Below are 101,254 nucleotides of genomic sequence, written 5' to 3' on the forward strand. Positions count from 1 at the left end.
AAGTAATATCACAAAAATATATTTTAATTTAAGTATCAAATGTGAAAGTACCTAGATTAAGTAGAACATGGCAGTCTTATATTTATATTTTATATTTTATATGTTATTGAATTATCATATAAGCAGGGTTTAATTCTTGCAGCTGGTCTAAGTAGAGCAAATTTTACTTACGTATTTTGAAAAATGATTATATGTATTATTTTTAAAGTCCCTGAACAACCTAAGGGAATGGTCACATTATGTTTCTGTTCAACAAAATTGCCCCACACACAGACTGGAAAATGGACATAGTGCGAGTAAGAAAGAAATATCAAATAGAGTGGTTCCAAACTATAAACAGTGTATAAGAAGGACACTACAGTTTGTAGTCTAGTCTAGTGTGATAATGTATGCCTAATAAAAAAAGCAATGAGACACAGTAGAATTAGAAACAGAGCATCAGTGCTTCTATTGGCCGGCCAACTTGGTCACGTTCAATAGAAATGAATGGGAGACGGAACGAATATTAGTGGAACAGAAGTGTAATGTGGCTGTACTTGAAGCCCACCCACACAGGTGTTTTATATTATATGGCTAAATTAGACCTCCTCTCAGAACAGCGTAGGCATGTACAAACTGCTCTTGACTGACATCTCTCTCATCCTTCTTTTGGTTTTGTTCTACCTGTGGTAAAAGAGAACTTCAACGATTTAGCTTTGCACTCCTATGACACTGTTGGACTCATAGTTGTTGTTGTTTTTAACGATCAAAATTGATGCAGCAGAACCACAGATATGGTCTAACTTCTTGTCCTATCTCAACTGAAAGTTGGGGTAGGGGCAATTTCTTTCACAAGCATTTTTGTTATAATTGTTGAAATTCTCTTTACATTCCCACAGCAATCAATCAATAAAATGCTGACCCAAAAAAGAAACAAGTCCAGTATCTGTGGTTGTTGCAATGTTATATGCATGGCGAATGAAATGACTGGCTGGCCAACCTGCCTGTCTATCTGCCTGCGTGCGCTCTGCCTGTGCATTCATTGCTCATGAAAATGTGTTTTTGGGAGAGTGGCTTTGGAGGGAGGATTTATTTTTTCAGTTGGTTACAGTTGGAAAAACATGCTGTCTCTTGCTAGTTCTTCAACATCGTCTACCCCAGCTTTAAGTTTCAAAGATAAGAAAAATCCTATCTACAAACCAACTTATACCTGACTACAGGTATAATCAGCCAGAGTAATTGAAAACACCTGTGTAGAGGCTTTAATCTGCAAAGTGATGAGTAATAATAGCTGTTAAGTAAATGTAGTGGAGTAAAAAAAATCATAATTTCCACTGAAATGTAGTGGAAATACAAATTAGCATAACATGGAAATTTCATATACCTCAAAATTGGACTTAAGTAAAGTAGTTAGTTTCATTTCACCACTATTTGGGAGAGCTGGGTTGTCAGTGAAAGCAAATCTCCAACAGTCAGTGGAACAATGGCATTGGGAGTGAATGTAACAAGTGGCTCTGAATCAAATTCCAGTTTGTACAGGAAGCTGTAGAAAACCAGGAAGGACACTGCCCTCGCTCTTCCTCTGTTACATCAAAAATACACCAGATCCAGGCACCAGACGCTGCCCGATCAGGATCCTGTTTTCACTCTTTTTTTTCTGTTCCACATATGTAGTTTCCAAAAAGGAGAAGGGTCGATGCGTAAAACAACATGAGCTCTTAGTTGCACATGTGACCAAACGTGGCTGCTATAATTTCCTAAGCAGTATGGTGTCTAATCTTAGAGCAAGCATATGACCATGTGGGGAATAATTAAGGGCTAATCACACTATAGACTCTGTAGATACTGAGGGGTTTGAAAGGTCTGCGGTATGAGGAAGTGATTACTGCAGCACTGCAATGACTCACTGAGCTATTACTAACTTTTGAATCCATGTCATAATATCAAAGTGACAGTGATTCATAAGTCACTTGACATTATTAAAACTCAGAACTTAACTTGAGATGTCATATGAAGTTATTGTAAGGACTGTAGTACTGTAATATATGAAAATTTTATGTTACTGTATAGTTCAACCACATTTCAGAGGGAAATATTGTACTTTTTACTTGACTACAATTACTTAACAGCTATAGCTACTAGTTACTTTTCAACGGAAGCACATAGAGTCAACAAACTGTGACTCTCTTGACTAACAAAATGATCTTTTAAATTGACAAACATATGTGCAACTCAAGATGTAATTCAAACTGGATCAAAAAATTATTTGTCTCTCGCCATTATAGACATATTTTTTTACAAAATAAGGTCCTGTGAGGGGACACTGGAACGGGAGGGACTTCGCATCTGTTTGGAATCACCAGATAAAATAAAAAAATTAGATTTTCTTTTCTCATACTTATGTGATCCAGATCTCGTAATTATGCGAAAGGTGAAGGGCGATCAATCATCGCTATTTGAGAAGACAGACACATGATGGTGCTAACTGATTAAATTCTCTTATTATGGAAGATAATACTATCACAGGAAGATAAGGATTATTATTATTATTATTCGTATGCCAACATTTCCCATAATACCACCAAGTTTGGTAACAACTATAAAAAATAAAGAAGTGTGATATAAACTGCACTTAAAAGTTAGTTATCAAGCATCTGAGTCCTAATTTAAGTGAAGTGTATAGGATAGTGAGTCACAATTATGAGATACAGAAGTCATAATTACAAGAGAAGATAAAGATATAAGCTTATAAAATACAACACATTGTCAAATATTAAACTAGTGTTTCTCAACCGTTTTGATGTAGTCTAGATGGGGCCTCTTGTCACATTTCAGATGTCTGTGAGTTGTTAGCAATTCCACCAAAAAAGAGATTTCACCTTTAAATGTCAAGTGGTTTAATTCAAATAACTGTTCAAGGAACAAAGACATAAATGTATCCAGAATTTCACAAAAAAACAAAGATTAGAGAAAAGTAAAAAAATTGTTATACAAATTGGTGTAGCAGAACTTCTTTGTGGTTTTCATTTTTCAGTTCTGTCCCATTAATCATCTGACGGCCCTTATTTTGTGACCCTTTGCAGGGGCCAGATCACTAGGTTGGGAAACACTGGACTATATGTATATGAAGAACAAGCTCCACCTTAACTAGCTACAACAGTAAAAAGCTGCGTATGCGTTGATCCATCAGTATTAATACTACTACTACTACTATTATAGAAATACTGTAATATAAATCAGTAACAGGAGGCATTTACAACACAAGTATTTTGATACTATAAGCTTATTTTATGGATAATACTTCTGTACTTTTGCTTGTAAAGGAGTATTTTGCCATTAATGTATTGGGACTTTCACTTAAATAAAGAATCAGAGTACTTCTCCCACCACTGGGAGCAAAGGAGCAGCCTGGCTAGCAACATAAGTAATGAAACAGAAATGGGAAAGTACCATGTAATGTAGTATCTGCATTCAATCTCCATCTCCCTCCTTGTTAAACTATAGCTGCTGAGCTGCAATGCTGCTAAGCACAGAGGCTGGACTTCCAGCTGGAAATGTTCTATTGGGCTTTGGGCCCATTTCCTATAATCTTTGCTAATTAAAAGCAGCCCCTCCTGCTTTATTCACATGCTCTGTGCAACAGCATACCATAAATCCTTATAAAAGACCGAATGTGTGAGAGAGAGAAATGAAGGGAGACCGAGGGGGAGAAGAGAGAAGAGTAGAGAGGATGGCTGGAGGAATTATTCACCATTATTATTGGAAAATTAGATTTATTTTATAGATTATTATACTCATGTTTATTTAGAGAACTTGCATAATTGAATGAATAGTAACTATAAATCCTTTTATGTACATTTTTTTGTTGTTGTTGTAGTTTTTTCACACTTGCTTTGGCAATGTAAACATGCCAATAAAGCCTTATTGGATTAGATTGTATTAGATATAGTATTCTGTTCTTTAATTTAGATAGGGAATTACATTGATGTCATTGACATTACAAGTGATGTATCACGTTGGTTGTCACTTGTCCTACTGTTGAGGCGGACATTAAAGTGGACCTCGGAAGAAGCTGTTGTATTGAGCAACTATCAAGTTCATAGTTAACACTGAGAATAACCGGCGTTACATTATCATCTTGGTTCATTATCCTTCTGATTATTGGCTCTTCCAAAACAAAAGAGGGGATAATACTTTAGACTCAATTCTCCACATATAGGATTCTTCATTTGTAGAATTTCTTTTTAATGGCAAAATGTGTGTTATAATTAATAATTTAGAAACTGCTGGTAATCAGTGAGACAGAAACTGCTGGACAAGCGCCATCAACAAAATGTGAATCATGTAAGTTTTCATTACTTGATGTATGGCTTTGATATTTGCCAGTGATGAATGCATCCTGGGTATTTATAATCAGATCCCTACACAATCAAGCTTTTAGGGGCTTTTCTGCTGGTCTGAATACTGTGTGAGAAATGAATAGGACCTTTCTAATGGGAAAAACATGCGCTGTTAATTAATCTTTTGGGGGTATTTTATTAATATTGACCCTGGATCACTACACAGACATTTACAACATCACAGCAAAGAATTTTTGTTGTTGTTGTTGAAAATTTGTGTCAGCCTTTTTGTTTGCTTTAATATGCATAAATTACATTGCAAATGAATTCTAATAAATGGAATCCATTTAATTAGAATTTAATGAAATGTTTGTTTAAACTCAAGCGCTTGTTGGTCAATTATAAGCTGCATGTCAGAACAATCTTTTACACTGATTTAGCGAAGGCTGAAAGGATCCAAGCAATAATCTAAAGTGACCTCCACGTCACTCCCCTGCTCTGTTGCGAGGGAAACCCCTTTTCTGAGCTGTCACCAAATTGAGTTGAATCCCAGGCTCTGAAACATTTTGATATTGCACAGGCACAGTTAGGGTATGTTTATAATGAATTTGAAATTTATGAAGTTTATTTATGGCAACAAAAGAAAAAGAAAAGCTTTAAATGTGATCTTAAACCCCATCTAAATAAAGATTTTTTTTCTTTTTTTCCTTTCATTGTTTTTTTTTTTCTTCCAAATTCATTTTCTAAATGTATTTTTTTCACATTGGCACTTTTCATGAGCATGAGTCAACATGGACAAAGGTTATGGGAGCCAGTTTCCTTAAATAAAAGCGAGGTGCAAGTCATTCCATGAACAATGCAAAAAAGATCAATAAAGTAGTGTTTGTTTGTGCGTGTGGGTGGTTGGTTGTGTGTGTTCATCCGTCTATGAGAACAAAAAAGGGTCATAAACACAAAAATAGAGACTCTACATAAAACAGGCTACATAATCCTGAAAGTGTAAGTGTCTGTGTGATAATAGTGCAAAGGTTTAGTACTGAGTTTGCATTTTCTCTAACAAGGGTCTGGCGTCCCCACAGCCGTCAGTGGGATCCACGCTGGGCCCTTTTGCAGTAATCAGCCAGACTGTCTTGCTCTAATTGTTTCCAGATTTGTGTGGGAGGTCAGAGCCCCGGAGTGCTGATCCTTGCCAAGTTTATAAACAGAGCAGTGTTTCCAGATGGCCACTGGCTCCAGACTGGCTAGCAGGTTGATTGGGACCAGAATAATAACAGGTGGAGAACAGACAATGAATTCCTTGACACTTCTTACCTCGCACACACTCACAGATGCGGCAACACTCTCTCAAACACACAGAAACACACTTTCAATATGGTGAACAGGAGAGACTCCTGACGCCGTCTCTGTGGTTTTGAGCTCAGCAACAACCAGATCTGAGAGTAATACAGGCAGGATGTACAGCACATTTTGCTAGCTGAACAAAGTCTGTTTTAAAGGTTTTATACATGAGAATATAATGTACTAACAATCTAGAAAATGTGGGTTGTGAATTTTAACCTCATGTTGTGACACCAAAAGTACAATTATTGTCCTAGAAAAAATCTTTAAAAAGACTGCAGACTCTACTTCTCCTTTGTGTTGAGTGATATTGTGACATTTTACAGTGTATTTTTCCTGACTTGGCCCGGTCCCAGCTTTATGAAACCTTTCCTTCTTGTGGGGAACAATGTCAGCTGTGAATTGCAAAAGACCAGATTACAAAATATGAGGTTCCTACAGGAAGCCAACTGCTTTCTTGTGTTGTTTTTGGATGCCACATCAGTTTTTGAAATCATTTTGAAACTCCATGGCATCTAATAATTAATGTTTTCACATTCTGTATTTTTTTAATACATGTATTTTTAGTCATGTCTAAAAGCCAAATAAAATGAATTCCTAGGAAATGTTAAGAAAATACACATGTCACATACAATTTATGTATATTTCAAATCTCTTCTTGTTTTTTCTTCTTCTTTAAAGTTGTCAGTTTTGGAAGTGTTCCTGTTGCAAACTTTTTCAAAGCAGAAGGTTCAGTGTTTTTCCAAGAATCGACTGTGTTTGCTTCGTCACACACACACACACACACACACATTAACACACACATAGTCGCACTTTCAAAGTGGAGATTTCAGCAGCTCCGGTGAAGACATTCCCACCACAATCACATCATTAGCTCCACCATGTCTCTTAATGCCCCTCTCAAGTTTTTGTTTACAGAATCCAGCCCTTCCAAGGTCTTTGTAATAGCTTGAGAGATCTGGGCTCTGGAGAAGGGGTGGGGTGGGGGGTTTAAGGGTGTGTGTGTGTGTGTGTGTGCGTGTGTGCGTGGAGGAGGGAGAGCTGCCTTTCATCGGTTTTGCTCTGCTACACTTGTTTGGGCCAAGGTTGGCCCCTGTTTTTCAGTAAGTGTACTCCGCTCCAGATGTGCGGCGGCTCCAGAGTGGCTGCCATGTACAGTAAATCGGCATCTGAGGGCTCGTCAATCTGTGGGGTAGAGCGCTGCGGTGTCGTCAGCCCCAGCCACTGGTATAAACGGAAATTTGTACTGCTGAGCTCCCATGAGGCCTTGGGGGAGGGAGAGAAAAAAGGGGCAGGGGAGGATATTTGGAAGTGAGAACTCAAAACTGAAACTGATGAGTAGCAAGGGACAGAGACTGTTAACATGCACAAAAGGTGCAAATGTCTGAATACTCTCATCCAAAAGGGATAATGAGCTCAGTTGGCTCAGCGGTGGGACAGTAAATGAGCAGAAGAGAATGACGTCAACATGAGAATAAATGATGACTTTTGCAGAGAAATGTATCTGCTGCTGAAAATGGAGACTGAGTGTGGAAGCAGGTCACAGTCGGGGTATTTCAGCATGCTTTAAATCAAGTCATCCAGCTCCCAAGTAGATAAATGACACAACTTCATAAAATGCAAGAAGGGCGATTCAACAAGCCTTGAAATAAAAGAGAACGGAAAAGTTTTTACTGAGCTGCTACTGGTTGCAAGTAGTTAGTACTGGTGACCAGGACTAAACAACTGTGCCAAAACAAAAACACGAATAGAGAAAATGCGATACAGTACAACATCACTAAGTTAATGTAAATACACGAGGCCTGAATCATAATAAAGACAAGGCTCCTTTCGGAGAGGACACAGAGCAGACTCTAGAGTGCCATCAGTCCAGACAGTGTTTCCCCCGCACATTCCTCCCTTTACATTTTCCCATGCTCAGAGCTCAGGCTCTGACTCAGCGCCATTATCACTGGGACCAAGTCATAGGAAAGCTGCTGATGACTTACAGAGCGAAGCCCTCATGTCCAGACTAATGTTTTAGCTCCATCCTCAATGTGGTTTCCTCCCATCTGATGTCATTAAAGGTCAGCCATGTTCCTGTCACCCTGAACAGACTGAGGCATGAGAAAGCTACAGATAATGAAGGGATTAAGTGGGTGACTGAATTTCAGTTTTAACTCTAATCTGGTTAAAAACTTTATTACAAGTGTTACATGCACTTAAATGATGATGAATGAGTTAAGGCCTTTTTAAACAGTGCAATTTTCACGAAAGTTGACATTTGTGCGAGAAATAGTCTGAAATCGTTGGTCATCAATCAAAAACAAATGTTTCTGATCATACTGTGAGAGGGCACCAATAGCTGATTTAGTATCAAAGTTGAGTGACAGTGTCTGAAATTTAGGACCAAGATCTAACAATGTCAATGCTGCAATGCTGGTCGGAATACGACGTGAAATGCTGGAGAATACACTGCCAGTGCTGCCAGATTTGACTGACGCCAATTATCCCAATTATAATATTCATTACACATAAAACATCTCTACACTTATTTGAACAGATTTAATAATAATGTAACAATAATTTTAAAATGGAAGTAAGATTAATCCTAGTTGTCATTAATTGAAATGTCATTTATTTCTTTATCGTCATTGCATGTCGAGCTGAGCCCACTAAACTCTACGTCCTGTCAATCTCAATCATACTTCTCGGAGGGGAGAAGGAGCCAATTCATTCGACTATAATCTAACTTTTCATTAGAGAAACCACCTACATGGTACAAAAAGTAGACCTTTTAGCCCAATTAAATAAAAAGTAATAGAACCCACCCAATCTGGCAACACTGACGAGCTAGCGTAATGCTCATACTAAAAGACATATTATATGAAATTCACTTTGCAGAATTGGCATTTCATGTATCCCTCCTTTCACTGGTTGTGACTGGGTCTAAGTATTTCTGGGTTTTTTTGGTGCATAGAAGTTCCAGCACTATGGACAAAGCTTGTTTAATGTTTTGCTACATTTTCAAAACTGAAAGCGGTGCAGTTAGATGTCGCAAATTGATGACTAGCATCTTTCAAAAAAAGTTCTAAAAAAAACTTGCTACGAAAAATTAATTGCATTCATCGTACAATCTGACATGATATCAAACAGTCTGACACAGATTGTGGGCAAGATTTTATTTGACCCCTCTCGCACAGTGTGGCATGACTGTTGTTTTCTCATAGTGTATAGGTGCCATTACACGCCTCTTTCTGCAGTAACCTGATTTCTTAAACGTCATGTATACAGGAAACCCAGCATCCATTATTCATTTCTCCTGGAGAACGCAAATTTCTTGGCCATGTAACTGAGTTTCTACTCTGCTTTTTACAAGGAGGCATGTGCAAGACTTCAGACAGGGGAAGTAACAGCAACACAGCAGGATGAAAGGAGGGATCAATGTACCTAATGATGCATCCTCATATTCAAACTCATGTCCAACTAAAACTGAAACCAACACCATGCTGGATGTAAAGAGTACCGGTGTCAGTGTTGTTATCCTTCTGTAGGCATGCCCATATCATGACCTCTTCGAAAGACATACCCGCGGCCTGACCCCTTGTCCCTAGTTTCCTTTGGGATCCCCCACACTCAACTTTGAGTCCCCCCCACCATTGCCCAGTAACGAGGCAAGGCGTCAGAGGCCTGATTATTTGCACTGACCCGCGTCTGTCTCCTCAGGGCGGCTGCCTCGGCACAGTCGCACTGGATCCCATTGACACTTTGAGAGGGAGAAGAAGGGGGGAAGAAAACAGACCCTGGCTCCAGTCAGTCGGCCCTCCTCGGCAGGTTGATGAATGTCCAGGACTTCACGATCTTTGCCACCCAAGCCAGTGGAGTCAGGCTACAATGACTTACAGTCTCTTGGTTAGAAAACCCTCCTGCCCACCACCACCGGCGCTCCCCACCCCCAGCCAACCCATGAGCCCCACAGTCCCCCCAGAACCCGAGCTGGCCGGCCTCCCTCCCTCCACAAACACTGGAGGTCTATCTTGACTGCTCCGCGCCGCACTCCTGCCACCACCTCCCTGGCCCTTTTAGCTCTCAGCCCTGACTGCACTGATTCTACCCGGCAACACACCACTCACAGGTCCAACCACAAGCTGGCACAGGTCACCTCAGCATGCCATTCCATTACACACCTAGCTGCTTATGTCAGGTTGCTGCACCATTTATGCATTCATGAACCTGACACCTGACTGAAAATATACGATGACGACGAAGTTCATTATATGGTTTTCCAAGCAATGCAAACTACAAATAGAATATTTTGTCTTCCTGAAGGTGAGGAATGCTGCCACCAGTCAAACTACACTAAATAATCTGATATTTTATCGTCTTTGACTTTCCTTTCTCCTTATATCAAGTCTCCACTGACTATGTACCTTGTAAATGCAAAACAGAGGTAAGAACATGTGCTTAGGATGGCCATAAAACTCAACCGCAATGGCAGGAGGAAAACAACAGCATTGTTAAGATCAGCCCCCTGCTGCTGTAGCTAATTGTGCTCCAGTCATGGGCTATTCACTGTCACAGCTAGCTGGAGGCAAGTATCAACTGACTGAGAAACTCTTGCTCAAGTGTTTCTCTCATCATTTGTGCTTGAATAATGGGGAATGGGCTGATGATGGTGGTTCTGCAGAAGGATGAATGTAATCACAGGCTCATACTACCACTGTAGTGTCTTGTGACACTGTGTCATGTGAATACAGTCTTTTAACATTTAACACAGATTGTCTCAGCAAGCTGAAAGGTTACTGATATGATAGAATCTAATGAAAGAAAGAAAAAACAGCAGGAGGTATGATCAAACTTTACAGAGCTGAAGGCAAATATTCCGTGCCATAAGAATTGCAATTATTCGTTATTACGGCAAAGCACACTCATTATGTTACCCTACAATTGAGACTGGCAACACTCGTGGTAATTTGATGACGCACAGGTCGTGGTGCTTTTGGCTGCAGAGAGCAAGTCTGAATGTTTTTACGCCATTTTTCTTTTTCAGCCAGAAAACCCAACTGACCTCCTTAATCACCTCTGAATTTTCCTTCTCCTGACTCTTGTAGCCTTATGAACATTTGTTTAATGTAAAAACACTATAATAATTCCACCAAGTAGAGATGAGGTGTCGTCATAATGTTTCTATGAGCGTGCTAATAATTTTACAACTAAAACATTATTAGACATAATAACTTAAAGTCACCTAGAATGGGAGCACTAACCTTATTATTTTTTAAGATAAAGTGATGAACATTTCCGTGTCACTCTTGAATCTCATTTGCCAGTGCATATACTATTTGCAACTGAAGACAAAACATTGCTTTTTATCTCTAGCGTTGTCCATTTCAATCTTTTCAATTTTATATATAAAACATACTTCTTTCACAAAACAGTGGCTCTGTGAGGTGCATACAATTGCATTGACCCGTAGCCTACCATATTTTTCTATCTCAGCCATCATCAGCCTTCCAGTCTGAGGAGCTTTTGATTTTTAACTTCCAATGATTTAAACACAATAAATGGGTATAACTTGTATTGTTTTTCAAGTACTTACCTCAAAGTCCCATCAGGTACCTTCACCACTGTGTTGTATATTTTGATAAACTGAATAAATGTCAAAAATGCAGTTAGCTAGCTGACATGAGAGCAATGTGCTAGTTAGCCGAGAGCCTAAACATTCAGATGTTAGCTTGATCACGTTAAAACAATCAGCGCTATTAGATATATATTAGATAATATATAAGAGATATTTTTAGATAATTTTTGAAGATAATTTTCCTATTATACAAGAGCAGTGATGGAAGAAGCAAGTAAAACCACTGTGTTAAATTTCTCTTCTACAAGTAAAAGTACTCATTATGTTCAATGACTCCTCTTAGAATTATTATTTTTATAGATATTATAATATTGGATTATTATTACTGATGCATTATAATGTAAGGAGCATTTTAATGTCATAGCTGACTTTAAAATGTAGATCATGTTTTGTATGTAAAATCTCAAATAAACAGTACAATATTTACTTCTGACATGTATTGGACTAGAAGTATAAACTAGCATAAAATGGAAGTATTAAAGTACCTTAAGTCCAACTTAAGTACAATACTATAGAGTATTATCTTGCGGTGTCAGTGGTTGGAGTGTTTCAGCACATTAGACACCAGAGAAAAGAGTCAAAGGACTTGTAATCAGCTGACACAGTCGCTGCCAAAGGATTCTTTGAATGGCTTTTCAAAGGAAACACTGTCCGCACATGGTTCATCCGTCTGTTCCCTTTAAACCTCATCTAACTTCCGTTCAACCCCCACCCCCCCAGTGGTGCAGGAGACATTCCTCACAAGAAGGTTGAATGGCAGCCCTGTTGCAGGTCAGCCTAGGCGGCAGCAACAGGCAATTTACAGGGTCCCTGCTGTGTGGCGCTGTGACCTGGCCTCAGAGCAGTGCTCCCAGGTGACAAATAAAACACTAGCCCTCACAGGGCCGCGCCTTCAGGCTCCACAATACTAATTCAATACAATGCGTCTAATTGTTGCGTATTTCAGAGTGGTTAGTAAGATCCTTTGCCAGCCATTCAGAGGATTACTGCTAATTGGGAAATAAACGTGTGGTAAAATAGTCTGGGATGAGGTAGTTAATGTGGAACACTCTTAATGGACACTTAGAGCGTATTAGCTTCATTCTCACAAAGCATTGTTTGATCAGAAAGGCTGCTTTATTTTCTCTTTATGGTGTTCCATTAGATTTGGTGTTTTTCTTAAAATACACTGATTGTTTTGTTAGGCGCCACCAAAAGTCAGCATCAAAGATGTTTGGCAATATTGCAACAATTACCTTGGCAAAGTCATGTCATGCATAAAAGCATAATTCATACAAAATAATATTTTAGTAACGGTCATGGGCAGCTTTATATACTCACTAACAAGTCCAGAAACCAGACAGTCACAGTGCTTATCAGCGATGGCTTCGTTTGATATTTGTGGAGCTGCTCCACTGAGAGCAGATGTTACAAACTCACAGACTGTTTGTTAGAGCTCATTTACCAAAATAAACTTGGATTTATACTGCTACCAAGTCTTTGAGCCTGAAAATATTCCAATATTCCTGGATAAGCATTCTACAAAGTGCACATATGTGTTAATGTTGTGGTTGTGTCAAACCCTGTTTCTTGTACCATTTGGTTTTCAGTCAGTAATTTATATTTAATCAAGTATGTTTTGTCTGAAGTGTAGCCACCAGCTATTTGTATGTTTTATATTCACTCATGTTGTATCTGCTTTAAAACACTGCATCAGTAACTGGCCGGCTATAAACTGTATCTGCATCAATCCTGTTTAAGCAAGTTGTGGTAGCATTACAGTTGAAATCCATAAGGCATTTTTGTAATTCATACATCATTATTTAATCCATATTGGTGAAAATGGAGTTTGTCCTTGCTCTCCGCAACAAATCATTAAGAAATGTTAACTGTCTAGCTGACAACACTACGGGAGTCCATTCACATCATGAATTAATTATATTATATTTTATTATATTGCTGAAGGAGGCCCTTCAGCAGGCCCTGAACCCCTAACTGCTTGGCGCACTGAGTGGCAGCCCCCTCTCTCTGACATCTCTCCATGTGTTGCTATAGGTCCTATTTGTGTGCATGTGTGTGTAAAAAATACTAAGAGTGAAAATATTGAGTTTCCCCTTACGGGATTAAATAAAGAATATCTTCTTCATTTAATGAGAATATATTTATATATTTCACAATATTCAGTTTGATTTTTCTGTATAGCAATAACTGAAACATATACATTCACCATGCATTAAAACATTTTGAGTTCAGATGATTTATAGCTTCGTATTCATGTTTTCAAAATAAATAGTTTCCAGTCTGACCCAGAAGGGATCTTGACCTAGAAATAGCTGTCCCGTATGTAAAAAACAATTCCACTGCCATCACTTTGGAGGCAATTTGTCTTGTTGAAATAACACCTATCTGTTGTGCCCTCGATTTCAAGTTTGCGACATCGAGGGCTTAGATTTTTTGTGCCATCAATAAGACAGATGGTCTATGAAGCAAGATTCACTCAGGAGCACCGCTGCATCACGTTGGTTTCAGCCTGGCACAGCAAGGTTTTCTATCTCAATTAAGGGGACGAAAATGATCCCAAAAGTGCCAGAACTGCTTGGGGACAAGGCTAAAACTTTGTGGGTTAAAAAGGTTACCAAAACTGGCCCTTGACCTAATATGTTGTTATTTCAGTAGCTCATAAGATGGATTCCCATTTACTTCCATTCATCCATCAAAAGAAATTAGTGCCATGATGTTGCAGTTAGAAACAAATTCCATGTTTAAAAAATGGTCTTTGGCTGCCAAAATGACGAATGTCCTGTGTTACAAATCAGTTGTTGCATCAGTGGCTCAAATTATTCTGGAGTCTGAATACACTGATTTGATTATGGTGATGATCCGTGTCATGGGAAAATCTGATAGAAAGGTGAATGCAGTAAGCTTCTCTAAGTAGTAACATGAGTTTTTTAAGGCCTTACTTGTATGTTACAAAAGGTCTGTCTTCTGATTCTCTTTTGCACTGCAGTAGATAATTCATATGTAACTTTTACTGACCTTTTACATTTTTAACAAGCTGCTTCTTAGTTTTACTCTAAAGGTCACACTGATGTTTTTGCATAATTTTGCCAATTCACTACATGTCACATATACTTTACATTCTGCTGACCATTTTCCAAAGCAAACCAAAGCTTATATATTTTTTAGTATATTAATGCTAATGTTTTTCAGGGTTTTTTAGAGAGAGATAATCTGAAATGATTTTGAGAGACCAAATTGAGCATTACGTTTGGTTATCTTTTGGTTTTGTCTTATGTTATTGTTGCACTGTAATATAATTGTAAGCATGGGTTGATTTGTGTGCCAGTACGGTGTGTTCATGTGCTTTGACATCCAAGACTTAATAAAAGTAAAAGTAAACTGCTAAACAGCAAACTTTGTAATAAAAGTAGCTTTGAAGCTTTTCCACAACATTTATATTTGCCTTTAGTTTGTCTAAACAATTTCGACAAACAAAGATTATTTTGATTTGAGAAGTCTGCACTGCATTACTAAACAACAATAACATAATCCTGGAATATAAATGTTGTCCACTGCCATACATTACGGCATACATACAAGTTGAATTTCATATTGAGCTGAAATAAGTGGAAACCTATAGCTGCCAGCAGTGTAAAGAATACGTGTGTAGTAAATTGCTTCAAATATGCAAAAAGATTTGTAGTAAAGGGTCAAAGTTATCGACACACAGTCTCTGGAATCTGGAGAAAGATCAAAGGCCATTTTCATCCAAAACCAAATAGTATCTTTGAACAGAGTCCGAGGTTATAATCTCCATGATTATCATGTGACCAAAGGTATTTAGTTTTGTATTTAGTCTGTATTACATCTGTATTTAGTTCATAAAATGACAACAGAGCTGTGTCCCTCCTCATGAAGACCGTGAGATGCAGTTGAAAGCTAGTAAGTGGACCTTGAGTGAAGATTTTGGTATCAGTTTCCCGGAGGACACTTTTTAATAAATGACATAAGGAAAAATCTTTTTGGTATTTACCCTTTACCATTTTTTAATAAGGCACTTTGCAATTCATAATTTAACATTTACAACCGCAGACTTATTAACATAATTAGCATTTTCATCTCTCGTCTGTCCAAGATTACACAAGAGAAACAACACGTTTGTGTCCCACAACTGCTAGTTGACTTTACCTACCAGTTGATGGAAGTGTTATTGTGTGCTCGTACTTTCTATTTTAGGCTGGATATCAATGTGGATTCATGGAGATGAGGGACAAAACATCTAAATGGCTATCTACAGGATAACAAATGAACTTTTCTTTGATAATCTGCTGGATGACAATGGCTGTAAAACAGTACAGAGGAAGCTGTCTCCTGGATCAAATGAGCAGGTTCTCAGCATGCTATCAGTACTGTTAACTCCAGCTGTAAACCAAACCTCCCAGGAGGTCAGAGGTCAAAATGTTTGGGCTTCAGAGAGACGCCACAGCCTGAGCATGGCCAGGATTTAATATGAAGTCTGACACAAAGTTATTGCCTGTGAATTAGGGACCTTAACATCCACCCTCATATACTGTGGGAAGACATTACAGAGGAAGTCCAGATGATGTTGTTTTTAGCCATACTAGCAGCAAGGCTCTATAAATGTTGGTCAATTGGGCTTCCACTTTGGTTAAAACTCAATATATATCTCAACAAATATCTGATGGATTGTTATGACATTTTGTACAGACATTCATGATTAATGTGTTTGTTATTGTTCTGTTTGGCTATTTGAACAAATAAAGACTGCTGTGACTATTTTTCTAAAATAACAATTAATACAGAATATAAGCTGATGTAGAACATACTATACAAAAACAAACAGAATTATGTAAGTAAATACACAGAAAACATAAATAAGGAAACAGACTTAAATTATAACCGGTTGAAAACACATCTCTTTCTTTTGACACAACAGGCTAGAATTGGTCAATTTTATACCTCGTAAAAAACGATGATACATTTGTTCTGATGAGTAAGAAGCCAGTCAGTGAGGTGATGCTGGATGATTGAACACTATATCACATCAGCAATGTGGAAATGTGTCTCCTCTGTGAGGTGTGCGTTTGGATTAACCCTGTTCAAACAGACTGGAGCAAATGTGTCATGTTGATCTGTGAAGCTGTACGGCAAGCTGTGTTAGCTTTCAGGCAAACTAAGTTGAAAAGAATTCCTTTGTTTGCAATAATAGTCAATAATCTAGCAGAGTGACTAAGATTTAAAAGAGGTCATTTGGATTCTGCTGATATTATATACAAACCTTTGACAGAATAGATTGTGGTTACAACTATAAGGATCATTGTAGTTGGCTATACAGTGACAATAGACAGAAACAGCAGTGTAAATACTAATGATGCAGACATAAACAATATGCCTGTGTTGTTTTATGAATACCAAGAAAGCAATTTGGTAAGTGAAAACAATAGATAACAAGCTTATAATTCATTTTCATGAATTTAAAGGCTCCATTAAGTTAAACAGGAACTCCACCAGACAAATGCAGTCTGTTATGAGGACAGTGTTAATTTAAAGCACAATAGGTTTTTTCTCTGTCTGAGATACTTATATGATAAGGTAGATAGTGAAAGTGCCTTAACATTGCAGTCAAAAGACTACGCTTTTCTGTGCACAGCTTAATTGAAGGTCACGTCAAATGAATTGTTTCTTTAAAGAAAATTTCAGTAACACCCAGATAAGAGACTTAGAGAACCCTTGCCTGCTTGCTCTTCATTTGGCATGCATTTTGGCAGGCGCCTCAATGCACTTCCCTCCAGGGTGGTAGGGATGATAAAGGGAGAGAGAGGCAGAGAGGGAGAAGGGTAGACTCGTGGTGTGTGTATGTGTGTGGTGGGAGGTTGGGGAATCCGTTATCAGGAGCTGGGAGCAGCAGCCTTTACCTGAGACGTGCACCTGCTGGTTCAGTGTGTTCTCACGGAGGACAAACCCCCCACAATGGTACATCTGGATACACTTGGAACATGAAGGCTAATTACTGGAGTATTAAAGTGTTCTTGTCTGGTATCACAGAGATTTGTCCGCACAGCATTCTGCAGTGACACAAAGCCTAATTTTCACACATTTGGAGGTCAACCAAACTAAGCATAAGAGCCCCAGCTACATGTGCAATGAGACACTAACTCTGGAGAGGTAAATTCATACACTGATACATGAGAATAACTGATTTACAATTAACAGTTCAACATTTTTGGATACGCTTATATGCATACCATTCTCAGTACCTTTCTTTATGAGAGTTAGATGTACGGTAAATAAGCTTTCAGGAAATGGTTAGCATATTTTGGGATAGAAACGTGAGAAACAGCTAGGCAGGTTCTGTCTGAAGGTAACAAAATCAGCTAATTAACATGTTGTTTTTTTTATCCTGTTTGAAATGTGCCCTGAATTACATGTTGTCAATTTAAAAGATAATTTTGTCCGCCAAGAAAGTTGCAGTTTATCATAAAGTAAACAGTAAGGTCACATTCAGTTTTGTGTGAAAGCTGCTCAATGAACTATATCTCTCTTCTTCACAATATATGTAACCAACATGTTAATGCTGTAATGCTAGTTAATGTTTGCTAATGCTTGGTTGCAGCTAGCTAGGTAACCTAGCAATGTTCCATGCAGTAATGTATCTCACCTGATGTGTTTAATCCAACGACTCTTTTCCTTTCATCACATCATCTACTCATGTAAGTTCTTTGACCTTAATTTCAGTAACATTCGCTTCAGAGAAAAAGTTACGATATCACATTCACGACTTTTGGGTTTGTGGTCTTTCTAATTATGTATTTTCACATTTTTAATTTACATACATGTATAATTCAGGGAACAATACTCACTACTAAGCTACCGCCTGGTACCTGTTAGCTTAGCTTAATTTAGCATAAAGACTGGAAACAGGGAATCACTTATCATGGCTCTGTCCAAAGGTAAAACAATCTCCAGATCATACCAAAGGTCAGTAAATAAAACGTCATATAACTGTTTTTCTACTTGATTTTTTGGACAGATTAAACAAATGAGATATAATGTGTTAACTTGTGAACTTTAGAGGTGCTGGTAGGCTGATTTTGTACCCTAGGGCAGAGCTAGGCTCAGGGTGCGAACTACAGGGGAGCCAGGAGGAGCTTAGTTCCACTAAATAAGACATCATCTCCCCAAAACGCATGATTGTGATATGACATTAATTTCTATATATTTCTCTATCATCATGGATCCATGTGTAAATTCGGGGGTGTCAGACTTCATCCAGCCAGAGGGGATGATTACTGACCGTCCTCAGATGGCCAGTCTCTCAGCGATCTCCTGGCCCAGTATGCTCCACCGCCCCACTCCTTCTCCGGTACGGGTTGTGTCGCTAGTACGGCAGACGCGCTGTAAACGTTCGTGACCCTGAGAGTGAAAATAAACAGTGAGCTCCCTTCCATGGTATAGTTCGCACACTGGCTAGGCTAGCTCCTTCCGTGTTTCCAAGCTTTATGCTAAGCTATGCTAACAAGCTCTGGCACCAGCTTCATATTTACCTTACAGACGTGAGGTGGTATTGAGCGTCTTATCTAACTCTCAGCAAGAAAACAAATAAGCATATTTCCCTAAATGTCAAAAGATTTGTTTAAGTAATTTTATTTCATAGTCAGCTTTACTACAAAGGGTAGCTAATCATTTCTTCATATGTCTTAGTATGAAATTATATTTCTGTAGGGACTGATTGCCCTCTTGCTCCTCCTATGCGACTGAGCCCAAGATGAGAGCAATTGTAGGGAGCGTTAATACAAACCAGATGTTAAACTTGTGTCCTCAAAATGAATAGGCCTATTGGGAAACCAAGGCGAGTCTCAGGGGACATTCCACTGGAGGCTAAGCTGATTGGTTCATATTGAAACAACATGGCCAAGATAAACTGGGATTTCAAGAAAGGGGGTCTCTGGACGCTGGAGTCTAAAATAAATCGTTAGGGCTAAAGGAGGAGCTTAGCTCATCCTCTAACGAAAACAGTGAGTTTTGCAAGTGACTGACACACATGATGACTGTGGCGCCAGGCAACCTCGGTCTACGGCCCAGTTGTGGGCTGCATGGGAAGTGGAGAGCATCAGGGGCCATGCTTCTTTTGTGCTGATGTCACAAAGCTGCAGGGTATTACTTTTTCCAAATTGTTGTATTTATTTTCCCCTCACGACTTGACTGTTGGCAGGGGAAACTAGAGCTGAAACAGTCTCGTAAAGACAAAGATTACTCTTATGATCACAAATTTAAATGCAGCTCTTTTGTTTAATCTTGCATAAAGGCATCAAAGGTATCATGTGTGACTTGAGCTCTGCAAATACAGCAACATCTTGATCTATTTACTTTTTAACACAATTCCCTGTTATTTAGTTCATGGGGAGATAAAATACTGCACAAAATATCAGTTTACATCAATCTCGTTCATTTGCTTTCTCCCCACAGCTTATTATCATTTAATACGGTTTTATTTCAAAGCCTTTTGCTTTCATATTTTCAAGATTTCAAGATTTATTTAACACATACGCAGTTGTACACAGTACAGGGTGCAGTGACAGACTGTGGAAAGTAAAACAATACAACAGAGCACTCCTCATGTTGTATGACAACCAAACAGACTGTTACAACTTGTTCCAAAAGAAGTAAGAGGATATTTTATTTCACTTTTATAAATCAATAGGGATGTTGACTCTCATCAAAGCGCATCAGTATCAATGGTGAGGAGATTACCACAACTCAGAGAGCAGCTCTGTGGCCACATGGGTTTTGTGTTTGCTATCACAACAAGACTCACTCTTGTAGAGTGGAAGTCTAGTTTTTTGGACCTCCTATGTGGGATAAAAAACAAAACTCCCAAGGTCACAATAGTGGCATTTTAATTACCATCAGCCGGCCACGGAGGTAATTGCTGGTGCCATGTCCTTCGGTACTCTGAGATGTCAGGCTTTACAAAGAAAGATCTAAAAAGAGAAGCACGCTTCCACACAATAGCTGGAAAGCAGGAGTGCGGCGGTGCTTTCCTCTGTCAGTGGGCTGGTCGGCCTGTTTTGTAAGCACTTCCATCCTGTGAAAGCCCCTGGTAGACCTCCACCTGCTAGCTCACTACTAGTGTACTGCAAGTTCTCAGAGAGAAGCGAGCCAGCCTCTCCCCCTCATTTCACTGGCGCCAGCGCTCAATGGGCCCTGCACTTTGATTATTTGTGTTAACAGTTAATTTAGCACCACAGACACATGTGCCAAAGCTGGCTTCACTTCCTCATGCATCACCAACAAATGTGACTTTTATGAGTTCCTTTTCACAGGGCCACCCCCCTCTCAGCTAAGTTCTTGCCTCTCGACTCACTCTCCTAACCCTCTATGGACTCCCCACGCACATACACACTCACCCCTACAGACACCGCCTCCTCACCTCCTCGTACCTCTCCTCTTTCCCTCCTCTACCCATCTCATTTTCCAACCTCCCGCCTCCACTCGCTTATTTCGTTGGTTAAGCCTTAATCTCTTCCACATCTTCAAGAGTTATTTCTGGCTCCTCTGGTCCCAGTGTTTGCATTATCATGAATACATTTCATGTCAATTTATTCTTTGGTTAAATACCACAAGAGAGTCCGTCTTTGGGAGATTTGAACTGCAGTTGAAAAGAATGCTTATCCCCCAAAAGAGGGTCCTCTCAAAATTTTCTGACGACTTTTTCCATTTGGAGCGGAGCTTACAAAAATAACTACAAAAGGGGAAACTAAGAAATAATCATTTCATACACTAAGCTCATTTAAAAAGACATTACAGACCACAAAGAACGCTTACCTTATTGCAAGTGATGATAAATGGTGCTATAATTAAGAGTCCTTGCTGAGGACGACCACTCTACATAGTAAAGCGTTCCAGATTTTAAGTCAAACCTGAGAGCATGACCTGCACTTTTTCAGTATTAGGTGACACAAAGATATAATCTGCCTTTATGAAAACCTCTACCCTTAATAGCAAGTGGAGCCACAGTCTAGTGGGTAGTGGGAAAGGGAGCTCAGAGGACTTTGTCAATGCCTAGTTAGCTTCGACATTGATACTCAGACTGGGAAAGAACAGTGCTGAGGGAGCACAAACTAGCCGCACACCGATGAGCTCATGCCAGGACTATGCAAGCCGAAGGCCACAGGAGCCATGGAAATATTTGGACATCTATTTTGCTCCCCCGCTTGTCTGTAGTGCAATACAGTGCATCATCTTTTGTGGTTGAGAGACACGTTTTCAAGTGGCCAGAGGCAGAACCTTAAAAGGTCGGTCTTGCATTTTTTTTTTTATTGTGTGACTGCATTTCAGCCACTCAGCAGGAGCAAATTGCGACCGCATCCCGACACCACAGATTCTTCTTCATTAATTCTCCATCCATGCCATGTAGTCCATCACTGCTTGAGCATTGATTCATGCGCAGTGGTCCATAATAGCACAGTCGCTGTGGCGGCCTGTTTTCAGTCAGACATGGTCAATGATAGTATCCTGAAGCAGTGTTATATGTGGTGAAACTGCTTGTGGAAACATGAGAAAATCTTATGTAATTGCTTTTGCTTTAACCTGAGCACACAGTATCTGGGTCTGTACAGCCAGGCAGCTCGCTGAGGCATCATAAAATCTTTCATTTGGATTATATTTCATCTCTTAAGAGGTTCAGGTCTTGGCTTTAAACTACCAGCAGGTGCATTATAACACGTTTCATTACCACCTCCTATTCAGCATGTATAAGCTGTATAGCTATAAGGAGTTTATGCTGGCAGTGTGGCTCTAGCAATGTTGGGCTGTTGGTCTACCACTTTGGTCCACACTGAAATATCTCAAATATTGAAGGAATTGCTATTTTGTCCAGATGTTCAGATGTTCCAGGTAACCAGAGGATGAATCCTACAGACTTTGGTGTACCCCTGAATTTTCTTTGAATGAAGTCTTTAAACTATTGAATGAATTGACATGTAATTTGCAGACATCCGTGTCTCCCTCTGGATGAATTGTAATCACTTGGTGATCACCGGAGCGCCATCATCTGATCAAATTTAAATTTGTCCAAAACTTTATACTGGTTTATCACCAAAGACCTAAAAAACTAGTGACATTCCCTTCAGCTTCTACTGTACTTTGTGCTTTTTAAGATATGTTTGCATGTGTTTCCAACACATTTAACTGAAATGGTGACCATTGTTAAAAATGCTTTTATCTTTTCAGAACTACATCATTAAAATAAATTAACTGCTGTTTTACATTTTTGTCAAAATACATGACAGATAATGTGATATTATAATGACATTAATCTTCTTTATTGCTACTAAACAATTGCTTGCTAGCTAACAGTACTGTAGCTTGGTTAGCTTAGTGTTACTGTGAATTCTTCTGAAGGCAACCAAATGAAGTTATCACCTCTTAAATGGAAAAAAACCTGTGAGGAAGCTAGACAAATAGCAATCTTCATTCTCATTCCTTTCACATACAAAAGGTGGGAGGATGACAAAGTCTATCCTCAGGGGAAGAGATGTCACAGGGGAATGCTCTCAGAGACACTTGGCTGACCGTGCTTCTGCACACATCTCCGGGATTCCCTCCTCTTCCTTCCCAGTATTGTCTCACATCCTGCTGGGCCCAGTTCTCCTCTCCTCTGCAGCCATCGCTGCCACAATAGCATCAGTGGGCAGCGGGCACCGAGGGGTGACCAGAGGGACACCAGCAGTCAGCCTGACAGGATGTGACACACTTCTCTCAACAATTAATGAGTACAAAAGGAGCGGCTGACACGACATGACAGCTTAGCGTGGCACTTCAGGCCTTAATGGCTCACTGAGTGGCATCTTCACACCCGGCCATCACACTCAGAAACAAAAGTGGCCAATGATGGCAACACGAAAGACACTTGCTAGAATGTTTTATTCAACATGAGGTTGGTTCTTGGAAAAAATGACACTGCAATAGGACGAGAAAATGATGGAAAAACTCATGCTTAGCGGTGGAGAGCACTGTACATTTACTCTAGTACTGTACATCATTACAATTTTGGAGGTACTTTACTTAAGTACTTTCAATTTAATGGTATGCTATACTTCAACTCCAATGCAGCTCAGCAGCAAATATTGTACTTTCTACTCCACTATATTTATTTGACAGCTACAGTTGCTGGTTACATTGCAAATTTAGTAATAGCAATAGCAGCAACAAACTACACAGCAGTATATAAAGCAGTAAATATTAGCTTCACCTTGACCAGCAACAACAAAGAATACTGCATACAGAGTAATGATAATCCAGTATTATAACAATTACAGAAGCCATTCTGCTGCCTAATAAGTACTTTTACTTTTGATACTTTAAAGTACATTTTGCAGCTTATACTTTGTACTTTACTTCTGCTTAAGTGAAATTTGAATACTTCTTCCCTCAAAAGTAGAATTACTGCAACATCTATGATATTATGGCAAAGTCTTTCCAAATATTATAAAACTGCAAAGAAAAACAGCCTTGCCACTGCAAATTTCAAAGCAACGATCGTCGTACTAACCAAAGACATAAAACATTCAACAAACTAGTATTGATATCCTCTCTCCCCAGTGAGTTCGAGCCTCAGTAAATGAGCAAAAGAACTGAATTTCTGCCTCCTCTGGCGTTTGCCGACTGTTAACAGCAGCTTTCTCAATATTAATAGTGATATTACCGATGGCACCACTGAAAGAGAGGGATTAGTGCTCATACTGCTGAATGAGAAGTCACCGCTTGGCTGGTATACATGTGGGATTTGACTTGACTTTTCTTTAAACACAGCAAATGGGAAGCCAAAAATCTTTTTCATTTAAGAGCAATTAAGTGGATCCCAGAATCACTGGCTCCAGCACGCCGCCGAGGCTTTTTTTTTCCTCCTGGTTTTATTACCCATTTCCTCTCCCTTGCGCCAGCAGAAGGAATGCTCACTTTTCTCTCACAAATCCACATTTCCAATGCCAGAATCTCACAGGGACCACCATGATTAAGTGCAAGCCAGTGCTTCCCTAAACATGTGAGACATTATAGACCACCCCCCTCCTCCTCCAAACACTGGAGAAGTGTTGTGTTCCAACATTTATGTGAAGTAATTAAAAACATCCACCAGTAATTTAATAGTTCTCACCAAGTAGAGACATGAAGTCTACAGTTTTTTCACTCAGTATAAATAACCTGGAATGCAGTGAGTACACAGACAGACAGTTTGGCCTTTTTTTCTCTCTCTCTTCCTGTTTTTTGCAACATTTTGTAAGAAGCCCTGTTCTGTGTCACTTTGACCCAAGACGAGGTTGTGTAGTTACAAGCGGCACACTGACTTTTAAATTCATGTTCCAGATAGCCTGATCCATAGATCATACTCTGACAGCAGATTTAAACCAAAGCCTTCCTATAACTTGAGACTGTCATTCTACAAGTCTTACAATCTAACATAAGTGAGCATAAGAATGACCACAAGCACTCGCAGCAGCAGCGTATCCGAATGTGGATGGCTCTGTGAAACGCATGTCAATAGCCCAGAGAGCCGGCAGTGCAACAGACATGTGTTTCCAATCTGTCTCTTTTCTCACAGTGAGAGGGGAGGCCATTCATTTATCTCACTGTAAATACAGCACTTGAACACTCAGATGCACTGTTTTCGAAACCCCCCTAAAATACAGTCCGTGTGGGTAATTAGCTTAAGCAAACAGTTACTGTTACTGATTTTTAAAAAATAATACATTTGATAAAATCATTATGTTATTGTTTAAATATGTGCAATATTTGGCTCAAAGCCTAAACTAAGCTCAGCCAGTAATGTCCTACATGGTCAGATCTGTTTCTACCAAATGCTCTGTTATCTATGATGGTTGCTGGACAGTAATCTGGGTGAAGAGCACATGGCATTAAAAACCCTGGCTAAGAAAATCAAATTTAATTGATGAAGGAAGTTTTAGACTGGTGCCCAATTTTCTTGTTTTGAACTCAGCTAACTATTCATGGTTTGGGGGGTCAAGGGGAAAACAATTAAAGATGCACCTAATTAACATTTTTATATAAGCACTGGATCAAACAACTACATCTAATGTGAAAGTGGTCACTCCCTGTAATGAACCCACAGAGAAGTAGATCCTGACTGCGTTTTGGCTTCCATCAGGTCATTGTTCATGGCTTGTTGCATGCAAATCAATCTATTATCCACAGGTTTAAAGACAAACTACAGATCACTCAGAACAACTTAGTCAGGGATGTGTTGGGTTTGACCCAAAAACAAATGGTGGCGAACAGCAATACCAACAGCTCGGATGGCTACCATTGAAGGATACAGCTGTAGAATCACAACTCAGTGCAGTACATAATATTTATAACAACAGAGCCCCTGAGTATCTTAAAAGACCAGAGTCCTGTAGGGTTGGGGGAAATCAGACTAAAGAGCTAGTGTTGTCGATTTGTGCTTGCCATGGTTTAATACCAATATGGGAACTTGTTCCATTAGATTCTGTGAGGACAGGAATTGGATAACATTTTTATAACTTTGCATCCTTGCTATCTTTACATTAAGTACAACAATGGAAACACATCTTGGGATTTATTATCCTTTACAATTTTGTAGTGGTGTGATTTATTGTCCTCCGTCTTTCTCGTGTGTCAACTGAATCTTTCACATTTTCTTTTTTTAATCTGAATACACATTATATGAGCGCTCTTCTCTGCCAAACTCCACATGTAAGTTATGGCAAAGACTTAAAGAATGGTGACAAATGGGGTTTCTCAGGAAGACAGACACATTCTCCCTTCAGTTGGCCGTAAAGAAGACAAAGCTTTTTACAGTATCAACAGACGCGAGACGTGACCTTTTGGCCCCTCAGGGCACAAGGTGAAAGCTCTGGGAGCAGAGGGCTGGTTTCAGCAGTCTGCCAGCAGACGAGACATATGTCCTCCTCACCACATTCCTTCCCATCTTAGATCACTGAACAACTCCCTCCGGTTTTCTGGCTTCAGTCCCTTCCAACACAAAGCAATACAAGTCTTTTTTTGCTCAGATGGCCCCTTATAAAGAAACCATAATAAACCGGGTGGTACAAGTGTAATAAGCTCAGTGATATTCCAGTGCGGCTTCAGCTGGTGCTTTTGTGCAGGTGCCTTGAGTTTGAAATTCAGATTAGTCTGATGGGGCTGGAGGTTAAATAGTCAAGTAAGGATTTCCTACTTCCATTCAAATGAGATTCCCAAGAAGAAAAAAAATTTAGTCATCATGAGCAAAGGTTCAGAGAAGTCTACTCTGGAAATACATGTGGTGAATGAAGGAATAAGCCTGGGGAACCTGGGGCTGTCTCTTTTATATTTGGGAAAGACTGTGCTGCTGAGTGAACTGGCTGCAACACAAGCCTCTTCTGATTTCATATTCATGACTTCCGAGAGGAGAGGGGGGATAAACAAAACAAGCAAGAAGAGTATAGCTGATGGAAGCCAGGCCCATATACTAACCGTCACATCTAGAAAGTCAAATCTCATCTCACTCAGACTGAGGAAGAGCAAGGTCATCCTCGGCAGCAAACACTGACTCATCTCACACCCACACAAATTGAAAGAAGAAATCTTGCTTGCATTCAGATATCCAATGCCCTCATAGTACATACACTGCCTTAGTTATCTATCAATGTGCACAACCTCAATAGCCCATAAGGACACACAGGGACACCAGCAAAGAGCCTTTGTGACAGCAGCCTACAAAACAGCTGAGGCTGTGGGTCCCTACAGCAAACTGCAAAACACGTCACTTATCTAAAGAATAATGACAGCATGCACAAATGGAGCCTGGAAGCATCACAGTGGTACTGCCTTTTCAGACCAGTCATGTCCTCTAAACAGAAGCCCCTTCAAAGAGCCCTGCCAAGGACATACATAAGTGTAGAGCGCCCTCTAGGGGACAGAGCTGACTGAGTTGATTGGTCATGAAAAGCAGTCAAGTGATAACAGTGCAACCAAAAACACATCAAGGCTCACACTATGCAAACTTAGCTTGAAAACAGAACGTGTGGGGTAAACGTGGCAGACAGACAGTGTGCTCATCCCAGTCCAGAGACAAGACAGGCTGCCCGGAGTCAGGCTCTGCTACAGCAAGGGAGATATATGGCCAGGAGGTCAAACAGGTCGAACATAGATGCCACCACAGTTCCTTCATTTTTAGACGTCACACACACACAGACGCAAGGTCTTGAAGCCTTTAATAATTTAGAGGACACATATTTGTCAGGAGTTGTACTTTCTTACAAATAGGGCCCTGCAGAAACATTCAACATTACGGTATTCCCAATCTTGGGTCAATGTCACAGGCTCTGGATGGAAGAAAAAATAAATCTGGAAAAACAAATTAACTGATGGTACATCTATTTTTGCTGCTGGACCATCAAATTTTAATTCTTCTGAAATAAGCAGAGTCTGGTGCCAGCGGATAATGGGAATGCAAATTGCCAGAAATCCCCCAAAACACACTATAAGCCTCCCTCACAGACCAGCTACTGGTCCAGGCTGTTACTGGAACAAAAAAGGTCTTGTTCAATTTTCCTAGTAAATAGGGTTTAAGAATGTATACTGATAGATGCTAAAGCAGCCTAATGTTTACCAATACACACTTATTTTAAACAGATAAACAAACTGGGTGTACTTAAGATCCATCAAACAGCTGAAAAGCAACAGGTCACATTCTCAGAGGAACAGTACCCAATTGCTTCTCACTGCCACACTAGCTCTCTACTACCAAATACTGCGCAGCACTGACTGGCTTAAACAACTATTAGTGCACAACATAAGGTGAGGATGGATCGTCACTCATTGAAGAAACCGGCTTGTCCGTCTAATAAATATGCCACTCAATGAGAACTGAAGTGTATAATAAGTGGCATTTTGATTATATTCTTCTAATGAGCACAAGTCACATATCAAATACCCGCAGCGTTGTGTCACCCAGCAGTTTCATTAACCTGGTTTCCATTACATGGCCTGACAGGGAGAGCTTACTCACAACATAATGCATGACTCGGGCTTCCAATTGCCAACTGAAGTCAGCCTGTCAGCTAAGGCCCTCTTGTGGGAAAACTGGCAACTGTAGGTGCAATCAGATAAAACGTCAACCTTGGGATTTGTTTATTTTTTCGTAGACAGTGATTTTAATATCAGAAAATCACAAGTTCATACACCTGCCATTTTCACTAGAAGTTAAATGCAAGGGTTTCAGAACAGAACAGGCTTCAACGTCTGTTACATGTCAAAGAGCTGCAGAACAGAAACATATTGGTATCGTGTCAAATACAGATATATATATATATATATATATATATATATATATATAAAAAAAACACCTTTCTTACCTTGTGACACTACTTTTAGACTACAGCCACAGTTAAATTTTCAGAAAATATGCGTGATATTTCCTTAATTAACCTGCTAAATTTGACTAACAACTCAAAAAATGTGGCTTCTCTTTGACTAGGTGTTAGTTACAGAACATGCCTTCATACACACAGCTCGCCGTTTATTTCAGTGATCAGTCAGTCGAACATTAAACTATTAGGACTCCGGTACAGCCTCTGCATGGCCTCATGCTTCCCCCTCTTCAAGCCCACTCAAGCTGGAACATGTCGAACATAAAAGTCATTGTCAAAGTAACTTTATTAAAAGGCAGATAACTGTGGTATTGTAGTCTGCTAAACATCTATTTCAGTGCTTAACTGCAGGGACATTTTCTTTTTGAATGAGCTATGTAATAATAAAGTCCAATCTTGCTCTTGCAGACGATATTGTTGATGTGCGAAGTGAGCCTCTTGATGATTTTACACAATATTTCTAAGAGAGTAAGGTTTAAGACAGAGGGTCGAAACAATCCATTACGATTAAGTGCTGTAGGTTTGTCCTTCTGGTGGTTGTGGAAGCTTCATATTTTCTTTGGACATCATTAGACGCCTTAACTCTTGAAGAACAATTTTAATGCTATAAGAATTCTGCCATTTTGCTAATATTGGTATGCTACGTGAATCCACCTGTGAGACACAAAAAAACAAAACAAAAAGACACCAAATCAGTTTGACAGGAGCGCTGACTTATTGCAAGGATCACATGTGAGCGGCACAAAGCCGCAACGCAGAACAATTTCTGAGTTCAACAAATGAGAAGATCAGCTTTGTGACAACACTTACCGTCCCATTGGAATTATTTATCCCATTCATGTTAATTTTTGTTACAAATCTAACAGTCGGGGCTGCCTCTGGGTATCTGGATCCACATTCCACTTTCAGACTGTATATCCTGTTCTCATAATTGGTCTGAAAAACACAGAAGTCGAGAAAAACATGTACATCGGTTACAGCAGCTGTATTAGTGGACAGTATTTTCCGTCTGGATTGGAATGTCGATCCACATGCTGAGCTTGCGCTGCTTACTCTTGCTGGTCCAATGATCATGCCTGTCCACCGTGTGAGAGTCATGTCTTCGTCATCCTCAAGGCCCCAGCTGACTGTGCCATCGCCTTCGCCCTTCTGCCCCTCTTCAAGCTCCTCCAGCAAGCGAAAATTGCGTGGAACTTTAACTCCTGAAATACCAAAAAGCAGAATATGAATTACACAGATTTAAAAACAAAAATATTCTGCATTTTTTTGATCCTGCTGACAAGTATTGTGTGTGTAGCCAAAGCAGCTGCAGTATCTGTGTTCCGTAAAACCACTATTGGCACTATTGTTGTCAAAAAACTATTAAAAACACATCAGTGAGACGCACTGGTGACATGTTCCCTCATTATGATGAACATGGGCGCTGCCATTCATTTTGTGTCAATCCTACATACACCGTCCGCTGCTGTAAGTACTCACTCGAGCATCAAATGTTTATTAATCTGCAGCTGAAAATAGCTCCCAGCAAATGCAGTATTTATTCCTTTTTTCAATAACTGCTAAAAATCCTAAAATGCCCAGATGAAATCAATGAGCCAGAACTCAGAAAGTACTGTAGGACTACATGCTATGGTGTTATTGATGCTGGCCTTCTAATGGGATTTAGGAACAATAAAAAAAATAAATTAAAAAAAAAGGTTATAGAAACTGCATAAAGAGAAAGTCATAATGGACACACTTTTTTAAAACTAACTGGTTTGAAGGGGAAATGATTAATGATTACTGGAGCAACCGAAGCAAAAATGGCACAGATTTGATAAAGTTCAAATGTTTCCTTGTCTTAAATTGCGGTAAACTGAATAACTTTGGGTTTGGACAGAACTAGAAATTTGTAAAATATCACTTTGGGAAACTTTTCACTATTTCCTGACATTCTATAGACCAAAAGGTTAAATGATTAATCATCAAAATTATCGGCAGATTAGTAAAAAGAGCTGAAAAATTAGTGTCTCAATTCTCAAAGACTAAATGATTAGTCGATAAATAGAAAAAACTACAGATAGATTAACCGATGAGGAAAACAACAATTAGTTCCAGCCCTATTTGTAAATAATTGTTACTTGCAGCTCTAAAACATAATTTTAAAATGACAGTTTTCCTCCGAAATAGAACCGTAACTGCACGATCAAAGTGTTTTGTCACTGCTGGTGCTCCAACTGTGCATCATGAAAACTGATGCAGACACACATTCATCTAATGCATCTAAATGAGTAATAGTGTTAAACATGTGCAAGACCAGACAGGTTGATACAAGAAATGACTCAATAAATTGGTGCACTATATGCACGTGGCCACAGCACATCCTGATCTACCTACTGTGGAAATGCATCTAATTTGATACCTTGTTCACAAGACATTTACTAAAGATATCTGATCCTGCTGAACACTGAAGCTTAATAATCTGCACTCTTGACAGCCGTTTGGGAACGGTCATGAGATTCGGAGCCCATGGGCTTATACTGCTGATTTTTAAACAAATGATTCAAAGTAACATCCACTTGTCTTATGACTGATGTTGTAACTGCTGACTTGATAATAACATCATTCAAGACGAGTCCAAAGTGCTCTGCTACTAGGGAAATGTTCTAGGAAGACAGCTCAGATGTTGGCATCAAAAACAACGCCTGACAGGAACTCACAGAGGTGTAAATGATGAACCACTTACAGCTCATGACTGGAGAAACGGTGGAGGGTGAGGGGACAGCACTTAAGAAAAACTACTGCTATTCATAATTATGAGCCTGGAGACAAATTCACAGAAGGGGAAGTGAAATGAGCACCAGGGACTGAGGCATAAGACATGGTGAAAATATTCAAATTTCCCCCGTCATCGAATCGTTCATTTCACCTCCTACAATCTGAAAAGTTTTTCAAGATTTAACTCAGGGCTTGAAAAAAAGTAACGTCGGGACTGTTGAACTAGCCTGATCGGACAAGTGAGTTGCAAAAACATTGGTATATAAAAAAAAAACGATATAAAAATAATCGCATTAGAAACTCAACATCCTACAGTTGTTTTGCAGCTCAAGGTTGGCCAATCAAGAGTTGAAGTGACGCGACAGACGCGACAGGCGGCTGTCAAATGTTACTTCTCTAAACTCAATCAACCTCTGGGTCTGAAAGTGAAACCATGCAGACGGAATTTAAACCTGTATTCTCTCCAGCGGCCAGCAGGGGACGAGTCTGCTGGTTACAAAAAGAAGTCTGCTTCCATTAGAAATAATGGTAAAATGTTGCTACTTCACAGTAAAAACAGTAAAATTTGTCTTGGGGCCAGTAAATTTCTAACCCACTGGTCCGGTGGGGCCAGTTGCAAAAAAGTTTAACATTGAGCCCTGTTTAAGTCCTTTATCAACATGTGAACACTGGTAAAGACACCAACATTATCAGCTAATTCACCACAGCTCAGGTGTATTAGCATTTATGTCAGCTGCTAGGTAAAAAGAAAGTGCAGTACAGAAATGTACAAGATCCTAGGGATGCAGCAACAATGAATGAATGTATATAATCCACACACACGTTTTTAAAACTTTATAGGAGTCAGAAATCTGTAAATATGCTTAGTAAAGGCCACTACGATCCTACATGATGACAGACAAATAGCTCAGCGTGGTCAGATCAGCCCATCATGTGCCTCTCATATATATTCATTACTGTATAGTTTTCATCTATGGTTTGTGGTTGCGCAGGCCTTACCTGTTCTCTTCGAGACCTCATTATTGTTATTTATAGGAATGCTTTTGTTCCTACAAAAATCCTCTGGGACAAAGCATTATTATGACATTCAATTGTAAGAATAAAACACGAGGCACAAATGTGAGCTGTTAGGAACTTTAGCTTTCCTTAAAAAGGCATGAGGTGTGTGTCAAATTAGTGATTCACTTTAATCTATAACCAAAAAAAAATAAACTTCACTACATTTCAAGAGCTAACGTTATAACTGTTTCAATGTTCCCAGGCCAGGCTTTTCTATCCATCTATATATCTAGGGCACTTAGTGACTTAAACCTAGCTAGGTTAAAAATGAATGAGCAGATCGCGCCAACTAACCTGGTAACGTAGTTTCGATTATGAAGCTACTTCCGCGTCGTAATAAATTCCCCGTGTATTGTTAAACTGCTCTGAAGAAATAACGTAATAATATTGTGAGAACATAAATCCTGTGAATATTTACTTTGTCTGTTATTTAAAATAAAAAAAAGAAAAAGAAAAAAGTTCATTTTTTGCAAGTTTGAGAACCACGCTTCCTGAGCGCTGAAGCAGACATGGGCTCCGACTATTTGCTGAAACAAAGCGTGCCAACAGTATGTTCTCTCTCTGCGTTTCTACACTCCCCCAACCCTACAACGACAAAAGCATCTACATCTTATAGAAACGCCGGGTTCTTTCCTGCTTCTACTCAGAGTTAAAGAGTAACGTTAGAAATCCTGCTAAAAATGGACAATAACGTTAGCATGTGGGGTGCTAATGAAAGCAGCAGGGGATTGCCCCCCCCCCCCCCACACACACACACACACATTAAAACATATATCGTTACCTTTATGTTGTTTCACAGAGAAGCTATCAAAATCCCCAGATTGCACTTGTCACTGTGAAATCGCAGTGACAGCTTAATGTCTATTAAGAAGACACACAAAGGGCTTGTGCTAAGACAGTCACTGCGAATAAAGTAACGTTAGGTTTATTCCGATCAAGTGACTAACGTTAGCTAACATTAGCTGGACACAGAACCGCGCGTTGTTGAAATGTTCCAGTTGCTAAGTTAGCAAGTAACGTAGCGTTACTGTCTGCGGTTGGTTACAAGCCTCATAATAAGGAGAAGGTACAACGTATTTGCATTATTATATCGCATTATACTAGCTCTAGGGTTTCTTTGTAACAACGCTAAGTCAATACTGACGCCTATTTCTGATACCTTGCGCTATTTCAGCTAACTCACGGGCAAGCTATTCGCTCGTTTAAGCTAGGTTAGCCAACACAGTAGCTCCATGAGATAGATGGCTCCCATGAAGACCACTGCTTTACGGAGAGGAGATATTTCCGTCACAAGTTGTAGTTCCGAGCAATTTGTAAACAATTTAAGTGAGCAAATGGCCACGTTTGCTGACCAAGGAGACAGCACGGCCCCAGCTTCGCCCACACTTTGTGTCGCTGTAGATATTAGTTTGAAGGCACACAAACCTGAGGAGGCCGCCATCTTCTTCAGCCGAGTCCAGAAGCACACAGCACTGTGACATCACATCAGCTAAAACCGGCAGAGCAGTGCTGCACTGGTTTTCACACACAGTTTACTGTTCACTTTCCATGTAGTCTGAAAGACAACAATTACACCACTTGAACGTGAACTGCCTTTTGAACCTTGATGTTTCCTTAAATTTCCATTCCAGCGGCTTTGAAGTCAACAAAGGTTTTATTTGTGTGACATATTCAATCTGCTTTTTACATCACTTCATCAAAGGAATATGACTCGTCTGTCTTTTAATGGCTGCACTATTCCATGACATGGAAATTTCAGGTGGTCTTATAAGTATAACTGTTGCAACTAAAACCAGTACGCCTATTGGACAACAAATTCAATAATAGATGTGATAGTGATTAACAAATCAGAAAAATATGATCATAAACAAAAGGTTAGACTAAATGTGTTGGTGTAAAAACAGCTAGCCCCTTTTTCTTTAACTTTAAGTTAACATTAATGATACCTCCAAAGTCTTAGAAATAATAACTGTGTATCAGACAAACAGCGTTTCATCTTTGTGGCCAAAAAAAGATGAGATGTCCTAAGCAATAGTTAGACCCAATGTGTTGTAAAAACTGAATTAGCAGAGACAAGCAGACTGGATTCACAACAAACCAGCTCTAAAGATAATAGGTGAAGATACTGAAGAAACCCTGCAATGCTTAATTTGAGGACAACAACGCGAAACACGTTAGTCTGACAATTAAGTTGTTTTCTATACTAAAAGCTATAATTAAAAGAGTAATTGCATATAATGTTCATGGCTCATTTTGGGTGTAAATAAAAGTTACTTACTCACAAATTAGATAAAATGGATCTAACAGCTGTCAGCTATACTACCACATGGAACTTTGTCAAGTTGAATTTCCACTAGAAGTTTAGATAGTTTTGAACAAACACTACCAAAGATGGAGCCACCAGGTCTGGCAAGGTTGAAAAGGTAAATTCAAGCTTTTAACTGCCGGCGATGCCTTCTCCAACAGCAAGTGTGAGAATTCAGTCTTGCTTAAATACAAAAACTGTCAGAACAAACATCCAATCTTCAACCTCACTGACCCCCCACTTTCAGTACGTGATGCTGTTGAAACCCTCAAACATAATTTAACAAGTGTTTGTGGCAAAGTTTCCAAATGTACAAAATGTGCTGCTGATAAGGGAATGTGACAGGCATGTAGCATATTTCCATTTAATAAAATAGCGCAGCCACAAAAACATGAAGGGTATTGCACTCAAGTGTAAACAGCTTCAATGAAGAGCTGGAACAACTTGGTGCATAACACACACATATTTAAGCTACTCAGGGAAATATGATGGGAAAACTGGAATTTCTTTCAACTTAAACTTACAACCACTAAAAAACACAAAATTTCCAAGCATTTTCAGTGAGCAAAATTTTATTTTCCCTCTATTAACAAGTAGTCAATACAACATACAAAGACAATTCAACGCTGTGGAAATAAGTACTTGATTTTCCAGAGTATTTGAAAAAAGGGATACAAATGGAACAAACTCAACCTTGCTTTAAGACATCTCAAAAAACAAAGAAACTCAGTCACTACAATGTACAAGTTGGAAGAAAAGAGCTTTTTAACCATAACAGCACAAAAATAGCAAGAGCATTACTTGAAAACAGGTAAACAAATGAAGTGCAAGCACTTTTAAATATTATCTCTTAATTGCCAGTATATGCATTTTGTTTTCTCTTTTTTTTTTTTAAATCACAACATGACACCAAAAGTTAGATGACTCATATGGTTATTCTGGCTTATGTCTTTAAATCCAAAGATATTCTACATACATCTAATACACCCAGAAAACATGTGGAGTTTCAATTATACAAAACTGTTTTGTTTTTTTACAACATGAGAAAAGAGGTCTATAGGCACAAAAGGATTTAAAATGAAGGACTGTACATAATTGCAGGGTGTGCCTTAGGCCAGGAGGCGAACAGTCTTTCCAGTTACCGTCAAGTAATCCTCATCGGACAGGGCTCGCAGCGCCTCGTCGAACAGCTCCTTTGTGATTGCCTGAAACAAAGTGACAAAGAAGGAAGTCATTACAGGAAGTGGTGTTTAGAATTACTTTGGATTAATTCAATTTTATTACCAACATTGTAGTTAATGAAAAATTGCATACATTTAAAAAACAGACTTAACACAAATGTGAAGCTGTTAAAATATTTTAATTCCTAGAGCAATTTTACTGCTGAAAACTAGCTGGCCTGTATCTAATGAAGCATCAGTATCTTATATCAACGTTACGGCCTACAAGTGAAAGAACTCTACTCTTGTTCGGCCAAATCAGAAGCGAGGAGCGCACTTTTTAAGGAAATAAAACAAGACAATAATTGTCTTGAGTTGAAAATAAAATTTGGTACAATTTTTCTGAATTTTTTTTAAAGGAACACAATAAGGCTAAATAAAATATTTACAGTTTCAGACTGTCCCCTTAGTTCATCAAGCAGCTGTTGGTATTTCATGGCAGGTGTTTTCCCCTTCGCCTGGATCAGCTTCTTCAGGGCTTGGGCGGCCTCCTCCTTGCGCTTGCGAGCAGTGGCACTCATACCTGGAATCACAAATGAACACACTCAAAATACACCGGCTGCAACGAATGACTATTTTCATTATCAATGCATCTTCTGTTTATTTTTGTCTAAGCAATTGGTCTATAAAACAAAAGTAGCAGATTTGTGCATTTCAGAAGCTGGAAGCAGCGGATGTTTGTCATTATAGCTTTAAAAAAAACTGACCGAAACTACTGATTTATTATCAAGCAACTGTATGCTGCATCAATTTGTTGCTTCCTCAGTCTGCTGCTTTTTTGGGGGTTCACATAAAACTATAGAATAGAAAGAATATTTTTCATATTTAAAAATTAGCAGGGTTTAGCAGGCTTTCAGTATTAATTCAAATCAAGCAGTTAATTTTTATTCACGAGGCACCGTGTTGTGTACCTGTTGTGAGAATAGAGATGTCAACAAATCCTGTTCTGGGGTCAGTGGCCGACTGTTTGAGGGCCTCTCTGTGCAGCCGCTTGGCCTCCTCCACGTCGATGGTCTCCACCTTTTCAGAGAAGCGCACCTTGGCGTGCGCCTCTGCCAAGCGGATCAGGGACTCCAGCTGCCGGGGGTAGGCGGACACCATACCCCGGCCACTGCCTATCTTCCTCATGTCCACATAGGCCTGAGGACCAACATGCACAAGGTCAATTGAGGGCCAACATCATATTAATATTGCTTTACTGTTAACACTTAAAGACCAATGAGTGTGTGATTAGGCTAACCTTGCTGCAAATATTCAACATAATGTACATAAACTGTGGGAAAGACGAACCTCAATGAGGGCCTGGCTGGCTTCCTCATTCAGCCTTGGATTAATGTACGTTCGGGCATATGCAATGTAGTCCCTCAATACAGCCATGTCGAGGAACTCTTCCTCCATCTGCTCCTCACTCTGGTAGTACAGCGACACCAGGTGGTGGGCCAGCCTGCGGTCGTAAGCCTCATCTTGGGGATCCAGCATCAGGAAAATGAGGTCAAATCTGATGGAGGACGTTATGCAGTATTAAACAAAAAAAAACAAACAAGCAATGTGACAACTGAGAAACAAAAATCGTGAAAACGCATGGCATTAGGTTGGCTGTCAATTAGTCGCATTTGAAGAAGAAAAAATTGCTGGTCTTTATCAATGCTGTTTACCTGGGTTAAAAAAAAACAACAACATGCCTTTACTGACCAGTTTGCTTCATGCTTCATTTGAAAAAGATATGAATGATCAGCTGTTGCTCAGTTTAAACAATTAGAAAGCCAAAGGATGTGCTTGTATCGGCGTGACATTTAATCAGCAAGTGATAAATACAGGAGTACAGTAAAAAACAAAAATAAACCAGGCAACAGAGAGACTAGATATTCCTACAGTCACCCTTACCTGGACGGATTATGTCTTCTCTTTTCAAGCTCTAAGGTATTAAAAATAAGGGGATTGCCAAAGCCTATCGAATCTTTCTTTAAATGTAAAGTATTTAGTCAATCGGACACATTTTTAGTCGCTGGGACAGTGGTTTTCTTCCAATATGCGAGTATTAATTATTGCTGTAATGAAGAAAAAAGGTAACGGAGTTTCTGAGCTGAAGAAAGGTTAGTCTTCTATTAAAATGAGCAGAGGGTGATTAGTAAAGGATCTGCTCTAGATTAGAGGTAATTATTTAGAGACCGTGTGAAAAATGCAAAAAATGGTTCTGAGACTGTTCCTCATTTTACTGTATCAATCCATTATGCATGTTCTTTCTGATTAACCCACACTTTAGGCACAGGTGATGCGGCATCTGAGGACCTCATGCTGCTCTGAAAACTCACACTGTGCCAAAATGCTGATTTCCACCCTTCTTTCAGCTGATTAATGCTGCCAATTTGCAAGTTTACCAACCTTTCCAGCAACAGCGATACAGTCAGGTTTTTTTAGTGTGAATGTGCTGATTGATGGTATTCACCTGGACAGCAGTGTGTGAGGCAGCTGGATGTTCTCAATCGTGGTCTTTTTGGGGTTCCACTGAGATTCAACAGGGTTAGCGGCGGCCAGCACGGCGGTGCGAGCGTTCAGCTGGCAAATAATTCCAGCCTGCAGACAAAAAATTTTACAAAAGGGTGAGAATCACACTAATTGAGTTTTCCTGGTCTGCTGTTAAAAATTTGCCATAGCAACATACCTTGGCAATGGAAAGGGTCTGCTGCTCCATGACCTCATGCAGCACAGAGCGCGTACTGTCGCTCATCTTGTCAAACTCGTCGATGCAGCAGATGCCGTTGTCGCTCAGCACCAGAGCTCCTGTCTGCAGGACCAGCTGCCTGGTCTCCGGGTCCTTCATCACGTAGGCGGTGAGACCCACAGCACTGGAGCCCTTCCCCGACGTGTACTGTCCGCGGGGCACCAGGTTGTAGACGTACTGCAGCAGCTGGGACTTGCTGGTTCCGGGATCTCCGCACAGCAGGATGTTAACCTCTGCGCGGAAGTTGCCGCGGCCGGTCTGACTGAAGTCCTTGCGGGTGCCACCAAACAGCTGCAGCAAAATGCCCTGGAAACACCACACAGGGAAATAAAAGTCGCTGTCAAACTAATAATTCTATATTGTGTTTATTATTTAGAAGCAATATTTAATCTTGGAATACATCACTATAATAATACCGCGATTACAATACATCACCATTATCATAATATAATGTATTAATGACCTATCTTCATAGACTGAATAAAAAAATGTATTTCTTCTTTTTGTCTTGCCGAGATTCTCACAAGAGAAACTGTTTTCTTGTTGATTGCATGATGTCCTTTAATATATTTTGAAAAAGAACTCACTGCTATTGTACGTTCTTTAATGAACACGCTAAGCAGCTTTGTTTGGCTCTATGAAGTCAACTCTTAACGCAGCAGACTAAATAAGAAGGCTTTTATTATACCTTTTCTCCTCGCTCAGCCTCAGAAGGCCTGAAGAACCTTTCTGTCACCATTAAAAATCATATCTGATTCTGTCAAGACTGCACAGCTCTGATTCAAGCGATACATCATTGTACTTATGTTAACACCTTTATCTCATTATCTTAATTTGAGTACACACCTTTTTGCACATTGCTTGTTAATATCGGTATTTTTTTTATTTTTCCATTAGCATTACAGTATTGTAAAAAAAATTTTTTATCTCTTACTTTATCTAGATTTCTATATTTATGTTCTAAATCACCAATAAACCAAGGCAAATTCCTCATATGTGAAAATGTACCTGGCAATAAACCTCATTCTGATTCTAAACTAGATTTCTACTTAACCTTATTCTGACTTGCCATAGCTCACCAATGTGGAATGCTGTTGTAAAACAAAATGTCCACTGGTCTAAGCCCAGTAAGCCAGGATGCACCAGAGCCCTGAAACCTACGAGTCATTAATGTTATTAATTGCAACAACGATTTCTGTTAGCTTTTCTTAAAATGCATGTTGGGCATTAAATGCAATAAGAATGCTATTGGCAAATCCGTGTCACTGACAGTTTGTGTTGCTAACTGACGTGATTACTCTTGTTCCTGGGTGCTTCTACAGGTAAATGCTCATATTTTGGTGTGTCTCTCTCTCTCGCTCTCACACACACACACACCTTTTTGATGTCCTCATGCTCATAGATACTTGGCGCGAGGGCAGAGGAGAGGCGTTCATAGACGTCTGGCTTGGCGGCCAGTTCCTTCAGGGTCTGCACTCTGTCTTCAGTGAAGAGCTTCTGTTCGGTTTCCTCGTTCAAACCGTGCAGGCGCTTCTCGTCTGTCTTACGGAAGTGGATAGCGTCGATGTGAGTCTTGTACACAGACTTCACATTGCTCTGAAATGGGTTGACGCGCATGGGGACTGCTCTGTAGATACCTGCAGGGACATTTGAGAAGCTGTTAGGGCCTCTGCTGATGAGTGAAAACATGGACTGATTTATTGTCCTTGAACGTGCTCTAGAGAGCACATTAGTGTTGAGACAATAAGTCGACTGACAAAACACTGATTGCGAACTTTTATAGTTGATTAATCATTTAAAGGAAAAAAATACACTTGCAGGCTCTTAAATGTGAAGGATTTCTAAGTTTTATATTTCGTCAGCTTGGGATTTGATCAATTGTGCATTCTAAATTACATTTAGAGACAACATTAGAGCTGAAACGAGTAGTCTGTTGCCAGAAGGGCTCGATGCTTTTTTATCCATTTTAATATCACTGAATATTGAATATTTTGGGAGGAGAGGTTTTTTTTTTAGACCTAGAAAATAACAGGCAGATCAAATCGATAATGAAAATGCTCAGTTACAGGCCTAGCAGTAGAGATTTAGGAAATATTACCGGTGATGTTTATGCGGTCCCCAGGCTGCACTTTATCAACCAGGTCATTGTGAGCATAGACAATAGTTGTGTGAGGCGTCTGACCAGCGGGCATGTCTTCAGGAGACTCTTGAATTTTGATCTTAAAAAAAAACAAAAAACAAACCCAAGGTCAATAAATGAACAGATGTCACAAACTCAACATCAATAATTACCACATAACGTTATGAGATTTGGTGTCACTGACTGTAAGCAATCTGCCCCATTACCAACCCCTCAACCCCCCATCGAACTCTTACCATCTGTTTGTCTGAAAAGGCGGAGCGATTGTGAACGAGCGCCAGGCTGTGGGTGTTGTTGCAGTGACGACACACAGCCGGCTCAGCGATGCGCCCGCGATCCACCTCCACGCGGGTGCTGTAGGCGCACACCTGGCACTGGAAGAAAGCCTCTTGCATCTCAGGGATGAGCTGCGAGGTGCGGATCACCATGCCACTGATGGTGATCAGCTGATCGATGTCTGTGGAGGCAACACATAAGGCACAGAGAAGTTTTAGTCTGAAGCAGATACCTCACATTTTCTCAAAGCAAAGAACAAGATTCACAGAAATCCCACACTAAATATGGGATTGAACGGCTTGATACAGAAGTCCTGATAAGTGAGATTTTGTTTTGAATGCATCCTGAGACATGGGCTGGATTGATGAATCCACACACCTTCTGGGTTCAGGCTCCTCATGTTTCTGGTTTTCAAGGCGTTGTAGGGGCGGACTTGGATCTGGTACTCCAGGATGGAGTCTGGGGAAACGCTCAAAGAAAAGCTCGTTGACTGCCATGTCAAAGGTTGGGATGACTTCCTGCAAAGGGGACAAATTACTCCATTATTAGCATCACTATGCTGACAAACAGCCACTGGACATATAACATATAATTAACAAGGCAAAGACGCATAAAACATCCTGTAAATTAAGTGTGACAACAATAATCCCGCCAGTCAATTCCAACTGCATCTGGGACTGTAGCTTTTTCATGAATTCTCTAAGAAGGTATAATAAGCTACGGCCTCAGCCTACATGTTTGCTGCCAATCTCATTTTAATGTTGATTTATTGTCGTGCGGGTATTTAAACACTGTACATTTCTGTTCAGTTATAATTTATTTTAAGTTAAAAGACCAAAAATAAAAACATTGATGATTCACTTTATGTAAGATTGTTGCAAAATAGTTTTGGATCAATATGGTCCTAATTGACTTTGTAATGCACAAGGTGATGAAAATAAATGATAACATATGGGGCATTACCTGTGGGTAGCAGATGAGCTGCCTGTAAAGATCTGCATCAAATGACTGCACATGCAGACTATTCACATTCAGCACTGGATCACCGACAACACTGATCTGTCAGGGGAAAAATAAATATTAACATTTAAGTCTAATTTTAGTCAAAGTACAGATCAGCCTAAACAGAGCACAATGAAATAAACAGATAAATAAGTACACTACCTCTTCCAGCTTCTGCATGTATAAAGGCTCATTCAGGTCCAGACCAGCATTCTCATCTTCAGTGGAGGTTGGGTCAATGAACCTCTGCAGGAACCTCTGAAAGAAAAGTCATGCAAAGCATGCGAACAGTTAGCTCTTCCGTACTTACACCGAATGGAATATCTTGCAATAGCTGAAATGTAAGATTTCATACCTGAAACTTCTCCTTGCAGGTCCCTACATTGACATCAGTCCCCCAGATCACCAGTCTCTGGCCTGCGTTTGGCTCGCTGGCTACGGCACCATCTGCACTTGGCTACAGAACACAAAAAGTTTGTCATCCTTAATAACTTTAGTCTGAAAAGTATCGTGCTTTTTTGTCTTCTCCTGACTCAGGTAATCAACACCATCTAGATAACTCCTCCACTGACCGGCTCAGAGTGAAGATCGACTTGTGGAGCCTTCCTGACTGACCCCAGATCAGGGCGCTGTCTGGCCGGGGTGCCACGCACACTACTGCGTGGGGTCCCTTCAACCCTGGAGCTGGGGGTCCCATACATCAGCGGGGAGCTCATGTCCACTTCATTGGGTAGAACTGTTAAAGAGACACTTTTTTTTTTTAAAAACCACAATGCATTTAACCCAAGTGTGTCACAACAAAAGAAATGTCCTGCATTTCCTTCAGACAAGGCTAAAACAAACCAACGGTGTGTGTTAGTACCTGAGGGACGTGGGCTGGAGAGCAGAGAAGTGTCCTGAGGTGCCGCTGGGCTGAGCATGTCGGTGGCCGGGGAGGTGGGCATCGGCATCAGGTCCCCGGTGGAAGAGTCCTGGCCTCTGCGCCGCTGAGAGGGAGGCGAGGTGGGGCCCTCGCTGCTGGCTGAAGACACACAAGACATTTTAATAACAGTATATGAACAGCTACAATCATCTCAGTGGCACAGCAGCTGAAGTCATGAACTGCTGAGCAAAGGGGGTTCACTTCATTCAGGACACAAATAAATAAAACGAACATACGTGTGGGTGGGTTGCTGTTCCTTCCTCGTTTGCGGGCACCAGGAGTCGATGTTGGGGAAGACATTGTTGCTGAGATATCTAAAGATCAAATGGATTCATTTTTAGCCAAAAGAAAAGGCTGCCATAGTTTTTACTGCAGGGGAAATTAACCAAAAGTGCACCTTCTCTAGTAGGGCTTTTAGCATAACACGTTGTGGAACCACCTGCCAACTGACTTAAGAAAGCCAGGTAGGTCTGTCTGATTGTGGTTGTTTTCTGTTGGAGACCAGGGACGGATGATAGCCTCACTCTCGAATGTGCTGGAATTTGTGCAGCCACAAGATGTTACAAGGCGATTGACAGAGTCTTAAATGTTTTCCTGCCCTCCATGTTGTTGTATGTTAGGTTTTGTTTAGATTAGTCTGCTCAGCCTTGCAAGGCCCGGAGATAAAAAGAAGCTAATGCTTTTTTGTTCCATTTTCATACCCAAATACCTGCTCAGTATAATCCTCTTAATGACACCAAGATCTGATATGTTTGATACTTTCTAATTTATTCACCTGACAAATCTGAGGGCTCTGATGTTTAGTTAAACTGTATAAGTGTGGTTAAGTTCTTTATAATCCACAATGTTGTGTTATTTTATTGTAATAAACGTTGTCATATTCTGTGAACTGTTTGAATTATGTCATACACAAGTCCACTACTTAAACTCAATACAGTTTCTGGCTCCTCTCTGCAGATTCACACTTTCAATGAAAGGCAAACGAACTCGTTAAAGTAACTTACATAAAGTATAATGAAACAGTTTTCACTTCGCCAACCGTTAAAAAAATAAAATATCCACTTTACTTCAGAATAGCTTTTCAATACACTAACGTTATGCTGCTACCTCTTTATTTGTAACGTTACTGTTTAACGTTAATTATTATATATGCATTCTTTTTGCTACTTTTGATGGGATTAGGTCCGTTAACTTTTCCACCATCTGACATGTGGCTGCTGAGGAAACAATAAGTTGAACCTTGCCGAACTGTTTCACCCGATTTAACACTTAAAAGTCAGCGTGCAAATAAAATAACACGTTGATGCACAATCACAAAAAACATGTGTAATGGCAGAAACGCTGATTCAATCAAGATAATCAATAAGATAATAAGAAATTACTGATTTTGATAAAGTCCGTTCTTACCTCTTCTCGTGTGTATGTCCGAGTGCTGCAGATGTGGCGCGAAACAGCGGGTGACGTAATTTTCGCGGGGAACTTTGGACCAATAGCAGGCCAGGATCTTCTGGTCTTTCCGGCCTGTTCCTTCACTGCAGAGGGGGGGTTCATGTTGAGCTTCACTCACTGCGACTTTCATTAAACATAATAACATGTCTTAATATATTAAAATTGTTTCAAATAAAAACGAAACTACACGTATATCTCGATATTATATCCAAAATACGATTTACATTTCCTGCGCGTGATATTATGCTTACAGATACCCTGAGTTGATTTGGTTTGGTCCAACACTAAATTACCTTTTTTTCATCTCTTCCCTTACTTTATTTAAACAGTTCACAATAGCAAAACATGAAAAAAATAACTAAAGAACTAAGTATAGGAAATTAATTATTACATATAAATATAAATACACGAATAAAAAAGAAACACAATTATTTGCATTGCTAAAAGGATAATATATATATTGTCTTATCTCATCGTAGTGCAATCATCTTTACATGTATTCTTTAACAATTTGGCTTGAAAATGAATAGTTTTCGACTAATGAGTTTGAAACTTTCCAAGAAGGAACAAATGTTTGATTATACTAGAAACAAATAAATATCTATCCAGAAGTGTAAGTCCGCTTTGTCGCAAAACGAGCCGTATTTAATAACACCTGATAATGATCTATTAATGGATTTCAGTGCGTATATTTGGTGATCCATGGGGGTTAACAGGGAAGATGCGACTTTAGCCTGCAGGTACGTTCACTGACCACCAAGTGGCGCAGTTTTCCTTTCAAAAATGCCGTTGACGTTGGAAAAGTACATCACACTTCCTTTGGGGAAAACATAGGAGAGTTTCCGAGAAGTGATACGCGCCCTTCATTTGAGGGGGCGTTTTAAAGATATGATTACCATCAAGATTTTTTCCCTCACGTTAGAAAGTAAGTGCAATAAAAAAGGTACCTACAGAATATTTTATATCAACAGGTGCCACATGGAGAGTGAATTCACTGTGTTTTATACAGAATGAATGTGTGCATATCTATCATCACATATTATTGTAATGTAAGTGTTGTGATGTTAATAACTTGTGAAGACAGGGTAAAATAAGGGTTTTCATGATGTAAACGTCAATGTATATAGCCTACAACATACATAGCCTACACTTGATTTTTTAGTCTATAAACCACCTCTGTATAACTTTATATCCACACAACATCCATATACCTGCATTCTTACAACTATCTGTGCCATAACGTCCTATATTTAGTACACAGTAATAATTTGACCTGTATACTGTAGATTGTCAACGGCACTGTCGCTGCACAGAAGAAGGTTGTGGGTTCAAACCCCGGTTGCCCTGGCCTTTCTGTTTGGAGTTTTCTCCAGGTGCTCCGGCTTCCTCCCACCATCCACAGACATGCAGGCTAGGTTAACTGGTGTCTCTAGGTGTAAACGTGAGTGGTTGTTTGTCTATGTGTGACCTGGCGACCTATCCAGGGTGTACCCTGCCTTTCTCCCAATGTAAGCTGGCAAATACTAGGGTCCATTGATGGAACAATTAAATCGATTAGCCTATAAAAATACATGCAAATTTACAGTATTTCCTGTCACTCGTCTAACAAATTAATAATTTCAGTTCCAGTTTGAAGACAAAAAAGGGGGAATATTGTCTTTGTTTTGGGTGGTTTTCCCTCTACAGCAACATTTTTACCACATGCTATTCTGTACATTGGACCACTTTTGGGACAGATGCTGATGGACCTGGAGATGGACGACAAATTAATTTGAATCCCAAGTTATATATAAACAGCACAAGTAATAGAAAGCATTACCAAAATCTTATAGAAGCTGAATGTATGGCCCAACCACACTCTTAAGCTATAATGTGGATAATATGCTCTATATTGTTGGTACAAGCCTAGTAGATACTGTATATTGTATACATGTACTGTATACGGTATATTGTCTTGTGTTGGCATGGCATACACACAGTAAATACCAGGTTATGCTAATATTTTTATACTACCTTTCGCTTTTGTGAATTGTCACATATCTTCTATCAGAATGATCTATAAATTATGGATGTGTGAAGGAGTGATGGCAGCCTAGAAATGGGTAGTTGCTGTTCTGGTGGTTTTCCCTCCACTCCAACACTTTTATCACACACCATTTTGTATTCTTAAGCACTTTTGAGACTAGTACAAATGTGAGGTACTTGTAGGCCTACTTCACATAAGTATTTCCATTTCCTGCTACTTCTTACTTCACTACTTTTCAGATTGAAATATTGTACTTTTTTCTCCACTGCCTTTATATTGCAGCCAGTTATTTATTACTTTTCAGATCCAATGTCTACATTAAAGTATTGCTTACACGCTTGATAGATTATTAATAAAGGTCCAGTACTTTTGATACTTTTGTTGAGTTTAAGTTGCTACTTTTATGAAATAAATGATCTGAATACTTCCCCCGTCACTGTTTGAGAGAGACACTCACAGGGACTTAAACTTAATCCCAAACACAGCCTACAGTATGTCAACAACTCTGAATCATTCATACAACCGTAGTAAAAAAAAGTGGGTGGCATGAGCAACACGCCCCTCTGCGCTCAAATGGGAAGTTAACGGGCACCACGTGACCATCCTGTTGCCTTGACTGGCTCGTGAGCGGGCGGTGCGTGTGACGTCAGCGCAGGGAAACGATACAAAACTCTCCGCGAAAGTACAGACGCGTCAGAGTAGTGACAAGGAGAGATTCGGTACTGTCAGTGACAGGACCCTGACAGTTAACACCCAGGGATCAAAATCCTGATCAGATTTTAAAAAGGGGAGAAAGGCGCCTGCAGAGAAAAGTGAAGCCACTGCAGGATTGCTGTGTGCAGAGATTGGTCACACCTGTGGGTTATTTTTTAACAACTTTTTCCTCCCTAAACCACGTGGACCAGTCACCAGGGTTAATGTGTGACAAATACAGCCTGGACTTTCACTGCGTGTCTCCACAATGCAACATGAGTTGGGCGATGGAGCCTGCTAACTTCTATGAGAGTGTCAAGCTGGGCGGCCCACACCAGGGGGTCTGCAAGCCGGGCAGCAGGAGCGACGGCGCGGGCGAGGACGGCACCATGGTGGAGCTGAGCACCGCCCCTGCCATGTACGACGATGAGAGTGCCATCGACTTCAGCCAGTACATCGAGTCCATGACAGCCGTGCCAAACCTGGAGCTGTGCAACGACGAGCTCTTCCTCGACCTGTTCAACACTGTGAAGCAGGAGAAGGTGGATTTCTACAATATGCAGAGCTCCGTGCAGCAGCTGTCAGCCACATACGCAGCGGAGAGGAAGGCGGACAGCGGGCTGGATAAGGGGGCGTTTAGTGCGCCCATCAAGCAGGAGTCCGACTGGAGTGACAGCGACATGTCCTCATCCCTGCCTTCCCAGATCGAGTCCTGCGCCCAGACCTCTGTCAGCCTCCCTACAGGGCAGCCAACTCCCCCCACCACCCCGGAGCCTGTCTCCAATGTAAGCTCGGCCAAATCCTCCCCGCGGAAGATCGGGAGGGAAAAGGGGAAGAAGACGGTAGACCGGTACAGCATGGAGTACCGACAGAGGCGGGAGAGGAATAACATTGCAGTGAGAAAAAGCAGGGACAAAGCCAAGATGCGAAACTTGGAGATGCAGCAGAAGCTGCTTGAACTGGGCTCTGAAAACGATAGGCTTCATAAAACTATCGAGCAGCTAACCAGAGAGCTCAGCGGGCTGAGAGAGTTCTTCAAGCAGATGCCAAACTCCTCCTTTGCAGGCTCCTCGAGTGCAGAGAGCCGGTGACAAACTCATTACCCTATGAACTGAGCTTTTTGGAGACATACCTCAACAGACATTTCGTTTTTTTACCATCTGTACCAGATGTATTAAGCTTACCATAATGGCACTGGAAAATATGATGTTGCTGCCATATTTTTGTGGGATTTTCTGTATTAAATTATTTTACCACTGCATTTATATGATGCTATACCTGAAATGGTACATGTTTTATAATTCCAAACTTTGTATAAGAGCCAGAGCATGATCTTTTATATAGTTTGTATGAAACCTTGAAAACATTTTGTTTATGGAATCTATAATAAAATTGCTTTAAAGGTGCAGAAATATCCTGGTCTGTGAGTAGTCTTTTGCATATAATGGTCAATGAACTGTATGCTGAGAGAGCAGCTGGAGTGTGTTTTCACAAGAAGTGCAACAGGAAACAGAAAGTAAAGTCAGCAGAAATACAAACTTTTATTGACAGTGTAAGAAATCTTAAAAGACAGAGGTAGATGAGTTTGGAAAAAATATCCATCCCAGTTGATGAACCACGTGGGCTGCTTTGACAGACACCCTTGGACTGTCAACTCCTGCTCCACAAGATCACATATCATTAACACAAACAAGACCTTGTGTTCTTGCAGCCCGTTCACTTCACCACAGCCTCAAGCTGTCAGGGAGGCCTTCAAAGGGGGGAGAGCAGGCTAATCTGGCTCAGACCAAGGCCTGGTGTGCAGAACCTTGGAGCCAGCTGAGGCCAGAGGAATGATATCATTAGCTACTTGCCCCGACAGCCTCAGAGGCAAATGTCTTGCAGGCATATTTCTTCCAGGCCGATCCAGAGGGCAGGTTTCCTGCTGACGACACGGACGTAAACGGCGAGAGGCCCCACCTCTTTTCCCAGGACATTCTCCACATCGTAACCTGGGAACTGAGACATTAAAAAAAAAACTCACATGTGCAACACTGAAACATACAACATCCCATCTTATTTACTATGTGTTGGAACCAGTTTAGGCTCACATCTCCCCTTAAAATCTTCCTCCACTACCTGCACATGTAAAAAACAAATTATTTATAGTTGTTTTAATCTTATGATGTTGCAAGAATATCTGAGTGCACTTAAGGCCCTGACCTTTGCACACTGGTCAGCAGTATTTGTTGATATAACAATTTATTCTGCACTCATGAGCTCCCCTGGTAAACCAGATTAATGCATGCACAGTGTATGTGCAAGACTATGAACATCTCTGCCACCTGTAGGTTAAACAGGAAATGAATTATAATATTCTCAGTGCAAAAACTGCATGCAAAATTAAAGTAATCACTAAGTATAAGAGGTGGTGGAAGATTACATCAGTAATTTGGCAGCAAATTCCTTCAACAGTATCAATGACCTGCATGACTCAGATTTATTTTGATGGGTTTTATCAGTCTGACATGAACAGATGACAGTCAGGACATATTGACAGAAGATCAATACGCTGTGTAGTTTAGCCCAGAGTGATCTAACAGGTTGTAAAAGCAAACCTACCTCATTACCCTCCAGGGCTGCAGTGTTTAGGAGGGACATGATTGTCTTTTGCTGCAGCTGTCGGAGAGATGAAAAGGTGTGGAACCATTAATGTCTTTTTAATCAGCATCCTAAAATAAAAAGCATATACCACACTAACATACTGTGGTTGCCGGTGAGTAACAGACTAGACTAGAAAGGGTTCAAATACCAGTTGGCTGATAAGAAGAACATGGATAATATTATCAGTCTGATTAAAGTCACAGCAGGTTTTCCATAATAAAAATGCCACTATGCACAAAGAGTGAAGGATTTTATTTATGTTAAAAAATTATACTTAAAGCTTAAAGCAAAGGTTCAGCATTTTTGGGGAAAATGCTTGTTGAGTTTCTTGCCAAGAATTAGATTAGAAGATCAATACCAGTCTTGTGTCTGTCAGGTAAATATGAAGCTACAACCAGCAGGCGCTTGGCTCAGGCAGCCTGACTCTGTCCAAAAGTAATACAATCCACCTACCAACACCTCTAAAGCCTGGAAAACCAGTTTAGACTCCAGGAAGTGATTGGTCCCAACCAAGAAATAGTCTGACAAATCACCTCCCGTAAAAGGGAACATCATCACTTTTACGCTTTGACTTTTGTACCGATTAAACAAATGAGATACAACATGTTAAGACACTTTAGACGTGCTGGTAGATGTTTTTTTTTAAAGCAAGGATAATGGCTGCTGACTTCAACTATTTACTCGGCAAAAGAAGCAAATAAATGTATTTCTCAAAATGTTTAACCATACTTTTAAATACACGCAAGTTACACAGTGTAGCCCAAAAACATTTAGACTTTTGAAACTTGATTCACCACACAGGGGACATCAAGATATTGGTACTGGAACCCAAACCCAAGAACATTGTTCTCACCTTAACCTTCAAAGTGCAATTACTTAATGAAGAACTCAATAACACTTCCAGTTGAATCTTTGTGTTTGGCTTGTCCACCACTGACTTACAAGAAACACAGTGGAAGTTTGGACTGTGGAAATAAAAAATAATAATAAAGTCACGATTTGCTGTGATGTTTAATATTAAGCTATTTTAAATAAACCTGAGGACTTACGGTCTTTCAGCTAACATCTCTAAGTTATCACATCCACAATGGTTGCAGGCAGGCCAGGAATAAGCAGTGCTCTCATCCACACCAATTATCACCCCTGCAGGCAGAAATTTTGTTCAAATGTAATAACACACAAAATCATCTTTGGGAAACATCCATGCACACCGTAACTATAGTTCACTCTGTATTGAGAACAAGAATATTTTTTAATTATTCATTTTATTTACATCTCAAATGGTGGATGCCAAAGGAAAAAAACACTGACACCGATATATGATCTACACATAGGTTTGTGTGAGTGTGTTTGTGACAGGGTGTAAGAGATAAACACATCCCTTTCATTCTTATCTGAGATTGCCATGATAAATGCAGTGCAGCAGAGTACTCCCTGCCTAAACACCATGTCACTTAACAACCATAGCTGCTGCACCACAAACACAAACACGGGACCTTAAATAAGATACTGAATTTTACACTGATAAATCCGTTCTCATACATTTCCGGTCTGAGCCTTTTTCCACTGGTAATTTCCAGAAGATAGTATTTGCACACGAGTGCAAAAGATAATAAGTTTGTTTTATTTTTTTTCCGCCACCTGACCAAACATGTACAGCCAGAGGGGCCTGAAACAAGAGGGTTCACAGTTTGATCTTTGCCCTCAAATGGAACACGGAGTCAACTAAATCAGGTTACTTTCGGATTTAGGATTTTCTGCACCACATTTAGATAATAGAAAATGAGGTTGAAAAAAGCAGAAAAGCCGTTATTTTTATTTTAACAGTGGCAATTCATGGCAATCATATTTGAAGATAGAAATTCTTAAAAAGCTTAAAAATATCAAGAAACATGCAAACTGATTGTATGTAATAGAGCTTTTGTGGAAACAATGCTATGTTTCTTCAAGCTGTAACTATTTTCTCAACATTGTTGCACTCTCATGTGTAATATAAAGCCTTATGGGGAGCAGGCATGTTAATTTTACTCAAAACTGACATGGGAATTGACATGAATCCAACAAAATGTCATGTGTTCATATTTCACAAAGTTCCAAACAATGACAGCCTGAGGACACTGAATAACAAACAGCAGAACGCAGAGCCTTGAAGCCACATGAAGGCCTCTCGCAGAGCTGTAAACTTGTATATGAAAAAACAAGTGGTTTTCTTCCCCCGAGAAAACAACAAAACGGGCATGTTCTGCAGGAATCACTTGAGATGAAGCGAGTTACAGGAAAACCACAGGACTTGGTGAAAGAGAGAAACTGACCTGTTAGAGAGCAGAGGCAGTTGGGTGTGATCTCAGGACTCAGGGGATCCAGTCTCACAGGTTGGGGCAGGCTCTTTGCCTGGGGCTCGGACAGCAACGGTGAAAGTGACTCTGGCCTGGCTGAGGACTCAGGGTTGCCCTCGGGATCCACGGAGCACATCTCAACAACTGACTGCTCCACACACAGGAGAACACCTGGTTTCGGAAGTTTTTGAATTGAAATGTATATGCAAAGGAAACAGGCATAAAAAACAAAAACTACTAAAGTATCAGAAGTTAAAGTTCCCCAACTTTTCAAAATTCCACAGAAAAATGTCAACTATGACTGCTATATTAGATTGTTAATACTGTTGTAGTTGGTCGAGGTGGAGCTAGGTTCAACTGCTTTCAGTTCAGTCCAGGGGTTCCCAACATCGGTATCGGTCATGAGATCATTAATGGAGAATGAAATATTGAATAAACTCACATCTTTGGGACTCAGTTATTTAAATGGCAGAATCTTATAGAGACATTTAAAGGGAAAATCCAGCACATTTTATGTGGATGTCCAATCAGTGCTGATGGTAAATGCAGTCCATTAAATCAATAAATTCCTCAGTGAATGCTATACTGACAGAGAAAGCTGAGTTTACCATGTAGTTCTTCCTGCATCCAGCACAATCATTTGACATGAAGGTGACGTAGTTAGCGGCATGGAAAAACTACTGGCTGCTTCAGTTTGGATTTCTAGCTTGTAGATGCCATTCTCTCCACTTGTATTGCAAACTAGCTACGTTTCCAACAGCAAAAATGGCATCCCAAAATATGAGTGCAGAGGATATTATGAACGAGGATACATTTTACAAAGTTTCGGCTGACTCAGATATTCACCCAGAGAAGAAAGGCAGCGGAGAGAGGCTGCTGTTGTAGTTGAAGCCATGCAAGAGGATATGGCCGGCGGGGACCCTTCAGAACCAAGGGCTAACACAAACTGGTGGTGCCCTAGCTCAAATTGCCATTTGATGCCAACAGAATCATTCTGCTACATTGAATTTCAGCCTGGGCAGTTTTTGTTGGATGCTTTCATGGACGGCAAAACTTGAAAGAGTGTTTGTTACTATGAATGAAAGTATTACTCCTCACTTGGACAGAGGTGTACTACAAACCTTCAGCAGGACTCTCAGAGGCTGGGGCGATGTTGGACTAATTTTGTAAATTCTGAAGGAGAGTCAAGAGAAACTATTTGAATGTTAAGGCTTTGAAGGTCTGAGTACTCATTCCACTACTGCAAGTAGCTAGGAACTATGGTTGTCAGATAAATGAAGTGGAATAATAAGTACAATATTTTCCTCATAAATGTATTAATGTAGAAAGATAAAGTAGCTGAAAATAGAAATAGCAAAGTATTTACTCATACATTTAATCAAGTACCTCAGAATTGTTGCATAAATGTACTTCCTACCACCGTACTACTTTCTACCACTGTTTGGGTGACTTGAGACCACAGTCGTATAAGATAAATCACCTAATGAATAGGGGTTGAATGGCATGTCAGGTCACAATAAAGCTCTACCATGTTCTTTGATGGCATCTCTGAATGACATGCGACAGGCGGCGGGGGAATTTAGAGCTTCGAGGACAGAGGAAGTGAGCACACAGGAAGTGTTCACACATAGGGCCACTGTTCGTCTGCATGGCCTCTCGGGCTGCTCCTCTTGAAGACTGGGGTCCGTCAGCACCAACCAAACCTCACCCTGGCCTATATCACTTCTCTGAAATAGAAACAGAAATGCAGACAAAGACAGAAAAAAAAACAGGATTACTGAGAAACAAGCACACAGAATGACCTAGAAAGAAACAACCAAAAGGAAATAATACATAGCTAATGCTTACTTAGCACAAATTACATGCAAATCTTCTGTTTTAGAATCACCTGAAAACAGCTTTAACGAGATCATTCATTCAACAGGCTACACACAATGCTGGTTACTAGTACTACAATGTTAAAAAGTGTATCTGCATTTCAGTGGTGTGAGCATGTGGCAAAGTCCACCACTTTGTTCTGAGCTGTTATCTCATCTTGGTCAAAGTTTAAAGGTCTCACCAATCAATGGTAAAGAACGCCTCTGCCTCACACAGATTGTCATACACACAGTGATATGAACGCAGCTCACGTCAGAGCTCAATCTTATCAGTTTGTTGGTTCAAATGATCTCAAAGGATGACTAACGAGCTCCACAAGACACAGTATTTATTATGTTCTTCTGACTAAAGTCAAATGAAATCTGTATTTTTTCAGGAATAACAAAAAAAGACAGAAGTACCTGCATTATTCTTTTGTATAGAACAGTGGCAACAAAACTGCAGCGGCAGATTTTAAGATCACTCTGATAAAGAGAGAGAGAGAGAGAGAAAAAAAACAGGTTTGAGAACAACCTACTGAAGATAAGTTATCACGACCTGCAGCAAATTTTTTGAATGTTCTCAGTGTGTGTGAGACTTTTCACCTGCAGCACTTCTCGTAAGGTTTGTTTTGTGTAGGGAAGGTAAAGTGGGGACATAGTCTGCCCTTCACTGTGTTCAACTGAGCTCTCTTGACCAGACAGCAGGTAGCAGAAACTCGGAGCTGGACCTGTAGGTCTACATTCCTATAAAAACAAGACCTGTGTGAATAGAACTTTCATTTTTAAGAAAATATATTTACTCACTCAGGAAAATAGTCAGCACATTAATGGATTAATGGATAATGAAAATAATTCCCAATCCAAGCATTAGGTGAAGATACATGATTCTTGCTATGGTAAGAACTTACACTGGACCTACTGGGTGTGTTACCATGATCTTTAAGAGGCGTCTCTGGGGGCCACAAACTGTCTATCAAACTGAAAAGCCTGGTGCTCCTGAGAGTGAGACACAAAAAAGGGGGAAAAATAGTAAGGGTGTGGGGGTGGGTGGGTTAGTGAAAAAGGGACTTCAACAGCAAGATAGAAAGCTTTCACAGCCAGTTTCACTTCCACTGAAACACAAATCTGTTAAGACAGAGATCGTCTCAACGTCACCTAGAATTAACAGAGAGCATGCTTGGGCTGGCAGAGCAGATAGACACAAAAACTGTTTTTACAAGCAGGTTTTGAGATACTAAATGGTGGGAAAACAGTTCACACCCTAGTTTACAAATCACAATAACACTGTGGTGCAAAAAAAAACAAGGTTTAGAAAACCAATTACAGGGTGATTTCAACAGCCGCATTTCTAATGCTTGATTAGTGACATTTGCCTTCTCTCACCACATTATTAACCCAAGTAATGACAGATGAGACCATAGTCGATGCGGTTTTATGATGCTTCGTGTACGTCAAACTGATACGGGAAGAACGGATTAAATAATAAAAAAGGGGACAAAACATCAAGTAGCAACTCCAACAGGACACGTCAATCTCTTGATTCATTGTCTCGTTTCTAAGAAGTACTTGTTGAGTTCAGGGTGGCCGGTCAATGTTACTTATTCATCTGTGTGAGCTGTCATATCAGCCAGTGCTTAACAACCTGTTAGTCAGACTGTAATCACAGGCTTTCTTTGTGTGGAACTGGTTCTGCAGCCCATTCAAGTTCAGTGAAGCCTGCTCAAGGATGAGTAACGACAAAACTAGCAGGACTTATTCAACTCATTGTGAATTTGATACAGAGCTTATATGTGCATTAACGTTTAGGTGACCTATTATGTATTCCCTTATTTTCTGTCACAAGTATAATGTTACAATGTTGGATGTTCATACGAAACATGGCAAGTTTCAAATAATGAGGTAAACATATGGAAATGTAATTCATGTGAGCAAAACTGCTCTGAATACTAGGATTCCAACATTTTTTCTACTTTCCTGTCTAGCTGAAGTCATCTACTCATGATCTGCTCCAGGCACAGCAAGCCCACCAAGTACAGGCACGCCCATCCACCTGCTCAGTCCTTGAGTTTGGTATTTGGCAGTCACCGTCTTGTTTTTTAGGAACCAGAAGTGACCATATTTGGACGAGAGTGTGGAGCTCAGAAGGGATACGCCCAGCTACGCCTGACAGGTCACCGCGGCATTCTCTTGTCAATCACAAGGTAGACACGCCCTAAAGCATACCCTGCATAATCGTCTATTTTACTAATTAATTAAATGAGACCATAATTTACTAAATGAACATGTTGTATTGAAGAAGGCTTTAAACTAGCGACTGCGACCATAAACTCATTGGGAAAGTGATTAGTAATAAGTCAGGTGAGAAGTAGGGTCATTTTGTCATAGACTACAATGCAATCTGACTTCTTTTTGCAACCAGTGGAGTCGCCCCCTGTTGGCCATTTGAAATAATGCAAGGTATAAGGCAATTCTGCATTTGCTTCACTTTTCAGAGCCAGAGGTACCCCTTGGTACCTTCACCAGCCCCCAGAAACACTCCGCTCCAGCTGCATTTACCATTTTACCAACCTACTTCTCATCTTGTTTGTTTCTCAAGTTAAGTAAAAGCTGTGTTATGCCATTGAGCACACCGGCGAGAGGATGAGGAAGTTGACCAATGGGAAGTTGATCAATCAGAAGAAAGTGTGCTTTTAGGCAGGGGGGCTTAAAGAGACAAGCGCTAAAATGGCTTATTTCAGACAGAGGAAGAACTGAGGTGCTGCATAAAGGGCCAGTACAAGATAAATACAGATTTTCTTTTAACTGTAAATCATGACAAGCTACTGTGTTTATAAATCCCACACCCCTCAAAGATTGACTGTGTTAAATAAATAGTTCAACATCTCTGGAAATATGCTCATTTTCCTTACAAAATCCGCTTGCTAGTATCTCTAAAGGTCACTATTTAACATGTTATGTCTTGTTGGTTTAATCTGTACAAAAAACAACAAAATGTGGCTTAACATGGGGTTCATATCCGGGACTCTTTCATGGCTGGGAACAGTGACTTCCTGAAGTCTTGTCATCACACTGAAGTTAATTAGTGAGCTTTAGAGGTGCTGGAATGTATTTTTTTAACCTTTACACAGAGCCAGGCTAGCTGTTTTCCCCCTGCTTCCAGTCATTACGTTAAGCAAACAGTCTCCTGGCTGTCATATTTACAATACAGATGCAAGAGTGGTATCGATCTTCTCATCTAACTCTCAGCAAAAAGCAAATATATCAAAATGTCAAACTATTCCTTTAAGGTAAAGATTATTATTATATTGTCAGAAGTCTAATAAATGTACTGGTTCAACGAAACTGGGAAAAAAAATGACTGCCTAATTTATCCCAACCAGGCCCACATGTTTTTCTACTTGAGCTAATAAGATGGCCCACGTGCGAGAACAGAAGACAGCCCATTCATCATAATCTGACCACAGACAACCTCCAGAGACATTATAGGCTGCGGTGGTACTGAAATTCCAAGGATGTAAACATACCCCCAGCCGGTCTCTAAATGTTCCCATGTCAGTTCTTCTAACTGCTTCTAATCTGGGATCCTGACTATGGAAACTCACAAGGGACACAGAGCATGCAGCTCAGTATCACTTTACATGTAAACAAAGTGGCACTGCTGGCAGGACAGCATAATCAGGTTCACATGAGATGCAAACATTACATTGTCATTGCATTGTAAATGTGGGTTTTGATGTTCAAGATAGGCATTCGAGGATAACAATGGAGAACTTGCTGTGGTTTTGAATATTGGAGATTCCCCCATAAGGCACTAAAACCAAGATGTGGGATGGTTTAGCTTGAATGTCAGTGCCTCTATAGCACAAGGGCCTGAGACTACTTTATTAGCATTTCATATCAGGACCTGTCAATCACAGGCATTTACCCAGGCTGCTGTCCCATAAGGATAAGGATTGAGATAAGATAACCTCTCATACAGCAGAAATCCATATCACAAAATGACATTGGTCAGAGGTTGAAGTTACCCATGATAGTGAAATAAAATTCAGGTGAAAAGCTACCCAGGCCTAGTGCGACGTGTACAGAACAGAGTGTGGGTCTCACCTTTCTCGAGTGACCCGCTGCACCACTTTAATGCCTCTCAGCACACAAGTCCTCCCCTGCCACATGTGGCAGTAACGGTGGAGGTCATCTGTGCAGGGCAGGAGGTGGAGCTGGACCACACTGAACATCCCGTAGCTATCCTGGACAAGCACACAGAGCCTGGGAAATAAACAAAATGCAGGACTGGTTTGATATACTGATTTTAATCATATTAAAGACAAAGTAAAACAAAAGAATACTATTCCCAAATTTTGATCACGCCTGTCTGTGTTAATTCTTCTCTTGTTAAATTCAAAATGTGTGTCATAATTTTTGAGCATTTTTATATGACAATCCTTCACTTCACTTGCCCTGTTAAAACATTATTGAATAAACTGTGATCCGGGGGAGACTAGCCCACCGCGCCCATCATGTAAACACACACTTGACCGTTAGCATGTGATTCGCAGCAGCCAGGGTGATAGAGAGAGGCAGTGGTAATAGCTAGCAAAGCAATATCATAGTAGAAGATGTATGTTTGGATATTAAAAAACCCCCACCAAATTTATTAATTTCTCCCTCATCCTCCACCTCCTGATCTAACAACACAGGTTAGTAGGGTTAGACGGCCACTCCCACTTTGGGTAATTTAAATCCCATTCATAAATAAACCCCTCCCACTTATTCGGTTCATACTGCTGCTGCAAAATACACCTCCACCTCCTTCTGTTTTACTGTGATTTTAAATTTAGATAAATTAAGGGTTTGCGCTTCTTTTTTCCCCCCAAAGTTACCAAGCAGCTGCTGCTCAATGGCTGCACCTGTACATTACTGAGGATGTGCACACTATCCAATTTTTTATATTTCTAATAGGCAGCCTCTTGAGTAACTCTTAATCAATCAGTCAATAACCAATAATTAAATGGCTCAACTCCAAGGATATACAGTGGGTACGGAAAGTATTCAGACCCCTTTAAATTTTTCACTCTTTGTTTCATTGCAGCCATTTTCCAAAAATCAAAAAAGTTCATTTTTTCTCATTTCTCAGTAATGTACACTCAGCACCCCATCTTGACAGAAAAAAAAGAGAAATGTAGAAATTTTTGCAAAATTATTAAAAAAGAAAAACTGAAATATCACATGGTCATAAGTATTCAGACCCTTTGCTCAGTATTTAGTAGAAGCACCCTTTTGATCTAATACAGCCATGAGTCGTTTTGGGAAAGATGCACAAGTTTTTCACATCTGGATTTGGGTATCCTCTGCCATTCCTCCTTGCAGATCCTCTCCAGTTCTGTCAGGTTGGATGGTAAACGTTGGTGGACAGCCATTTTCAGGTCTCTCCAGAGATGCTCAATTGGGTTTAAGTCAGGGCTCTGGCTGGGCCATTCAAGAACAGCCACGGAGTTGTTGTGAAGCCACTCCTTCGTTATTTTAGCGGTGTGCTTAGGGTCATTGTCTTGTTGGAAGGTAAACCTTCGGCCCAGTCTGAGGTCCAGAGCACTCTGGAAAAGGTTTTCGTCCAGGATATCCCTGTACTTGGCCGCATTCATCTTTCCCTCGATTGCAACCAGTCGTCCTGTCCCTGCAGCTGAAAAACACCCCCACAGCATGATGCTGCCACCACCATGCTTCACTGTTGAGACTGTATTGGACAGGTGATGAGCAGTGCCTGGTTTTCTCCACACATACCGCTTAGAATTAAGGCCAAAAAGTTCTATCTTGGTCTCATCAGACCAGAGGATCTTATTTATCACCATCTTGGAGTCCTTCAGGTGTTTTTTAGCAAACTCCATGCGGGCTTTCATGTGTCTTGCACTGAGGAGAGGCTTCCGTCGGGCCACTCTGCCATAAAGCCCCGACTGGTGGATTGCTGCAGTGATGGTTGACTTACTATAACTTTCTCCCATCTCCCGACTGCATCTCTGGAGCTCAGCCACAGTGACCTTTGGGTTCTTCTTTACCTCTCTCACCAATGCTCTTCTCCCCCGATAGCTCAGTTTGGCCGGACGGCCAGCTCTAGGAAGGGTTCTGGTCGTCCCAAACGTCTTCCATTTGAGGATTATGGAGGCCACTGTGCTCTTAGGAACCTTAAGTGCAGCAGAAATTTTTTTGTAACCTTGGCCAGATCTGTGCCTTGCCACAATTCTGTCTCTGAGCTCTTCAGGCAGTTCCTTTGACCTCATGATTCTCATTTGCTCTGACATGCACTGTGAGCTGTAAGGTCTTATATAGACAGGTGTGTGGCTTTCCTAATCAAGTCCAATCAGTATAATCAAACACAGCTGGACTCAAATGAAGGTGTAGAACCATCTCAAGGATGATCAGAAGAAATAGACAGCACCTGAGTTAAATATGAGTGTCACGGCAAAGGGTCTGAATACTTATGACCATGTGATATTTCAGTTTTTCTTTTTTAATAAATTTGCAAAAATTTCTACATTTCTGTTTTTTTCTGTCAAGATGGGGTGCTGAGTGTACATTACTGAGAAATAAAATGAATGTTTTTTGGAAAATGGCTGCAATGAAGCAAAGAGTGAAAAATTTAAAGGGGTCTGAATACTTTCCGTACCCACTGTATGTTGAAATACTATTGTAAAAATCTGTTTCACCCAAAATTATGTGCCATTTTCCAATTAAGCATTTATAGAAATGAAACACCATTGTTCTCAGTGACACACCAACAATACCTAACAAAGCCTTTAGGTTTAGTACTGACATTTGAAAGTGTTGCTGCTGCCGGCTGGTTTGACAGGTTGCTGCTGACAGAAAAGACCTTTGGCCTACAAAGTTGTGAGGCATTGAGCTGCTGTATATTCCTGCACTCTACTGCTCACAGTGAGCGTGAAGCTGGAACTCCTATAGGCTCCAATATCTCAGTCAGTCAAGCCCAGACACAGCCCTGTACCAGCCCAGAGAGTAAACAGTGGAGTTCATATCCCCTGGTTAGACGAGCAACGGCCAGGGAAGAAGAAGAGGAGGCGGAGGAGGAGGAAGAAAAAAACAGGGAAGAAGGCTTAGGAGTGTCAGCATGTGCATGCATGCACACATCCAAGACATTGGGAAAGTTTTGAGAGTGTTTCCACCACCTGCTTGAGCCTATAAATGTCTTCTGTTGGTAAACATGAGGTCTGTCTGTGTTTGTTTTGAGAGACCTGGAAATAGATATCTAAATAACATTCCTGACATGATTTTTAGTGGTGTAGGCCAACGTTTTAACCAAGATTATTCTCAGTTGTTTGCTTTATTCCCAATCCAAAATCAGACCTATGCTATATCTTGTTAAAACAACAGAAAATGTGGAACCTAAAAAGAGAAAGAAATATCCTTTCCTGTAGGTTTTATGCTTATGGAGCTGTAAACACCAGTGCATAAGTTCAGAGGGTAGAGCAAACTGACAGACCCCAGCCCCCCTTTACATGGATGGTATTTATCAAAGCAAGGACATGTTGGACACTTTGTCAGACAAAAAAGCAATTCTTAAAATGCAAACACTTTCACATGCTTTTGAAACAGCAAAATAATACTTAATACTGTTGGAGGGAGTAAAAGGTTACAGGGTTCATCCTACAATGACCCCTGTCTTAAAGAAATGTTAACCATCAGGCTACAACTAACAGTTATTTTCATTATTGAGCGATCTTTCAATTTGAATAATGCTTTTCTGCGTCAGTCCAAAACCCAAAGACATTAAATATAGTGTTAAGTGAAACTGAGCGAAAGCAGTCAGTAGCCAAGAAGTGTTTGGCATTTTTTGAATTACAAATAACTGATTGTTAAAATTGCTGCCGACTTCTGCCGACTGACTATACAATTTATCGACTAATCGTTCCATTTCATCATTTCAGCACTAGCCAATTAGGAGTTGTTTACTGATAACCAACTTTTTTGGAATCTACAGTATGTCAACATTATCAACACAAATACTGCCTATAGCCAAGGGAAACTTTTAATGCGTGGGATATCTTAACAAGTAAGGCTGCATTTTTCATTTGTCAACAAATCCTATGAAAGGAACAAAACAAACAACATGTTATGTTGTCTTCTGAGGAGATAGTGCACGTGTTGGGGACTATATTTAGTGGTGGATTAATACACATTTAGTGCTGTAGTGAGTATTCACAGCAGCAGGACGGTGTTTGTTTGATCGACTCAAAATGATCACCAGTGTGCATGTTCAGCGTAATGTCAGAAACTTGTGACTCAGTTCAACAGTATGGCTCATTGATCTGTTTGTAATCATTTTGGGACAACAATGTAGGAATGTTTCGGATGATTAGGGTACAGAGGAATAAGATATCAGCCTTTGGCTACACAGGAAACACTATGTTACACTAATTGTTGGTTTGGTTTTTTCATAACATTTGTTGGCAATAACAAAATTAGATAATAACACCAGACGTATCCTTTAACTATTACTACATGCACATAAAAGATTGTATATAAATAAAGATTATATTTTTTAAAAAGTTAAAATGCTGTAAGACTGTAACTTCCATTGTCAATAATCTGTGAATTAATTGATTGATTAGTTGTTTGGTCAGTGAAATGTCAAAAAGCCTTAGGTCACATCTTCAAATGTCTTGTTTTATCCACAACCCAAAAGATATTCGGTGTACTGTCATCAACCAGAAAATATTCACATTTAAAGGGAGAGTAAGTGATTCTGCAAAAGGATTGTAGATGCTTGAATTCAACTGCCAAAAAAATACACCCCTCTCCTCAGTGCTCCCTCAGAAGCTCCCAAAATTTCCAATCTCTGAGGTTTCTCTAGCGTTGAAACGCCTTCACCCTCGTCTGGTCATAACTTTCTTCTATACTCTTCAGACCTTTCAAATGTACCCGTGTATAGAACTCTCTCTCAAACTTCCCCCTCCCCCCTTCACTCATGTTCACAGCACTCACAACACTTGTTGCCGATTTGCTGGAACAATGTTTTGTTGCAAGGTCCGGACCACTTTCTTTGTTTTCTATTTACAGAGCCCGGGCTGTATAGGAAAACATGATTTTTTTTTTCAGAGCACACACAAAACGAGAGAGAGCTACAGAGCTAGCAAACTGCATGGATTTATTCGCTGAATTTAACAAAAGATGTATTGAATTAAAATCACTTACTATTCCTTTAAGAAGCTAGATTCAGAAATTTTAACTTTTTTCTTAAACAATTACTTGATTAATCGATAACCAAAATACAACAGTTGACAACTAATCAATTAATCGTTGCAGCTCTAAAATGCTGTTACATCCAGTTTTCTGCACTTCATCCTTATGTGTGAAACCAGGAGTTTACAACAACTTCTTGACCTTGCCTAGAGTCACATTTGGTGGAGATATATGTACACTTTTCCTTTTAGTGGAGCTTGTCTGAACTTGACATAAACAACCACCTCCCTGGTCAATCCCTCCTTTCAGTCATTCACAGCCCCACTTCCTCAAAACAGCGACCCCTTACTCCCAAAAATCTCCCTGGCATCGGCCGTTTTCAGTTCCAGGCCGTTTTCAGGAATTTGTTTTTGTGAGCCATCACAGAATTCTCAGCAAGTTAGGTTTTCTTCCAGGAACTACGATCCACTTAGTCTGTGCAAACACACACACACACACACACACACACACACACACACACACACACACACATCCTCCTTCGCACACACAGTCACACTGTGTGCGCATGCAAGCCCATGCACATGCACAGTACTTGCCAGCACACTAAGAAAGTGACCCACACATTAAGAATACAGATGAGAGGCCTCATTGGTGGGGGACTGACAGGCGGGATTCCTTCCTATGTGTTGTCCACCAATCAGTGCAGGCAGAGTGATAAACACGGTTGTAACAGGATCCTTGCAGCACATTGTGTTCCCTCTCCACTGAGAGAAAAAAAAACAACTCCTCACTTCCTGCAAACAGTTAATCTTCTTGTTTATTCTATTCTGAATTTACGGGAACTTAACATCTTTTTCAGGCATAAATATCATACTGGCCTCTCTCCCCTGTGTGTGTTAACACAGAGGCTAAACAACAAAAGGATCAAATAAGCATGCTGACCAGGGGAGTGAGTCATAAAGGCTGGGGACACAACACGAGAGGCACAAACTGTCCTTCTCTTTATACAGAATGGGGCCAGTGGGCTGAGGAGTAAACTACCCTCCTCTGTGTACTATAAGCAACACAGTGTACCAAAAGTTATTTCTGTGCAGCTATTTAAATCAAGACCTCTCATTATGGGCATAAAAAAAATGATAGGACTTAGATTAAAAAATGTACTTTCCAGACAATGTTCAAATCTGCCACAATAAGCAGGCAGTGTCACCCAGATGTGTTGAACTCAAGCCCTTGTGAGCCTCCATCCTTTCACTACCAACAAACTGACCTTGGTTGAGTTAGAGAGGAAAGGCAGGAGTGTTTCCGGTCAGAGGGCGGCGTTTGTTTACCAGCCACAAAAGCAGCATGGCAGGAGCAAGTGTCATATTACAACCGATGCTCATTTAGTCCATTAGCTTGTCAGCTGACCGTGGCTCCCCTTCACCACAGAGTGCCCCCTGGGCCACATGGCTCCCCTCAGAGGAACCAATACTTTTCTTTTATAACTCAGCAAGGGACAAGCCTAGAGAGGGCCAGCCAACTAAAGGTCATGCTCACTGGATTTGCTTCAAATAGAACATTCACTGATTCATCAGCTATAACAAGACCACTAGAGTAAACCTCTAAGTCATTTCAATGACAAAGGAACCTTTGAACAGCCTGCACTGCAAGTCTTTTAACAAGAGTTTAACACTACACTGTTGCATTTTTGTAGAAAGGTGATCAGACTCCTTGTCATTGGATAAAAACATGCATGGTCACTAATAGTGAATTATCACAACAATTATTTTCATCGTTGATTAATTGGCAAAATGCCTGCTAAAATTTCCCACAGCCCAAGCTGATGTCGTAAAATGTCTTGTTTTGTCCCCAAAGATATTCAGCTCAATATCATGAATGACACAGAGAAGGCTAAAATCGTCACAGCAATATTTTGAGTGTTTCTTCTAACAAAATTACTTTTAAACATGATAGCAATCTTTCAATGCTCAATAATAAAAATAGGTAGCAATTAATGTTGTGGTATTTGACTAATCGCTTAATTAACTAATAATTTCAGCTCAAATATATTTTATTTTTTCAATGAATATTAATACAATGTATAGACTTAACCAACTAAAAAAATCTGACCCAATTCCATAGAACAGTACTTTTTTTTAATGTTGAGACTGAAAGGAACCACATTCTTACACCTATATAAAACATACTTGTGGTTTTCTTGAGAGAATTAAGGTAATAAAGGCTGTTGCAAACCTGTTCCACACACTGGAGCACGAGTGGGCGTCAATTCAACTCTGGCTTGTTTGTGCATAAGATTCTGAAAACATCATGTTGTCTTTCCCGACCGAGAATTGGCCAGAATCACTCAGAGAGGGGCTGGATTCAATTAGAAATGTTTGTGTCCGTTGTCAAACAATGCCATATGGCTGGAGACAGTGTGAGCACTTTGTGGGGCCTGCTGCTCTGTGAACAATAGCTCAACCACTGAGACACACTGTGCCACCAAGGAGAAGCATGCAAGGCCTGAGACCAAGGAGACCAGCAGGCCTTTTTTCTTTTTTCAAAGTTGTTTATATTGTAGAAGAGAATCATACACAGTAAATAAAATGTGATCCATTTTTCTCTTTTGGCAACAAGTGAAAAACCAAAGGGCCCAATTATCAGCTAGTTCAACAGTACCTGGTTTTCCCTTTTTCTGCAGGAGGAGGAGCTGAGGAAGACCTGGAGGGAACTCTGGGCTTGAGGATGGACAGGGGAGAGCAGTCAGGCAAAGGGACGGAGTAAACTCTCTGGACCACCACCTCCACGTCCTGCCCCACAGAGCCAGCCTGGCCCAGCCCCTCAATAACTTCCAGGAGAGAAAGGCAGTGTCTTGTCAAAACTCCTGAACCTCCAAAACTGCACAGACCATCAGAGGTGGAAACCTGAATGGGAGAAAGAGAGGCAAATGAGACAGTACTTAACGTACATGATGTATTACACCTTAGAACTGAAGCGATTAGTCAATTATAATCAGTGAGTTTGATTGGTAAAAAATTTATCTGCAAGTTGTTTTGATAAAAGACTATCTTTGAGCTTTGGACTGTTGGTTGGACAAAATAATACATTTCAAGATGTCAACCTGGATTTGGTTTTTAGTATTTTCTGACATGACACTAACCAAACAAGTGATCTTTTTATGAAGAAAATAATCAGCATCAATAATGAAAATAATCTGTCGTCTATGCTTCTGTAACCAGATGCCCCCAAGTGCGTACTGCACGGCCCAGAGTCGAATGGGCGACCTCGGGTACGTGAGGCCGACGCGCTGACGAGGAGGCTAAAACTCATGGGCCCTGGCATCGGTTGCCAGTGCGTTGGGGAGTGAGGTTTACTCACTGCACAGTCTCGCTGGCTTCCGTTACACTTCTATGCAACATTGTACTAATTTCACTTTAATGAGTTACTTTTTTTATTTTTATTTATGGCATCGGACAGTCATTTGCAGAAAGTCTGTCATTGTGACGACTTCCTCAGTCTGCCTGCCTGTATGTCTTCTCTGTTTTGCAGATTCTGGGTGTGGCTTGTAGGTAGAGCTGGGAGTGTCCAGTGCATCTACCTGCCCATCTGGGTTGGGCTTCCTAGAGGGCATAAAAGGCGGTCTTTCTAGAAATCACTCTCTCTGCTGGCCTGCTGCTTCAACCCCAGCCTTTGTTGCTTTGTTAAGTTTGCTGCACCCACCAACATGCATTACACTTCATCCTCATTCATCCACACACTTCTGACATGACTGATGTTACTCATATCTACCCATGCCATCAACTTAGTTAAGTTGTTTGTTAGGTTGAGTTAAATAAAACACTTTTGTTCTTATTATCTGTGTGAAGCCTCCCTTTTTGTTGCCGGCCTTGAGCCAGGCGGTAACAGTCATCAACAACAATCATGGCTGAGCAGTAATCAAGGACCACCTTTTTCTTTACTCTGCATTACAAATCTACTTTAAAAGGAGGGCGTGGCGCCACGTTATTCACAAGATACTCAATCGCTGCCAGCAGTGCTCAGTGAATTTATTTGTATTTGTGCAAAATAGAGATTCAGATTTTGAAAATCAAACATACATGTAAACAAACCACGATATCCCTCCAGCAGGGACTGAATGCACCTGTTACTGACTGATGTGGGTTTAATGAGACGAGATTATTTATTCTTTGTGTAAAAATATTGAGAAGCAAAACAGATGAACCCTGTGGCAAAGGTTGCTGTTGCACCTGTGAATTTATGAAGACTAATTTCATATTACATTTATGAAGAATACGAATTAACCAAACTACCCTGCGCACAACATACTGTAGCTGTCACACTGCCAGTTGTGTTTTTACTGGACTACTGACATTGTGTTTTTTCTACAGTGTGCACCCAAAGTGATTGACATGTCTAGTCCTATATAAGATACATTTTGAATTGGGAATTAAATGTACGGCACTTGATAATAATGATAATTATGATCTAATGATATCGAAGCATACACACCTGTTCAGCATTGTTCTCCTCCAGCAGTCCAAATACTTTACACAGAGAATACGGACTGCACCTTTCTGCTGAGAACAGGCCTCTAGGAATGGACATGCCGACTTGTTTGGAAGCAGAGTAGACTTTCTGGCAGAAGTGTGTGTTCAGAATAATATCACAGCTGAAACCCTCCATGGACAGACTTTGCCTGCAAAGAGATACAGTTCATTAGTTTTAGATTTGAGGTATAGCAGTTGTTTTAGGGTATATTATTGCATTCTATGCCTCGACTCCGCACTTTCTTATTGCGTGGAGCAAAAGAAATGAGTTTAGGATGTTGAATTCAGCATGAAATTAAACATATTTAAAGATGTTGGGCAATGAACACTTTGTGTTGTGATTGCGTTAACAGATGCAAAAGCTCAGATACATTAAATGGAATAGATTATTGCACAAACGTAGGGGGCGAGAGCTCGAGAATGTTTGAATGTCAAACTCAGATAAGGTACCAACCACCTCCACAGGTCTGTTCACTAGGTACCACCCAGCACAGAGTACAAGTTCAAATACATTAACCTTCTCCAAGGCAAGTGAAAACACACAGCGGATGCATCTGTCCTCTTTTACTAAGGTAAAAGATACATTTTCCATGTAACTGAGGTTCTTAAAAGGCTACACCTCGCAGCGCTGCACAGCTTAATTAAAACATTTTCCAAATGTGACATCATCTGTGGAAAATTACTTCCAACATCCCTCAGAATCAAACTGACGAAAAAACACCAAATTAAATGCAAAGACTGCATATGTGTGACCTGAAGGGCCCTTGGGTTAGTGTTTAATTTTACCGTTACCAGCTCAGATTTCACTCATCTGTGTGTGCCAAGAAGGAGAAGCTGAATTTCTCCGTGAAATCTAAGGAAAACATTTCCGATCACATGTTCAGGCTAGGTAGATGACACACACCTGATGGTTCTAAGCCTGAGAATATAAGAACTTGAGTGACGGCCAGATAATTACATGGCACACAGTTTTGTGGCAAGTTTGAGTTACGACTCCCCCCCCCCCACCCCCCACACACAGACATGTTATAATAGTGGATAATATTGTGGTGATGGCTTATCACTGACTCAGAGCCAACTGCACATTTTGACTGGAACAGCCGCACATGTCGCAGCTCGTCTGCACCTGTGGTGATAGTTGATTCAGAGAAATCAAAACACACAGATAAAGTGGGTAAAAGTATTTGTTTGGATGTGCAATGAAAACAAAAAGAAGAAAAAATTCTCCAGAGACTAAATTCTTATATACACTCAGCTACCAGGTTTAGATGCAGATAGCTAAAGCAAATTGCAGTCTAAAGCATTTCCTTTGTGAATGTAATAAATTATAAAGTTTTAGAGAGTTGTTTATCTATGTTTCTGTCATTTTGGAGGCTGTAGTTTGTCATTCTATTGAATTGTATTGCATTATACTGGGAGGTGTTTCTAATATTTAGTCTACCCTCATTGATATATATGGAAATGATCACATATTCACAAGATAGATATTTCAAATTAACAGCACAAAAGAGTCTAAAGAGGGTGGACACAATTACACAAGGAACTGTACAAACTACATTTAAATCAATAATAATAATAATCAAAAACACTATAATAAATAATTTTTATAAATGTTTACAGTCTTTATTGCAGGATTACTGTCCTTTATTGCATTTAACTGTACATACAGTCCAGGCATTGTATGCTGTACCATGTTGGGGCAGACACTTGGATGACTCATCCATTTATCCATAAACTGAGAATTAATCCACGTATTCTGACAGTCAATACACTCAGTGATTTATGAAGTAGACTTATCTAACATTTGCTGGTCATACTTTGAAGTGCTAAAATATTTGTGTCGTTCTGTAAATCATATTATAAAACAAATAGTGGCTGCTAGTCAGACTATGTAAGGCATCATTATTTTATAGACTAAATAATGAGATAGGAGATGTGGTAATAAATAATAAGTGGTTACTTTACATCAGGTACATTTAGCAGCTAATGTACTTAAAGTACTGTAACTTTGAGGAACTTCATTTGAGAATTTCTATATTATGCCACTTAGTCCCAACACTGCAGTACATTTCTGAGGGAAATATTGTATGTTTTAACTCCACTATATTTATTTAACAGTTGACAGTATTGTTAGTTACCAGTTACATTTCAGATTTAACTTAACTTAATCAGTTCATAATACAATGTTATACATTAAATTACCTAGCAGGGTGTAGATCAGTTACAGTAAGATCTACTTCAACCAGCCAGAACAGTAAAGTGCAGTTTGCATGTTGATGCATCAATACTACTGAAAAATATGACGTTATTATTGTTCAATAATATAAGGTTCTCTCTTATTCAAAAATCTAATCTCATTTATTGATTTATATTTCCATCTCATTTCTTCAATATGCCGTTCTGACACCTGCACCTAAACAAATTCCTCGAAATGGGGTATTTTCATAGTGTGGTAGTATTACTTCTTTTTCTTCAACCACCACTGACGTTTGCCAAACATAATACTGACTTCTCCCGCCTATGGAAAAACAAGCGGTCATGTTATAATTAAGCCTGATGGCGGCTTTTATCAGTCCAACATCTGAGCTAAGATCACTAATCAGTCTAACTGTAATACTATAATGTTAGTAGAGCGGAACGTACTGTTCATGAGAACACGTACAACAGCAGTACAGGAAGCAAACAGGTGAGTGGGCAGCTGTCATCATCATCAGACAGGTAGCCAGTTTAAGGAGCGGCCCGGCTGCTGGCGTCACAGCTCGTAAGTGAATAATCCCTGCAGGTATTTCCGCTCAGGCCCCAGCCCATTCACAACAAGGCGTGGGAGGTGGGAGGAGCCAACCTACTCACTGCAGGAACTATGGGGGATGTTAACCCCTCTAGTGTCACACAGGAAACTGATAAGAGGAATTTTAACAGACACAGCTAATGTTCCTGTAGCTGCAGAAGTTGGATAAATGAATATCTCTTGAGAGAACATTGAGCTTCTCACCACCTTCTCTTGGTTATAACAGTTTTGTTGTGATTTAGGGACTTTATATTCAGTTAGAATACTGACTGATTTTAAATGCAGACCAAATGCTGTAACTGCTGTAAGTCATTTACAAAAATAAAAGATTTAAGGATGTCTTTTCAGATAAAAAAAAAAAATCTTTGAAAGAGTAAATTTGTGCATTCGGTGGGGGCTCTACTCTATCTTGTGATTTCAGGAATATAATAAAACAGGAAAGGAGAGGTGCTAAAGCCAGAGATTCATTCAAGCCACCATGTGTTTTCAATCTCAGTCTGTTGGCTCCTTCCACTCTCTGCTCCCAAATGCTCCAGAAAATAATCCTACTCTGTTTTTTCCCCCGGCTTGCTGGAAATGACCTAACTACTGCCAGGAAGAGGAATGTGAAGCATTCCCTGGAGCTGTTTGTGACGTCAGAGCGCTGAGGAGGCCCCTGCGCTTCCGCCAGCTTGGATATTCCAGAGCACACTCAACCTAAACTCCCAACAGCTGGAGTCAAATGCTGCCTCGCTTCGACTCCAAAACAGTCCTGAAAACACACACGCCCCCACCTCACCACCTCCCAGCCGCTCTCCCCTGTATGTGAGGGACTGTTCTTCACATCTGGGTCTTTGCTGCTTGCTATTGTGAGCTGAGAACAGTGCATTTTTATACTTAAAGCCCAAACTGATTGTATTTAATCATTTGTTTTTCAATATTTATTATATATATTCATGTGTAGTATTCTGCCTGTCAGTATGCCTCCTCAGCATTATTTTGTGACTCTTTGGTCTGCACATAGTGAGTCACTCTTGTCTTGTGTAACTGGCTGTAACAGTGTCTGTTTTGGATAGTTTTTGATCGCCTGCCAAGAGGTGATTGAATTAAAAATTAAAAACAGGGAAATGCAAGAAGTTTAGTTGATCAGTCTAATATTCATTTTTCACAGAAAGGTGTCACCCACCAGATACATAGGTAACGCGTTGTTACGTGTTTATTCTTATTATAGAAAATATCAATTAATCAATTAGTCAGTTGACAGAAAATTAATCAGCAGCTATTTTGATAATTGATTAATCACTAGTTCATTGATTGCAGCTTTTCAATTGTGATGATTTTCTGTGTTTCATATCGCTGTAAATTGAAGACTTTAGTTTTTTGACAGTTGGTTGGACAAAACAAGTAACATTTGAAGACGTCACCTTGAGCTTTGGGAAATCATATTTAGCATATTTTACTATTTTTAGACATTTTTTTGAAGATTAATCAAGAATAAAATCAGCTGATTGATTAATAATAAAAAGTTTTCTGCAGAGCCTGCTAACTGCCCTACCAAATATTAAACTAATATATAACCAATAACCAAAGTACTTGTGATGTCAGGTGGGGGTCGATACATCCAGGTTAGATAATAATAAGCAGAAGACATTTTTGGGCAGAGGGGGGCCTTCAAAGTGTGACATGTGTTGCATCCTCTCACCACGGTGGGTATATGTGGAGGATATCTCTGGGTGCAGGAATCAGCTGGGCTGCGGTCTCTCTGTTGAATAACACCAGCATACGTGCTCTCTCCTTAGAGACGGGGTTACTGTGTTGGAGGCCCTCTCTGGGGGGCTGATGGTGCTCACAGTGCACCAGTTGCAAGCTGCACTCCTCCTGAACCTCCAGCACCTCCAGCACCAGTACACCAGGCCTGTCCACTGGAGAGCAGAGCAACAACAACACAGATGTTGAGTGTGTGTCCGTTTCAGTCTGCGTACAGAGTGTACTCGTGCTCTTACGGAGGCTTGCTCTCGGTGGGACTCATTATTCGTTATGAGGGTAATTCACTTTTAGCATCAGAACAATTTACACTGCATAACTGTAAAGCTTTTACTGACTCAGGCTGAGTTGGATGTGAACGGCAGTGTGTAAATGTTTAGAACTTTACCACAATGCCAACTGTGCTTTTGGCTTGAACAATAAAGTCAACCGAGATAATTAACAAGACCAAATCAAGACAATGACCTGGCACTATAAATCAAACTGAGATAAGAGACTAACTTGGCTGCGTGGAAATTTTATGTGTAAACGTGATTGCACGGAGTTGTGCAAATTGCAGCATGACAGCACACAGTGAATGCAGTTAAGTGTCTTGTGTACGTTACTGATCCCTGAAAGTGGCCAGAGGGGGGAATTTTAATATGACAAGAGTAAATCATATCAAAGGGATCGCTATTGAGTTTTAACATGCATTTGTCCAAACATGAATGTAAAGTGCTCCATTTGTGCTCCGTGCATTTAGGCCCCACATTACAAAATCATCACAATAACCACAAGCAGCAGGCCCAATCTGAGATAGCAGTCGAGTCCTCCTCTTCTTGACCTATAATGATCTGGTATCTGGTAAGTCGCTGGCAGAGCATTATGTCAGGAAACAATTCTAGGCCTCCTACATGTGCGAGTGCACTTACATCACATACCAAAATGACTACAATTAAGATAAACAGGTGTAATATAACAGCATAATCTAGTTGAGTAACAGTGTTGTTATAGTTAAGAACTCACCCAGCAGTGGGACAAACAAAAATTAATGAACTTCTCCTGAAAAAGTATAATTAATGTAGCAGATAACATGTTTATATGATTAAAGATTAAAAAATCCCTGATGAGAGCTGTCTTTAATGTTTGAAAGTTTGAAAATTCTACATAAACAGAAGCAGGGGACAGGGAAGCAAAAACACCAAATATTGATTTGACTCAAGTCAATATAAGCCTCCACGATTTAACCCTCCGTTTAACTCTTTACACATCACGCTGATCAAACCATCGACTGACCACAAACTCTAAGCTGGATCGAGTGGGTGTTTTCTTTTTCCACAATCAACTGCCACTTTTAAGCCACTGCTTTCGTCCTATTATAGGGAGATATTTTACAACGAGAGAGCACAAGTGGTTTGGTACACCACGGAAAGAAAAAAAAAAAAAGACCTAGGCAAGCAGTTTCCTGTCACCTATATACTGAGTTCACAGTTCAGAAATACAGTGATCAAGCTACAGCCAGCACTTCCTCAGTGTGGCCTCTCCGTACAATCACAAAGAGAGAAAAAAAGAATCACGCCCACTTGCAGACTGGCTTCATCCCACTTACAAATCAAAGTTCATTGTTTAACATGAGTGGTGACTCTGAGGTGAATGGAAGTGTAATTGTGGATAATACTGTAGGTTTGTGTGAATCACCTGCTGTTGCTGCCGAGGTGCCAGAGATGGACTGGTGCCTCCAGAAGCTAATAGCTGACCTCTGTCTGCACTGGAGTCTATTCAGCCTCTCAGCGAGACCTCCACTGTGCAGCAACACAGATGTACAATAGATGATGTTACCTGATAAACTCACATAGTTAGTTACTTCACAATAGTTTATTTCAAAAGGAAAAGATTTTCTGACGCAAAAAACTAAACAAGAACCAAGCTGTCGAAGACTACAGATAGCCATCTGTCAGATTTTGGGGGCTTAGAGATGGCAATGACATTTAGCACCCACATCTTGACACCAGGTGTCCCTTTCATCATGAGTTCTGCCACGGAAACATTGCTGCCAAAGTCTGACTGTCACTTGGCAGCAAGCAATATGTCTTTTTACTTTGTTTGCTCTTATTATGAGGCAATACACTGTAACAATTGATATATATATATATACATATAATAATGTGAGGTATTGGTCCAACGCTGACCTTATTAAGCAGATCAAGTATCAGCTACACGTGACCCAACCATGCTAAATATAGTTTCTTCATTACTGTCATTAAGAAATTCTGTTTTTGTGCTATCAGTTACATTCACTCAGTCATAGCTGGTGGCTGACTCTGTTTATAGCACCACAGCAACCCCTGGATTTATGTTACCTTACATAAAAATGACCCCAATAAGTTTCACACACTGTAGTATGCAGATCTTAAACTAGGGAAAAAGGGAAAGCTGGTAATTCGAGAAATATTCACAATCGACATCATTAGGGAAAATGCTGAATTGGTGGATCCCTAACGTGACTTTAAAAAAAAACAACAACATTCAAACCTCTGAAATTTCCTTTTCTTTTTGGCGGAGTCTTCAGGAGTCCTGGCCTGCCTGTCCAATGGTTTCTGAGGTGTCTGCAGCATCGCCTGAGCAGATCTGACCCAGTCACTGACTGACCTTTTGCTGGCCTCACCAGTTTGGAGAGAAAAGCTGGAGTCCAGTCTGTTTGAGGCCATTGTGTCGCCAATATTCTCGCCATCAGACACATAGCCTGAGATCTCTAGCTCTGTCATCTAGGGGTAAAGAATAAAAAAAGATTTAATTAATTTAATTTTTTTAATTAATTTGACCCAGTTGTTTTGGAATGCGTCATGCTTGAATGAAATTCAATATTTGAAAGTGTTAAATCACAGATAAAATGCCACTATATATCAGGGAGACATTTGATATTTAAAATGGCCTCAGCCATCAGTAAATTAATAATCAACGATTAAATAAAATCAACAAACTCAATAATACAGTGGGTGGATATGGCAGAGTGATACACTGTGAGGCTGATTAATTCACAAGATATGGTAACAAAACAATCTTTTTTGCTGTGTCACTGCTCACTACACCTGAGGGACTCAGTTCTCATGGAAAAATCCAGAAGTAACCGGAGTTCCTGTCATGTGCAGACAAGACCAGCATACCAGGCTCTGTCAGCCAACGTGCTCTCTTATTTGAATCAACTTGACCCTGCTAGGCGGCGTGCCAGCAAACGTCACACTCTAACCAGCTACAGAGAATAAGGAACACTATGTTCCTGGCCCATGCTCAAAAATGTTTTCACCCGGCACTGAAAGCATTGTAAGTACACAGCTCTGCGCAGCTTCATCCACTCACATGTTTTCCTGAACAAACAGTAGTAAAAAGATGTTTGCAGTCTCGCTCTGTTGACATGGCCCTGACCTAGCATAGCCCTGATGTGGTGGAGGTTTGTTGACCCTTTGAGCTGCTGATGTTAGTGGACTCATGCTTCACATTAGAAGTGGACATCCTTTTCGGCTGTTAAATGCAAAGTCGCCCTCAAAGCTCCGCCTGTCCACTCTCAGTATAATAACACAAAAATCTGGCAGACATTCATAAAGTGAGTCAGTCGTACATTTATCTGGAATAATAAACTTGGACTTGGATCGTGTCCTCTGTATCCTGTTAGATCCGGTTTGATTTACAATTGGTAGTGTGTAAGCAAGCTTTCCAGGCAGAAAAAACTCAAACTAGGTTGTTACATTTGGCTGTTTTTAAGTAAACGAAAATCTACTATATGTCAACTAAAATATAATACTACAGTGTTATAATAGATGCTAGATACCCACATGCTGTTCCCATTACTGATTATGCGCTTGAGTGATGAGCAATCAAATTGTCCAAAAATACCACATGCATACATTTCAGTATAACCATATTTGAAACACTACGACCCATAAGAGTCTGTCTTTCTGGTGGGGCTCTGACCACAAGCCTCCTGCTAGGTGATCATAAGTCTCAGCTGGCCCAAGAGAGCTGATATCAGCAAATTAAACTGTGACAAGGGGAAGTAGCTGGGTCTGCGGGACTGATGTTAATCTGCCTACAGGCTTCCTCTCGACATACAGCCTGCAAACTCTGAGCTTGGTGACGAGGTAGTGGTTAAATTCTAACTTAAATTACCCAACTTAAATTCATCTTCTGTTTTACAGTATAAATAAATGCGTTTAATCCAGCTGATTCAGGTGATTACCAGCTTCCACCAGCACCATCCTCTTCAAGAACATTTTCATAAACCACTATCTAAACAACCGCATCACCTCAGAAATTCTAGCTGAATGATTAAGTTATAATGTGCGCTGCAACGACTAACCGCTGTGTGTGTGTGTGTGGTCCTTAACCTGAGCACAACACCTTCACCACTCCATGCCAGCTCTGCCTTTAACAAACACTGCTCCTGAAGAACGTCTGAGAAAGAAACAGTCATTTCAAAGCCCTTTTTAAAACAGAGGCTGCGGTAAAGAAGGCCCATAATTACTCCGACCTTGCTTCTTTACATTGAACCAGACAACGCTGGCATAACACTGCTCTAGTGTGTGATTTTACATTGCATGCTAGAAGCAAAAGAGGCATGACATGTAACACAACAGCGTCGGCATCTAGGCTGCGGTTGACAAGTCTTTTTTGCTTAGGAAGGTTCCTAACTGAGTGAAGTGACTTGGAAGTATTGAAGTGGCAGCCATGATAAGAGCTGGTCGAATTCTCTAAAAGCTAAGGAAAGGTGCCTCAATGCTTCCTTCTTAGCTCCTTTAGCATTGGGTACACCGGACCCATAATGTCATCCATGATAATGCCTTCCCACAATTTACTTCAGTCACAGATGCGGACACTCTTACCTTAATAAAGGCAATCAAGCTGGCTGACCTCTACAGTAAATGGAATGTAATATTTCAGTGTTTCCCACACACTGATTTATTTGTGGCGGCCTGCCACATTATCAACACTGACTGCCACATATTGATTTTCATTTTTTTTTTTCTAAAATGGGTAAAATCGTTCTTGATCACAGAGCTGCGCGCAGCGCATATATGCTCAGCACCTCCTCTCGCTCGGTCGCTCTCTCTCTCTCACCACAGTTACGCTGTCATTCTGTGGTAAACACTGTGTTCACATACAATAATTTGGGATTCATGTTGATAAAAATGGGTAGGCAGGAGGGTGAGTGTGAGCAAGCATTCTCAAAGTGACAACCCTTTCCATTATTTGGTGACTGGTATAGGCCTTTTTGCTATCTTGGTTATGAAGTAATATTCCACTGTGCTGTCCACAGTGGAACAACACTTTAGATGGCCTGCATTAAAACAACACGGGGCAGAGTGTCAAAGATGCGCTTTTTGTAGTCCATCTTCAGAACATTGTAGTTTCATCAAAGCAGGTCACGTCAGTAACATCCGCTGTCGCATAATTACGTCGCCTAGAGAAGAGCCGTTGGATTCTCTTAGCCCCGTGGTCGTCTTATGAATTCTCCTTCACATCTTTCCATGACCTTATAATGTTTTCCATCGAGGTCAAAGAAAAGTGGTTAGGAAAGGAGATTTTTTTTTTTGAATGCAGCCCTCATGTGTCCCGTTCTGTCGGCTCCCCCATTTTATACAGAAGTCGATTTGGCTCTGTTACTACCTCGGCTGGCGACTTAACAACAATGCCCTCCCCCAGTCTGTATTTGTACGTTTTATACAGATGGGCGAGGCGGAATAACAGTGCAACATTTCCACCTCGACCAGGCTGTGTAAAAGGGGCTCCAGTCTCCACAGCATAGAGGAGAGCCCACCAAAGATTGACTCCAATGATAGTGAAATTGCAAGCAAAGTGTGTTATGCGAGTCACAGCATATGCACCATATTGCATAGTGTTTGGGTGATTATTGTCATTATCGATTAATCTGCTGATTTTGAAGTTTGGTCTCCAGAGTTTCAGAGAGAAAAATGCACATAATTTCTCAAGCTGACGCTACTTGTTTTGCCTTAAAAAACAGTCCAACCTGCATTAACATTTCATTAACTGTAATGTGACACAATAAAGGCAGAAACACATTTAAGAAACTGGAACCATCAAATGGTTGCTTGAAAATGACTTAGTTAATAACAGTCAATTCATTTTCTGCAGATCGATGAATAAACTGTGTTGCAGCTCTACAGTGTTTTGCCTTCCACAAAAACACTACTGAAATGTAATTCTTTTCACATGGGGGGTTTCAGAGGATCAAACGCAACTATTGTCTTCTAGTGTCATTAAAGTAGTAATGATTCATCTTCATACATTATCAGCTGTTTTGAAAATCTGATTTGAATCAGTAAATAAGTGGCAGCTTTTACCAGTATGTGCTTTATTGCTGCCTCAGCTTGTGAACTTTGACAGTTTGGAACATAACCTGAATCTGGAAAGTGCAAAATGCAATGTTGGTTAGAGGCTGTAACGCCCTTTCAAGACATCAGAACATGACTGCAACACTCCACCTGGTGGTATAATGACTAAAACATTAAATCTAAACTAGAAGAGTGCAGATCTCCACCAGGTGTGTCTGGGGGCATGCGGGTGGGGAACAGATAGTGCAGGGCAGGCTGTGTGTCCAGCGTGTATGCATGATTTTTTTGTATAGTATAGTGGACATTTTCTTATATGGATGTATGCAACCTTTTTTAATAAAGTACATTTGTATACTATAGTCTCTGTTTTTTATATATATACACATACAGACATACACACACACACAGTGAGGAAAATAAGTATTTGAACACCCTGCCATTTTGCAAGTTCTCCCACTTAGAAATCATGGAGGGGTCTGAAATTGTCATCGTAGGTGCATGTCCACTGTGAGAGACATAATCTAAAAAAAAAACAAATCCAGAAATCACAATGTATGATTTTTTAACTATTTATTTGTATGATACAGCTGCAAATAAGTATTTGAACACCTGAGAAAATCAATGTTAATATTTGGTACAGTAGCCTTTGTTTGCAATTACAGAGGTCAAACGTTTCCTGTAGTTTTTCACCAGGTTTGCACAGACTGCAGGAGGGATTTTGGCCCACTCCTCCACACAGATCTTCTCTAGATCAGTCAGGTTTCTGGGCTGTCGCTGAGAAACACGGAGTTTGAGCTCCCTCCAAAGATTCTCTATTGGGTTTAGGTCTGGAGACTGGCTAGGCCACGCCAGAACCTTGATATGCTTCTTACAGAGCCACTCCTTGGTTATCCTGGCTGTGTGCTTCGGGTCATTGTCATGTTGGAAGACCCGGCCTCGACCCATCTTCAATGCTCTAACTGAGGGAAGGAGGTTGTTCCCCAAAATCTCGCAATACATGGCCCCGGTCATCCTCTCCTTAATACAGTGCAGTCGCCCTGTCCCATGTGCAGAAAAACACCCCCAAAGCATGATGCTACCACCCCCATGCTTCACAGTAGGGATGGTGTTCTTGGGATGGTACTCATCATTGTTCTTCCTCCAAACACGGTTAGTGGAATTATGACCAAAAAGTTCTATTTTGCTCTCATCTGACCACATGACTTTCTCCCATGACTCCTCTGGATCATCCAAATGGTCATTGGCAAACTGAAGACGGGCCTTGACATGTGCTGGTTTAAGCAGGGGAACCTTCCGTGCCATGCGTGATTTCAAACCATGACGTCTTAATGTATTACCAACAGTAACCTTGGAAACGGTGGTCCCAGCTCTTTTCAGGTCATTGACCAGCTCCTCCCTTGTAGTTCTGGGCTGATTTCTCACCTTTCTTAGGATCATTGAGACCCCACGAGGTGAGATCTTGCATGGAGCCCCAGTCCGAGGGAGATTGACAGTCATGTTTAGCTTCTTCCATTTTCTAATGATTGCTCCAACAGTGGACCTTTTTTCACCAAGCTGCTTGGCAATTTCCCCGTAGCCCTTTCCAGCCTTGTGGAGGTGTACAATTTTGTCTCTAGTGTCTTTGGACAGCTCTTTGGTCTTGGCCATGTTAGTAGTTGGATTCTTACTGAATGTATGGGGTGGACAGGTGTCTTTATGCAGCTAACGACCTCAAACAGGTGCATCTAATTTAGGATAATAAATGGAGTGGAGGTGGACATTTTGAAGGCAGACTAACAGGTCTTTGAGAGTCAGAATTCTAGCTGATAGACAGGTGTTCAAATACTTATTTGCAGCTGTATCATACAAATAAATAGTTAAAAAATCATACATTGTGATTTCTGGATTTTTTTTTTGTGATTATGTCTCTCACAGTGGACATGCACCTACAATGACAATTTCAGACCCCTCCATGATTTGTAAGTGGGAGAACTTACAAAATAGCAGGGTGTTCAAATACTTATTTTCCTCACTGTATATACACATATACATACATACACACACACTGCATTTTCCCCAATGTCAGCTGGGATTGGCTCCAGCCCCCGTGACCCTGTACGGGGCTGATTTACTGACTGACTGACTGACTGAATATATATATTAGAATAGTGTAATTGTATTGTAACTGAGCTTCCAGGATTCACCTAACTGTATAAACTTAGTAAACTACAGATTAGGTAAGCCTTGCAAAGCCAAGCCGATTGCTGGAAATACCTTTTGTTGGAGCGCTTATCATAAAATGGTGAATACTGCTGAAAAGACAAAAATCTCACCTTTAGATAGGCTCAGTCAATAAAATCGTTTTTTAAAATTAAGTTTACAAACTTAAAAATAAAACAAGTATTATTTTGCAATGTACTGAAACATTATGTGTTCATGCTATGTAAACCAAAACGGTCAGGTTTAACGCACACAGTGAACAGAATACTATTTGGTGTCTGACTGGACTCTAGGAAAAGTACTGACAATTATGGTACTACACTACTTCTAGGAAAACGACGTGCAGTGACAGTCAACTCAACACTTCTAATTTAAAAACATTGGACTCAATTAGGTTGTGTGGCCCCATCTAGTGTTCATTAAAACACATAACACCCTTGAGAAAAGGGTCATGTTGCACTGTCTACAGACCACTGCGCATCACGGTACCGCTGTAAAGAACATGAAGTTATCAGAAATAAGTCTCGTACACTCACTTTTGTAGGTTTAAGAGGTAAATCCTCTGTTTTTTCATCAAAGGACTCCCAGTCAGATATTTGTTGCCCACTGTCTTCTTCAGCATCTTCCTCAGATTCATTCAGATCACTGTCTGTGTCAATAACAGGAAGTTTATCTAAAGAAAGAAAAGACAGAAATTAAAACAATTTTGTCAAATTATAAATTTGACAAAGTAATCTTAACAGAAGGTCCACTTACTAGCCTTTTCTGGAGCTTTCAAACACATATTATAGACAGTGTCAGTGAATGGAGATTGTTCAGCTGTTATCATGTGACCAAAGTTCGTTACTTAGGACACAGGATGACAACTCCCTGACAACTGAGAAAACTCTGGAAAAAGTCTAGTAAATAGGTCTTGAGTTAAAGTAATATTTTGAAGTGGAAAATAAGTTTATTCACGTTCTTCCCACACATGAGTTGAGAAGTTTGATTTCCCGTACAGATACAAGAATGGACTCATGTCTGTACGGTAATATGACAATATATCTTATTAGTTTAATGTGTACAAAAACATGTAAAAACATGTTGTGTTTCTCATCAAACTCTCAATAAAAAGCTTTAAACAGTTCCTTATTTTGTCAAACAACTGTTTCCAAGGTCCGGAATGAATTTTCACACTCACATGGATGTAAGTCTAATAGACCAAGTGTAGCATGAGATTTAAAACAAAGGTCAGCTCTGAACTGCACACTCAGAACAACCTAATATGTCGAAGCCCTGACTCAGCAAGGCACAACTAACTTAATTTACCTTTATCAGTGCTGAGCATGTGCAGCGCTCTGGTGTAAGACTGAATGGGAGCTGTGGGTCTCCCTGGTCTCTGAGGACGTTGCTGCTGCTGAGCCACAACTCCGGACAGATGCTGCTCCTGGGTCTCATCATCAGACTGTTCACTGTCACTGGAGCTCCACGCAATGTGCACTGAATCCTCATTAGGGTGAACAGCACTGGTCTGCACTGGTCAAACACAAGAGTACATAAGAAGATAATATTGTACCGTAATCAAGAAAAAGATGCTTGTTAAATTTAACAATTAAAAACTTAGAAACATGTCCAGAGAGTCAAGTGGCTACACCTTCCACCTGTAGAGACAATTGTGCACTCATACCAACTTAAGCAACCCCCTACTTTTAATAAATTAAGAACAGAAGAAATGAATGGTGGGTATTGGTTGAAATTAAACACAGCCTCTTACTTACAAGCTTGTTTTTCTACAAAGCTTTTTTCTTTAAACAAAAGAAGGAAGACTTTTCAAATATTAATTACAAACTATTTTGATGAAATAATAAGTTAACAAGACTGTGCATCTTATCTAATGATTCCAGCTTTTCAAACACACACAGACATTTTGGCATTGAGTTTTGATACTCAACTGTTTAGACCGAACACATATTACAAAGAATGATTTTATTATGAGTGTGGACATATAAGGATTAGTCAATATAAATACAATTGTGGATCATGAATTACTATAATGAGAAAAAACACAATGTGTTTACACTGATGATAGCCCATAATGTATTAGGCAATAGAATTAGACTAAACAACCAAGTACCTAAAGCAGGAGACTGTGCCAACTTTCTTATGGCAGACAGTTTCCTTCCTGATGACTTGAGGTTCTGCAACAAAACAACAGTATCAAAACCACCAACAATGTTGACAGCAAAAGCTGAATAATGCAAAAGTTGTGGGTAATGTGAGTATTATATGGTTATCAATCATGTCATGATGCAATTCATACAACTTTATCAACCTGTAACTCCACAAAACCGTCTCCACATTTCTCCCAGCTCTTGGCGGAAGACACAGATGGGAGCGATGATTGCTCTCTCTCCACTTTTAGGAAACCATTTTGGACATCATCCGGAAAAAATACACAATTTATATCCTTGTAGTATCTTTTCCGCTACAAACAAATAAACAAAAGGGCAAGATGAGTCATGTCAAAAACATCACTGAATGAAACAAGTGGATTAATAGCTCTTACTTAGCTCTGATTGTGATTGTGATTGCTGTCCTGAATGAAGATTAGTTTATACCGGGGTTCACTGTTACAGCTAGCTAAATTACAAAAAGTGTCTGTTAGTATAGATAGTATAGAAAATATTTATCCATGACTGACAGGTAAACTCCACTGAGCTGTGGGCGGGCAGAGGCAGATAAAGGGTTGCCAAAGCTAACTAGCCTTTAGCCTAAAGTTAGCGTAAACTTGCTAGCAACTTAGCTGGCTAGGTAGGTTGCAGTTTTCTTACCTTTCTGGAAGACATGACGACAAAATAAATTAATTTTGGGCCGGTGTTGTAGTTTATGTGTATGTTCACAAAACGTTATCTAATCAAATATGTTTTATTAGTTAAACCGTCGTTGTGCAGTTGCAGTTTGCCGGTGTAGTTGCTATCTCACTGTTTTGCTAACGAGAAGCTGTTGCTCAATCTGGAGAGGGGTGTTTTATTATTCAACAGCGTGGACCGGAGGCCGACCCCAGTGTCGGAGAGCATGCGTGTGAGAGAGAGAGCTTATGGTTATGATTGAAAGTACATTTAATCAAGTGCCGTTTAAACAGGTAGAATCTAACTTGTTTGTCTGCTTCTATCAACTTATACTTAACTACATTTCAGCTGTGGTGGGAGAAGCCGTTTACTCAAGTAAAAGTACAGAAGAAGAACTCACTGTACGACGCTCCTTGCAGTGTTATATTATGTACCTTACATCACTGGTGTGTTAAAATTTAAGCAGCATTTTGGGTATAGCTACTCAAAGTGGAGCTGATTTTAACTACTTTAAATAATGACAGGAGAACCATGTGTTTTGCACGTAAAATCTAAATCTGCAAAAGAAAAATAGCTGTAAAACTATAAAATGGAGTGAGTATTTCCCTGTGAACTGTAGATGCTGATTACGTTAATGTATCCAATAACACTCTGCATTATGAGTACCATGAAAATACCTGCAAGTACATTTGCTGATAATGCTTCTGTACTTTACCTTGAATGAAAACACTGCAATACTAGTACCCAAGTAAAAAAAAAAGAAAAAAGATCTGATGAAATACTTAAACAACCCTACATGTAATTTGCTGTGTAGAATGTTTCTGCCTCTACTCTGAATAAAGCCAAAACACCATCAAACCTTAGCTGAAGGTATGTAATATTGATAGTTACATAACTTAATTTCATTTTTATAACTATGACCAAGTCTAGTTACTGCTGTTGGGAGTGACATGACAACACTCCTATGGACTCAAAATGTAATTTTATTACAGCAAATCCATCCGAATCTCAACATCTTTCAAATAGCAGGTTAAACATACAAAAAGCTCACTTAACATAGTTGTTTTTTTATTAAATATGTAAAAAGCAGGTCAAGTTATTCACAAATAAAATGCAAACATGCAACACGTTTTTTGGGGAATGCATAATGAGTGGGACATGAAAAAAAAACATTTACCATTCATTAATTATTGACAGTACATGTTTACATTCCTTTTCATTTACACAATAGTATATGACAAAGCATTATGGTGCACTGCCCAGTTCAATATTAGTAAATGCAATATTAAGAAAGGGTATACAATGTACTTACTGGAATATATCATGGCAAATTACTCAGTGAACAGACTCGTCTCCCTAAGACCTGTGGTTTTAAAAACAACAACTCTGAAATCTGAACAGACCACAAGTTCCAGCTGAGGTTTAAAATTTAAAATGCTGCATCATAATAAGACTAGTCCACAATAACGTTTCTTCCTTCCCTATGTTTATGGCATACCAAGTAAACTATATCACCAGACCACCTTGAATGGTGTGAATAACACATTGTTGAGCACACTGATTATCTGAAGTCTTGTAATTTGTGAGGATAGCTGTCAACAGTCATAAGATGGCATTATACTACATTTTTATTCACAATTCAACTGTGTTGTACTCCTTCACGAGGATGCAATTCAAAATCTTGCACTATTTCTAAGGCTAAATAATAATAATAATAATAAATATGACAAGGGTCTATGGACAGATTGTCCAATACAGAGTCAAATGTCAGTGCAACATATGGAAGGAGGTTAAATAAGAACTACTACAAGCCCTTTCAGGGCTTTGCTTATTGCATTCTTGTGATTAATATTGTTGATATGCAAAATAAAAACAAAAATAAATGTAAAAGGACAGAAGCCGGGGAAGTTAACACTTGCACTGACAGATAATTACCTGTCTAAACTTCAGCATTTCATTACATCTACTATAGGTTTTGAATTGATGTTCCACACGCACAGTCCTCGGGAACTTCTGTGATGGTCTGAGCTTGTCTGCTGGTGGAGGACATCTCCACAAACCTGCCACAGCAGTTCACCAAAAGTCACAAAAAACATCGAACAGTGAGCAGAGGGATACCAAAAAAATAAAATAAAAACCGTGATGGTGCTTCTATTCAGGAGGATGCTTCATGTGCTCAGTCTTGGGGAAAACAAAAAAATATAGACCATGAGGAAAAATAAAAATCCTGTAACAGTTCTCACATATTAAAAAGGAGGGGTGTAACTGTGGTGAGGGATGATGGCAGTCAGTATTCATCCTGTTCCTCCTGCTGATCATCTGGTACCTGCTCGTGGGCTTGCTGGTCCACTTCCTGTCCGTCACCCTCAGCCAGCTCCGCCCCTTCCTAAACAAGGGGGCATAAACAGCTTAATACTGGTGCTACTGAAGTATGCTCCAAGGCCAACGCATGTGATTACACACAAACACTAAACTTCTCATCTCTTTCAACCGCACAATAACTCCCACCAGGATAATTGTCCCTTTTACTGGAGAGAACTGCAGCAAAATCTTAAGCTGCTTATCTAAGTCAAGACCGACCTGTTCGTCTGCGGCGTAAAGAACCTCCATTAACCGATCGACAAACGGGGCATGTTCTTCACCCTGATCCTGGCACAGCAGCTCCACCTCCCGCAGCTTGCTGAAGTAGTAGTCCCTCTCCTTCTCCACTCCTTCCAGTGCCAACTTTAATGTGTTCACCTATAAAAATAAAAATGTACAAGATTTATTTTTTTGCATCAACATCAAAAACACAAAACAATGTGGACTTTGCTTACAGACAACCGAGTCACTGATACAAGTTGTCTAAAGTGCACAAATCACATGTAACTAGAGTAGTGTAGAGTAAGCTGCCTAACTGATTAGGATGGATTTTTTTATTGATTAAAACTCAATCTTTATCCAACCATTGTTTAGATAATCTATTGATCCATTTAGTCAAGCAAAACTACCACTCAATTGCTGGTTACAGCTTCACGAATGTTACGACTTCTCTTCATTTAATCCCATTACAAATTCAATACTTTGGGTTTTTTTGGACTACTGGTCACACTACATGACCAAGTTCCAGCTCGCTTTCATCTTAGTTTTGTCCTTGTCTTGGATCTGAAGTGTACCCAACCAAATTATGGCAGCCAGAATGACAACATGGCTACTATTTGCAGAAACCTGTTAGACCACACACTGGAACATGACATAAACATGGCTCTGTTTTAATGAGCCATCTATGTGCAGCTCTACATTTTAAACATACTCAGCTATGTACAATGTATATAAAAAGTACTTGCCTGCACTTGGATTTTTAGTTATTTCTATATTTCGTTTAACCAAATTATATCACAGTGGATGCAAATAAGATTTTGACACTGATCTGCAGAAAAAGTAAAGTAGGCAAGCATACATTGCAAATATAAAATACACAATACAATTTCAAATGTTTTCCCCCATCAAGTAAATAATACCTTTAGAAGAAATAACCTTCCAATATTTATGTGGATAGGTCTGTAGTTCAACTCCAAACCTTGATTTTTCAGCTTTCTCTCTCACCATTCTTTTTTTTGCCAAACTGTTCAAGCTCTGCCACAAATTCTGAATTGGATTAAGCTCTGGACTCTGTCTTGACTTGGCCAGTTTTTGGAAGCCATTAACATGTGTTTGCTCTTGCACTGTGTTTCAATCTCACAAGTAGAAGAACAGCAGTCACAGAAAAAGCCCAATTGTCAAAATCTTTTTTCAACAAATATGTACAAGTAAACAAGTAAGTTCTGTGCCTGAAATGCGTTCGGGGGTTACAACAAAGATGAAAAAACTGATGGGGACATAGTGGATATCGATTAAAATATCAAATCTTTTTTTCTTTCAAGTTTAATGGCTGATTTCTGCTGAGTGAAAGTTGGAGAAACCAGACAGTTAATTGTGCCACTTAATGCCAAACAGTGGACACTTCACAAATCTAAGCACAGAACATTCAAAACAATGACAAAATCTTTTTTCGACAAATACGCACAAGTAACATTAGGTAAAATCTGTTTTCAGTCCCATTTACTCAACAAAATAAATATCTAATTAGAAAAATAAGTGCTGATTTGTCTATGATTCAAATGAATTATTAATAATAATAATAATATATTGAGATTATTATTGTTTTATTGCCCAGCCCTGCTGGTACTCCCCATTTACATCTTGCCTTGTTTATCGGTCGGTATTAGGGCTAATGTTAGTGTATTCATTATAATTTCAGATATCTTATTACATATCTTACCACTAGTATAATATTATTTCCAGTTGGACAGCAGTTTCATTTGTGTGGGTTGTTTCCATTCATTAAATTTGTGTAAGAAAATTTTTCTACATGGTGGTCAGTTTCTAATTACCGTTAGTTAATGCTAAGTACTACTTGTCAATAATCATTCATGCAGAACAACAAGTTCAACATTTCTAAAGTTTGCTGTAGCCCATCAAACTTTTTTAGTGTCCTGTCGCCTCCAGGCTACGTTGATGAGCAACTTTACGCACACAACAGCATGAAAGGCACCCAAGCTTCTATCTGCTATTTAGTCTAAAACGCATTTTTATATCAATAAATACACACGGACTGCTGTTACATCGTTTAACTACAGTTAACGTTAACATGTCAACAAAAAAATGGAACACCTTGACCTTTTGAGTTACACCTTAATTGACCCAATAGAAAATTCAATGCCCTGTCCACGGCCTACAATAGCCTATGAGTGTCCGCGTGGTCAGGAAGTGCAAGTCCCCTTCTTTTGTGCATACACCGACAGAGATTGTGAACAAAGTCACTTTGACAACTAGCAACTATTAACTAATTAATTAACTTAACACTTTGGTGATCTGATTGTTTCAGAATGATAGTAAAATTGTACATCCAACTGTCAGAAATGAGCTTTTCATTAACATACCTCCTCAGTAAGATGTGTAACTTGTGCTTCCAGTTCTTTCTCTCCTTTGGCAGGAGTTGTTGGTACAGGGATCTTTTTGGCTGACGAGGGTCTAGATGTTGGTGTTGAGGACTTGGGGGTCGTAGAGCTCGACCTTGATGCTCCTACAGCAGACAAAAGGTTTACAACTCAGGAGTGGATGACTGAAAGCATAATAAGACTTAAACAATTTCTCTGCATTCTGAGATTGGAAGTTACAAGAACTTAGACATAATAATCACAGGAGTTCCTGAAGTTTCCACAGGCACCACGGGTCAGGTACATAAATATAAAAACACGCCCTAATGTCTGCAAACATTTCACATCTACTTGGATAGCAAAAGAAATGTTCGCAGCATTCCTTTCAGCAGCACATGAGGCTTACCTGCAGTAGGGGAGCTGGCTGCGTGGAGGGACTTTTTTGGCAGGTTGAAGATCTGCTCACCGGGGTCAGGTGGGGGAATGGCATCCTGACCCTGTCTGGCTGCAACTGGGTCATACTCTTTACCGTCGTAATTCGCATCAAAGAACTTCTTAAACCACTGGATGAAATCAAGATTGTCCTGAAATCTGCCTTTGACCAGTTTCTCCACGGGAATAATCTGAATCAAGGAGGAGGAAAAGAGGACCAAATTGCTGATTCATGCCGTTTTCCCTCATACAGTGCGCAACAAAAATAACAAAAATGAAATTTGCACATACCCTGAACAAGATTAAAGTAAGGCCAAGCAAACTCACCTTGTCCACATTCATCCTTTTGAAGGATGCCTGCAGCAGTTTGAAATTGTGAATGTACTCGTGCTCCAACTTAGCTTGAAACTTGACCTTCTTAAGACTGATGCATCCAGGGAAGAGCAGATCCATGAACTGGCAATAGGCAGCTCCTAAAGATGTAATAAAATGTTAGTTGACAACATAAGCAAAAATTAGAAGACTACAATAAAAATACAGAACACTGAGTCCAGATATAGGCTAAGATTTATCATGCCTGCCTTTGCAAAGCCTGGGAGCCTTTTCTATGTCCAGATCATTGACACGCTTTCCTTAAAAAGAAAACTATTAATTCTTCACATTCTTGGTAACATGGCTACTGTTAACTGAAGCCTAGTTAGACCTTCATCCATTGGGAAAACAGGCCACCAGCTCAACCTGGCAGTGGGTCATCTAGCGGATAAAACCCACATAAATCCAACTACAAAGCGCAAGTAGTAATCTACATCAAACAAGTAGCCTACATTTTAAGAAAGGGGATGTGTGTGTGTTTCTGTAGGCAGAGAGTGAAATTGAAATTGGATTACTTGGTCACAGCCGGAGAACACGGCAGGCTAGTTTATTTATAGATAACTCTCTGCCAGGGAGAGGTGAGCATGTTTCCACAGGTTTGTCTTAACAGCCAGCTCACACAGAAAATCAGTTGAACCCTGCGCTTTACAGGCGAAGATGTAATCTCTAAAACATTCCTCCCGTCTCAAACAGCTTCTTTGACACATGCAGCACAGGCAGAGGTAAGAGGGCAAGCTGAAGAGGGAGAAGTTTGTCACTCTGTTCTTACCCGAGGAGAGCTGCTCCACTTTCGTGTAGTTTAGGCAGAGAATATCGTTAACCCAGGCAGTGATGTCATGCCTGCTCATAGTCTCCTGGGTTATTGAGGTAGAATATACGTTGACCGCCATCCCCCAACTGCAACAGAAAAACACCACTTAAAAACACAAACAATGCATGTTTCCTCATGCCACACATAGGTTAGTTGTTTTACCAATAAAATGTAATACAGCAGCCAGTTGCTGTGCATCTTAAACCTACCACACAAACCACAATACAAGACACAGGAGCTGAGACAATAAATACAACACATGCTGAATCCTCTCAACCGACCAATTAATAATTATTAAATCAGTTTGAATAGAACAAACTGTATTCATGTTTATAGAAAGCCACCAACAAATCAGGTGATATTACATTCAGTAATCACACATCAGATTTCTCTGGAAGCCCTACAACAAGACTGCACCAAGGTTTAGATCATGATGTGATCTTTAGCATTTAAACACATGGCCAGACTGACCCGCAAAGAAGCACAAGATACTAAGCGCCCTTATCAACACGTGACCCCTCACCGCCGCCTGTCACCAGTACTGGTATCCACTCTCTACAAGGTGAATGTACCCCATCTTCTTCGACTGTGGCCACTGAGTCATAGAAAGTTAGGAGTATGATAACGAAGCATTTAGCTCCAATAATAAGAAAAACTTCACTTTAAAAAGATACAGTCGGACTTGTAGCAATGAGAACATTTCATATTGGCCAAAATTATCTCAGTAAACAATATTATCTTCATAATTACTTCATGAGTTTAAAATCTGTAGGGCTGCAATATCTTATATGGATTCATCTGCCAATTATTATTGTTTGGTCTTTAAAATGTCAGAAAACGGTGAAAAATGGCCATTGTGATTTCCTAGAGAAGTTGATGTCTGCAAATGTCTCATTTTGTCTGGCCAACAAACCAAATGATATTCACTTAATAAAATATTCTCAAGAGAATTTGCACATTTATTCCTAAAAATGAATCATTTTGTTGCAGATTCATTTCTTTGCCAATTGGCTAAAGGACCAATTATTGCTGCTCTATAAATCTGTACCTAATTTAATGACACAATAATAAACTAAACAATTAAACCTATGCATGATGTGTGCATAATGGTGAAAAATGTTTCAGTAAGTGTTCTTGTGTTGCTAACTTTGGCTACAGCTCTTTTAAAACATTTTCAGTAGATTCAAAGAGTTTTCTGCATCTCTTTTGAAATAAGATTGAACTTAAGTATCTCTACACTTCAGACCATACACCTCCTTTGTTTAGGGGATACAGAATACACAGAGTGTGGGGGTTACGCCATTTTAGCAATGCACCTTTGCTATAATAGCTTGGTTGCAGCAGGCCTCATTTGAGTTTATGCCTGGGATCCTTAAAATTAGATTTTTACTTGCATGGTAAATAGAAGAAGTTGGAATAGAAACATGTCGCAATTTTACCTGCTTGCAAAACTGTGGCGTTTGGCGGCACAGGGCAGCTGCCCCACTTACGTTAAGGATATTCAGGTCTACACACCAAAAGCACGCCATGTGCCAAATAATGCATCAGTGAACTTAAAACGTTGATCCTTAAGCTACAGATTAACTGGCTACATGGCAAGAATACATGCTTACAATTTAATTACTTAACTCTTAGTAACCCAGTTCCTCACACATTGGTTATACCTGAACAGCCAGGCCAAGTATTTTAAAAGCTCATCCAAGTTTATCTCAGCCCGTTTTGAACAAATATTGAACAATATATTTAATTGATTACACTGAGAAAATGTAACTACTTATCCGTTCTACAAACACCTTGTTTGCTTTTTCCCTGTTAACACCTGTGAGTCTTCCCTTTTAAGTCCAATCAAACGCACAGGGTACGTTTGTAGAGGTTAGTAATTTAAATCCCAAAATCAGTGACTGATTTGACAATATGCACTATGTGGTCAGTATATAAGCACATTTAATAAAGTAGTATCCAGTAATATTCATCATATATATTAATATATAGTAGTGTGCAGTCCTTTTCAATTCCCCTATAGAAATGAAGGCTGCAGCATAACCACATCTTAATTCATTGAAAGCAAACAGCTGCATTAAAAACACCCCTCTTATTCGCAGCAACTGATATCCTATTAAATCGTGATAAACCATCGTCATCACCACTATCCAGTAGTCACACCAGGGCACGCCGGATAATAATAACCCTTCAGCATTAAAGTTGGGCTATCGCGGCACTGCAGGAGCAGAGCCTCAGTTGACTGACTCTCTGGGAAAGGAAGGAAACTGGGCCAGCCGATTTCATGTCAACAAAGCGGATGTATGCGCTGCTAGCATGCTTTGTTAGCCGGGGCAGGGATAGCCAGCAGACACCAGGGCTGGGCTGAATCATGAATTCAAACATGGGGAGAGAAATATCAGGCTTGTGTCGCAGCTCGTGAGCGGGTTTCACTCGTAAAAAAAGTCACCCCCAAAACACACTGAACGCCATATAAGAGATTATGAGGTAGCAGCGAAGTTGTCATGTCACGATGGGAATGTTTTAGCAGCCGGAGCGGCTTGTCTTGTCTTATTCCTGTCATTTTAACAAGCTGGACCCACTCCCCCAAAATATGCTCGTGCCACTGCGCACCAAAACACTTGACAACACTGCGCTGGTGACAGCAATCATTCCCGAGGAGAGGTATACACACCAGGAGAAGGAAGGGTTCAAGCCAACTTAGGAGCGATGTACGCCATAGTCTCGGACACATCATAGCTAACATGACAGGAGACTGGGAGACAACAGGGGGGAAAACAGCGGATGGGTGCAAAGCAGAAGCAACACACGACGAGGAGGAGGAGGAGGGCCAGGCCAGAATGCAGGTTTCTGTCTGCAGCAGTGTCTCTATTTTTTTATGATTTCTTTCTTACATCAAATCAAATACGACGTTACACTGATTTACCTGTAGGCGCGCTCTCCCCGCACTGTATTTTTCCTGTAAGGGATGATGTTGGATCCGTTGTCCGGGACGATGTCGTTGTTATTCTCTCCATTTGGGGAAAGGGCTTGGGTGGGACCGGGCATTTGGGTCTCTAAAATGTTGAACAGATACTCTGTTCTCTCTCTGGCCGGGGGAAAAAAGACAACAACAGGAACGATGCAAATGCTAAGAAAGTACCGCACCTCCGGGGATCTTTCCTTCTGTCTGCTTATTCTTCACAAATCTCTGCCCTAGTGACGTTGCTGCTCCCTATACCACGTGACTGATGGGGTTGGCTGCCTGTTCCTTATGGTGGGCTATTTCAGCACACCAAATTACATTGATCGCTCGTGTGCTTAAAAAAAAAAAAAAAAAAAATAGATCAATGCTTCATGCTTTTGGGATGTAGATCAACCTCTTGGCAGCGAGGCCACTCATCAGACGCTCAGAGACAATACCCAATCAGATGGAAAGTATGGATTTGATTAAGATAAGGAAAACGCAGCCTACCCAGTCTCACCTTCACATCTTTAGATGAAGATTAGTTTCTTGGCACCACAACACCCAACAGATGTGGGTAAAAAGAAAAGATAGATCCTTATAAATTGGTAAAAGCAGTACTGATGACAATGATGGCGACACATGGTATGACGGAATGTAGTAAAATGTGCTGATTACTAACCATATGACTTAATAAATTAAAATATCACAATAAAAACAGGTCAGTTCAACTGATCCAAACTTATTGTTACTTAAATGTTTTGGGGATGCAACTAGAGCCGCAACTATTAGTTGATTAATCGATAGAAACTTCATCAGCAACAGTTCTGATAATCCATTGTTCATTTTGTAAAGTAATTATTTGTAATTAAGCACATATTCACTGGTTCAAGCTTTTTTTAATGATGAATATTTTCTGGTTTTCATGATCGATTACTGTATGTCGTTGGGTCTTTTGGACTGTAGGTTGGACAAAACAATACATCTGATGTCCCCTTTGGCTCTGGGAACTTTCTATAGACTAAACCATTAATCGATTAATCAATTAAATAACCAGTAGATTAAAGTATAATGACATTAATCCTTATTTGCAATTTTGAGTGATCTAAAGATTTTTTTTTGGGGGATTATAAAATGTCTTGAAATATTGATAAATGTCCATCACCATTTCCAAAAGCACAAGGTGACGTCTGTTTTGTCCGACCAACCCTCCAAACCCAAATACATTCAATTTTCTATCATAAAAGATAAAGAAAACCAGAAAAATCCTATTTGAGCAGCTGGAAACAGTAATATTTAACATTTTTGCTTGATAAATGACTTAAGTAATGAATCAATTTTCATGATGGCCAATTCATTTCCTGTCAACCAATAAATCGATTAATCGTTTAACTATAATCTGTCTATGAAATTTACAAATATCCATTAGGGTGTAAAATATATTTATCGGTTCATACAAGGATCTTAAATTCAACACACATTTTTAAAAATGTGAACAATGAAGTCTGGTGGTTGCTAAGCCATCTCCTGTTTGTGTTGCCACATTGCTGTTTTTATACAACCCCATTTCCAAAAAAGTTGGCATGCTGTGTAAAATGTAAATTAAAAAAAACAAAATGTGACGATGTGCAAAACATTTATATTTAATTGAAAATAGCACAAAGACAACTTATCAATTGTTGAAACTAAGAAATGTTATTGTTTTTTTCAAATCCCAGAGAGGCCGAGTCTTCTGAATAAAGTTTGGGGGGGTTCACCACTCTATGAAAGGCTGCGCTGGAAAATAGTGCAACAAATTAAGAATAATGTTTATCAACGTAAAATTCTAGGAATTTCATTGTCTACAATACCTCACATCATTAAAAAGATTCAGAGAATCAGAAGAAATCTCTGTATGCATGGGACTAGGCCAAAAACCAATACTGGATAGCCGTGACTTTCGGGCCCCTCACACAGCACTGCATCAAAACCAGACACGATTCTGTAGTGGAAATCACTGCGTGGGGTGAGGAACACTTCCAAAAACTATTGTCTGTGAACACAGTTTGTCGCTGCATCCACAAATGCAAGTTGAAACTCTACCATGCAAAGAGGAAACCGTATTAACCAGACCCAGAAACGCCACCGTTTGTGGGCTCAAGCTCAATAAAGACGGACTGAGTCAAAGTGGAAAACTGTCCTGTGGTCTGACAAGTCGAAATTTGAAGTTTGGAAATCATGGACGCCGAAATCCTACATCAAGCAAGAATGGGAAAACATTCCACTTTAAAGATGAAAGCACTCTCCTCAATTCCCAGACGCTTACATGGTGTTGTTTAAACATGACCCTGTCCCAACTTTCCTTGAAAAGTGTTGCTGGCATCAAATTCGAAATGGGCATATAATTTTCCAAAAACAATAACATTTCTCAGTTTCAACATTTGATATGTTGTCTTTGTGCTATTTTCAATTAAATATGGCATTTCAATGTCTTCCAGATCACATTTTGTTTCTATTTACATTTTACACAACATTTTTGGAAACGGGTTTGTATTGTAAAACACTGCTTTTGTTGTGTGTTGCATATTCTGCTGAGCCACAACCTTGAATGGGTCAGAAAAAAAATAGTTTCATTCGAGCCTTGTATGACATTGAAAAGGTGAACTACTCAACTTATTTTCGCTGTACTCAAGTTAAAATTTGTCAAACTGGGAGACTGACAGGGTATCCGAATGTCCCATGAATCATTACCACCCCTAATCTCAAAATATCTGTGAATCAGCAAGTAAGGCCAACTCAGTCCAACCTTATATGAACGTGGTTAGTAATCAATGATACAAAGCTACTGAATGTGGACCAGCAGGTCACAGTATTTAACATGCGTGATGGAAAAGCTCTATAACAGCACTGGACTGCACCAAGAGTCAATACAAGACAGCTAAGATGTTTTATGCAAGTAGGCCCGGCCATTCATACAGCCTATAACTCTACTAATTTAGCATTGTCTTTACTGGCAAGACCCTGTGACCCGACAGCAAAGGCCTCAGGGCAAATGTACAGGGATTCTGTAAAGTTGTTTTACTCTTTCATGTCATTGTGTAGTAGCTTTTTCTTTTCTTTTTTTTTGACACAGACCTGTGGTAATCCTTTAAGTTTTTATGTCAACTTAAACACAGACAGTCAAAAACAAATGCAGGTACAGATTTTGAGATCAATCGTTGCAGCAGCACCACCATCAGTCCAAAGGTCAACTCACATTTTGATCTGTGACGCGTGAACTCTTATCTCTAAACAGTTTGACCTCTGAGTTTGCTGGGTCAAGATAACAAGTAGTCTTGTTAATGTCAGCCAGGCCACTAGGTAAAATGTTTTGTTGAACAAGCTGTTTTTTTTGCTTCTTCTGGTATAAGCTTATCAAAGCCCTGCCATAGTGGAGAGGAAGCATCATTTGAACAAGGCTAATTTTCCAGTATAGTAACCACTTCCACCTCCAGTGGTTACTTTTTCTGTCATAACTGGCCAATAATATTTCCAATTGTCCATCAATGCTTTTAAAACTGGGATAGGGATGTCAAATACTCACACACCTCTGTGTGATCACTTACAACAGTTCTTCTAGTGCCACCATGAGGCCAAAGTTGAGGTCACTTTTTGCCTACAACTTATGAACTTAAGAAGAAGAAGAAGAAGAAGAAGACTCTTTTAAACCCACCTAAATCCAATTAAGACAACTGTCCAACAAATGAAGTCTGATTAATCTCACCCAAAAATACTGACCTCCATTCTGAGTTTTGTCTCATACCAGTTAATCAAATTTTCACTAGTCTTAGCCTGTTATGGTTACTTAACAGGATTTTCATTCTCCATAGCCACGGCTTGACAAAGTCGCCTTCTGTTAATTGATACAGGATTTATAGAAAAGCTTTGCTTTGAACCCTGATTCCAGATTCCAACAGTGTTTGGTTGTGAAACTGTGACCGTAATTGACATCATCACTCTTTCATTCAGCTTGAACTAATCACACTGGAGCTTTTAAAAGTCACATGCCAGCAAAGCGGCTGTTTGTGCCACGGATTCCACATTTGACTGACTGCAATAATTCACCTTTGGACTGAAATGTGCATTTAAGATACTCTTTTATGGTAGGCAATTTATTTCAGAAGCATTTGTGTTATATTTGTTGAAATTCTCTTTAGGTCCTGACAGCAATCAATAAATCAAGCTGAACAGCTGCCCTACCTGCCTGTCTACCTGCATGCACTCTGCCAATGCAGTCATTGAACATGAAAATGTGTTTTAGGTGTGTGGCTTTGGAGGGAGGGGGCAGGATACTTTTCGCTGTCTTGTGCTAGTTCCTCAACGTTGCCTACCCAAGCTTTAAGTGTTGTTTTTATTTTTATTTAAGATAAATAAATCAAGACACTTGCATAATTGCAGGATATCTCTTGGGTGGTTATTCTGCAGGTATAAATATTCAGGATCCTCGACTTTACACGGTCAAACCTACTCTTCTGTCTTTACACAGATTCATGCAGAGCTAAGCACAAGGCACAGCCTAGTGCTAATCTCATTAAATCACCAAACTACGGCTGGGCAATAAAACAATAATGATAATTATCACAATATAATTTTCCTCAACAACAATATAATACATTTTCAATATACTGTCAATAAATATTTGCTTTAATTCATTTGAATCACGGACAAATTAGCACCTAATTTTTCTATTAAAATATTTATTTTGTTGAAAAAAAAAAAGAGGCCTGAAAAAAGATTAACTAATCATATTTGTTGAAAAAGACAATAGTTTTGAATGTTGTGACTCAGACTTGTGAAGTGATCCACTGTTTGGCATCAAGTGTTTGTTCCATTCTGACCATAAAGAAGAATTTAACCACATAATTAACCATCTGGTTTCTTCAATTTTCTCTCAGGAGCAAAAATCAGCCTTTAAACAAATAATGATTTGACATTTATCGTGATAATTATTGATATTGAATGAAATGAAATGTTTTTATCGTGACATTTCGTGACACAACATTTTTGGCCATATTGCCCAGCCCTACACCAAACTATGGACACTAGAAGTGTTTCTACGAAGAATGAAAAACATGAGTGCTACATTTCTTCTACAGTAATGTGAAGGGCCATATCAGACTGGAAAGTGACTACTGCAGCGTGGTGGTCTCAACACAATCACACACACAACAAGCACAGAGGTCCGCTTGGTATCTGCCGGCAAGCAGTAAAAGTATGACAAACGTCAGGGGCAGCAGGAAAACGGGAAACTCTGTGCTTGTTCCCATGGGCAGCAACTGCATCCCCCATACTGAACCCCTGCTAAGTGGGGAGGCAAAGCTATCGCCAGGCTGTCACTGATATGAACTTGCCACTTGCCAGTCTGAAGAGCCTTAAAGTGTCATCACACATGTGCAGCATGCATGGCCTCACTTAAACACATGTTTAGACAGTGAAGCCTAAGAATTAAATATGTAAATATTAGACCATAAGATGTGAGACACGTAAGCTTTTTTTTGCTTATGCCTAGGACGGTTGTCTTCCTTTGACGCTTTGCACAAAAGGGCTAGCACACACCAAAAATTAAAGTAAAAAAGGTTGGGACCGTCTCCACAATAACATTTTGAAAGGAATGACTGAACTGTCAATGCATTACCAGGCTTTCAGACCAAAAACAGCACAGCGTTGTTGTTTCAGGTTGATACAGGTGAGATGATTAAATACCATCCAAGTCCAGTTTGGTTAACAGAGCCATGAATATGAAGGCGTATTAGATGCAAAAAAATTACATAATATCTTTAAATACCAGAAAGAAGGATTTTACAATAGAGAAAAGCTACCAGGAATGTCTGTTAAAATTGAATTGGCCAACCGTCTGTCTGAACATGGCCTCAGCCGGTTCCAAGACTGTTGAGATATAGAAAATATGTAGGTGTACTTGCAATTTCAGCCACATGATGTGTCAAGTCCAGTGCTGTAATTTCAGGAACCAGTGACCTCAATGCGTATACACACCATGAATGTTGTGATTTGTATTTTTGTGTGATGCATTTGTTGCCACTGAATGGGTTTAACTAGCTATGGAGCAATCAGGTGGGTACAAGAAACAAAGCATGCAGGCAGGGTAATCTAGCTGTAACATCTGCTTTGTTTAGCTTCTTTGTTCATGTTGCTTGCTTTCAATTTTGTGAAAGCAGGGTAACATATTGGTCTCTGTTAATGCTGTACGTTAGCCTACAATGAATCACTGGGCAGTTTTGCATAGGCTCATACCATTAGAGGAAAAGCAAAGCGGTCATGCTTGCTCACCAAGCTTTCTCTTGTACTGTGTAATCAAGTGGGGTGAGGGGTGGGTACTCCACCCAACAGCCCTCAGCACTCACAAAATAGCAGAGAGGTCACAGTTACCCTGGCCTGCAGGTTGGACAGGTTAAAGTGTGTGCTAGGTATTTAAGGCAACTACGCAGGGTGTTAAATATTCTTGACAGAGTCAGGGGTGTGCACCAACACTTTCAGGGGAACATCAAACCAAACCAAAGTGAGGGCAGGGAGGACCAGATAGGAGTCAGCACCGGTTTCTCACACCTTATACCAGTAGTTTTTCCTGTTAGATACAAGTAACTTAACATGTGTGGAAAGAAACCTTCCATTTGCCATTTGAAAAGGGAAATTTTGCACCCAAGACAAAAGACCAAGGTGGTCCGTGGTCACCCTCTCTTCTTCTCTTCTGTCCCCGGTGCACGCCACTGCTCATAAATAGCTTTAACGTAAACTGTCGTTGCTGATGGAGGGAAAACACGAGAGAGATGTTTTAACAACTCCACGAAGCAGCTAAGTTAGCTGCAGTAAATCTCGTTAATGAAGCTAACTCGGCTTCGTGTTTAGAGATGACAGTTAAATGAGAAACAATGAGTGGTAAGCAAGCGATTACACAGTCAAACAATGCCAAAGCACAAGAAAAAAATGAGTGTTTTACCAAGCCAGACGCTACTTACAGTGACATTAGTACATCTTGTCCGGCTAATCGCCAAGTTACAGTAAGCTAATTTTGTTCCTGCCAACACTGTCAGAATAGTGACAGCAGACATATGCCCTGACCCTGGGTAACATCACCGTACGAATCGCCGACACGTACACGTAAAATACGCACCGGTTTTTGCATTTACACACCATACTGCACGTCTCAAATCAAATTACAGACTGAAATTGTTCAGCAAAGCAAATGAGACTCACCACTGAACTCCGATCCGCAGGTTACAAGGTGTTAAAATTTGCTGTTTTCCGGCTGAGTCACCCCACCCTCCAACGCCCATTCTCACTAGACGAGGAGCTGAGGGCGGCCAGCTGATTGGACAGCACTTCACCGGCGTTGCAGCTGATTGGCCCGCCAGCGACATCTGTTGCGACTTTGACCAATCGCGTCTTGATGCGTTGATCATTCAGAACATCATGCAGCTTTCCGTCTTGTCAGTCTGTGTCACATCACTTTCTTTTCCTATTAATACATATTTATTCGACGCAGATTTCACTCAATACACCACCATCTCTATTTTTTATATAAATGAAATATTTTTCTAATAAAACTTTAAATTTAAAAATTTCTAGTAAATTAGTAAAACATCGCAATGTGCAATGTGCTTCTGTTTCACTTAATCCATTAGTCGTTCAACAGATCCGCTGAAAACTAATTGGTAACAATTCTGACAGTAGATTCATTGTAAAAGTAATTTTATCAACCAAAAATGGCAAAACAAAACAAATCTCGTTGGAGCTTCTCAAATGTGAAGGTTTGCCGTCTCTGTTTTAAATTATCTTAAATTGAATATCTGAAAATTGTGGGTTGTTTTTTTTTAAATCACCAATTATAATTCTAGGCAAAGAGCAACACTGTTTTTCACAGAGGGAAATACAATGCACAAAGTTCGCATCTTTGATTAAATAAACCTGCATTACACATGTTTTAACACCAGGGTGCAGCCATGCACTTGATAAGAGACAAACAATATTTGGAAGAAGCTTTGTATAAAATTCATCACTATTATGGCTACTTTGCTAACTATGCTGA

At 40.0% G+C, this 101,254-nt stretch overlaps 5 protein-coding genes across 10 annotated transcripts; 1 reads left to right on the forward strand and 4 right to left on the reverse strand.

The window, feature by feature from the left end:
- Positions 1-27,495: 27,495 nt before the first annotated feature.
- ube2v2 (ubiquitin-conjugating enzyme E2 variant 2) lies at positions 27,496-33,959 on the reverse strand. Of its 2 annotated transcripts, none has more exons than XM_038717846.1 (4): positions 33,912-33,959; positions 29,724-29,872; positions 29,481-29,606; positions 27,496-29,324 (listed from the first exon to the last, which is right to left on the reverse strand). In XM_038717846.1, exons 1-4 carry the CDS (start codon positions 33,925-33,927, stop codon positions 29,178-29,180), a joined length of 438 nt encoding a protein of 145 aa, XP_038573774.1. In that variant the 5' UTR covers positions 33,928-33,959; the 3' UTR covers positions 27,496-29,177. The 2 variants fall into 2 exon arrangements, with proteins under 2 accessions (XP_038573774.1, XP_038573771.1); XM_038717843.1 differs by lacking the exon at positions 33,912-33,959 and adding an exon at positions 33,268-33,448.
- Positions 33,960-35,345: 1,386 nt separating this feature from the next.
- Positions 35,346-44,551, reverse strand: mcm4 (minichromosome maintenance complex component 4). The gene is given in 18 exon segments (XM_038717847.1): positions 35,346-35,996; positions 36,401-36,534; positions 36,923-37,151; positions 37,302-37,509; positions 38,458-38,585; positions 38,674-39,039; positions 40,111-40,370; positions 40,832-40,952; positions 41,110-41,330; positions 41,528-41,612; positions 41,614-41,667; positions 42,113-42,208; positions 42,314-42,409; positions 42,507-42,608; positions 42,724-42,887; positions 43,014-43,172; positions 43,310-43,387; positions 44,481-44,551. Coding segments are annotated over 17 exon segments (2,583 nt in total). The 5' UTR covers positions 43,374-43,387; positions 44,481-44,551; the 3' UTR covers positions 35,346-35,900.
- Positions 44,552-47,235: 2,684 nt separating this feature from the next.
- On the forward strand, positions 47,236-48,653 carry cebpd (CCAAT enhancer binding protein delta). Its single transcript, XM_038717851.1, has one exon. The coding sequence runs from the start codon at positions 47,466-47,468 to the stop codon at positions 48,330-48,332; it is 867 nt and encodes a 288-aa protein (XP_038573779.1). The 5' UTR covers positions 47,236-47,465; the 3' UTR covers positions 48,333-48,653.
- A 105-nt stretch (positions 48,654-48,758) lies between these two features.
- Positions 48,759-83,840, reverse strand: spidr (scaffold protein involved in DNA repair). Of its 3 annotated transcripts, XM_038717848.1 has the most exons (20): positions 83,658-83,840; positions 83,159-83,311; positions 82,961-83,024; positions 82,156-82,362; positions 81,384-81,520; positions 74,834-75,066; positions 74,000-74,103; positions 72,261-72,480; positions 67,754-67,940; positions 65,924-66,168; positions 58,184-58,342; positions 54,988-55,075; positions 54,683-54,823; positions 54,500-54,562; positions 53,749-53,947; positions 52,197-52,391; positions 50,934-51,027; positions 50,738-50,849; positions 49,843-49,899; positions 48,759-49,239 (listed from the first exon to the last, which is right to left on the reverse strand). In XM_038717848.1, exons 1-20 carry the CDS (start codon positions 83,670-83,672, stop codon positions 49,105-49,107), a joined length of 2,808 nt encoding a protein of 935 aa, XP_038573776.1. In that variant the 5' UTR covers positions 83,673-83,840; the 3' UTR covers positions 48,759-49,104. The 3 variants fall into 3 exon arrangements, with proteins under 3 accessions (XP_038573776.1, XP_038573777.1, XP_038573778.1); XM_038717849.1 differs by lacking the exons at positions 83,159-83,311; positions 83,658-83,840 and having other exon boundaries at positions 82,156-82,357; positions 82,961-83,030; XM_038717850.1 differs by lacking the exons at positions 81,384-81,520; positions 82,156-82,362; positions 82,961-83,024; positions 83,159-83,311; positions 83,658-83,840 and adding an exon at positions 75,659-75,730.
- An 882-nt stretch (positions 83,841-84,722) lies between these two features.
- On the reverse strand, positions 84,723-100,502 carry mapre2 (microtubule-associated protein, RP/EB family, member 2). 3 transcript variants are annotated; one of them, XM_038717853.1, is made up of 7 exons: positions 100,423-100,502; positions 90,207-90,334; positions 89,393-89,538; positions 89,040-89,256; positions 88,637-88,779; positions 86,256-86,414; positions 84,723-86,061 (listed from the first exon to the last, which is right to left on the reverse strand). In XM_038717853.1, exons 1-7 carry the CDS (start codon positions 100,500-100,502, stop codon positions 85,963-85,965), a joined length of 972 nt encoding a protein of 323 aa, XP_038573781.1. In that variant the 3' UTR covers positions 84,723-85,962. The 3 variants fall into 3 exon arrangements, with proteins under 3 accessions (XP_038573781.1, XP_038573782.1, XP_038573780.1); XM_038717854.1 differs by lacking the exon at positions 100,423-100,502 and adding an exon at positions 100,185-100,334; XM_038717852.1 differs by lacking the exon at positions 100,423-100,502 and adding an exon at positions 93,175-93,459.
- Between the last annotated feature and the right edge of the window lie 752 nt (positions 100,503-101,254).

This window comes from Micropterus salmoides, unplaced genomic scaffold (genome assembly GCF_014851395.1).
Source record: "Micropterus salmoides isolate LMB-PRFRI ecotype aquatic unplaced genomic scaffold, ASM1485139v1 Ms_hic_scaffold_14, whole genome shotgun sequence".
In the NCBI taxonomy this organism is placed as follows: Eukaryota; Metazoa; Chordata; class Actinopteri; order Centrarchiformes; family Centrarchidae; genus Micropterus; species Micropterus salmoides.

What these genes read in the sequence shown, in the direction of transcription:
- mapre2 (XM_038717852.1), bottom strand. Translation starts at nt 93,296, where the DNA reads ATGCCCGGTCCCACCCAAGCCCTTTCCCCAAATGGAGAGAATAACAAC. An exon ending in AGTGGAGCAGCTCTCCTCGG is followed by an intron (nt 89,539 to 90,206) that starts GTAAGAACAGAG and finishes TTACATCTTTAG; the next exon opens with GAGCTGCCTATTGCCAGTTC. An exon ending in AGCCAGCTCCCCTACTGCAG is followed by an intron (nt 88,780 to 89,039) that starts GTAAGCCTCATG and finishes TGTCTGCTGTAG; the next exon opens with GAGCATCAAGGTCGAGCTCT.
- spidr (XM_038717848.1), bottom strand. An exon ending in CACCTCGGCAGCAACAGCAG is followed by an intron (nt 72,481 to 73,999) that starts GTGATTCACACA and finishes TCTGCTCTCCAG; the next exon opens with TGGACAGGCCTGGTGTACTG. An exon ending in TATACAAAAGAATAATGCAG is followed by an intron (nt 53,948 to 54,499) that starts GTACTTCTGTCT and finishes TTTCTATTTCAG; the next exon opens with AGAAGTGATATAGGCCAGGG.
- cebpd (XM_038717851.1), top strand. Translation starts at nt 47,466, where the DNA reads ATGTGTGACAAATACAGCCTGGACTTTCACTGCGTGTCTCCACAATGC.
- ube2v2 (XM_038717846.1), bottom strand. An exon ending in TGATCATTGGACCAGCAAGA is followed by an intron (nt 29,607 to 29,723) that starts GTAAGCAGCGCA and finishes TGTGTTTTTCAG; the next exon opens with ACCAATTATGAGAACAGGAT. An exon ending in TAAATAATTCCAATGGGACG is followed by an intron (nt 29,325 to 29,480) that starts GTAAGTGTTGTC and finishes TGTGTCTCACAG; the next exon opens with GTGGATTCACGTAGCATACC.